The sequence below is a fragment of the Heloderma suspectum genome, chromosome 11 (genome assembly GCF_057233095.1).
Source record: "Heloderma suspectum isolate Gila_16-S chromosome 11, 16-S_ref, whole genome shotgun sequence".
NCBI lineage: Eukaryota > Metazoa > Chordata > Lepidosauria > Squamata > Helodermatidae > Heloderma > Heloderma suspectum.
In genome coordinates this window covers 42,083,406-42,201,885 of record NC_139468.1, presented here as the reverse complement: position 1 = coordinate 42,201,885, position 118,480 = coordinate 42,083,406, and the positions used below count along the sequence as shown (strand labels likewise).

General features: G+C 47.2%; 2 protein-coding genes across 22 annotated transcripts; both read right to left on the bottom strand.

Annotated features, from left to right (window-relative positions):
- Positions 1-6,270: 6,270 nt before the first annotated feature.
- On the bottom strand, positions 6,271-27,756 carry PAQR5 (progestin and adipoQ receptor family member 5). Of its 2 annotated transcripts, none has more exons than XM_084817584.1 (8): positions 23,181-27,756; positions 21,060-21,263; positions 15,215-15,342; positions 14,044-14,249; positions 12,170-12,296; positions 10,329-10,425; positions 9,284-9,425; positions 6,271-7,139 (listed from the first exon to the last, which is right to left on the bottom strand). In XM_084817584.1, exons 2-8 carry the CDS (start codon positions 21,108-21,110, stop codon positions 6,889-6,891), a joined length of 1,002 nt encoding a protein of 333 aa, XP_084673710.1. In that variant the 5' UTR covers positions 21,111-21,263; positions 23,181-27,756; the 3' UTR covers positions 6,271-6,888. The 2 variants fall into 2 exon arrangements, with proteins under 2 accessions (XP_084673710.1, XP_084673711.1); XM_084817585.1 differs by having other exon boundaries at positions 23,315-27,756.
- Positions 27,757-38,414: 10,658 nt separating this feature from the next.
- On the bottom strand, positions 38,415-110,107 carry GLCE (glucuronic acid epimerase). Of its 20 annotated transcripts, XM_084817568.1 has the most exons (8): positions 109,984-110,107; positions 83,793-83,867; positions 78,335-78,450; positions 76,035-76,126; positions 69,012-74,969; positions 53,775-54,364; positions 49,577-49,822; positions 38,415-47,377 (listed from the first exon to the last, which is right to left on the bottom strand). In XM_084817568.1, the coding sequence occupies exons 5-8, from the start codon at positions 69,317-69,319 to the stop codon at positions 46,353-46,355; spliced, it is 2,169 nt and encodes a 722-aa protein (XP_084673694.1). In that variant the 5' UTR covers positions 69,320-74,969; positions 76,035-76,126; positions 78,335-78,450; positions 83,793-83,867; positions 109,984-110,107; the 3' UTR covers positions 38,415-46,352. The 20 variants fall into 20 exon arrangements, with proteins under 20 accessions (XP_084673694.1, XP_084673699.1, XP_084673695.1 ...); XM_084817573.1 differs by lacking the exons at positions 69,012-74,969; positions 76,035-76,126 and adding exons at positions 54,455-54,575; positions 60,850-60,929 and having other exon boundaries at positions 78,335-83,867; XM_084817569.1 differs by lacking the exon at positions 76,035-76,126.
- Positions 110,108-118,480: the final 8,373 nt, after the last annotated feature.

Sequence of the window (118,480 nt, the reverse complement as noted above, 5' to 3'; positions counted from 1 at the left end):
AAAAAGGCAGGATATAAATGTAACAAACAAACAAAACCAGCTCCCATTTTAACGCACAGGATCTCTACAAGGGAGCTGTGAAGTACTTGCTTCCTAAGGCAAAAATCGGAGCCTCGAGATTGCACTTAATCGCACTTAAGGAATTGGGCTTTAACATGTGCCATGTCTGAGCACGCTCCGGGAGAGAGCGCAGGACAGGAAGGCCTGGCGTGCTCTGGCCCAAGGGGTCACGAAGAGTTGGACACGACTGAACAACAACAAATGTGCCATGTCAGTTGTGGGGGTTCTCTGTTATTTCTGTGGGCATTCAGAGGGCAAGCCTCATTCAGCACAATGGGAAGAAACATCCCTTGACTGAGGTCATGGTGAAAGGCACGCCCCCGGGCAGGGCCAGCATCCCTGAGGTAAATGTGGGAGTTGGGGCACACAGCAACTATACCGGGGAGAACCGGACTTAAGGAAAAGAACCAGACTTTAAGCAGTCTCAGGAAATCCGGTTTTTCCCTGATAAGTTCAGGGGCGGCTGCTGGATGGCCACGACGTCATCTAACCTTAACGACCTCCACACACAGCCGGCTCCGAGTCAAGGATGCGCGGTTTCCTACTGCAGATATGGACAGAAGGTGGGACAAAGCCCTCGCCTCCGAGCCAGCCAAAATGGAGGGTGGGAGGGCAAGGCTGGCAGGCATAGGAGGAGCCGGTGGACGTTAGAACGACTCCGCGGGAAGTTGGCGAACAGGAAAGTGGTCTGCATGACCTCCTGCAGAGCCGCAGCAGAGGCAGAAGGCCTCGCTCAGCAGACTGAGGGCTGAGCAGAAGGAGGCCAAGAGCTGAAGGGCAGCACACCCACAGGGCCCTGGTCCAGGGGGGGCTGCGTGTTGCAGTAGCTGCAGGTTTTTTTGGAGGTTATGAAGTGACACAATTTCACACACTATATTCCATTTTGCAAAATTGAATCGATTACGTTTGTTTGTTTGAGGCTGTTTTCCATATTTCTGGTTTCTGTAGTCACCACAAAATGTTTTGGAATGGAATCTGTGCAGATGCTCTGTCTTGACTGCATCAGTGTGGGGAAAGGAGTATAGCAGATGCTTTGTAACCGATCCTTGGGAGCCCGGGGCAGGATGTGCTTGGTGGGCCACCCCTATAGTAGCAACTGCACCCCCAGCCCCCGCTGACACTTGGGAGGCCCAGGGCAGCACTTCAACGGACTAGGAGCTGAGCGGCCACACGCTCCCAGCCCAGTACAGCAATTAGTTGTGCGTCTTGCAAGTAGGGGGAGGGTTGCAACCTCAGCAGTGCCATCACCTGAGGACCCATGTAATGGTGGGCACGAGGGGTGGGGAGGTAGGGGATCCACACCTATAAAGCACTGGCCCCAATACAGATCCTTGGGGGAACCCACTTATTCTCCCCATTGAAAGAACTGTCCATTTCATCCTCTGCATCCTGTCATGTAATCAGTTGCTAATCCATAAGAGGAACCTGCCCTCTTATCCCATGACTGCCAAGCTTACTCAGGAACCCTTGGTGAGGCACTTTGTTAAGAGCTTTTTGAAAATCCCAAGTATGCAGAGTCTACCAGATCGCCTCTATCCACAGACCTGTTGACAGTCTCAAAAAACACTAAAAGGTTAGGGAAGCATGACTTCCCTTTGCAGAAGACATACTGATTCTTCTTCAGTTTATTCTTCTATATGCTTGATTACTTTAATAATGCTTTCCACCAGTATACATGTAAAGCAAAGCCTGATTTTAGGGACAAGTTAGATATTTTTGTTGCAGCAAAAACAGGAAACTTTGATATTTTTGTTAGAAGATCAGCAATCTCACATTTGAGTTAAAAACTCTTGGGTAGACACTATCCAGAATGGGTAACTTCTGAATTTTTAATGTGCCAATAGGCCCTAGAACAGGGATGCACAACTGGCCCTGCCCCCTGACATCACTCCCCTCCTTTTTTCTTTGCACTGGAAGGAGGCGAGGAACTATGCCACCTCCCAGTACAGAGAAAGCCCAGACATCCACACAGCTGTTGCTGATCTGGAGCAGGGATGTGGGGCAGCCTGGGCATCAGGACTCATCCGTGTGGGGAAGACAGGCCGCTCTCCATGGCGTGGGCAAGTTCTCACCACACCTCCAGCCTGAGATTATCTCCAGTCTCAGGTCAGAGATAGCAGTGGGGATGATGGGTGTTGAGACTCACTGCCACTCTCCTGGTGTGGGTGAGTCAGGTTCAGGGCGCCCCGCATCCTTGCTGCTACCTCTGCTCTGAGATTGGAGAGACCAGCGAGGGTGCTGCTGCCATGCACTGGGGATGCCCCCCAAGCAGATTCCTCCAGCTGGGCTTGGAGCCTCCTGAAGGAACCCCATGGCAGTGCCGGCGAGATTGGATTGCTCCACAGGCCAAAGGTTCTGCACTCCTGCCCTAGAACTTCATATTTTGTCAGTTCTGATTTACTCAGTTCTTCAGAAAAAGCTGATTCTACATGTCCTACTTCTTCTGCAGTGAGCACTACTTAGGATCAAATCCAGGGTTACCTCTGCTATGATAGGTTCCGTGACCAGCTGTTCTAAAGCACAGTCGTTTAGAACAGACATTGGGCATTTTTTTCTGTCAAAGACAGCATTCCCATGGGGATGCTCTGTCAGGGGCTGCGTGCTGGTAGAGAAGCCAGCAGTGAGCCAGAACCAAAGGAGGGCAGGGCCACTTCTCTCTCTCTCTCCCTCCCCCTGTTGCTCCCTGCCCAGCAGGGCCTGGTATTGCTATCCACAGCAATTATGTGGAGGGGTCTGTTTTCTAGCCCAGAGGCAGGCAACCTGGTGTTGGCTAATGTTTTGTACTGCAACTCCATCAGCCACCACCCGCATGGCCAGTGGTTGGAGATTATGGAAATTGTAGTCCAAAACATCAGGAGGGCACTGGGTTTTCCACCCCAGTTCTAGCTTATTGGACTCTGTGCCCTCTTTTTGACATACTGAGTTATACCACCTTATTCAAGTTGGATTACTTCTGAACTCTGCAAATGATTGTTTATTCTCACTGTGGGTAGTTCAAACAAACCAGGATCACAGGATCACAAACTAGTCACAGTTAGAATAAGCTAGGGCTGATCCAAATATCCCCACAGTGAAACATCTGACTGTTTCGGCGGGAGGCGGGGAGGGGGAAACGGGACTGTCAGGTGAGGGGTACACTTGTAAGTTTACAGGAATATGAGGTGGTCAGGGAGCTTTTTCTCTATTTTTCTTTTTTAGAAATGTTTTTAAAAGTAAATGCTTCATTCAAAAAGAACTAGTAAGTTCAGTTCCCACCACACACTTTTATGGGCCCGAAAATTGCATCCCTGACGACGACTCCATGTGATCACAAGCATCATCTCCAGGGGGCTGTATCCAACGTTAGTCCTACTTAGGACAGACTAATTTAAGTCCCGTTTTCTTCGGTGGGTCTACTCTAAGTAGAACTAACACTGGATACAACCCAGGAACATACTTTCCAACCCCATTTAGGAAGCATGCAATGGGAACCATGCTTTCTAGTTGCTTGATGCAGCTTCCATTTTTGAAGAGGTTTTTTAAAAAAAGAAAAAGAAAAATGGAAAAGAAGCCCTCTGACCACCTTGTAACTGTACATTTATTTTGTTGAATAACCCCTGTCCCACCTGAAAGTCAAATGACTTTACCGCACCATGGATCATAGAACAGTAGGGTTGGAAGGGGCCTGCCTATAAGACCATCAAGTCTAACCCCCTGCTCAGTGCAGGAATCCAAGTCAGAGCATCCCCAACAGATGGCTGTCCAGCCTCGTCTTGAAGGCCTCCAGTGTGGGAGAGCCTACCACTTCCCTAGGTAATCGGTTCCATTGTCATATTGCTCTGACAGTCAGGAAGTTTTTCCTGATGTTCAGCCAGAATCTGGCTTCCTGTCACTTGAGCCCATTATTCCGTGTCCTGCACTCTGGGATGATCGAGAAGAGATCCTGGCCTTCCTCTCTGTGACAACCTTTCAAGGACTTGAACAACGCTATCCTATCTCCCCTCAGTCTTCTCTTCTCAAGGGTAAACAGGCCCAGTTCTTTCAGTCTCTCTTCATAGGGCTTTGTTTCCAGTCCCCTGATCATCTTTGTTGCCCTCCTCTGAACCTTTTCCAGTTTGACTGCATCCTTCTTAAAGCATGGTGCCCAGAACCGGACACAGTACTCCAGATGAGGCCTAACCAGTGCTGAGTAGAGGGGAACTAGTACTTCCCGGGATTTGGAAGCTATACTTCTATTAATGCAGCCCAAAAGAGCATTTGCCTTTTTTGCAGCCGTATCACATTGTTGGCTCATATTCAGCTTGTGATCGACAACAATTCCAAGATCCTTCTTGCTTGTAGTGTTTTTGAGCCACGTATCCCCCATCTTGTAACTGTGCATTTGGTTTCTTTTTCCTAGATGCAGAACTTGGCATTTATCCCTATTAAATGTCATTCTGTTGTTTTCTGCCCAGCACTCCAGTCTATCAAGATCACTTTGAATTTTGTTTCTGTCTCCCAAGATATTAGCTATCCCACCCAATTTGGTGTCATCTGCAAATTTGATCAGCATTCCCTGCACCTCCTCCTCCAAGTCATTCATAAAAACGTTGAAGAGCACTGGGCCCAGGATTGAGCCCTGCGGTACCCCGCTCGTTACCTCTCCCCAGTTTGAGAAGATCCCATTGATAAGCACTTTTTGAGTCTGATTCTGTAGCGAACTGTGGATCCACCGGATCGTTGTTTCATCTAGCCCACTTTGAGCCAGTTTGCTCATCAGGATATCATGGGGCACTTTTTTGAAAGCTTTGCTGAAGTTGAGGTATATTATGTCCACAGCATTCCCACAGTCCACAAGGGAGGTTACTTGATCAAAAAATGAGATCAGATTCGTCTGGCAGGATTTGTTCTTGACAAATCCATGGTGTCTTCGAGTAATCACTGCATTGTTTTCAAGGTGCTTACATACTGATTGCTTTATAATCTGCTCCAGAATTTCCCCAGGGATTGATGTCAGACTGACTGGTCTGTAGTTCCCAGGTTCCTCCTTTTTGCCCTTTTTGATGATAGGGACAACATTAGCCCTCCTCAAGTCATCTGGCACTTCACCCGTCCTCCATGATTTCTCAAAGAGAATAGAGAGGGGTTCTGAGAGTTCTTCTGCCAGTTCCTTTATTACTCTAGGGTGCAGTTCAGCCCTGGAGATCTGAACTCATTCAAAGTAATTAGGTGTTCCTTGACCATATGCCTATCGATCTCAAGCTGCAATCCTGCCCCTTCAGCCTGTACTTCGCCTTTGCCAGGGGGGTCATAGACCCCCTTTGGGGAGAAGACTGAGCCAAAGTAGGAATAGAGCACTTCTGTCTTTTCTTTGTCATCTGTTATCATTTTGCCATCCTTATTTAATAGCTGAACCACCATTTCTTTCCTCTGTCTTTTACTATGCACATTATCTGAAGAAAGCCTTTTTGTTGTTTTTAGCCTCCCTCGCTAATCTCAGCTTGTTCTCAGCTTTAGCCTTCCTGATGCCATCCCTGCAATTCTGTGCTACCTGCCTGTACTCTTCCTTTGCAGCTTGGCCTTCCCTCCACTTCCTATATGTGTCCTTTTTTGTTGCTGAATTTTCCCCTCTCACCTTGATTGGAAAAAGGTCCGACAAAGTGGAGTGGGGGGAGAACCTTTGCACAGCCCTGGAACAAATCACAGTTTCCTGTGTTTGGAAGTAATGGGAGACAGAAGTTGATTAAAAACTGAAAATGGCAGCTTTCAATCTTTCCTCACACATGAAGGAGAGGGGGAGAGTGCATGAGCCTGATGTTTGCAGCAGCTTGTTCTTGTCATGCTAAGCCAGATGTGGCTGAGGATTGGGCAGGGGTTTCTTCCCCACTCCACCGTCTTCTCCTGTCACTGCACCACCCAGGACTGGTGCTGATGTAGTTCTCCCCCGCCCCCCTTCTCTCAAGTGAGCAGCACAAACATGAACCCAGGCAGGAGTGTGAATCAAATGGTAGCAGAAGATGACCAAGGAGAAAGAGGAGATGCTCTCCCCAACCCTTCCATATGCCTCCTTCATTCCTAAGCTTGGAGCATTCAGACCCCAATACTAGACATAGACCTGCCATACATACTTCAACAAGACTAAAGTATCGTTGAGCCCATAAAGGTTTAAAGTACAGAGCTAAATCTTTGGCTGCAGGCTCTGGTTATTGTCTTTGCTAAAACAGGATGGACACATTGCACATTCAAAGGATATTTATCCCATAATGGACTTGTTTATTGTTACCCAAAAGTGCATGTGTAAACTTCAGCAGAAGGTACTTACAAAAATATAAATGCAGACAAACAATTTTAAAGAAACCCGATAACATTTCATTCCAAATTTCTGAATTAGGAAGGTCTGTACATTATTATTGATAGAAATATTACATCCAGGTATGCTTGACAATACTATGACTTCTCAAGCATATAAGACATGTGCAAGAACATAAAAGGCACTGTGGCCTCTTTGGCATGGAAGGCGACCAGTGTTTCTACAGTGCAAACTGGCATATCTGGATAAATGGTTATTACTACTGTTATAAAGTTTAGTGGCTGGAGTTACGCTGAGTTCTCACAGAATCCTCAAACATGTAGTTAGGGTAAGGCATTCTAAGTGGTCAAACTATATCTAATAATTTAAAAGTCATATCCCAGATAGTGTACTACTTCAAGCCCACATGACAGAAAAGCTGCAATACACAATTCAGTTCATAATAAAAATCCCTTATGTCACTTACCAAGGAATATTCACCAAACTTCGTTCAAAGCAGGATAAGTATGCGGTGTACCTTTTATGTTAACAGTAGTATAAATTTTGTTTTTAAATAAGCACTAGTCCCTGCTGCATTTGCTTCCTTTCTTGGAGAATTTTGGCACAGAATAGAGGGTTATTGAGAAAGCAGCAATGATGATAAGACTGACCACAGTGGAAGCCACAACTGAACCAACTGTTTGAGAAAAGGAGGGAGCTGGTAAGGAAGCCAGCAGCCCCTTGCGCCGCTCGGCCATGTCAACAAGAAGCGCTTCCATCTGGAAGTGTGTCCCGACGATCCCACAAATGTGGAAGAGCTGGTGGCTGTGCCCTGTAAAAGATCAGAAAAGCACAACTCTCAGAATGTTTTTCAAGGGTGTAGGAACACTCGCACAGTGGGCAAAATTAATTGGGAGCATCTCCAGTCCAAAGCCTGTTGAAGTGAATGGAGTGCAAATGTGGTCTTACACAGGAGGGATGTTTGGTGGAACATTTTCCAAAATGGCGACTTTGCCAGTGCTTTACTGTTCTGCGGAAAATTTTCCATTTCATAAGTTCATTAGTAACAATGCATGGATGCCAATCGCAAATACAATATTAGTCAAACTTGGCAGTTTCAACATTGTAATTAAAGTTTTTCAGGTTATTTTCTGTAGCAAGTATGTGAGAGAATACATTTATGTCAGTGAAACACATGTTTGTCTTAATGTGAAATGGAGCTAATAAGTAGTGATAGCAAAACTGAAGGTGCCCCAACAACCATAATGGAAGAGAGTTGACTTGTTGAAAAAGATGAGTGGTTATCAGTATATCATGCACAGTTCTTTGGGTGGCTAAAATTATTTAGTGCAGCCTTCTCCAACCTGGCGCCTACCAGATGTGTTGGACTACAACTCCCAGCATCCCCAGCCAGCCATGCTGACTGATGCATGCTGGGAGTTGTAGTCCAACATACCTGGAGGGCGCCAGGTTGGGAGAGGCTGAATTAGTGTGTCAACAGTTTTCTGTATCTTTGTTTCTTTCATACATTTAAACAATAAGGGAAGTATATGCTATTGTCTTTAAATTTTTACAGATAATCCAATAAAATGTCTACATAATATAACATTTAAATCATATTTAAGCATGTTTTAAATTTTTCCTCAAAAATTTGAGGTCAAATACCTGTGGTGTAAAAATTAACATGGGATACTTTTTTTTAGCTTTGTTGGTTATTTTAACTGTATTTAGTAAACATACTGACTGGAAAACCTCTAGTGTAAGAGTGATCTCTAGTGATTTTCCAATGCAGACTGACAGTTTTCTGATGCAAATTAGCCTAACTTGGAAAATTCAAAATTTTCTGGAAAGCCCACATCCTTGGACCCCAGTCATTTAGGGTTTGTTAAGCAGGAGTGATTCCAGGGGAGATCCTCAACTCTTTAAGGGTATGACCAGCATACAACATAAATCCCACCTTTCCTTCGGACTTCATGTGACAGCTGAAATTGCTAAGACTCTTGGAAAGGAGGAGGAAAGAAAGAGGACTGTAAGGAATTGGTTACCTCAGTAATACTCCGCATCCCCTCCCTGAACTTTCCACTTTTATTTAAGAACATGTTTGCTTATAGAACGATAAGGAAAACCATGCGGGACATACACAATAGCTCACTAAAAAGTCATACAATTAAATAACTTTAAATGTATTATGAGTGCTTCCAGGCAAGGCTTTTATCACACATGCAATCACCCAGCCTCATCCATGGAATTATACGGGGGTCTAGATGGCAGATGACAACATCTTCCACTTGTAACCCTCCCGTATTTTCCCAGCACGTCATCCATCTTTTTTTTTTCTTACCACAGAAAATCCATTAAGAAGCAATAGCTGCACAAGGCCTTCCAGTTATTGGCCCTAGGAGCCCTCCCCCTGGAAGCACCATAGGCTTCCTGTATTTGTGTTCCAGCTGTTCCGCAGTACAGAACCCCCTCGCTACGAGCCTACCAGGAGCTCAGTATGAGAAAGCTGAGACATTCATTGGCTTGAACCTGTGCTATCTCTATGTACAATATACAAGAAGGTACACCAATACATACTGTGACTAGTTCCCCAGTGTTGATTACATGTTTCATATTTCTTGATACTTGGAACAGAATAGGATTACAGAAAGAATATTGTTGGCTGGTTGTGGTTTTGCATCTGCCGGGTTCATGAAAAGTTACAGCCAAAGCATAATTGCATACATCCAAACTATGATGCAATTCCTCCCATTTCTCTTAGCATAGAACAAGTTGCCCACCTCCAGCATAGCAGCTTTCCCATCCCTTGTAGCTGTTCCATTTTTATTGCCTGTCTTAGATGTGGTCACAACAGCTTAATCAAAGAGACTCCCCTATGTTTCCCGTTCGTCAATATCTATTCCAATCCATCAAGCTCTGGTGCTGCACAGCCCCCATTCATTTCAGTGGCACTTGGAAGGAGATGTTTGCTCTTACCGATATAGTCAAATAGTCCAGGTGCCAGCCGCTCTGGCAGGTGTGTAGCAAAAAGGAAGCAGGTGAGCCAGGCAAAAGCAGTATGCCTGTAGTGGAGTGGGATGGCGTTCTCTGTGCAGCCTTTTGCTGCACACAAGTACAACTGTGATATAGACAGGAAAATATTCAGATGTCAGAGAGTGAAAAAGATAGAAGAAATGAACACTTAGTCCATCAAAAGCAGCAATTCCTCCAGCTTGGCTGGTGGAATGAACAGGGCAGCCCATATACACAAGATCTCTGTGCACAAGTCAGCTCTAGATCAGGCACATATTTTTTTAAAAAAAGTAATGATTTCTTGCTAAAGTTTAAATACAAAACATATTCCCAGCATGATCCTGAGCATGGTGAGTCAGAACTAAGACCCGCAGAGTTCAGTGGAATGTACTTTTCAGTAGGACTGCCGCTTCAGTCTCATTAATAAAGGCCAATGCCTTACTTCCTTGCAGTAAGCGGATTTTCTCATATATATTTTTTTATCTATATTTGGATTCTTGGCCCACCCAGTGCTGAGAGTCCCGTAAGAAGACCTGCTTCCCTGCTTTCGGTCTGGCTTATTTCCCCGGGCCCAGAGGAGCAGCGCCCTGCCTGACTCCAGCTACAGAAGCTTCTCCGCCTGAGTTTAGGCCTGAGCTGTTACGCACAGCTTTGTTATGCAACTGACTCTCAAGTTTTATTGTCCAATGTGTTATTTAATACCTTAACATTTATGTGTTGCTGCCTTACGAATCATCTTCCGAATTGTTCTAAATATTAAGACATTGTAGACTGTTTTTGCAGTTGATTTCTGTAATACTGTTATATCTTGTCTGTTTGGATGTAAACTGCCTTAAGCATTATATATGGAAAGGTGGCAAGTTCCAGCGTATTTACAGCACAATCCTATACATGTCTACTCAGAAGTAAGCCTCGTCAAGTTCAATGGGGCTTACTCCCAGGTAGGTGTGTATAGGATTGCAGCATAAAACACTGATAGGTATAAAAGCACAGCAGACTGGAGCCATACCCTGTAGAAGAGAGGCACGCTGTCGTACACATAAGGATACGCAAAGGCCAATGTGCGAATCACTTTACTGAACTTCGGCTGCTCCATTTCGGTGACCCTGAATGCATTAAAAAAAAAATTAAGTGAACTAGCAAAATACAAGATTTTGGCATGCAGAATATGGAACGTGTGGCCTAATGTGGAGATTGTTGGTTTTGGCTCCCATTAGCAAAGTTTTCTGCAGCCATTGTGGCTTGCATTACCACACAAAGGGAAGTGTTGCAATTTACTTATATTAGAATATGTATCCTATCCTTGCCTTCTATGCTCATAATAGCAGATATGAAATATACAGAATATGTGTTCATAGCTCAGTTAAATATTTCAACTGTTTTCTGTTTGCTCAGCCGTGCTGAGGTGGTGCCAGAATTTTGCTCAGGGCAGCTTGGTACCATTCCACTATACGAAAAAGCTACCCTACCCCCCACTGATTAGGCATGGACTGTTTCATACCATGTACTGCACCAAATCTTTACTTTTGTGTTTAGATTGTTCTGAAATCTTTGTTCAACGCAGCTGCTTCAAGTTTATAAAGACAGGCAGAATCAAAACATGAGACTTGAAGCTTGAATAAATAATTTGAATTCTTGGTGTGTGTTTTCCTTTCATACTATGCTGGTATCAAAGGAGCTTGTGGCCAGTTTCCCAGCTGATGACTTGTCCAAATGCACTGCATTCTGGGACATATCCCTGCCATCTTGTTGAAGGTGGTTCAAAGTCATGCACCACAACATTCTTACAGTCACCTACAGTTCAAACACAAGCTGCCTTATGCTGCATGGCTTGTGACTCAACTAACCAAATGCAGTTTATCCAAGTTCTGATTAAGCAACTAGAGGGCAGAATACATGACAAATAAGAGAAGCACCAGGAGAATTAGAGCAAAGAAAGAGCAAATAAAATGTGGGATAAGAGGAGACCGCAGTGTAGATTTACCATAGTACAAAAAGGAAACTTAACTATGTTTTGTTATCAGTGGGTATGATTTGACATCAACAGGTAGAATTTCTTTTTTGCAACTTTTATGTAGCTGCTGATATTAGCTATTGAAATCACTGCTGTGATCACTAGTTAGATACCTAGCTTGGTATTGTAATTTAGACAAAACGGATTTGTTCCCAGTTAGGGTCCATATTGACAAGGGAGAGTTCATGCTTTGGTCACTAATAGTCATTAAGTGGAAATACTCTGTCCAGTTTCAGTGTACACTGCCTGTTTCTAATATGCAGAGAGCACACTGATGGAAGAAGCCTACATTACCTTTCTATGGTGCCAGTGTTACAATGGAAATAGGGAAAGCCAAGCCTGTTGATTACACACAGGAAGTTCAAATGAGAGAAAACCCACAATGCTTTAATAGAGAAATAAATGCCTGAACATGCTTCCCTGATTACATATAATAAATCTGGATCTTGTTGCCTTTCAGTGCTCAGGTTATATAGATGATGTTCACCTGCATGGATTCACCCACCCCTACCCCTCGATAACAGCAGCCTTATTTCTCCCTTGGAAAATGATCCTATGCGGGGTAAAATGCTTCTTCCTGATCCAAACCAAAACACTGCCCACCCTTGACATGCCCAGGTCTCTCAAACATGGGCTGTAGATGTTCCACGTGTACATTCCCCAGGGACATCAGAGGTGTTGTGGACATGGCAGGTGAGTGGGGTAGGAAAGCGAACCTTGCTCCCCACCACACGTCTGCCTCAGTTCCATATTAAATATTCACCCCAACCCATGACAGTAAGTTTCAAGGCTGCACATAGAAAAACATTCCTATCCTGACAGAAAGCCAACAGTACCTGGAATAGCAGGAGAGGCTAGTGCTAATGATTGTGTTAAGCACAGCAAAGGAGAGGTAGTAACGGTGGAACGTGCCGTCAGTCCATTCTTCTGGGAAAATGTAGGCAGAGTAAGCAACTGCAGAGCCTGAAAACCAAACACAACCCCCTCAGTCAAACCAAATTTCCATTGCAACTTCATCACTCCCTCCAATACTGAACCTGGGTAGTCTGTGCCAATCAGCATGGAGCTAAAAGGTTACCCTCAAACAAAGCTGGCATACATGCCAAGGTAACCATGAACTATGCAGAGGTTAAAAAATATTGAACTCTGAATCCCACCCTACCCCCAAAGGGGGCACATTTTCCCACCCCAAAGGTTTAAATAGCTACTGTGCAAGATTCGCGCAACAGGCTTTCAAAAGCCGTTGTGCTGGCACACAGCTGTGTCTGTGGGGTGGGGGATGGAAGCAGGAAGAAGAGTGAGAGATGTGCGGGGGGGGGGGGATGCCAGAATGAACACCAGGAGGAATGCGGGAGAAAGGCAAGAAAAAGGGTGGAATAAGAAAAGGAGCCAGAGTTAGGTGGGCAAAGGGAAGCAAGAGTTAGAACAGTAAAGGGTTGGTGGGGGCAGGGGGGGCACAGCACAGCAGTTAGTTGCAGGTTCCACTTGTACTTCAGAATCAAGCTTCAAGTTGAGATCAACCTGTACGGTAGGGATAGGGAATATCTGGCCTGCTGGGTGCTCTTGTCCTGCAACTCCCAGCATCCTTCACCATTTGCCATGCTGGCTGGGGCTCCTGTTATAAGGTCTGCAAGGCAGCTCATGAGCCTAAATAGGTTTCTCACTTTGAGGTTCCAAGCCAAGGAGCAGACCAGATTCCACTAGCCAAAGCAAAACGTTAAGGGGCCAGTGCATTTTGTTAAAGGACGTGAAAAATACTTTTGAGATTATTCTTCACATTCAGTGCCAAGACTTGATACAACCACTGGTACTGGTTCCAGGGCGCAGTCTGAAAGCACGTGAGGCAGCCACCGTGCTGAAGGTAAGCAGGGCTGGGTCTGGCCCGTGCTTGGAGGGGAGACCCCCTGGGAACCACATGTAGCCACCTTGAGTTCCACAATGGAAGAAAGGTGGGATACACATGACATACATACATACATACATACATGAAAGCAAATTGCTAAAGCTTTAACTCTTCAAAACAATGCAGCCCAAGAAAGAGGGAAGGTCAATCATTTTGGACAGCAAGTGCTGAAAGATCCCCAAGGGGAGGCACATTTACCTTTAAAATAAAAGAGGAATCTATTTTGAGGACAATGTAGGTACCGCTACACATCCTTACAGGTGTAGCCAGGGGCACCCTTTGTGTACTCTGCTCTCGGTCACCAAGTACAAAACATCGAAGGAGAATATTTGAGAGCCAGTGTGGCGTAATGGTGAGAATGTTGGGCTGGGGCTCGGGAGACCCAGGTTCTGGTCCCCATTTGGCAATGAAGTCCACTAGGTGACTTTGGGCCAGTCACTGACACTCAGCCTCACCTACCTCACAGGGTTGTTGTGAGGATAAAATGGAGAGGAGGAGGGCCATGTAAGCCGCCTTGGGCTCCTTGCAAGAGGAAAACGGGCAGGTTAAAAAAGTAATACTAAATACACGATCAGAACAACTTTTCTGCTGGGAAATTGTTGCAGGCATTTTCCCCTACATGTCTATGATGCTCATGCAACCACATTCCACACAGCACTCACAGCTGCAATTCTGGTGGCACCTGTAGGGAAAGAGGCTGTTTCCTAGTGACAAAATGTTGCAGTTTGAGTCTTAGGAAAATGCAGTATTCTTGCCACAGAAGAAAGACCTTGAGTAAAGGCCCCTGTGCAAGTATTGCTCCCTCACCTAAGCTGTACAAAGCGAGAGCGCCGTAATCGAAGAAATAGCATATGTTCCTTGCACAGCTGGACATTGTGCTGAAGGTGTGGGCAAAGCTGGATGCCAGTGGATAAATGCAGCAGGTAGCCATGTAGGTGAGGAAGGGCCAGGCATAGCGGTCGCTCCAGACATCCAGCGCATAAAGCCAGGCCAAAAGCTTCCATAGGAAGTACCTGAAAGGCAAAACATCCCATCAGCTCCTGGAGACAGCAGTCTTGTGCTCCTACAACCTCGCCTATCAAAATGGACTGGCGCACACCTCTTGGGGGACACCATCAGAGGTTCGAATAAACCGGACTGCTACTTCCATGCCATGCAGGTCAACACTGATGTGGGTCAGCACAATGACTTCAGATTACTGAGATATATTTGGACCCCCGGAGTCTGCATCACCAGGGGTTCTTCTGGGTCCGATCAGGGCCCAGGGCTTTCGTCGCAAGAAGAGACGGCTGCAGACTCACCTACTGCCCACCTACCGTGACGGCACGTACTGTGTGGAATGCAGCTGTGTCAGCTTCACATCTGTGGCTGACAGCATCATCAGTGGTGGTGAGGGCGACGATGCCCCCTCAACACCCGCTCCATTTTGTGGCCTTGAAAGGGTTTATTTTAAAAAAGTATTACTACTAACTTACTTAGAGCTTGAGCACTACCCCACTGTACCACTCATGCAAAGCCATGTTTAAGCAGCGCTTTAAAAAAATGGAACAAAAAGTGTGTCAAACTTCAGCACGGCTACCTCTTGCTCTGTGGCAATGCCCCCTCATTTAATGTCCCCCCCTTAAACACACAGAGCAAACTTTTCTACAAAGCAGTAGAAAAGTTTGCTCTCCCTTCCCTGCACCAAGGTTCCACACACTACCCCATTGTGCATTACCCAGGGGTGGCATATCCATGTTCCGGGTGCTGTGAAGCCTAGGCTAATGCTAACAAAATTATTCTCTTGTCAGTATTTCCTTTCACCTAGAAAGGCCCAAGAGGTCCATTCCTCCTATTATGCATGTGGATGCAGCTGAGGGTGTCCGTATAATAAATGACACCACCCCATACCAAGAGCCCATGGAAGCCTCATGGCAAGTATCAAGAAATACAGTATTTTGTTGTGATATTAGAAATGCACACACATATATTCACACACCAGGCAGGCAGAAAATGCGTCCAGATGTTCAGGGTTTCATTTGTCATTTGGAAGACACTGAAGATGCAATCTGTTGCAGAACTCCTTGGGTGACGGTACCCAAAAAGAATGCCCTGCTCTCGGAAGACCTACAAAAGAAGAACCAACCAAATGTAGAGGACAATCTGTACAGGGCGCTTCCAGAGGAGGCTTTTGTTGTGCAATGGCCCTGCCTAATTTGTGGAATGTTATGTGGGAGTCCAGACACACTCATCATTCACTTGCAACCCCCCTGTGTTTTCCCACCACTTCCGTCTTTTTACCACAGAAAATCCGTTAAGGAGGAAAAGGCAGAATAGTTGTGCAAGGCCTTTGAATTGGTAGCATTAGGGGCTTCTTCACATGGAGCTTTTATCCTGCTATTGAGATTGGTTACTCACAGACATTTGCAGGTCCTTTAGATGATGTCATCAACCTCCAGTGCATCTCCTTTATTTATTTATTTATTTATTTATTCAATTTATTAATCGCCCATCTGACTGGTCACCCAGCCACTCTGGGCGATGTACAACCCACCATAAAACAATTTAAAACAATAAAATTTTACCATAAAAATGTTTTTTTTTAAATACCCTAACCCACCCCAAATGCCTGCCTGAACAACCACGTTTTTAATGCACAACGGAAGCTCATTAAAGAGGGGGCATGGCGGAGTTCCCTAGGGAGGGAGTTCCACAGAGTGGGGGCCACCACAGAGAAGGCCCTCTCCCTCGTCCCCACCAGTCTAGCTGTCCTGGCTGATGGGACAGAGAGAAGGCCATCCGAGGCTGATCTTGTTAAGCGGCCTGTCTGGTGTTGGCTGGAGGCGCTCCTTAAGATAGGCTGGGCCGGAACCATATAGGGTTTTAAAGGTCAAAACCAATGCCTTGAATTTGGCCCGGAAAACAACTGGTAACCAGTGCAACTCCTTCAGCACTGGAGTGATGTGATCTCGCCGGCGGCTGCCTTTAATCAGGCGAGCCGCCGCGTTCTGTACCAGCTGCAGCTTCCGAACCGTCTTCAAGGGTAACCCCACGTAGAGCGCATTACAGTAGTCTAAACGAGAGGAGACCAGAGCATGTACTACCAATGGGAGCAGATGGTCGGGAAGGAAGGGGCGCAGCCGCCGTATCAGATGGAGTTGATACAGCGCTGTCCGGCTCACAGCTGACACCTGAGCCTCCATGGACAGCTCGGAGTCCAAAATGACCATACTTTCAAGGGTAGCCGTACCCCATTCAACACCAGGTCAACATCCCGCAGCCTCCTCTTGTCTCCCACCAAAAGTACCTTGGTCTTGTCAGGGTTCAGCTTATTCCTCCCCATCCAGCCACTCACCGTCTCCAGACATTTGGACAGGGATTCTACGGCCAACCTTGGTGAAGATTTGAATGAGAGGTAGAGCTGCATGTCATCCGCATATTGATGACACTGCACCCCAAACCTCCTGATGATAGCCCCCAGCAGCTTCACATAGATGTTAAATAGCATCGGGGAGAGGATGGAACCCTGGGGCACCCCACAAGTAAGTGGCCACGGGTCCAAAACCTCCTCTCCCAGTGCTACCCTCTGGTACCTGCCGGAGAGGAAGGACCGGAACCACCGCAATACAGTGTCTCCAATGCCCAACCCCTCCAGGCGGTCCAGGAGGATACCGTGGTCAACGGTATCAAAAGCCGCTGAGAGGTCGAGGAGAACAAGGAAGGAGCATTCACCCCTATCCAGAGCCCTCCTCATATCATCCACCAAGGCCGTTTCTGTCCCATGCCCAGGCCTGAAGCCTGACTGAAATGGGTCTAGATAATCAGTTTCTTCCAAGTGTGCCTTCAACTGCACTGCCACCACCCGCTCAATCACCTTGCCCAAAAATGGCAGATTTGAGACTGGGCGAAAGTTGTTCAGAACTTGAGGATCCAAGGAGGGCTTCTTTAAGAGCGGTCTTATCACTGCCTCCTTGAGGGCTGATGGCATCACTCCCTCCTCAAGGGAGGCGTTCACCACCGCCTTGATCCCCTCACCCAGTCTCTCTCTGCAGCTCATAATGAGCCAAGATGGGCAAGGATCAAGTAAGCAGGTGGTCGGCCTTACAGATGAAAGCACCTTGTCCACTTCATCAGGAGGAAGAAGCTGGAACCGATCCCACAAAACCGGTTTGCCACAGGCCGCCTCTTGCTCACTAACTGTATCCACAGCGTGTGGGGTAACACTCGTAATCTGATCAATTTTATCTGCAAAGTGCCTTGCCAAGGCCTCACAGGAGGCCTTAGAATGCTCCAGTGGTTCAGGAGCCACAGGACCGACCAGGCTCCGGACCACTTGGAACAGCCTCCTGGGGCAGCACTCTGCAGACGCGATGGAGGCAGCATAATATTCCTTTTTTGCTGCCTTCACCGCAACGTGATAGGCTGAAGATACAGCTCTAGCCTGTGTCTGATCGTCTTTGGAGCGAGACTTCCGTCACCGGCGCTCTAGCCGTCTCACCTCCTGTTTCAGAGCTCGTAACCGCGGATTGAACCATGGCGCAGTCCGAGCCCTGTTCAGGGGGAGAGGGCGTTTCGGAGCCACCCGATCTAATGCCCCAGTGATTGCGGCATTCCAGCCACCCACCAGGGTCTCGACCGAGTGGCCGTTGGCATGCCCCAGAGAATCCCCAAGCGCGTTCAGGAATCCATTTGGATCCATAAGACGCCTGGGGGGGACCATTTTAATGGGTCCTCCACCCCTGCGGAGGGGTTGTGGAACCGAGAATTCCAACATCACCAGATAGTGATCTGACCATGACAAGGGGGTGGTGGATATACCCCCGACTTCCAGATCACTGTCCGCTTCTCCAGAAACAAACACAAGGTCTAGTGCATGACCGGCTACATGGGTGGACCCAGTTAGAATATGGTGCAGCTCCTAGGAGGCCATGGTCTCCATGAAGTCCCGAGGTGCTCCTGTGAGGATGGCCTCCGAATGTACGTTGAAGTCCCCCAACACCAGTAAGTTAGGGGACTGTACACGCACATCAGAGACCACCTCAAGTGCCTCGGCCAGGGAGTCAGTCATGCAGCGGGGTGGACAGTACACGAGCAGAATCCCCAGACTGCCCTTCGGGCCCAACCTCCAGTACATGCACTCAGCAACCTTGGTCTCCCGGAGAGGGGGCCTGGTGAAGACCAAGGACTCTCGGTAGATAACAGCCACTCCCCCTCCCCGATCCCCAGCCCTCGGCTGCTGTGCATACGAAAATCCAGCTGGACACATAGCTGCAAGGGTTGGAGCAGCAGCCTCGGCCAGCCAGGTCTCCGTAATACATGCCAGGTCTGCACCCTCATCCAGGATCATGTCATGGATGAGGGAGGTTTTCTGGGTAACAGACCTGGCATTGCAGAGCAGCAAACGAAGGCCAGAAGATGGGGTCACGCCTCCCCCAGCCATCCTTTGGCTCTGGACAGGCCCGGAGCAGGGGACAGATACTACACATCTCTCCCTTGTTCCCCTTACCTGGCATGGCCTGCCCCTAGCGCTCCGCCAGTGCCTGCCGCCCAGCCTCGGTATGTTCTGGCCCCCAACACTCCCCCCACTGCCTCCATCAGGTGGACACATGCCCCCTCGCTCCCGCCTATCAGGCAGGCTACCCATCCCTAAAAACACAACAAAATCCCCCCCAACAAAATAAAACAAACAAACAAAACAATTAAAATCCCCTTAAAAATGCCAGGCAGGAGTCCACAGGGAAGGCCTGGTGGTGGCGGCGGCGGCGGCGGCAGCAGGCCCAGCAGCAGCAAGCACGCCTCTTCCCCGGTGGTGGTGGTGGCTTCTCCTGCAGGCCCTGGCTCTCCCAGGCCACCTCAGCCAGCCAGCTTATGTAGCCCCTCCCGGGAGGGCAGGTGGAGCAGCACAGCTGGCTCGGTACCTGGGGGCCTGGTCCTGCAGGGACTGGCGGTCTGCCAGGCAGAAGTCCACAGGGAAGGCCTGGTGGTGGTGGCAGCGGCGGCAGCAGCAGGCCCAGCGGCGGCAGCAGCAGGCCCAGCGGCGGCAAGCACGCCTCTTCCCCAGTGGTGGTGGTGGTGGCTTCTCCTGCAGGCCCTGGCTCTCCTGCGCTAAATAACCTTTATTCCATTTTACAGTACAGTACAAAACTTTATTGTTTAAAGCCAAAGGCCATCACAATTTCAAGTTAAAATAACAATTAAAAATAATTATTCCATTAAAAAAAAAAGATTGGAGATAATGAGCTATCAAATTACCACGCTTGAGTTCTGCTCAAGTTCCCTCCATGAAAAGTGGAAAACGCACAATAAGAGGAGCTAGACCACAGTGCCATCTAGTGGCTGTGTAATGAAACATATGGAAGACTCAGACAAGTGGGGGAAAGGAGGGCGAAAGGGGGGAGGAAGCACATGTAAAGGAAGTCTGTCGTGATCCTGAATTTAAAACAGAAGCTCAAAGCCCATTTTAAATGCAGGATTTTAGGCATTTTTAGGATTTAGGATTTTTGTAGAGATGCTCTAGGAGTCCTCCCAAGACTCTAGGGATTGTTTGGGTTTTTTGGCTTTACAAGTGTCCACCAGATGTCTCCACCACCACAGTTATCGACAGAGCCTACAACAAAAGTTTGAACACAGGAAACCTACACCCACACCACTCAGTATGAACTGGGAACAAAGAGTTCTGCATCCTTCTGAAATGCATATTTCATAGGTAAACATGACGATTAAAAATGAAGCTGACAACTGCAAATGGGCAGCGTCATTTAGTTCTGTGGGCAGAACTGCTCATTCAGGCTGCATTTGTGCCCCAGGTACACGACACTTAATTCCAGAGCAGTCTGTTATAGCAGAAGCAACAAAGAGTCTTGTGGCACATGAAAGCCAGGCACGTGTGTTGTGGCATAAGTTTCTGTGGGCCAGAGCCCACTTGCTCAGATGCATGAACTGCTCACCCAGGTGAGGGTAGCTGTATGTTCCCAGACTGCAGAGAGAAGAAGAAAAGCCTGGCTCAGCCAGTGAGGCCAAAAGGCTAAGCAATGCAAGAGTCAGCAGAAAGCGCGTCACGGCGCTATGTGGAACGCCAGTGAATTACACGGAACCTCGTCAGCCTGGGCGTGACGCGCGCCTCCCCAGCAGCCGCAGGGAATGAGCAGGCACAGCAAGATCCACAGTGCAGATAAACACTCGAGAGGGACAGTCACTTTCTGTAGGGAGGCGCCACTCCAGGACTAGCGGTGCGCGCGTTCCACCGAGCCAAATGAGCTCCTGAATTCCAGTTCAGCGGCTTTGCCCGAGGAGCCTTTTGCCGTACTGTGGCAACTTTCAGGGCTGCCGCCGAGTGTCCGCAGGAGCTGAAGGGCTCCTCTGTTTACCATTCACTTCACTTCATATATATGTAGCTGCCTTACACCGCGTGCCTCGGCCAGAGCCAGACTCCGCTCCTCCTAGTCCAGCGCCGCCTCCGATGGCTCAAGTGGCAGCTTCCCGGGTGCTTGTGCACTGGCCTCACCCCGTCTCGCTGCTTCCCGGTGCCTCCGAGCGAAGGGGTCAGGACGGCAGTGCAGGGTGGCCTTCCCTGTGTCCAGCAGGTGGGAAATGGTCCGGCCTCCTCCAGCGCTGTGCCAGGAGCCTCCCCCAAGCTCCATCCGCAGAGCAGACGGCTGCAGGGCCTGCCCCTCCAGAGAAGGCTGGAACAGGCCAGCTGCAGGGAAGGGGGCTCAGAGCGCGCTTGGCGGGGAGACGCCTGGCACTTAATGCCACCTGAGCAACTCGGAGGACGCAGCAGCCACGCGGCATGCCAGCTGCAGGAGCGGTGGACTAAAACGTCCCTACTTACTTCACTTACTTACTTTGGGAACTTGGTGCGTGTTGAGCAGGCGGGGAAGCTTCAAACTCAGCATGGCGCGCACGGCCAGGAGTCAATCTGGATGGAGCGTTTTGCTTTACAAGAACTCTGCTGCCCAAGAGACAGGCTACTGGGGTTCAGCCTCCATCTGAACCTTGGTTCAGGCTTGTTCTTCCTTACCCAGCAAAACACCTTCCCTCAGCTCTTGCTGCAGAGGCCCGGAGGGGGTTTTAAAATCAGGGGGAGAGAGAGAGAGAGAGAGAGAGAGAGAGAGACCGTGCACAAGTGTCAGCAGGTTGCTATAGGAATGAAAATAACCCAAAGATGGGCCTCAACCACCAGGCAACTGTACAAGCAAGCAGGGCGTAGCGAGGACAGCACAGGTTTCGGCCACACCCACGCCGTTGCCCAACAACTCTTAGCCTTTGTGCAAGAGGCTGCCAAGATTAGAGCCGGCAGCCCAAAAGATGTTGGTGCCAGAGGCAGGAAACTGAAATGACATGCTACTGAACAAGGGCACCTTCGGCTCCCAGCAGAAGCCTCCTTGCAGTGAGCAGGACCGGTGCCCAAGCTGCAAGCCCACCGGAGGCTTCTTCCGCAGCTTGAGGGAGGGCTCCGGGAGTTGAGCTCCATGGACTGAGGCAGCAGGGCTTTTTGCAAAAGGCTGCGCTTGTACAGGTGGGATCTCTTTTTTAAGGGGCCCAAGAGGACCCTTCCCAGTGCCACTCACAGCTGCCCTTACCCAGCAACAACAGATGGCACAACTGGGGGCTCAACAGCCCAAGCAGCTCTCACAAGTGTGGCAAGGTCCATCCCCTTGGGCTGCTTTTGGGGTCCAGGAATCTTAAAAAAACACAATTTTAACCCTCTAGTGGATTTCATTAGGATATACTTTGTATTACTTGTTAGTTTATTGCTGCCTACCCAGCTAACATGGGGAGAACACTGCAAAAACCAACAACAACGAATAACCAGCCTCTGCAAAATGCTCGTTTTTTGGAGATGAGTCTGCAAAATAGGATGAAAACCTCTGGATTCCCCCTTTCAGAATGAGGGCAGGATGTATTGTCCTCACTCTCCTCTGGGTTTGTGACACTGTCACCTAGCCATATGTGATGCCATCATATTCCCTACAGGGTCCCCCATTGGCTGGGATCATCAGAATTTAGGCCCCTTTTTAAACAGAGAGAATGACACCAAATCTGCATGTTGGGAAAAGGAACGTCCAAGAACAAGCAGCAAGAAGCATGCAGAAAAGGTCAGGGGAGAGGGGGACAGGGAACATTTAGCCCCTTCTTTTTTGCCTTCCCAAATTTTCATTGGTGAAAATTCAGCTCTTCCTCATTAACTACCCTGAATTCTTGGGAATGGGTGGTCTGTATATGCAACCAGAACACCAATTAATTCCTCTTTCTCTTTTTCCTTCCTGGAAAGCTACTCAAGTACTCCGGGGCTGTTCTGCTGTGCGTACAGAGGCCAAAGCCCAACCTGGATTCTGATGACCCCTTGGAGCCCTCACTAAAATCAGCCAGGAGACAACAAGCCCCACGCAGAAGTGGACTTTAAGAGGGAGGCGCTGGTTCCACAGGGAGAATTCAGAAGCTGTGGGAGAAGCTTCATTGCTGAGCCACACCGTTTCTCAGCCTGAAATGATCCTTTTCATCTTTATTTTTTTAAAAAACAATTCCCTTGGTTAATTTCCTTACATTTCTTACAATTACAGCCTGCAGCCTTATGGCACATCTTGCAACAACGGGCAGTAAAGGGCTTCCCGAGGTTTGGGCCTATAGAGCCTCCGGCCAAGGCAAAACCTGGCATTTATAATGTAAACCATTTCAAGGTGCACTGAACTTCAATGCCACAGCCAGAGAAGCAAGGCCGGTATTAATATCGCCTCGGCCCCAGCTCAGTGGCAGAGCCCCTGCTTGGCATGTGGAAGGTCCCAGGTTCGACTCCTGGCATCTCCCGGTAGGACTGGAAAAACTCCTGCCTGAAATCCTGGTGCGCCAATGCTGTCAGTCAGCATTGACCATACTGGGCCCGATGGACCAAGGGACTGACTGGGTATAAGGCAGTTTCCAATGCTCCTGTTTTACAGATGGGAGACTGAAGATGAATGGCTTACCTAACTTTCTGGCCGAAAAGACATTCTAAGTAAGCCCAACGCTCGAGTTGTGGCTTCTCAGCCGCGATGCCACACCAGCTCGGCCAAGGTCTTGGTCTCCTCCCCTCCCGTACTGCAAGCCCTGTGGCCCCTACCTTTCCTGCTCCATTGGGCTGGCAGAGCATCGCTCCCAGGCGAAGCTGGGGCCAGGGGCTTGCTGCTCAAGCACGATCTCCACTTGCTGCCTTCCCCTGGAGCTTATCTCATGGGGCCAGCTGAGCGGCACACAAGCCCTTGCGCCGAGAGGGCGACATTTCTCAAAGCACACAGCAACACGGCGCCACACCAGACTCCATGGAGGCACGTGTCCTCTGGAGATAATATTCCTGCTGGGTTGTTCAGGACGCAGGAGCCCGGCACGCCCTCCGGAGCTGGGCTTTCTTTCTCCAGAGGCAAAGCGCGAGCTCAGGCATCTGGCCCACTGTTTCTCTCACTACTGCCAGGACAGGATGGCGCTAACAAGGCCGTGGCACCTTCAGGAAGACTCGACATTCTGAGCAAATATTGGAATTGTTAATGGATAACTTTTTACAACTTGCCCAGTGTGGCATCTATTCATCCATTAAAGCCGCTACCAAACATCCCAGCGCAGCAGTCCTCACAGGACACAAGCAGCAAAGCAAGGCAAAATCAGCTGTGATTTTGCACAACTTCCCTTTATGTCAGACTGGTGCAGGAGAACTTCCCAATGGCTTGTGCCCCACATCAATTCGGGTTAAAAGGAGTGGCCATTTGGATTCTCCATCCCAGGCACCCTGCATTCCAGACCTGGCTGAGCGCTGAAAACAGGCCCCAGACATGAGAGAGCTGGGCCTGGTCTGGCCTAGAAGGACCACCTAGTCCTAGGCCCGCGTCCTCTCCCTCCCAGGAGGAAGCCACAAGGAGGGCAGCCTGTTCCACTGTCGCTCCCCAGCAACGGGCACTCCGCGATGCGCGCCACAGGACCCAAGGCTCTGCTTCCCTGGGATGCCATGGCTCAACCCAGGGCTGCAGCCACAGCAAAATACACCCCTGTTCTGGCTGGAGGGAGGTGGGCTGCCTTAGCAGAAGCAAGCACAAAACCAGCTCATGGAACTACAGCAGCCTTGGCGTAACCAGTGCTGCCTTTTACAGGCACAAGGCGGGGGCTGCTGCCCTGGGAGCAACGCAAGGTCAGGCCTTCTCCGGCGAGCAGCCAAAGGGCAACGGGCCGCGTTGCTCCCTGTTCTCAGGAGAGAAAGGGCTTTGCAGTGCGCGAGGGGTGTGTGGAGGGGGCCTTTTAAACATTTAAATCTGGGGCACGTCACACGCTACAAACCAACACCCCACAAACCTAGATGAAAGGAACTGCACCAATCCTGTGTGAAGGTTGTTACTTCTGACAATCCTACAAGTGCCTAAATAACTGTGCAAATAGCCACTGCAACTGGAGTTCCCCGCTTTCGCCCCACAAATAAGTTCTTGTTCCACTGAGGATGTGCAGAGTGCCATCCCTACCCTACAAGGAACAACATTCCTTTGAGGAGAGAAAACACCCATGTATGGGCAAATTGCCTGCGAGGATATGCAGACTGCCTTTATTATCTGACAGGAAGCAGAAGGTGTAAGGGCAAAAGAGCTCTGGCTCAGAGGCTGCGAGCAGAAAGCCGGCTAAGAGGCTCCGCGATGGATCAGCAAGGATCCAGATCAAATGTCACCTCTGCTATGAATTCGCCAAGTGGCCTTAGGGCAAGCCACAGTCCTGCAACTGCCATATATAGAGGCTCTGCAGGGCCGCTGTAAGAGAATGATGTTTCCATCTTAAAGAAGGGCAAGGGGGACAAACAACAAACCAAATACAGAATTTTGCCCTTGGCTTTTCCTTCTCCTGTTCTGGCAACCAGACAAGAGACAACATTCCAGCTGGGCAGGCGATAATCCTGGCCAGTTGTCAACTATGGCTAGGGAATTTGGGCCAATTGTAGCTTGCCATGCAGAGATTTATTCACGCAGGATTTGTGCAATTTCAGGAGTTGTGCAGCACATGAGGCCATCTCTGATGTTTGGCTTGAGCTCCATCCATTAGCAGGGTCATTGAGCAAAGCCTGGTTCAAATACAAAGGAGAAGCCCAAGGGACAAGCACAGGTTCAGGATCAGAAAGCTAGAAACTTAGAAAGCGCAGCAAGGGTCATTCTAACAGTGGATAATCTGGAACCGAAGGCTTCTGTGGCCAGGGGGGTCTCCACCAGCAATTCACTCCGAGCCGGCGGCGTGTGGTGGTCGTTGGGGGTACACGGTGTCGTGGCCGTCCAGCAGCCACCCTGGAGCTTATCAGGGAAAAACCATTTCCGGAGAGTGCTTTTCCAATTCTTTCCCTTAAGTCAGGTTCTCCCCGGTATAGTTGCTGTGTGCCCCCCGGCATTGACCTCGGGGATGCTGGCCCTACCCGGGGGTGTGCATTTCACCACAACCCCAGTCAAGGGGCATTTCCTCGCATTGTGCTGAATGAGGCTTGCCCTCTGAATGCCCATAGAAATGACAGAGAAGCTCCTCTGATTTCGAAGCTCCAGCTCATTGCCTTAGGAGGTAACTACTTCACAGCTTCCTTATACAGATCCTGTGTGTTAAAATGGCGGCTGGTTTCCCTCTCTTTCCCACAAGAACCCTATTACTGTCTCCTCAGAAGTAACTCCCATTGTGGACAATGAGGTCTTGCAGGTTAAAATGGGGGCTGGTTTCCCGTCTTTGTGTTCTCCCCCAACCCCTTTCCCAGCACAAGCATGTGTGTGTCTACTCAGAAGTAACTCCACTGTGCTCAATGAGGCTTTTTCCTGAAATGCAGGTGCATCTGGACTTTCAGGGGAAAGGAGTAAGGGGGGGAGCCTCTCTTATTGGTTGAGCAGCCCCTGCCAGCCAGATGACGTTCGTTCGCTCCCACCCCCACCCCCACCCAGAAGCATGTTTTGTGAAGGGATTTTTACTGGGGCGGAGCACTCGCTTGTGGAGCCCTGCATGGGCCAAAGCACAGCAAAGCTGATTCCTTTTAAAAAATCCAGTACTCCTCCATTCGCTTCTCCTTCCGCTGTCGTGGAAATGCGGCCCTGGTCTTCAGAGCCCTGCCCAGCCCAAGCTGCAAACAGTCCTAAGGAGCCTCCTACTCTTGAGAAGCCCCCTTTCTCTTGAGAAATCCGGTTTCTTTGGGCCCCCAAGTGTGTGCTTTGCTGATGGGAGGTCACATGCACCTTTTGGCCAAAACTCCTTCTCTAACTCCATGGGCAAGGTAAGTTCATCATGTTCCCCCCATCCACACGTGCCTCAGGCCTGGCACAGCTTCTTCAGGGGTGTAAGGACGTGCCTATGGCAATGCTGGAGTCAGGGGGGTCTCATGAGGTCTTCAGCCTCAGAATCTTCACTACGGGTAGTGGCCTGGGCCTGGGCTGGGCAAGACACCTGGTTATTTGAGGTCCACTTAGAGGAAGGCACAGCTGCTTTCCCTGGGCTGCATCCTGCAGTTTCATTTAGCCACTACAGTAATCTCCCCATGAAACCTGCTAAACATGTGCAGATGGAGGCAAGCCAAGGCCTCAAGAAACTGCACTCAGTGCTAGGATCCAGCCTTGGAAATAATAAGGGAAATCTCCCTGAGCACATGTGGGGTGTCTTTTCTTCATCCTCCTATGGATTAGGGGAGAAGGTCCTTAAGGGCCAGCAAACTGATCTCACAGGCAAATGCCAGAGGCAGGCAGTTGCCATTTTGAAATTAAGCACTGGGCCATTCAGAGTTCCCATAGATGTAGCTATTTTTGCATTTCCTTGATTTCAGGTAGTTGAGATCAACTACCACCCAGCTGATTCTTACGGAGTTACAACTTGTTTGCATGCTGTGTCTGTCCCTGCGCGAATTGAGCACTTGCTTAAATCCCCCGTGGACTTTACACAAACAACCTTTCAGATGCAGCTTGCATGGCTTGGAGCAGGTAAACCCTCAGCCAAGTTACACAGCCGTTTTTATCATTCAGGTTGTTTAGCAATCTCCCCTCTTGGGGGATATTATTCAATAGCTGGATGAGCCAGGAAAACAAAAGGCCACGGGTGGATTGCGCTCCACTGCCCCATAAAGTTTGCTTTTCCTGGATTAACGGAGTCAAGTAGAATCTAAGGATCACGGCTGCATCACAACTTCCTGTCAGTCAACAGCAAGACATAGCTGTCAAGGTAGCGGTTAAGGTTTTGCAAGGTGGATGTTAAAGGATTTCCCCACTCATTAGGTAATAACACAAGAAACCAGCTGGGATTGCACAACAACCGCTCTGTATACTGGAACTCAAGAATGGCTTCATAGCGCCTGCAGGCTGGTTCCGACCTATGGAAAAAAATTACTTGGCCTGCCGGAAGTTTACAATTTCCACATTGTAAAAACACTGCCCATGGTGTCACTTAAGGGAAAGGGAACGCGTTCTCAAATAGCACAATCTCATGCTAGCCCTGCTCACGCAACCACACAGAAGAGGTTAGGTGTGCTTATGAGTGCGTGCGGGGCAGGGGCTGTCATGCCAGGAGGAAGGCCCCCAACCCCCCTGCATTCATGGGCCCCTCTGCACCGGCTTGGTGCAAACACTCCCCCCCCCCGCCCCGCCCATGCAACCAGGACCACTTCCTATAATATTCTGTTTCATGTTAGGCTTCGCAATGAGTTATTTTATGTATCTGTATACTGCTCCACATCCAAAGACTACTCTACATGTATACTCCACTTTTCCCCCCCTCTTCCAAGGAGCCCAAGGCAGCTTACATGGTCCTCCACCTCCTCCTCTCCATTTTATCCTCACAACAACCCTCTGAGGTAGGCTAGGCTGGGAGCCAGTGACTGGCCCAGTCACCCAGCGGGCTTCATGGCCAAGTGGGGACTCAAACCCAGGTCTCCTCAGTCCCAGGCCAACACTCTCTAACCATGACACCCCACTGTCTCTAGCACAGGTGCTCCAGGGGGGCTGCCAACGTCACTTGCCAGCTGACCAACGGCGAGGGGGCTGGAGCCGGCGTTCTTCTTGGGCCTGTCCCTCCTGGAAGGGCTGCCGTGTCGTTGGAAGCTGCTAGAGCAGCAGAAATTCACTCAGTGCAGCTTTTTCCGCAACAGGGCAAAGCTGCCTTCCCCAGCCTAGTGCCCTCCAGATGTGTGTCTGACGGCAATCCCCATCACCCCCAGCTGGCTGGGGATCATGGGAGTCGCAGTCAGGCACATTTGGAGGGCACCAGGTTGGGGAAGGCAGCAGTAATGTAATGAGGGAAACCCAATCTGCTGAATTCCCTCCTCTTGCGTTGTCAGAAAAAAAGGGAAGGTAGCAACCCCAGCACAGCCGCAAAGCTTTGTTCTGCAAGTCCTCCAGGACCTTTTCACCTTGACCGGAGCACCAAAGCATCAGAAGCTGCCTTCAACTGAGTCAGACCCTGGGTCCATCTAGCCCAGTACTAATGACACTGACTGGCAGCAGCGGCTCTCCAAGGTTGTAAGCAGGATTCTTTCCCAGCCCTACCTGGTGATTGACCTCCTGCACAGAAAGCTGCACGATCCGACTGAGCTAGCCCCCCCACCCCCGGCAGATGGAGAGAGTGAAGCAACTGGATTTCAGGTTTCTGCAAGACTTTTAACCTTTGGCAAAAGCCCAGATCACATCTCAGAGCTTCCAAACGAGAGGTGGTTGTTTCCTGAGCAGCTGGCTATTCCTGCCCATCCTGATAATGCATCATCACAACGGCTGTGTGTCTTTCAGATGTCCCCAGCAAACCCATGGCCAAAGGGGAGGGACAGGCAATGCCTCTCCCCAGAGGAATGGAGCATCCTGAAAGCCACATTGCCTTTCGAGAGCCTCAACGGCAGCGCTCCTCCTGTCGGACTTTGCAGAAACCGGCATGGCAGGTTTGAACAAGTGGAAATCTACAGCTGCTATGAAAAGGCTGCTCGAGACATTTTTTCAACCTTTTGCAAGTTGCAAAACAGGAATGGCATGAAAGAGAAATGTGATGAAAACAAATCAGACCTCGCAATTCAAGAACAGCCTGAAACATTTTCAAATGACTGTAATGAGATTGGGGGGGTGGCTACAAAAGAGATTCTTTTGCTACATCTAAGGAACGAGGAACCACATCTTCTCAAGCCAGGGACAAAACACCTGAGGCGGCTGCAATCCTGAGCCTTCTTCCTTGACATCCATGGGACACGGGCATGCCAGTTTATACATGCATGCTCATCACTCGAAGACTACATCAAGCCATGACTTGACCGAAGCATAAACCTTCGAAGATCAGCCACCACAGGTAGACTTTTCTCATCACCTCAGTGCTTTCCGATGGGAGGCCGTTCACTCCACCCTGAATCGAGTGGTGGCATGCGTGTCTGAACTTGCCCTTCCTTCCAAGGAAGAATGGCTCACATTAGGCTGCAAGTGCTTTAACTCTGAGAAAAAGACAAGTGAGCTGCTGCTGCTGCGTATCTCTTCTGCTGTTGAACTCCTTTGTCCCCAGGACAGCCCGCTGAACCTCGCTTCCTTCCCCTCTTAGCCATGATTCTTTATAAAGCACCACCATCAATGTGCATGGTACAGGATGATGGGCCCTGCCTCCAGGAGCTCGCAAATAAAACTTTGATTTGGGAGAGTTAACAGACGATGGGAGGGGAAATAAATGGAGGCAGGGCTAACAGAAGAAGATGTGCTTATTTCAACACACCACAATCCCAGGTATGCTAACCTGGCAGTGAATCCCACTGTGTCAATGGGGGCTCCTCCAAGACATGTGTGTACAGGATTTCAGATGCAGGCTTGGTTCAAGTGGCACATGGGACGAAGGGGCTGTTCCAAAGGCTTCTCAGAGGCCTTTGGCCCTTCTCTGAACTCATGCCTGGGAAAAAGCCGTCCTCGCCTCACCTTGCTTGCCTTCTCGCTCCCCCAGATAGGAGGGGAGGTCCTCACTGCACAGTTCATTGGCAGCCAGTTGCCAACTGCTCTGAAGGTCTGCAGCATGGCTTGCACTTCAAACACAGGATCCAGCATAAATCATGGGACCACAATGTTTTGGATCAGGCTTCTGAGAGCCAGAAGGAAATGGCCTACTGAGAGAGGACATTGCTCAGACCAGGGGACCAGAAATTGGCTGGAGAGTGAGGAGCTGTAGGAGGGGCCAGGGCTGCCTTGCTGGGCCTTCCACGGGGGTGTGGGTTGGAAGCCGGATCTTCAGCAGGCACAGCATATCAGGCGGGGTAAGGACAGTCCCTCTTCCCCACCCTGGCCTCTGTTGACTCAAAGCAAACGAGTCTGGGGTCAGGGTGGAAGAGCACGCACTGAAGCGGGGCAGGTGCCATGCCTCTCATCTTGGACATCAAGCACTGCTTACCTCTGCCAGCAGGGCTTTGTCCAAGGAACGGAGACCTGCTGGTACTTCTCCAGTGTGCAGCGGAAGAACTGCTCTTGTGGGACAGAAGGGGGAGTCAGCGCCACCTCCTCTGCAAGATGAAGAAGGGATGCTCTTTTTGGAAGGAGCAGGGGCTCAGTCAGCTCCTCTCTGCGGGTTCAAGAGTGCTGTGGGCAGGAGCTGAGCCAATGCAACCAGAGAAGACACAGCAAGAGGTCCCCAGAACCCATTCCCGGTTCTGGATGTATTTGCAATGAAAAGGAATGTGTGGACAGACTTTCACTTACAGAGAGCGCACACACACACACACACCCTCGGCCAAATACGTATTAAGCCAGCAAACCAGTCAAAAGTTTTCAGAGCTATATGCATTCATGGTTAAACGACTGAAAGAAGTATTTCCAGTTCAGAGCTGAAGATCAGTCAGTGTTGCTTCACACCAGTGGAAAAATTGGTAAGCTTCCTTATTTTGTTAAGATGAAAAGTGAAATGGTTGCAGCATATCGTTCTTTTTAAAGTTAAAGCCACCCAAGGTATTTGGAGGCATCTTCTGGCAAGGAAACACTAAAGCTTTACATTTTATGCCAGAAAGCAGCCTTTGCCTTGAACGACCAGATGGAAAGGAGGGCTTTGCCGCTGCTGCCAGGACCACCATTGCCAAACCCTGAATAATTGTGTAGAAGAGAGTACTGGGGCAGGCCCAGCTCCCCTCTGCATCCTGCTGTCCTAAACCAGGAGAAGTGGCACCTGCAGCTTCTTCACAGCGTGTTTTCTTCAGTAACAGGCACTTTGGTTAAGTCATCTGCAATCCCAATGACATTTTCTAGGAAGTAAATCTCTTGTGCAGCATGGATGGGGACCCTATGCTGTCCTTAAGTGGGAGCCACCTCCTCCACTGCCATGCTGCAGCACAGCTCCGCTATAAGGCAAATGCAAATTCTGCACAAATTCACGTTCTGTGATCTCAAACCATAATACTTGTTAGCAAAGGCCTGCTTATCTTGCATGCTATCTTCTCTTTCCGCTACTGATGGGGTGGAATAAAGCATAATGGAAAGTACTGATGCACCAGCCCAAGGGTGCTTTGGGTAAGCGGCTTAAAGAGTTGCTCATCCATCTTCCGTGATCTTGAGTTATGTTCAGAGTGGCCTCTCAAAGGCCGCCCAGTAAGCTGCAAGGGATTTGAACTTGAGCCTCCTGAGTCCACCACACTGGCTCTGCTTTGGCAAAAAGTGACGAACAGCAGGCCAAAGCAATCATTCACCCGGAGGCAAAGTATCACAGTCTCCAGCAAAATTTCTTGCATCTTGGTTGGACTAGGCTGCACCGGACCAAGCTGGCCTGGACTAACTCTGCTCCAGAACGGCAGGGTGCTTGGCCCTCTGCACTCCCAGAGCTGCTCAGAGTCAGATCCTCAAGGTGAGCAGCAAGGGGAGTCTGTGTGGTGGGGGCTGGGGGGGTGGCTTTTGAGCAAAAGGGCAGGTTGTGACTGCATTAGCCAGTGCAGGCAATGTGTGCAGCAGCTGAAGGCTGGAGGAAAACAAGACGGCTGGACAGAGAATGAAGAAGGGAGGAAAGAAGCCCCATGAAGCATCCTGTCCTCTTGTTGTTTATTCGGTCAGTCGCCTCCGACTCTTTGTGACTTCATGGACCAGCCCACGCCAGAGCTTCCTGTTGGCCGTCGCCACCCCCAGCTCCCCCAAGGTTGGGTCCGTCACCTCCAGAATATCATCCATCCATCTTGCCCTTGGTCGGCCCCTCTTCCTTTTGCCTTCCACTTTCCTTGGCATCAGCATCTTCTCCAGGGTATCCTGTCTTCTCATTGTGTGGCCAAAGTACTTCAGTTTTACCCTTAATATCCTTCCCTCAAGTGAGCAGTCTGGCTTTATTTCCTGGCGTATGGACTGGTTTGATCTTCTTGCAGTCCAAGGCACTCTCAGAATTTTCCTCCAGCACCACAGTTCAAAAGCATCTATCTTCCTTCGCTCAGCCTTCCCTATGGTCCAGCTCTCGCAGCCATAGGTTACTACGGGGAATACCATTGCTTTCACTATGCGGACCTTTGTTGTCAGTGTGATGTCTCTGCTCTTAGCTATTTTATCAAGATTTTTCATTGCTCTCCTCCCAAGAAGTAAACGTCTTCTGTAGCCAGGTGAGGTGGCTACTTCAGCCTAAAGAAAAATACTGAATAAAACATTTACATTTCAACCTGGTGGATAAAGGAAGCAATGGGCTGAGAGAAAAGAAATGGAAGGAGAAGCCTCCTTCAGCAATATTAAAATAATATAAGACAATGTTAAGACTAGATCCACAGTTGCTCCAGACTGATCCATCCTATTCGTGGGCAATGAAATTAGGGAGCCCATTTCATGACATGTTTCCTGAAGGGAGGGGGTGGTGCTGAAATTCTCAAGCATTTCAGGCGGAGCTTGAAAAAGAACTTATTCAGAAAATTTATCAGAACATTATTTTTGGAGAAATTTCAGTCCAGCTTTAGAAATAGCCTGTGTGGAGGCTGCAACACACAGATCCAGCTCACACTTCCACGTACAAGACATGCTTTCTCTTTGCTAACCATCATTTTGACAAATAGAATCATAGAATAGTAGGGTTGGAAGGGGTCTACAAGGCCATCGAGTCCAACCCCCTGCTCAATGCAGGAATCCACGTCAGAGCATCCCTGACAGGTGGCTGTCCAGCCTCGTCTTCAACGCCTCCAGTGTGGGAGAGCCCACCGCCTCCCTAGGGAATGGGTTCCACTGTCGTATTGCTCTAACAGTCAGGAGGTTTTTCCTGATGTTCAGCCGGAATCCGGCTTCCTGTCACTTGAGCCCATGATTCTGTGTCCTGCACTCAGGGATGATCGAGAAGAGATGCTGGCCTTCCTCTCTGGGACAACCTTTCAAGGACTTGAAGAGCGCTATCCTATCTCCCCTCAGTCTTCTATTCTCAAGGCTAAACATGCCCAGTTCTTTCAGCCTCTCCTCACAGGGCCTTGTTTCCAGTCCCCTGATCATCTTTGTTGCCCTCCTCTGAACCCTCTCCAGTTTGTCTGCATCCTTCTTAAAGTGTGGTGCCCAGAACTGGACACAGTACTCCAGATGAGGCCTAACCAGTGCTGAGTAGAGGGGAACTAGTACTTCCCGGGATTTGGAAGCTATGCCTCTTGCAGCCCAAAGGAGCATTGGCCTTTTTTGCAGCCACATCACATTGATGGCTCATATTCAGCTTGTGATCAACAATTCCAAGATCCTTCTCGCTTGTAGTGCTGTAGGCGCAGAATGTGCGGACAGATTCCCCTGCGACGCACCGCGCTTGAAGGCAATGAAGGGCATGGGAAGGGTACCTGGCCTGCCCACAACAGAAAGGGGCAAACTTGGAAAGGCATGAGATGTGTCCGGGCACTTGACATGCACATTTTCAGAACTGCAAGTGACATCAGCTAGGCGGGTGGGGGTGACTGATAATTACTGGGGCCACAGCAGTTGCGAGGGGGGCTAACTCCCTCCTCCCCTTCCGAGGCCCGCAGAAGCCGCCTCCTCTCGCTGCGAGTCTGCGCCGGGACCCTCCCCCTCCCCCCCCCGCCGCGGTGCGAAGCCTGGTCCCGGGGTGGGGGGAGAAAAGGAGCAGGGTCCGACACGCGGCCGCGGAGGCACCAAGCGGCCACTGCGTCGGGTGCGCACGAGCGCGTCGGAGGACGCACGGCCCCTACGCTTGGCCCGCCTCCTCGGCGCCCTCGCGCCGCGCCTGCCCCCACGGCGGCCTAGCGCCTGGGTGCGCGCCGCGCGACCGGCGCGGCTCGGGCTGGGGCAGCGCGTGCCGCCCGCCCGCCCGGGCCCCGGCCCGCTGCAAAGGCGGGCGGGGCTCGGCTTCCGCGGCGTTCCTCGCGCCGGCCTCATGCGGGCTCCAGGCGGCGGCGCTGCTCGGCCCGCGGTCTCGCCGGCCGAAGGGAGCCGCGGAGCCTCCGCCAGCGGCGCGGCCCGCCTGCCTCGGAGGGGCTGCGCTCTCCGAGGCGAGGAGGGCGCGGGCCGCCCGGCGGCTTCTCTTCCCGAGGCAGCGGCGCTCGCGCCGGCGAGGCGCCTCCCCGAGGGCTGGGCGCTCGGGGCACGCGCCGCACGTCGGCTCCGCGCCACGGCACGGCCGGGCCCGCAGCACGGCCTGGCACGCGGGCCGAGGCGCGGCGCTGCCTGCGCCGGGGAAAGGCGCCTTCCCGCCGGAGCAGCAGCGCCAACGCACAGCCCGGTCGCGGCCGGAGTGGCTCCAGCCCAGCCGCCTGATCCGGAGTCACATCCTGCGCCCGACCGAGCAGGGCGGCGGGCTCCAGCCAGGCTTCCCTCGCGAAAGCGGAGCCTCCGCTCTGCGGCGGCGGTGCCCACGGCGGGGGGGCCTTTTCCATATATGCCCTTCCCCGGAGCCCCTGCTGGGGCCCGTCCGCCCAACCCCCGGGCGAGGGCTGAGGCGACGCTCGGACTGCGCCACTTCCGCGTGCAGCTTGCCCGGGTCACCTTCCGCCCTCGGGGGCTCTGGCCGGCCCCTTCTGGGCAGAAGGCGGGCCTGGCCCAGCTGAGCCGGCCGGCCTTCCGCCCCCCCTCTCCGCAGGGCGAGCTGCTGCCCGGCTGGCGAGGCGAGGCGAGGGCGGCCCACGCCCGCCCTGGCAACAGGCCGCTCCAGCTCCCGCAAAGAGGCGCGCCGGCTGCAGCGCGGCCCTGCAATCGCCCGCCCGCCTCTTGGCGCTGGGGTGGCGGTCTCTGCAGAGGCGCTGGGGTGCCCCAGGCAGAGGCCGGCACGAGGGGCTGCGAGAAGCCGCCGCCTCAGCATCGGGGGAGCGCCCCGCCCCGGCTCGCCTGGCCTGGCCGCGCTGGGGCGGGCGGCAGGGCCTGCGCCGCTGCTTTTCCGCCGCCCCGCCTCCGCCCCCATCTCCATCGCACGGAATGGCCTTCAGCAACTCGGACTGTTCCGGCGGCGCGCTACGAGCGTCGGGCGCAGCGCGCGCGCAAGCCGCGCTCCTTCGGTGTCGCGAGGCTCCTGCAAAGGCGGCGCGCGGGCGAGCGCCTCGCGCCCGGCCGCGCCGCCATCGTCTCCCCAGCCCCCGAAGGCGGGTTTCGCGCGGGGAGGGCCCGCGCCGCAGGCTTGGGCGGGGCCCGGCGGCGGCGCCGTCCTTCCGGGCTGCCAGCCCGGGGCGCTCGCGCGGGGCCGAGTGTGCCCGCGGCTCCGGGCAGCCCAGACCCAGCCGGCGGGGAGGCGCGCGACCGCAGCCGGGCGGCTGCTGCGCCGGGGAGGCGCGTACGCCGCATCGCGCTCTCGCCGCCCTCGGCAGCTCCTCGCCGACGAAGCGGGCGGCGCGGAGGCCACGGGGCCGCTTGGAGGGCAGCCCTGGCGGGCGAGCGGCGGGAGGCTCGCGCCGAAGCGGGGCTGAGGCCGCGGGAGGGGCGGCCGGCGGCTTCTCGCAGGGCTGATTCGGGAGCCGGGCGCGCGCGGGGCCGCCCGCCAGGAGGCCGGCGCTGCGTCCCCGCGCACGCCTCGCCAAGCCGCCTTCGAGCCCCCTCTCCCTCGGTGCTTCGGCGCAGGCCTCTCGCCGCCGGGCCGAGCCGAAGCACGCGCGGCGGAGGCCAGCGCCGGGGCCCGCCCTCTGTCCGATGGCGAACGTCGGGCCGCCAGCCGCGAAGGGGAAGGGGCCCCGGGCGCTCGCAGCAGCGCACGAAGTAGAGCAAAAGGGCGCGCGGGAAAAGCAGGTCGCCACGGAGCAGAACAGTGGACCCCCGAAGCGCAGTACCGTTGCCCAAGCCTGGGTAGGGCTACGCGAAAGCAAGGCCTGCTGCGCGCAGTAGAACTTGGCCCTGGGCGAGTGTGCATGGGCCGAAGCCTGGAAGGCCCACAGGCTGGCACCTGGTGGCCGGGGGCTGCCACTGAGAAGGCCCCATCTGGTCGTCGCCCCTCCGACTTCGCGTGAAGCCCCGGGCGCTGGGCGGGCGCACCACAAACGCGGGCCCCGACCTGCTCAGTAATGGCGTGGGTTGTGCTTGGGCACGCCGAGGAAGGCAGTTCAGCTGCTCCAGAGCTGGCGAGGCGGGCTCCGCGTTCTGCTTCCAGGGAACGAGCGTGCTGCCGCTTTTGCACCAACAGCTTCTGAACCGCCCTCAAAGGCCGCCCCGGGCCGCTGCAGTGCAGTCGTCTAAATGAGGCGTTACCCGTGCGTAGACCGGCTTCAGGGGGGCTCCACCGCACAGGCTGCTCGGGCCGCCAAAGAAACAGGGCTGGCCCCCAGCGTGCCCAGATTGCAGGCGGGACGTCTCGTGCCCACTCCCGAGCAGGTTCACCGCCCCTCGCGGTCCAGACAAGCCACTTCCCACGGCACCTAGGCCTCACCTGGGTTGCGCCGCAGTTGGCCGAGCCCCACAGGCTTCTGGGAATCCGCACCATCGCTGGCTGCGAAGCATCTCTTCGTCGTGCGCAGAGAGGGCTGGGGAGGCTCAGGGTGTGTGGGGGGTCCTGCATCAAAGACGGCGGGCGGAACTCGGAGCGAGGCTGGCAGCGTTTGTCAGATGTGTTGTCAGGAGTTTGCTGGGGGGGGGCACAGGTACACGAGGGGTGAGTACGGGGGTAGAACAGTACCAAGGCAGAGGAACCAGTGTTCTCTCCTGACCACCACACAAGAAGTCCACACCGGGCCCATAACATTTCAGAGGCCTTCACAGAACGTTAAAAAGAGATTCCTGGTTCGGGTGAAATATTTAAAACAGGAGCAAGAGTCTACTCCAGGGCTGAGCGCCTGAGATGGGCCTCCTGCTTGGATTTCCAGAAGTTGGCAGGAGAGCCTGGCATTGTTGCTTCAGGCTGGCACAGCCCTTTGGGTGGCCTGGGGCACAGTCTCTGGCACGGGCTAGTTCAAGGTACACTGCCCACACCTCTGCCCACAGTGTCTGCACACAGGCCTGGCACAACAGCCACATCCAAACCGGCTGCAAAGGCGCGCCCTTCCCTCTTCCTGGGCTGGCCTCCAAGTTTGCTAATCCAGATGGCTCAGAATCTGGAAACAAAGGGCCCTGGCACGAAGGTCGGGCGGCTCCCCACATTTAGGGCAGGCCTGGTTGGGCCACTTATCTCTGTCAGGCCCTCTCCCAGCCCCACTCCTTAAAAAGAAAGGCACATGGTGAGAATAAACAGGTGCCTAATGCCTTAGCTAGAACAATAACCAGTGGACAGGCAAAGGCCCTCTGAAGTCGAGCTGCCACCTGCCACAGCAGCGCCTCCCGTCTGGAGCGGCCTCCCTGCTGGCTCTCCTCCTCGTGGGCACTTCAGATGTCCAAGCTCCTGGGGGAGGGACCAGCCTCTGGCTCGACAGCGCCAGTCTTGTTATGATGAACACCTTTGGCTTCAATCTGCCTATATAGCAGTTCCCTGCCCTTTTAGGCAGAGGCAGGGAACTGCGGGCCTGCAAGATTCCCCCCCCACACACACCCAGCTGTTAGCCTGCCATGGAGTTAATGGGAGACTTTTTCAAGCCTAATAGCTGCACAGCCAGGGGGGTGCAAGCACAAGTGCCTGCACAGGAGGGCGGGGAGCGGCTTGAGCCCTGTCCCTTGCTGGCATGCAGCTCCTGTAAGCCTACCCACGAGGGAATGTGGGTAATTAAAAAGGGCCCCCAGCCCAGTTCTGACCCACTAAACACTTCCCAAACTGGTGCTGGACATTGCAGAGGGTCTTGAAAATCAGTGGTTTTGTCCATCTGTTCCCAGAAAGAGGTGGGGTTTCCATGGTCACATGGCTGACCCCCCAACAGGCAGACTGAGGGACCACCTCAGGCGACAGATGTAGTTTCTAACAAATGGGGCATTGTGCTATGTACTGCCGCTCTTTGGCAGGGGTGTGCGGGGGAGATGTGGTGTAGTGTAGAGAGCCAGTGTGGTGTAGTGGCTAGAGTGTTGGACTGGGAGTCGGGAGATCCGGGTTCTAGTGCCAGCTCAGCCATGGAAGCTCACTGGGTGACTTTGGGCCAGTCACAGACTTTCAGCCCAACCTACCTCACAGGGTTGTTGTTGTGGGGATAAAATGGAGAGGAGGAGGATTATATATGCCGCCTTGGGTTCCTTACAGAGGAAAAAAGGCGGGATATAAATGTAATAAGTCAAGTCAAAGTCAATAAGATGTGTGCACACACATGGATCAACAGCTGCCTTCATTTTTGGACTCCCCTTAGGAGCGTGACCTGTCATGATGAGTACCTGCGCTTATGGGACCTGTCAGGACGAGTACCTGTGCTTCAACATTTACCACCACCACCCCGTGCCCCATCAGCAGGGGACAGGCATTGAGGTGGTGCCCCCTTGCGCTGTCTCACCCTCACCCCTACTGAGCATCTGCCCAGAAGCAGGTTGCTGTGGCTCAACCAGAAGCCTGCCCCTGGGCCTCCCTTCCCTCTCTGCCAAACACAGGGGCAAGGACGCTTCCCAACCACTCCTGGCGCCAGCACACAGACCACAGAGATGACCAGCAGCCAGAGCCAGAAGGCTCCAGTGGTCGCCAGGTGGAGTTGCCAACCTTCTTGCTCCAATGCACATGGAAAAAGCTAAAACTCCCACAATCCCTGAACGTTGACTATGCTGGCTGGGGGTGGTGGGAGTTGTAGTCCAAAAACATCTGGAGGGTGCCATGTTTGCCTTCCAGACAGAAAAGTTTTTCTCTGATGCCTCTGGTTTACCTGCTGCACTTGTCTGTTTTTATTATGTTAGGGAGGGAATGTTGTTGGAATGTTGTATGTTTTACTTGTTATATCTTACCTCCTTAAAGGGCAAGATATAAACAATCATAAACAAACCTTGCAATAGCATGGATAAATCCAGGTGTGCAATAAAGCCTCAGCACAGATGATACTGGCAAAAAGTTTTATTTAAGGCAGAGTTTACATGCACTTGAAAAAATAAGAGATAGGAAAATCAAATACGGAAAGAAAAATAAAAAGGGTAGCATAGCAAGTTTTATACAAACCAAGCTTGATGTCCTTCAGCATTCAAGCCATTTTAAGAGAGAAAATATGGCTGCACACGCACGTTGCAGACAAAAGGCAAAGGAGAGTCTGTTACCTTCCCAGAAGCCCTCTGTGTGTTCTAGAAGAAGGGAACTCCTCCAGATCTTCCAGGCAAGAGAATGGATAAGCAACTCTGCCCTTCTTCATTATAGCCACAGCTTCTCTCCTCCTGAGGAGAGAATCTGCATAGAAAATAAGTTAAACCAGCAAAGCATTTTTGGCTGCCACCCAAGGTCACAGGGAGATGGATAATGCAGAGGGCAGCCAAGGGGGAAATGGGCAAAGCTTCCTCAGACATTGTGAAAGGACTTGACTGCATTCAAGGCATAGGGGAACAACAGAAAGGATGTTGGAGAAGTCTGCCAGGAGACTGCCTCTCAAATTGTGTAGGAGGGAGAGATGGGACCTGCACACATTTTGAAAGGAGGCTTTAGGCCTTCTAAAAATCAAGACTCTCTTGACCAATGTTTTAAGGATACAGCACAGATTCTCCAGGGGATCTCTTCCCCTTCAACAGTCTCCAGGAGGGCTGGGGATCCACACCTTCTAAACACTTGGACTGGAGCAAAGGGTGAGAGGACAGGCTCTTCATAACACACAATTCCCCTGGTTAATGATAATAAATATCACAGCTGGTCAGCAGGGACAGGGGGAAATGGTGATCAATTGGGTGCCAAGCACCAGCCACCACATGCAGCCAAGGACAGTGGCACAGGGGAAGTGAGGCTGGATGGACCAAATGGCACCCTGAGGCATACAAGAGGCTAGCCCTGTGGCAAGTTGGCAACTTCGTCCCTGCCTGCCCACTGGCTCTGGTTTGAGTGTGTGTGGAAGTCCAGAGCTTGTATATGTATGCTAAACTGTGCCCTTCTGATCACCTATGCCTCCTGCTGCAGCCACTCAAGTCATGGGGGCTAGTGGACGACAAATGCTCTGTGATGAGTCCCATGGCACGCTCTCTGGTGACAGAGCTACTCTGCGAAGCCTCCACATTTTGCTGCGTCTACCATGAATGTTGTTGGCCAGGTGTGCAGAAGTGAAGCTGTGCCTTAGTTCATCAGTTCTTTTGCTGGCACTAGCAGTGAACCTGCTTGACAGCCATTTTCAAAACACCAATACGTCACATATGCACAAGCACCTGTTTCTCTACTCTAAAAGTGTCATGTGTGAAGCAGGACTTGTCCAGACCAAGGGAGCCAAGGCATTTCTCAAGTCTTTTTGCTTAAGTAGCTCCTTCCATTTTTCAGTTAGGGCTGTAGCATATCAGAAGGGTGAGCCATTTAATATGCAGGCAACAGCAAGCCATTCATGCAAACTATCAATCTTCCTCGGCAGATGGCAAATGTATCTCCTTTCACCACAAATTGAGCAGCAAACATTCAAATTCATCACCAAGACAACATATTTAAATCCCCTTCTATTTTCCATGCAGACCTTCCTAACAAATTGCCAAGTAATGAAAATCAATATTGTCATCCAAAGAGGCTGAGACATTTTTGTTCTTGTAGTGGATGGAAGCCGGCTTCTACAGTGAAATGGCAAATCCTTTGAAGCACAACATTCGCTTGTCAGTTACATTCTGCAGATCAGTCTGCACTGTACATTATGGGGAGAGCAAAGAGCTCTTGAAATATTTATTGTCTGATTTATATACCCACCTTTTTTCCAAGGAGCTCAGGGTGACATGCATGGTTTCCTGTCCCCTTTTTATCCTCGTAACAACCCAGTGAGCTTCAAAGCCAAATGGGGATTTGACCCCATGTTTTTCTGCCCATCGTCCCAAATTCTAGCTATTGCATGACACTGCCTCGAGGAAAAAAAAAAGTGAGATCAACCTGTGGCACAGATAGCAGAAATGTGCATGGCATGTGTGGCCTGCACAGGAGCAGAAGACCCTGGCCAGAGCACAGGCTGGGCTTGTGGCACACATGCCAGAAGAGTTGGCCACCACTTACTTTGCCTTGCAGCTTCCCTGATTAACTGCATCTCTACCAGACACTTCCCAAAGGTTTGTTTAAAACAATCACGATCCAGTAGTTAATACAGGTTGATTAAAACAACCTGTATCTACACAATCATTCCTCTTAATTTTGCCAAACCTGTTAATGCTGAAAAAATAGGGCTTGTTAATGGGTCCTCTCTGGTTTCTGAACACACCTTGAGAGAGGCTGGAGTGTTTGGTTCTAAAATTAGTTTGCTCTTTGGGTGAGCTGGGACTTCTGCCTCTCTCTGTAGACAATTGACACACACCAAATGACAATGTAAGATTAAAAACTTTTATTTTACAATTTTATATAAAGCAGCTTTCATGAAACATAAAGTGTTGAATATATATATATATATATATATATATATATATATATAATCAACTAGAGTGTATATATAAACATAATAGGGCCATTCCCACTGCAAAAAATCATGTCTTGCCATATAGAAAACTAACCTGTGCACATTGTGCTTAAACCACAAAGTCTGTACAGCTTTACAAAGGACTCAGTGCCCTCCAAAGGGCATCCTGTAAACAATTTATTGCATATTTAACACATGGTGTAAATCCCATATGTAACAGGGAAAACAGAACATTTAAGGGGAAAAAAGGACAAAAATACAGTTACAAGGTGGATGAAAACCCGCAGCTTTCAGTGAGTCTCAGGACAGCAAGGAACATTTCTGCAAAGCTGCACATCGACGGTTGTGCTTGTGTCACTGACCTGCATCTCCCAACATGTACTGCGTTATTTGTGAGAAAACATTTTGGCACAATAACACAATAAAGGGTTTCTCTCCTTGGAATTCCATCATCGCTCTTGACTAGCTTCTTCATATATACACTTCTACACAAACCAGGAAAAACCCAGCATGCAGGCACGACTTTTCCAATGCAGACATGACGTTTCTAACATTAGGAGCTAGTTGTGGCTCCCGCACTCCCTCCACAACCTCCCTAAATTTGCACCAACGTTATCACAACAAGGTCATGATTATGCTTTGAGATAAACCTTGGTTAGTGTTAATGTCAGTGCAGATGCAAAGCTGCACATAGCACTGGAAAAGGAACTGAGGAGCAATGTGCATGGAAAGAGGGAGAAAGCGTACCAAACTTCTAACCACCACTGATAGGATCAAGACCATTATGTCTGCACCGGGCCATAGACGATGTACTAAGACAAAGACAGGAATCTATCTAGTTTCAAAGAAGATGGTTCCCACCAACCACAGCCACGTTCTACTTGAGAATCTGCTGCTTTCCCCTTCCTGATCACCATTCCCCACCAGCAACTCTCTTGGCTGTTCCCAGTTGCTGCTGGTGCTCCCAGTTACCACAGGCACAAACAGCCACTATGAGCGGCTGGTGACAGGATCAGTCCCAGAGCAGCAATTCAAGAGGTGAGCAGCTGGAAGCACAATTTGAATTACACTGATCTAGTTGCTGATTTCCTACATACAAATTTGCTCCACTTGCCAGTCTCAGGTCAACAACACAGAGACAAATCTAAAAAGCCTGGAAGCCCTGGGAACACCCAATGGCGGGTAATCATCACAGAATGATCAATGCCACTGTTACACTAATTCCGTACTGCAAGAGGAAGTTATGGCCGCATGGTTAAGGCACTAACAAAGAAGCACCCCAAAGAAGCTTGCGCTGGCTGCTCCAAATCCAGTTGGCCATGATCCATAAGAGGACTTGGGGTCTTGCGCTCACATACATGATCAGTGGCTGGAGATGAAACACTTCTGAAACTCTATTTTCTAAACATTTTGGCATAATTGGCAAGGATGCATTTCCAAGGCTTAGAACGACATCTGGTTATCTTCACTGATCTGTGGCTGCTTAGACCATTTACAATTGTTCGGTATGCAGGCCATCAGCAAGAACAGAACGTGACGTTATTAAAGACTGTTAGGCTCTAAAACTATGGTTTGAATTTATTCTCGCCCCCTGAAGTTCTGCCTACTCAGATACCACTAACCTCTTCTTCGTAGTTGGTATGTTTTCCTTCCCAGTTTCCCCCCAAAACAACCCATTCACAAACTACATAGAGAATCACTGAAGACTACATCTTCACAGTACTCTGGAAGGTCACAGGTCCTCCTCTTGAGCCCTATTCAGGCATTCTATTGCTGTGTATGCTAAATGTATGAGGAGGGGGAGCATTCTCAATCACGTGGAGAGCCTCCACAGATACAGGAGGCTCCAGAAAGTTGCCATCCACAAGTACAGGGGTGAGGGAAATGCATGAGAAAGGAGGTGGGGTTAGAGCATTCCTCCTCATTAGTATACACAGCAACAGAACACCTGTATAGGGCTTTAGTTGGATACATATCAAGATCTGTGTAAGTGGAGCAGGAAACATTCTAGAAGCCTGGATTCTCAAGAAGCTGCTGCAAGTGCCTAAGAATGTAAATGTCTCAAGCCTATACAGGATAGGGCTCTAAAGATCTGATTTTTCACTTCTAGAAATGTGAAGTATTATTCCAGTCCTGCATGGAAATGTGATGTTGAAACAACGCACATTTACCATGGAGAAAGATGAAAACTGGAGAATATTTTGGAAGCTGCCCCAAAAGTTCACATCATCTCTAAGACAGATGTGGGTGCTAGAACTCTAAAACACTGGAAGACTTTTGGACACCAAAATCTCAGGATCTTTGCCCACATCCTTCCAGAGCAATGTGGAGATGCAGTTTTTAGTGATTCTGTGCATGTGGCAATGTGAGAAGGAAAAGTTACCAACGAGCTGCACCTGGTTTTGCTGGAATGCATCTTGGATTTGGAATCTGATGCTTACAAAGTATATTGACAAAAGTGATGAACTTTCCATGAATTGGCCCTCTTGGCAAGATCACACAATTTCCTGCACTACTAGTGGTGGGAAGAAACCCCAAGGCGGCTTGGTAACTGACACCTCATCTTTGGGAAGGGCACCTTCCCAGGATTTGTATCTTCCCAGCCTGAATGGCCATCTGCTTGGGTTTCTCAAGCCATCAGCCTCTCAGCAACAGGAACTTAGGAGGAGCTTGCCAAATGCAGGATGCTCCTTATAACACATGAAACTGAGAGATATGGGATAAGGAATTTCTAAGTATGGAAATGGGATTTCTATGCAGCATTGGAGCCCTCACCTAGCTAATTATCTTCCTGAGCCTCCAAATGCTCACACTAATAGAATTCTCACTGAACTGCTTGGAGTGCACAGTAGCAGAGCAAGAGAGGACTGTCCCATGAACGTCTGTCACCTGGTATAGAGGCATCTGCTGAGATGGATGGGAGATGCACAGATCTGCTCTTGTGCAATTCCCACACCTCAACAGATTATGCCCTTGCTCAGTATTTATTTGGATAATGCCAAATAGTCATCAGTGTTCCAAACGATAAGGAATTTACAAAAAAGCCAATGCTGTGGACCTAGACAACTAGTGGAAGCAGAAGAGAAATGGCTTACAAGCAGTCAAATATAAAAGCCTGATTCACTTTCCAAATCTGTTTTAAAGTAAGAACAAAAACACAACCCATCAAGGAACAGTTTCATTATCAAGAGCTGCCGCAGAAAATGATCCATGATGTTCAACTGTAACTCCACTTGTAAATCAAACAATTTCCCCCCCTCAAATAATTTGCACCTAGTTTCAACCAATAACATACATTGAAGGTAACAATTCAAGTCTCCCAAGGAATGAAACTGCTTACATAAAAAGGAAAGTCATTCAATGAAAAAGAGAAAAACAATCTACTCACATGAAAAGAGATCTCAGCTCAATGGAAGGAAGGAAAGATGTTGATCAAGCTTAAAAATGCAACGTAGAACCAGTTTTAGACAAGATGGCCACATTTTTGTGCAGTCAACTGGTCCTACTTGTAGTTGTGCTTACAGAACAAAACATTCAAACTTGCCAATGGGCATGTCCCACCAGGAGCCTCCTGCACAAGCCTCGCTGGCAAAGAATGGGGAGCTGCACAAAGGCACATGTGTGTATTTCTTCTGCAGTTCTTCCTTACTGTCCATGGAGCTTTCACAGAAATTCCTGGTGAATCCTCATCCCCAACAGCATGAAAAAATTCCATTTGTACTTCTTTAAAGAAACCAAACATTTAAACATTCTTTAAAGAAACCAAACATTTAAAGTCTCTCTCACTATACAGAATGTTAACTCTCTTTGAATTTTTCACCAAGGAAAAATATATAGAAAGACAGACACCATCCACTCTCTGTGACACAAGTAAACAAAGCTTTCTGGCATGACATCACATTTCTGAACTCATCTCAAATGCATCTTTTCCTTTTTCTTTTTTTATAGAGGCCACATTCCAATTTTTCTGCCAAACACTGGGTAACAAAAACCATTATGACTTCTGTATTTTCCCCTTAAAAATGGAAAAAACACTCAGAAGTACAGACACATTATATTATGTGCAAGTTTCATTATGGATCACTGTGAATAAGTAAACAAGTGAACTACGCTTTGATTCAGTCCTTGGATTGGATGCCTGCTTTGTAATACTACCTCCCCACACTAAAGTATTCATCCACTGGAATGCAATTGTTTAAAAAAATGGGCTTTAAGGATCACTTCTTTGAAAACAGAGTCTTGTTTAAAAAAAAGCACACAACTATACACACACACACACACACACTCAAGAGTTCAGACACCACCTTTTCAAAGGTTCCTTCGCTTAGCTTTAAAGATGGCAATTCCCGAGCACAGCAGACAGGGGAAACGCAATTTTGGTTCTCAGCTCTGCTTAATTGTGCTTTGCCCTGCTGCCTTTAAGGTAACTCTTCCACCTCTTGACAAACTCTTTGAATAAGGGGGTCTCATCTATCGTGCTTAGGAGCTGGAGCTGATTGATGTGGGTGGTGTGATAGTCCCACCGGGCCAAGTTGGGAGCTGTCCCAAGCATGAAGTGACGAAGGTCATAGATTGTTCCCGAGCCCGTGTCGTAGAGCGGGAGCATTGCTTTCAGGGACTCCATGCCCCGGTCGTAGAGAAGCTTGGCCTCTTTTCCTAGCTTCTCACCTGCAGTTTCCTTTAAGTCGTACAGTCCAATCAGAGAATACATGAATCCATTTAAAACAAAGGAGCTGGGGGACGTTGGATATTCCTCGTACCAGTCGTGCTTGTTCATGAAGACAGCCTTTACACCATGTTGCTCCGACAAGAGCTTGTAAGGTGCCGTTGCCCGCAGGGCTGAACTAAGGAATGTGTGGTCTTTTGTCAACAGATAGGCCCTGACCAGGGTGGAAATAGCCTGCCCTTGTGCCATGGCAGAGTACCAGCCTGGTTCCAAAGATTTAAAGCCTTCCCCCAGCTTCCGGGTCACCATGATTGGCCAACCACCCTTTTCATCTTGGTTCCTTACCAGCCAATCACTGGCAGCAAAAAAAGCTGCCATGTGGGCTGTGGTCGAAATGGTGACATTGTCGATGAAGCCCTTTCCCTTCACCATTAACCTCACCACTCTTTTGGGCATGATTTTGGTCTGCTTGACTGCTTTTGTGTTAGAAAGGCCAACCCCCTTCCTCAGGTCTGTTATGAGGTCTCGTGTGACTGTGCTCCAGCTAGTCCTGGGCCCAATGCCATAGGAAATGTCTTTATCCTTAAAAGCTATCAACTGAGTGGTGGTGACATAGTGCACTATAAAGAGCTGGTTCTTCTCCGTGGTCTCAAGAACCACAGAAACGCTCCCGTTTGTTACAAATTTGAGGTCAAAAGAAATAATAAAGTCCCTTGTGTTCCCCAGCTGCAGAGAAGCTCCCTCCGAATTTTCTGAGAGAAAAAGAAAAAGGTAGCACTGGTTAAAAAGTACAGGAAGGGACCTTTTTGCTATGTATTGATCAACAGGCACCAGGAGGACAGCCCCCCCTAATCCGCGAAATGCCAGCTGAAACACACATTTTAACACGCTCCCGAGGACATTCAAATCGACAGCATGAAATTCACATTGCAACTCTGAATCGGTGCCGTATTACAAATTAAAACACAAGAGTTGCCTTGCTGGATCAAGCCAAACTCAGCATCCTGTTTCAAACAGTAGCCAGCAAGATGTTTCTGGGGAGTCCACAAGCAGATCATTACAACCTAAACACCAAAACTTTGAACAGACACTATTGCATATACCAACAGCAAGCTCAGTTTTCCAAGTACTGGTGGTCCTTACATAGCCAAAATGCACATCATGCGTTTTGCACAGAGGGGAGGTATCAGCGGACTCAGGGGAACCCCAGGTTTGCGGAAGTACAGAAACTCTAGAAAGAACCCTAAAAGCAAGGGGGCAGAGAAAACGAGCCCAAAGAGGACTGAGCATGCTCAGCGGCCGTAGAGTGTTGACAGCTAGAGGGAGCACAAAACCAGGTGGGAAAGGGAATGTAATGGAGAATTATGAAAGAGGGCATGGCTGGCTGGAACACTGAATAGGAGCGCTCCTCACTGCAACATTTTGTTGCAGGTCCCACTTGTAATAGTATCTGCTACACTGGGTCAAGTTGCTCTCAACATCTGGAGGAGAAATGAGAAGCAACTCTGCCCAGCAGTGGGTGATCAGCCTGCCAAACACCTGCCTCTTCCTGCTTCCATTTACAGGGAGCCTGGGGACAATAAGACCAGAGACGCCAAATGAGTCCCAGATGAGCTTTAACAGGAAGACAGCAGAGCATGGCTGAAGAACAATTCCTGACAAGCACTAGCTCATTTCAGAAGCCAGTGTAAGAGTAGGAGGTCCTAGAGGAAAAGGGCCACCAACAGCTTCATGAACCAAGCGAGGACTTATGAAGGGCAGCTAGGATTTGCCTTTCCCTCAAGCACTCCTAAATCTACAGCTTAGGGGCAGATTGCAGTTCAGGCCTGAAGAGTATGCTGCCATCTACAAAAAGATGAGAAGAGCACACCTGAGAGATCCAGCAGTCTCTCCTTCCTGGGTGCTCTGTCTCGAAGCAAGGGGGACTTTATGGCTTTTGCCTTAAAGACCCCAGCCTAAGGCACAGGCTAAAATTACTTTGTTGTCTTTTAAAGTAATGGACTCATTAATTCTAATGGCTATTGATTAGTTGGGGGAAATACATTATGCTCCTATTAATGAGGCTGTCTTCATACAAAGCAGGGGAGGAGAAATGTTGCATATAATCATTAATTTTGCTGTAGAAAAAAGCTTTTCCCTTTTATCATGAAACATAATGAGATAAAGGGGAAGTGAACACACACATACATACACAGGAGAAAGACAGCACGCTCTCTCAAACCAAATCTCTAAATAGGATGCGGGCTTCGATTCCTCAAGAGGGCTAGAAACATTTTCCTAAACAGCAACTGCGTGCTAAGTCCAGTAGAATTAACCCTAGTTTGCAAATGGGCTGTGTTCATCCATGTGATTACAGAAGATGAGACATTCTGGTTTGCCTAAGGCTGATGGCAGAGGTAAGATTTGAACCAGGGATCTCTTGGCTCACAGCTCACCATCTCAACATCAACACAATTAACCAAGAAGCTTCCTGCTTTTTTGCCTCCCTCCCCTAGCCCATTTTCTCACTCCTCCCACCCACCTCAAGCTCTTCTGCCTCCCTCTCACACTCATCCCTTTCTGTTTTCTGCCCTACGCCTTGAACAGCCTGCCAGGCCCTCCTTGTGCAAAATGTTACCTGGCGCATCCTGCCCTCACTTCCATTCCACATTCCCCATCATTGCCCCCACTCTCTCCCGTCAAGTTCTGCACCCGCCCCAAGCTTACCTGGACAAGGACTTCCCTATTTCTGTGCTCTGTACAGCTTTTAGCACACCAAGGGCACTAAATAAAGGTGGTATCACTGCCACGCTGCTTATAAAATCTAACCGTATTTGACTTTCCCAAAGCAAACTACCAAGACCCCCTCTTAGAGCTGGATCACAGGCCATCCAGAGCGAGACTCGAGGCATGAATCCACAACCTTGCACAGAGGAAATTCAGCTTCCTCCACATTTTTTGCACTGACCCACCTGGAACAAAAAATTGCTTGACATTTGTGAATCTGGACTTGTCAGGCAATGTTGTGACAGAGCAGCCTTTGGGTACAATCCAGTCACCGGGCCGGCTGTTTTGGTCCCTCTCTTCAGCTGTTTCATACACCTCTATGTGAGGCGGTTTCTCAGTCAGATTCTTGCTGTAATGGCTGAGCCCATATTGGGCAATCTGGATGGGGTAGAAATAGCCTTGAGGCCCCCACTGTGTGGACAGCGGCACACCTGTGACAAAGGGAAAGACCACATAACATGAGCAACTGGAGGATTACTAAAGGACACAAGAAGAGCCCTGCTGGGTCAGGCGAAGGTCAGTCTGTCATGAAGCTACAGCTTGAGCTAATAGATGGATAAGTCTGCTTACTGATTGATTGACTGATTGATTGGAATCTAAGGAGAAAAATCCTTGACTTCCGGTCTAGTGGGGAAACAGGCTCTGAGATTCTGGAATGGTACACAGATCTTGTGGAAAGGCATCCTGGATTATCCTGGCCCTGACAAGCAAGGCCAAGTTTTGTCAGAAACTGAAAGGCAAAGACCTGAAAACTTGACAAGTTGCCATAGCTACACTATCACCCCTTGAAAACTATAGCAAATAAACTATAATAAGCCAGCAGAGGAAAAGAAAAAGGAGGGAGTGTTTTGAGTGTCTGGGTTGCTGCTGCTGCTGCGCTCGCCTTCTAGAAAGGGAGGGGAGGAAATATGTTGAGGCCTACTTGACTGAGGGAGGCTGTCTTAGATACCCTTTTGTGAAGTCCCAGTAACAAAAAGGAAAGCAGAGGAGAGAGACACACAATCATTATGATCGTATCACCTTTTACTATTTTGCAGCCTTTTATGCTAATTTCCACTGGAACCGATGCAAGGTGTCTATAATGTAAATCAGTCTTCCTCAACCTGGTGCCCTCCAGATGTTTTGTACTTCAATTCCCACCAGCCCCAGCCAGCATGGCCAATTGTCAGGAATCCTGAGAGCTGTAGTCCAAAAATTCTTAAGGACACTAGATTGGGGAAGCTGATGTAAATACTTTGTGTGTGCATTGTGTGTGTGTATGTGTGTACGTATGTACACACACACGCAAGTTTCACCTATACTTGCAGAACCAATAATTCAATTTTTCAAGGTCAAGAGATCTTATATAAGTAAGGTGGTCCTTCAAAAGGGGGGGGGGGTGTTAAACTTAGATTCCCAGCTAAACTCCTATGCTCTGAGTAGCTACAAATCTCCCTGGATCTTTTCAGAGCAATGGCCAGCCCATCTAGCCCAGCCTCCTGGTTGCCACAGCGGCCAGCAAGATGCCTCCAAGAAAGGTTCTAGTCTTACAACAGCCTTCCACAAACTGGATCCCTCTGGATGTTTTGGAGTACGCCGCCCATCAACCCTAACTATGGGCCATGCTGACTGAGGCTGATGGGATATAGTAGAGCAACACAACATCTGGAGGGACCTGGGTTGGAGGCTATTTTACAATGCCGCTTGTAACTTCAGCTCCCCATTCTGAGTAAACGACACTGACTTGTACATCCTTTAGCCCAGAGCAGAGCAACTTGTGGCCCTCCAGATATTTTATCCTACAATTCCCATCATGCCTCACCATTGGCTATGCTGGCGAGGGCTGACAGGAGCTGTAGGCCAAAATATCTGGATGGCCACAAGTTGCCAAGCCCTGCTTTAGCCCAGGCATTGAGACACAGACAGACAAACTTCAAACCATGGATTATTTCTCTTCACCCCAAAGTCTACCACCTCCAAACACATTAATAAATTGAATAACTTGGCTTGCTTTAAAAACCAACATGCAGCCTCCACATACCTGATGAGGTGCTGAAGGTCTGGTGGGACAGATTTGTCCTAGTTGCCTGGCCACTGTCAGCCAAAACATTGAGCAACACAGAAAATTAAGCTTGAACCGCAAGTACATCTACTCAGGAGTCTGTTCTATTGAACTCAGTGGGGCTTGCTGAAAATTCTACTGTTAGTCTGAAAGCCCCAGGTTCAATCTTGCCAACTCTTGTTAAAGAGATCACAGGCAGCAGGGCCAGGAAAGCCTTCAGGCCGCTAGCTCTCCGGAGGAGACAGTACTGAGCGAGAGTGACCAAGAGGCAGACCGAGGAGCAGGCAGCTTCACACACTCAAAAAGAAGCTCCTGGCCTCCATTCCACCAGCCTTCCTGTTTCCCAGACTTAGACTGAGCAATGCCCTTTTCCACGACACGAAGTCTGCTTCAGAAACCAGTTATGTCTTAACCAAATGGAATGAAAAGATTACTGAAACAAAATTAAAGAAAAATAATTTTTCAGGTATTATCAGCACTTCATAATGCCAGTAAGTGTCTCTGATAGTCACCTGATGGATGTGTCTGCCTGAAGAGTAAAAGCACCAAGGGTGTATTTAAGCACCACTGTGTATTATCTCAAATGCAAAAGGCTGCTTGCTTATTAATGAAGAGTGGTCTTTGTGAAAGGCCTTGGCACCCAAAGATGCAGAAGGCAAAGTCTGCTATAAAAGCTTTACCTGCAACTATTTATTTAAAAAGATGACATGATTAAATTCTCCAGGTCACAGGACACCAGACAACACTGTCATTGTGTGGATGAGACAGAAGGAAACCTAAAATGAACCCTTCATGCCTTTGCATCTTGGTGACAGGAGAGGGTATTCATTGAAGAGTTGATTCCACTAGAGCAGGCTAGTATGTGGTCACTTGCTGGGGGGGGGGGGAGAGGAGAGAGGGAAGGAGATGTAGATATGGGACAGCTAAAGAGCGACATTGGAAAGGGTGCTCAGAGAGAGTACACTATCATGGCATGTCCCCAAACACAGCAGTTAAATATCAAACGTATTACGAATCAAAGGTCAAGCTTTAATCCACTAGCAATGTTCTAGGATATATAAATAATAGTGATTATTTGTTTTCATAAAGAAGAAATACATAATTGTTGGATGGCTGCTCCCCAGTAGTAGCACACAAATGGAAAGACACGAAGTCCCCAACAGAGTTTGACTGGATCCTTAAAACATAAGATCTACTAATCAGGGGCTGTTCACACAACATGCTAGCCCACACTTAGTGGTCAAGTGTGAGTTGTTTTGAACTGTGGGTTAATGTGTTGTCTGAATGCAGCCATGGTGGCTTGTTAACCATGCAGTGTAGCTTATTTTCTTGAACAAGCCACCTTGAGAACCCATGGTTTGTTGTTGGGTTGTTCAGGGTAGTTAACAAGCCACACTGCATGGTTAACAAGCCACCCTGGCTGCGTTCAGACAACACGTTCAACAAACAACCCATGGTTCAAAACAACCCACGCTCAACCACCGAATGTGGGTTGGTGTATTGTGTGAACAGCCCCATAGATTGTTACAACATAGGAGCCCAAATCATCAAAGATCAATTCATGGAAGAATGGTGGCCAGCTTTGTTTTGGGAAAAACCAAGTAAGTATAAAGCCATGTGTTTGTACTGAGCCTATAACAGGAATAGATGTCCATTTATTCTTTCTGTCTTGTTTTTAAGAATTAACAATAGCAAGGGAGGGCTGGTTTTCAAATGTTTTTTTTTAGCTGCATACTTTGTATGATTCATGTATTTTTGATGTTTTATAAAAACATTAATAAAATCGATGTTTAAAAAGGAAAGGGTATTCTGTTACTCTCAAACCACAAATGGCTAACACACCACGTGAAGGCAGGCAGGCTATTAAAATGGGCTGGTTAACCTTTCTGGCTTTGTGCTAGAGGTAACAAATTCCGAAACAAGACAGGCTCCAAAACAACTTGGGCACCTCTTTGGTTCCCGTCTTCCTGGGAAAGGGTGGTCAGAGAAGAAGAATGACAGAGGTAGACAGCCTGGCAGAACCTTGTCCCTCTGGTTCCCATGTGCTTTTGCTCCAAGCCCCACCCATATAGCAAACCAATGGCAGCTGGAAAATTCCAAGTCATGACTCAAAAATCCCAGGCACCTAAAGATGTTGATGTTTCACTGAATCCATGCGCAGGGGGGCACAATGAGTTTGAAACACAATGAGTTTGTGGTAAAAGACTGTGGGTTATTTCTTTTGGCCTCCAATTTTGAAAGGACCCTCAATTTTAGAACAAGGTTTTATATATTTATCCAAGATATCCCTTAGGGACAGAGCAGGTAATAAATCTGAACAAATAGCAAGAACAAAGACAAACCTTCAACGCCACTTATACATTTCACTCTGTCCCGGACCTCCACGTTGTAACCCTCAAAGGACATGAAGACGCCATCTGGGTGGTAAGGCGCTCTCTGTGCATACACTTTGGAGTAACTATGGGAGAACTCAAACCTGTCGTAGCCATCATACTGGGCAATTTTCCCATAGACTTCGAAGTACTTCTCCACCCAAGAGAACGGCAGGAAGACCTCACTCCCCTCCCTTCTGCCTTTGATCGTGTGCTCGTCATTGATCAGGCAGTCAATTTCTTCATACTTAAGCCCCAGGACCTTGTTCCCATGGAAGCTCCCAACAACAGGGGGAGCCTTCTGCTGCTCCTGGGGCGAGGCCTCTTCACTCTGCTGCTTGGCTGGGCTGTTCACATAGTTGTTGCTCTCTGATGCAGCTGCTCGTTTTTCCAGTCCATCTGCTCTGAAGCTGCTGCTTGGGTTACGCAGAAATGACACTGCTTTGTCACTGGAGCATCTATTCCACAGCAGGACTGTGACCAGGGTGAAGAGAACGCAGATGACAATCAAAGTCTTATAGTTGACACGAGCCGCCAAGCAACGCATATTCACATCATACCTAAAACAAATTAAAGCTTTTTTAGAAGTCCTTTTCTGATTTTTGAGAAAAACCGGGGGGGGGGGGCATCCCAACAGAGATATACGGCACCTTCTTTTGAACAGCGGGCATGCCAGACTTGCCGGGATAAAATAGAACGATGATCAAGGGGACCTCAATGAGAAGGCAAAGCTCTTCAGGCAAGAGGCAGCTTGCCACCACCCATGTTCCCCTGCAAAAAGAGCTGGGTTTTTACCAGTGTGTGTGGCGGGACATACACACAGCCTAGCTGGTGTGTCCAGAACTTTGCCTGAGTGGGCTGTGGGGCCTAGAACGTGACCCTGAATCCTCTTCAATACAGAGAAATTCCCTGGCAAACACATTAACATGGAATGGGCTCTCTGAGAGTAGAGTATTTAGGAAGAATCAATATAGATCAAAACCAGCTGAGCCAAATGCCAGCATGCACCAAAAGCCTTACTCTCTTGGGCAAATGGAAAGATAATTTGGACAAAACACACTGTTGTATGCCATTACATTCCTCCACTTAAGAATTTCACCCCATTTCAGCAATGATGTGGCTCAGAGTCAGCTGGCTTACTCATTCGGCAACTCCAACCAAGTTAGTTGTGTGGGCCAAGAGCACTGCAGTGGTCTTGGAGTAGCCCTTTGGCCAAAAAGAATCCAGGACTCCTTTTGCAGGGAGAAAGTGCTTCCTGTTTGGAACTGCACCATTTTAGCGATTAACTCTCCAGCAACACCCCTTATTTTGCCTTTTTTGGCACAGAGATTAACTTGAGATGTTCCAACACTTAAATAGGTACTTAAGTTTGAATTGGACATTTTCAACCCATCGAAAGCCAGAAAAATCTACTTGGATGCAACTTGGAATTTCAATCTAGACAAGCTATTTTGGAAAGCCCAATAAATGGGATTTTGGAAGACAAATGGGATTTTGGAAGAAAAAATGTAGGCGAGCTGACTTGTGTAATTTGCAGTGGGGGAGGGAGGTGGCAGCTCACAGCTGTCCTGGAAAGCCCCAGAACTGAAAAGATGAAGCAAAGAACTGCACCTCAGGAGCAGCGCAACATGGAATCTGGAGCACATGAAATGCAGACAGCTGGCCTCCCCTGAGGTTCGTTGACCTCTTGCACAGAACTCCAGGGCATTGTTCCAAGGCCAGTCCAAACGTTGTTAAATCAATGCAATATGCACAGTAGGAAATGCCTGCCAGATTTGGGTTTGAGCGGGTAACATAGAGGCTCTCTGGTGGTTTGCCTAATATGCACCACCACCCAGTTCTGGCAAAAGGACGGAATTGCAGAGAGATCAGCTGGACCAGCCAAGGGTGCACGTTACTACCTCACTAGCTCCAGCAGGTTTGGTAGTCTTCTGAGCCTCTATCTAAAGGCTTACACTTTAATCTGAGCATCTAGCAGGCCTGCTTTTGCTGGCTACAGACCGCCTTTACTGAAGCCGAGTCTGACAGTCCCTGGCTACCACGAACAGGAAGCGACTAAGTTGTAGGGATGTCACGCGTGCCCAACTTTGTCTGGGAGGCCGGTGGAATCCCCCGCACCCAGCCCTCCGGACCCCGCTTGCCAAGCTCCCGAGAGCTGACAGACCCAGCCAATGAGCGCCCTGGAGCTCAGCGAGCAGCCGGGAACAGCCCAGACTTGTCATTGCACTCGCCCCAACCACTCTCGCTATTGCCTGCTTGCAAGGAGGAGATGGCGAGAGTGGCTGGGGCATGCGCAGTGCTGAGACCTCTATTGCCTGGTCGGCTATCAAGGAAGCTCCCCTAACAGCCGATCGACTGGGCAGGATGGGGCCTTGGGTGGTGCCTCCTGCTCACAAAGAGGGGATGGCTAACAGCTGGGGCATACGTGCTGACCCCAGCAGTCAAGCCCTTGTGTGGATGTGGACTTGACTGCCAGCATTCTTGGTGGGGAGGCTGGGGCGTATAGCCCATACAAATAAGATTACAGGTGTAAATGTCTGTAATCTTGTGTATCTGGGCTATTCACAGCCCCATTTTGCATATATAGAAATATGCACGTTTTGCCTTCAGTAGCAATTGCGGAAAGGCACATATTTTTATATACCCAAAAGGGAGCTGTGAATGGCCCATATAGGCAAGATTACAGGCGTAAATGCCTGTATTAACCTTTGAGGATAAATGAGTAAGTCTTCTTCCATTCTAACCTAGCCAACCCACCCTTCTGCAGATAGGGAAGCTCACTATGACAAGTCTATGCTAAGAGCCAGATAGATTCAGTACCAGTTCCAGCAAGCTTCATGAACACATTCTGAGAAGATGCATCTCTGGCACACTCATGAAACGGTCCTACATCTGCTAGGCTGTGCCTATGCCACAAAATCCAGGAGCACTGAATAAGTGCATAGTGCAGGGTCCAGCTTCCTGAGAATCGCAGCTTTCATTAAAGAAAAGCAAGTTTGTAGTCCTTACGGCTTGGCCTAAAGTCTCAGAAGCCAGAGAAATGGCCGAATATGATTTTCAGTAGTCCAGAGCCTCACATTGTCCCTTGGCTAACAAAACCAAAATTATGCATAATAGGAAAAAAAGCAAAATAAGGGAATGTTTGCAATCCCGTCCCCCAATTTACATACATTAACAACAGTCCTGCAAGATCAGACCAAAGGTCCACCTAGCCTAACATTTTGCTCCCTACAATGGCCAATCAGATGCCTCCCAGAAGCCCACAAGCAGGATATGAAGGCCACAGCCCCCCCTCCCTTCACCAGAGTTTCCACCCAGTATTTAGAAGAATGTTGCCTGAATCTGGAGGTTCCATATGGAGTATGTGTCTCTCTACAGCAAGAGGCACACCACACACAGCGCTACTTGGCCATGCAATCTTAAGCATAGATACTAGGGACTGAACTCTGTGGGACTTGCTTCTGAGTAGACATGCAAAGGTTCACACTGTTATTCTTTTTAATAAATCAGCCACATATCTCAAAATAACCACAGGAAGACTTGTGCACTTAAAATGCACACACACAAATCTGGATCTTACTATATCATGACTTCTGGCTTTCCCCATCTTCTCCCCTTAGGTGCACTTCCCCCGGTTTGTTTGTCCTCATGAGGAGATTAAAAAGATTAGATGGAAAACAGGAAACTTCAATGAAGCTTCCCTAGTGTTAATTCCCACATGATTTATCTATCAACATGTTCTCTCTATTTCATCCCTATTCTTTATTGCACAGAGCTTTTAAAACACTGAAAACAGCCCAAGTTTCTCTTACTTATCCTGCTACCTATGGACTGAACTGCTGAGATTGTTTTGTTTGTTCCACAGCAGCTGGCTATGATGCTTGTGTGATGAATTTCTAGTTCGGAGCTGTGTGTGTGTGTGTGACAGGTGGGTTGTGCAGAACAGAAGCTTGTTACAGATTCTGTTTGCAGGAAAGAGCTACGGGAGCAATGAACAGCACACGCTTCTTCAACTGGCTTCACTCCATAGCAAAATGTCAACGTGAAAATGCCTCTATAGCAATGCAGATGTAATATTCCAAGAGAGGCAACTGCCCAAAGAGACAGACATCACAATTGTACTTTTAGAAGTGATTTATGTATAATATATAAAGGCACTTTACATGTTTCCTCTTTCATGTGTTGGCATGCTTGTAACACTGAGGGAAAACATGTTCTGTACAACACCTAGTTTTTTAGGCACTCAGCAAATAAATAACCTACGTCCTGGTTTTGCTGAAGGATCCTGCAAGGGACTTGAGACGGATGCCATTTGTGGCCTCAGTCACCTAAATGACTAGATCACAACGGCCATAATGAGCACCCTAAAACGCCATTCACACAACGGCTCAATATGCTAGATATGTATACTGTAGGCAACTGGGCCTGCAACAAAATGTTGCAGTCTCTCTCCCCCACTGCCCTTCCTTGAGCAGTCTCGCCCAGTGCTCCAGCAAGCCCATAACAGGAATCTTAGAGCGCTCTTCAGGCCTCCCTGGGAAGAGGGTTTGGGGGTACACAGGAAGAGAGAGGGGAAAGGGGTACCTTTTTTCTTTTACACCTCCCTTCTGTAACACCTTCCCTTGCTGTGCTATAATGCACTGGGGGGCTCAAGCTGGCACTAGCTACCAATCCCACACCTGAGCATTTTATTGTTATATGGGGGGGGGGGGCTGTATAGTGGGAAAGGGAAACTTGTCATTTTTCCAGGCTTCCCTTCCTTCAAGTTTTTCTTCCGTCTGAAAACACTCCCATATAACAAAGGGGAGGGTGTTTTATTTTACCCGCATGGCACGTGTCCTCCAAACCCTACCCCGCCCCCGGATAATCGCTACAAGCTGTTAGGGGCCTGAGCAAGCCTTTTCCCCCCCTTTCTGCACTTCATTCTCCTTCAACCCCACATTTCATGCCTCAACAGCTGTCAACCATAGACAAAACTGACAGTCACATGATCTGTCAAACCTCTGGATCTTTTGACCAGGGATGGGGAACGTGTAGCCCCCCAGATGTTGTTGGACTACAACTCCCATCATCCATCACCATTGGCTATGCTGGCTTGGATGATGGGAGTTGCTGTCCAACATCATCTGGAAGGACAGACACTCCCCACCTCAGTAAATGCGTTCTTTCTCACCCCTGGGGAAGAAGAACACAAGGGAGAAACCGAAGATTTTAGCATAGTTGTGACTGGACAGCAGCTTGTTTTCCCCAAAACTCTAAGCTGAGTTACTCTATATATTTTACTTTTGTGGAATTATGGTTGGTCCTATAAAGGCATTGCCCATCCATGGATTTTGTATTTTTTGCCTCATGGAGCAGCATGGCTCTCTTTGTTTTTTTTTCTAAATGTTCTAATATCTATCTCCTGAACCACGGAAGCTCACAGGTCTTTGTCAGGCCATTTTGATTTTTAAAATAATTATCTTTGCTATTAGAGGGAATGGGAACGTAGTGCAACCAGTACTAATGTTTCATTAAAGTTACTCAATAAACAAAATCATGAAAAAAGCAAATGCCACCCTCAAATTTGCAGTACCAGAATCCAAGTCACAGTCCTTCTAATGCCTTCAACAATTAAACTTAGCCTTTGTGTAAACATTTGAGGGTGCAATTCTATGGCCACTAGTCAGCGGCTAGATGGCCATAGGATAGGTCGGTTTCCGGGAACCGACCTTGGAGCCTGTGCTCAGAGGTCAGTTCCTTGAGAACTGACCCCCACACTCTCCCACGCTGCCTCGTAGGCAGCACGGATTGGCCCCGTGCTCTGCGCTCGTAAGAGCAGTGCTTAGTGGCAAAAACAGGGCGTTCCCAGTGGTGCGGTGGGGAGGTTGGAAATGCTGGTATGACACGTCCTATGTGTTGTCCAGCTGCCACTTCCTGAGCTTTGAGGTCCCACGGAATCGGCTGTCGAGCCATGAAAGCTGGGTGGGGGGAGTGAGGAGATCTGCTCCTCACCACTCTTCCCGCCCTGCACTGGATAGGTGGTCGCCCCCGGGCTCGGAGGTGACCATCAATCCAGACAGGATTGCTTAGTCTCTTTTCAGCCTTGGTGTTCCTCAAGAGCCTTCTAATTAAAACATAGGTAATATAACATTTTATGGGCAGAAACTACCCAATTTGTTTTGAAGGAAATTTATTCCAATATATAATGAAGCAATTTAATTTTGGCAACACAGAGTGCCAAGGTTTCCAAAACATTCTTCATTGTGCAAGGAAAAGGGGGGTATTAAAAGAAGGAAAACTAAATCTAGAAAGCCAATTATGAGGCTGCTGCCCTATTAATTGCATCTGCTTGCCAAGAAGTGGCATGAATTATAGTCACACCTGCATGATTTCTGCTGAGATGGTCAGAATTATTCAAGTTCCTTTACATTTCATCTCAGTGATCAGACATACACCATAACTTCAACATCGTCAGGTCTTTTTTTACTCCTCCTCCCCCCTGCCTTTTTTTGGTAACATCTTGCCTGATGAAGAGATGTGGAAATCTCAAAAACTTGCATGCTTTTTTCAATCTTTTGGTTGCCCTAATAAAGGTATTATACCAATATGGATTTCAGATTCTTTCTCATGGCCAGCACAGAGACCTTTGTTGTTCATGTTCCAAAGGTTCTGCTGGCAAAATTGTTTCATAAAAAAGAAAATAAATTAAATTATCTCCTGTTAGAAATCTTTATTAATGCTCACCAAGAAAGTTCAAAATTGTACCTTAAATAGCATGCACATTTTAAAAAAAGCTAGCCAAAAGCCACCCATCTTAATGGGTATGAATGTGTAGATATGAGAAAGCCCCCGAGAGCATCAATGAATCTCTGTGCTCTGTACACAGAGGCCATGGCACCCCGGTTGCTGGGTGCCAACAGCGGGAGGGCGCTGTTGCACTCATATCCTGCTTGTGGGCTTCCCACTGCAGCATCTGGTTGGCCACTATGGGAAAAGAATGTTGGACTAGCCAGGACTTTGGTCTGATCCAGTGCAGCTCTTCTTATGTTCATATGATCCTTACCTGAGAGAGTTGGGCCCGCTCAGTGTAAGGATTTTGCTCTCATCAGGACGTTATCTCCAAGATACCTTTGGAATTCATTCCTATTGACAAAAGTAACCACTACTTTACATGGGAGAAAGCAAAGCAGGTGGCAACCCCAGCTACTAAGACTCAAGCCTGCTCCCAACTGTATAACCCCATCCTGGGTGACTGGTTCTTGGTTGCACTCCAGTGAGTCAGAATGTTGTAAACTGGCTTTTCCATATTCAGCTAGGTATCTGGTGACCGTTGCGTGGAGTGCCAGCCAGTTTTATTCTGCAATTTATTGATTTTATGAAGCCAGTGTTGTTGTATTGTTTTACTTTTATTGCAATCCACCCCAGGAGCACTTTATTTTTTAGTTTTATTGAAAAGCTTTTAAATGAACCTGCCCTCACAAGGCGGTTTACAAGATTCACTTGTGTTGAAGGTGTGGTATATATACAGCCTCAGGAATGCCACAAACCAGCCCACTGGTACAGGTAAAAAATATCTGCTCACCCACCTTCAGGTGTCTTCAGATTCCTATTGCCAGTGCCTGGTAAGAAGCACCAAGCAGGACATGAACACAACCAACACAATCATGCAAAGCATCTACCTGGGGCTCAACGGAATAACTAGGGCTCCTTTGACCAATGCAACGTACTCAAGTAGATGTAGAAAGAGAGGCCTGCTCAGAAATTCCACGGCTCTGTATTCCCCTAGTTACAGCAGTGTTTGTCTTGAAGAAGCTCCATATGCAGCAGTGAAACCCCCTTGTCCCCATCCCATGCCTGCAGCCTAAAGCATACTATCCAGGAAGAACTCTCCCTGCCTTTTTTGAGGTTTACTGACCTGTGTCCTTAATGCCAAATGAGATGGTGAACAGCTTGTCAGAATCACATTAGCACTTCAAAAGAAGTCCGGAGAAATGCAGTTGCCGTTCTTTGCATATATCAGTGTGTGTTGAATTTATGAGTTCATAGCCATGTTCATTGTGTCAAAAGGATGCCAGAATTTCAGACTACAGCATTTGGTCAGCAAGCTGTGCAGGATTTACTTTTTTTGCTGAATTTATCAGATATTACCTTTTTTTTAAAAAAAAAAATCTTGCTTGCCTTTGAACTGTCCTGGCTAGGGCTGGACTGGTGCTTCCAATTAACTTGCAGGCTCTGTATTTCTGTGGGTATGTTCTATGGTGGGTGTGTTCTACATTCATAGAACACAGAGCTTTCCTGCTTGTCAGACATTTAGTAGAAAGAGGTCAACAGAAATGCCCTGTTCAGGTAACAGCTTCCGAACTGCCAGCACAGTAGTGATGATACAGCATGGAGTGCCGTATATTTGCAAGAAAACGCAAGATGAGGACATGGCGCATGATGCAGTTATTTGCTCTCAGTCCTCATGGTCAAGGCAGTTCCCCTTTCATAGCTGGCCATTTCCCCCTTGCAGTTAGCAAGATATATTTCTACGGGTTACTAGAAGTGGAGATTAGTATTTTGAGGACAGAAACACTGAACTGTACTTTCTATTCATATTTATTTTATTTCGGTATTCACAGGCTGTTTTTCAGGGTAAACTCCTGAAAAAAAAATAATTTACAGTGCAATTACTTTCTCTTGCTCTAGATTATGTAGTTTACTTTACTCCACCCTATACAGCCCTTCTCCTCACTGACATCTCCTCACAATGGGCTACAGATGGGACCAACATATTTAGGAGCTAATTCAGGCAATACAATGGGGTGGAGAGCAATCGGCTTAATGGTATTAGAGCTTTATGAGGTGTTTTATTTGGGGGACAAATTTTGGGGAAGGGAAATAGGTGTGCTCTTCCCCCTCTGGCTCAGTGCAGCTATATAACTTGGGGGGGGGGATGACTCAGCAGATTTTGCCACCCTAGTCAGAGTTCTCCCCAACAGGGCAGCTCTCCCCGCTGGCCTGGGGCCAGGCTATCTGAGAGATTGCTTCTTTCTGTATGAACCTGCACAGAGCCTACATTCCTCATCTGAGCCCCCATCCTGGAGGTGAGGTTGGTGGGGACCTGAGACAAGGGTGTTCTGTGTAGCACCCAGACTGTGGAACTCCCTCCCTAGGGAGGTGAGGTTGCCTCCCTCATTATCGGCCTTCAGATGTAAAAACTAAATTGTTCTGCCAAGATTTTACTGTTTGATTTTAGGTTCCCCTCTTTTATTGTTATGTATTTTATCAGTTTTGTTTTACTTTTATTTGAAATTGTTGTGTTTTATTGTGTTTATCATTTTATTGTAAATCGCCCACTGAGTGGAGGGACGATTTAGAAATATTATAAATGAATCATAACTGCACCACCTCCTCGACCTACAGTCTGGGGGTTGCCACTTGACTGAGCAACCAGCTGGAACTAACTGGGACAAAGTAGGCCAATTTTTCCAGATCTGATCTTTCTATGTCAGCAGTGTCAGTGGGGTTAGAGCTGACCTGGGAAGGAGAGGAAGTGAAAACTACATATGGTCAGTATCAAGAGGCTAAAACCCAGAATTGCTCAAGAGCAGTTTTTCAAGTCTTTATAAATACAAAAAATTTACAAGATTCCAGACTAAATGGCCAGAAGATTCTATGTTTCTCCAGGCACTTCAGTGAAATCTTCTTTTGGATGCAAGAAAAAGAAATCACCCTTTAAATGTAAAGATCGGGGATTTCTGCTACACCAAGATAAGGCCCTTGTTCACTTTCAAGAATCTATACCAGGCTAAACTGGTTTTAAAATGAACACAAAGGCTAGCAGAGACTTGGCAAATGAGATACTAGCAAAAGCAGCATTCTACATACAAACCAAGAACAGCAGATTGAAACTTGACTGGTTTGTCCAAAGCAACATTCCCCCTCCTCATCCTCCCAACGTTTGCACTGCTATTAGAAAGCTTCAACACTAAGGCATTCATCAACCAACTGGAATACACATTTAAAATAGAAATTTGGGGGGGGACGACAGAAACAGACTCATTTAATAGTGGCATACTAGAATGTTCCAAGTTATTCACAAGTGGATAGTGCAAACATAACTACAGGGAATCTCGTATCCATGGATAAGAGATCAGGAGTGGGCCAAGGAAGCATGCGCTGCCTCCATGGAGCAAATGACCTCCTCCCACCTTAGCCATGGTACAGGCATATGTCACCACCAGGTTCTCTCTTAACAAGGCTTTGGAAACCAGATTCAGTTCCTAGTCAGACGTGGGCCACATTGGTGCTGACTCATCTCTAGATCATGCTAGTGCACAGATGACCTGTAATTCTCAAGCCCTTCATGAGGAATAATTAGGAAAATTTGCACAATGAAAACTGCCTCATCAGTTTGTTCAGGACTCTACCATAATATGATGCAACTATCAATATCAGGGGAAAAAACAGCAACAGTTGGATAGCAGGCAGATACAGAGGTGGTAGTATTATGTTCTGGCTTCACATCCACTCCAACATCATTAAAATATCAAAAAATATTTGTCTGTTCCTCTCTTTTAAAACTGATTTGAATGCAAATGCCTAATTAATGCTTATTTACAATTAATCTGCTTTTTCATCTTTCTGCAGCTAGCATTTTAATGCATCTTAACTAAATAAAAACCCAGAGCAAAAATTAAACAATGCATTCAGTTTCTTTGTGCTGTAAAAATTATAATACTGTACATACAAATGAACAGAACTAAGATAATTGAATCTGTATAGTGGCTTTCTATGCTGGCTGACTTTTTAGAACAGATTTACTATTTAATTATGGCTGTTAACCACATTCCATCTGTGTAGCATTTGAAAGGAACAGTCTTGTTGTTCAGGAAAATGATAAAGAGTGCCCAGGAATACTTTCTGACTGCAATCCAGTGCCTTTGGGAGCAAAAGGTCCTTCTAGCACCTAATTTAAAAGTGAAAAAACCCACACATTTTCACCTATTAAATGTTTGTCTTAATAGCAATCATAGTTAATTCCATGAGAGATTTCATGGATTACAGGCTGTCAACAGTTGGTGAGAAGTTTATTCAACCTCTTTCCAATTCTTTGGCATGAGACATGTGTGTGTGTGTGTGTGTGTGTGTGTGTGTTTTACAAAGAGGCCTGGTTGTTCCCTAGCAAGGGAAGGCTGAAGTGGAGGATGAAATTGACAAGGACGTTGACAAGAGGGGGTATCAGTATGCTTGGCTAAATAGCAGACCTAAAAAAAAAAAGATTGTGAGGGCATTCATAAGGGCTCAGAAAATTATTTACTTTTTGCAATCTGATGCAGTGAGGAAAGAAGTTTCTCTCAGGAAGCACCAAAGTAGAGCATAAAATTGACAAGGACATTAACAAGAGGAGGACATGGTATGCTGGGCTCAATAGCGGGCAGGCAGTCTTGTGCACTTGCGCAAGACCCTTAAATAAAAATAGAAGTTTGTGAACATGTTTCCACATTCATAAGGGCTCAGAAACTTAAATCTCTTTGGCGATTTGATGCGGGGGGGGGGGGGAGATTTGAGCCAGTAACCCCAGCAGACCAATTATAGAAAGGGTGCTGACATAGGGAACAAGGAAACAAGGATTTCTGCCACAAAGGCCCTTGGGATACATGCCAGCAGCGTCTGGGAGGACCGAAAGGGACTGAGGGAGAAACAAACCATGGCAAGCCGCCTGTCTGCTGGGAGTAACAGACAACCTACCCACCCACTGTGGCTTATTCTCAGGGGGGCTTAGCATGACGTGCGTCTCACTCGTACACTTCATTGCTGGCTACATGGAACTAACAAGAACAGAAGTCTTACATACTCACAGCTTCTTAAAGTAGACTATTCCTGGGGCTCTCTGTGTCCCACACATCTACATACCAATTTGCCAGCGATTCTTAGCTTTTTCTAAACTTCATGGCAGCCTCTGCTAAAGACTGGGAAACTCAAGAGCAGCTTGGGCTAATATTGCATCTTGTTACAGTCCCTGGTGATTCTGTCCCCCTCTTCCATTTATGTCTGATCTGGAACTATACTATGTATTATCTGGAACTATACTATGTTCCCTTGGAGAGTTGATGGGTGTGGAAGGGGTTGGGGAAAGAGAAGGTTAACAAAGGCCATTGTGTCCACAGTAAGGGAGTCTGGAAGGAATAACTTCAGAAGGATGACCCCAGACAGGCACACATCAGCGAAGATCAAGACTGAATCAAGACTCTGATCTGACTACATACAGCTGGCTAGCCATGTGCCCCAAGTCAAGATTCCCTCCTCCCAGGTAGACCCACCATATTGCTTCCCTATGGCAAATCCCAAACTTCCCAGTCACTGTAGCCAAACCACAACACTGGTCCTCAGCACACACTCAGCCTATTTTCAACCCATCCACATATTTCCCCAGCATTGGCCACGTTAATACGGCACTAAAATTACACTCCAGCACCCATTAGGCCTCAGGTATGTAAATTTATGGTCTGTGAAAATGTGCCAACTCCAGTCTGAAACATCTTAAAATCTAAATCATTTTATTGGAATGGTTTGACTTTTTGTAAAGTCCAAACCTAGAGGGGTGGTTTGTTCTAGTGTTTTATTATTAAAATTGAAGGTGAACATTGTAAACACCCATAACTGGAACACAGACTCCTGGCAAACAGAAAGCAGTGCCAAATAGGGCAGGCAACAGCTCCTGCAACCCAGTTCTGCTGACGAAAACATTTGGCCTCTGTGTACATACAGCCATTGACTACTTACTGAAACAAATGGAAGACTCCTTTCATTGAATCCATTCTCTCTCTAGGACCTGCTAGGTTTCCTACCATGTTGTGCACGTATTTGGGGTGGGGGGAGAGAAACAGAGTGAGTGGAAATGGCTGTTGTAATTATGAGCCCATTTAGTGTGGAGCCTAATAAATCTACTTGCTCTCCAGATGGATTAGACTATTAAACCCGCTTTGCTAATGGCACAAACAATAACACGGAACTTGGCCAGCTGCTTACGAATGCGATGCAAGGCCCCCTTGAAGCAGCCAAAGCATCACATTGTTGCTTCAGAGATTGATGAAGAAAGTCTCAGCAACAGATGAAAGACCTTAATACCATTTCGTCAGCCTTGCTCCCCCTATTTTTAGACCAGGCAACAACGCACACCACAAGGCAGCAGCTTTTACAGACCTCATAAACAGCCCCTGTCCCTCCCCCCAGCATGTGAACCTGCCATGAAACCCTTGGGCCATGCTGAAGCTCCACACACAAGCTAAGTACTTTGATTACTGAAAATCTGGAACAACTTTGGCTCTGGGTCAGAAACTCCCAGGCTTAAACCTGAGACTCAGGAAGCAGGCTTAACCAGCCAGGCAGCCAGGGCCACAAGTGCGCAGTCCATAGAAGCCTACAGGGAGAATGGGCTGGGGGGGGGGGGAATACTGGCCCTTATGATTGGCAGGCAGCATGAGGCCTCTGGCCTGATCAGGCCAGCACCAGGGCTTGGAGCCTGGCCTTCTGCACTTGCCTTGTCCACAAAGCAGGACCCTAACCCTGCTGCAGTTCAGGTTCCAGCTCCACATCTTCCAGCTCAAGCCACTGGCAGAGATCTGAGCTGAAGAGCATGCCCTCCGCAGCAACCCACAGCCCCAGCCCTGCCATGGGAAAACTGATTCTCCTCTCTAGCACTTAAGGTTAGCATCCTTCTAAAGCCTGAATGGCCTTGTGAACTATAATACCCAGCAGCCCCATCTATGACAAACAAAGGGCCATGTCGCTCACTGCCTTATGCCTCATTCTACACCCGCTGTGGCTACCATTCCAGAAGTCTTCCACTAAATGACAGATCCCAAGGGCTTGGAATGGGCCAGGGTGGGGAACAGGAAGAGACTATTTACGGCCCAAGATTCTCCCTTTATCTGACCCTACTGACAATTAGTAAAAACCGGTTTTGACATGTGTGGTGCTGAGGAGCTACACATATTTACTTAAGTGTTAAAAGCAGCAAAAGAGAACTTTACCCTTTAGGCAGCAGGAGAGGGAGGGTTCAGGAGAAGGAGGTAGATGGAAGCTCTTAGTGTGCTCAAGTTAATTTGATTGGGTAACCTTCCGACTTGCTTTTGAAAACTGCACATCAGGGAAATCTGTGATTTCATGCTTAATTCACATTTATCACTGCTAAAGTATTACAGTTATGTGGTTGCCAGCATCCTGTGACATGTGTTTTTGAGAAGGAACAGAGAACTGGGCATTGATTACATCCTAATTAAGGGGCCCCAAGGGGAAATGCAAGACTACCCTCACTAGCTCCATCACCCCACTCCATGGTGGCGATCAAGACTGAAACAGCATCAGAGGGGGAAATGTACCAGCCCTCCTTGTTCTGCATTTGCCCTGTGTTCTGTAGGTCTTTTGCCTTTGAAGGTCTAAAATGGGACAACTCCATAACTGGGCTGCTGATTACAACATTCTATGTAAGGAAAATAAGCAGTGTGGATGAAGTATTATACTACAGCTGGCTAAGAGACTGAGTGAGGGCTCAAATCTCACTTCTAATCCTGAACACTCTAAAGCAGTGCTAGGCAAAAGGCAGATTGGGATCCGCTGGTATATCTCTGGGTGATCTGCCATAGATCAGCAAGGGTTCTGTCTCCCAATTATTTAACAACAGCAACAAAAAAACCTTTGTTACCCCCTAAATTGGGCCAGTGAAATGATGGGGGCACCACTAAGGACCATAATAAGAATTGCCATCTTTATAGTTCATTGTAGCACCTTCATTGGGAAAAATGTCTGTGCCCCAAGAAGAATACAGGATAAAAATGTTTTCTACAGCAAGAGACAGGCCTCATTCCAAGTTTATCTAACATAGCTGATAGAAATCAAGTGTATTCATCTATCACAGGCACTAAAGATCGCCTTGTAAATCTACTTACTTCCAAACAATATTGCTACAGCCTTCTGCTACCTGGAGGAGCAGCAGGCACAGTCATCCCCAGAATCACTTAATGCTGGCAATTGTTCCTCTGTCAGCCATTAAGGAGATTAGCAGCACAGTCTTAGATAACCTCAATTAACGGCCTTGCATGGAATGTTCACACAAACCAGAACCCAAGTGACAGCTGTCATTTAAAGAGAAAGGGAAAATGCTGCATTATTGGATCAGTCTCCAGGAATCTGACAGGTGGGATTTATTGAATGTGTGGGAGGTACTTAGTAGCTCAATACCTTAACCTTGAAGTTGCCTGGAAACCTCTGGAAACATCGTCTTGTTTATCTACTGCAGCAAGATTCTCAACGGTGACTTTGCAGTTTGTCTTGCCGTATTTAAAGCTGAAAGAGCAAACATCCAAAGCAGGCATCCAAAGCAATGGGCAATCATCCGCCTGGACGTGGCAAGTAAGCACCTGTCTGAGGATTCCTAAGAAGGTGCAACTGCAAGGTGGGGCCCAGCTCATCTGTGGCAGCCTCTGCTGCATATCTGGGGAAAAGGTAATTAACTCCATGGAGGGCAGACGGCCCTTCAAAACACACATGTTGGGAGAATGCTTTGCAATCTGAGCTGAAAAATGGCCTGCGGGCCACGCGGTATGAATATGAAGCTGCCTTACACAAGTCACACCATCAGTCCACCAGCGATGCCTGGGAGTGGTTCTCCACCAGGGTCTCAGGCAGGGTTTTCCTGTGCCGAGGTCCTTTAAAAAAGATCGGCAGTGGGGGCATTTAACCCGAGACCTTATTCATGTGCTCTCCCACAATTTGACTTCACAGCCCTCTATGCATACTTAGGATTTGTTTTTTGTTGTTGTTGTTTTTGTCTAGCTTTTGGGAGGCAGGAAGGAGGGATAAAAAAACTTCTGAAAGAATAAAACAGTTCTCTTTTCAGCTGAAGTACATGGATTTTGCTTAACTCAGAAGACTGTGGCTGCTAGATCATGGATAAGTGCTCTGTGCATCAACAATTCTTAAAGCACTCTCCTAGATACAAATTGCATTATTTTTATTGATTTTGACATTATGGTGAGATTTGCTTCTGCAGTAATCGCAGAGGTTTCGGGAATAATTAAAAGCATTCCCAATTTTCCACCAGCAGTGGAATGCTTATTTTTCATGACTGAGGTGTCATTTTAATAAAAGAGCTACAACAGTTCATACTGTTGTACTGCAAATAATTACTGCTATCCGTTACAGGCCAATACATCTAGAAATTAGTAATAAGGCAGAGGAAACAGAAGCTCTCTGCTAGGAGGCATTGCCCACAGGTCTTTTAAATATGTAACTGTTTAAGAATTCCAAATACTTGGTTACAACCAAGATAAGAACCTTGACCATTGTGGCTATTTTATTTAGCTGGAGTACAGATGGAATGGTGGGGAGGGGACTATCTGCTTCTGAATCTATTAATATTGTGCTGAGGGATGCAATGGTTCCAGACACCTAGAAGCAGAGGGCTATCAGGCCACTATTGAAGAAACCCAAGTCTGGGCCCAGAAGATTTTCCTAACTATTGGCAGGTCACTAAAATCTCCCATTTGAGGGCAAGATGATTGAGAAGGTGATGGCCATTCAAGTCCAAACAGTCTTGGATGGAACAGATGATCTAAACCCAAATCAATCTGGTGGGTGGCCTATGCCAAGGCGGCAGGGCAGGGGGACTCTATTGATTCTCCTGGATCAACCATGATATCCTTCTGGGGTCAGAGTAAGGAGCACCATGTCTGGTGGTTCAGCTTCCAAGATCAATTCCTGAAGCTGCTGCTAGTTGACACAGCTGCGATGCTGCAAGTTCATCTCACCTTCCATGCCATTTAACAAAAAGATGGCTCATTCAGGGATTTGGGGCTAAGATGTCACCAGTATGATGATGGCAACTCTGTTTACATTACATCCAAGTGAGGCTATGAACGTTCTAAACAGATGTCTGGAGACAGAAATGAACTGGTTAATCCCTAGCCTGCAATTCATTCTACAGTTTGGCAGCTTTTGGCCCTTTTCCAGTTTTTAGAACTATTCTTCCACCCTACCCCACCCAAATCTGTGGGCAGTATCCTATACTGCTGCTGTGCTCCAGCTCATTCCACGGCGACCCACCAGGCTGACCTGCCCCATTCTAGAAACTAGCATTTTTACGCATTTCTGGTTCCTTTACAAAACGCTAGCTCCTCACTGAGCTAGTGGTGGGTCCTGCAGGTGAGCGGGCAACCTGTACTGCCCTGTATGTTTAATACTTAAGCTGCTATGAAACAACATATATGAACTGTTTTCTGTATAAGCTTCAACATGTAACATGTCTATTTTAATTTTCTGTTTAAGAAATGTTACTACAAAAATGAGAAAATACCAGTTTTTCCAACGAGGAATCCTGTGGCACCTTAAAATCTAAACTTTTTGTGGCAAGACTTGGAATCCTGTACATACTTACCTGGGAGTAAGTTAGTGATGCTGACTTCTGAATGCAGTTTTAACTTGTAAAGCACAATGAGCTTTTACAAAGGATATTCTTCAGCCAGCTGAAATACAACCTTTAGCTTTTAATTAGAAATGCAAACAATCTTACAAATACATCTTACCATAACATTGCTAGCCTGAAGTACAAATCCCATCAAAAAAGGAAGAATCAACCAGCACGGCTGCTGACTGATTCTTTTTCTCACTCCTCCTTTTCTTTCTGAGTCTTTATTCTTTATTAGTATTTAGTCCCTTGCAGTTAGGAAAATGGCTTTCAGTTCTAACATTTCTGAAAGACTGCAAGGGTTGCAGACTGAAAGACAGATTTCCCCACACTTGTTTCTAACCCAAGTTCCCTGCTTGCTTGCTCCCACTGATTAGCATAGCTAGTTGAACAAACAGTATCCTACAGCACAGAGGCAAACCATGGCCTGCCCCCTGCTGACCCCCCCCCCCCACAAGTCTGCCACTCGGACATTTGGAAGGCTGGGGGAACCGGATTGGAATGGGGGAGAGGAGGAGCGCAGGAAAGAGCTTTCCTACACACCATCCTGTGTGTGTGATAGTGTGAGAGAGAGAGTGTGAGAGAGAGTGTGTGAGAGAGAGAGAATATGAATATACGGGGTGGGGGTGATAGTGCATGCATGAGTGAGTATGTGGGGGAAGGAAACACTGGTCTTGGCCCCACCCTCGGCCGGGCCAGGCCCAACCCAACCCACTGCCATTTAACTTTTGTAAACCACCTGGACAGCTTCGGCTATGGGGCGGTATAGAAATGTAATAAATAATAATAATCTCTGGCCATGCCCATGTAGCCCCCAACTCACCATCCACTGCTGCATGCAGCCTTCAGGGACAAAAGGGACTGCACACCCACCGTACAGAGAGACTGGCTTAATTTCCTTAACCCCCACATCTTTGAGCTAATCCATCACAAACAGTAAAGCTTGAGGCAAGATGAGCCTATTCCCATAATTACCCTGGTGACTGATAGCCAAGGTCAAAATTATGTTGCATGCCCCTCTTTTGAAGGTTTAGCTATTGCACAGCCAGAGCATGCCAAGTGCCTTGGCTACACAGGGGCCAAGGAAAAGGAGAAACAGAGCTCACTCGTCTGGCCATGACTTGGCACAAGCACTGTAGCGAAGGAAGCCTCCCCCAAATCTTTCCTGCTCTAGAGTAGGAACAGATGGTGAGGTGCTTGCTGGTCCCACCCCGCAGTTAAAGTGTCCTGGTGCCTCTGCATTGCAGCAGCCAAAGCACCCTCAAGCCTTCCTCTCCTCCTTGGAGCTGGGGAGATGGCAAGAATCACAGTCCCTGCCCACATCTGCAGCTCCAAGGTTGAGAGGAAGGGCGGGGGTCATCATGCTCACCAACCGGCAGTGGGACGCTCACCATGGTAGACATGGTGAGAAAACAAGTGTTAAAGCCTATGCTTGGCCCTCCAGCCATCACCTGGGATGCGGGGGGTGGGGAGTGATAGGTATGTGAATGGAGTTCCCTCTGTCAGAACTTTGGCCCTCCAAGAAATCTATTCTTTGGCTAGAGAACATAAGATACTGGATCAGACCAAGGATCCATCCAGTTGTCACTAGATCTGTGTGAACAGAATGCCCATCAACCGGAAGGTACACTAAGTTCATGTTCAGAGACCCTCTTCCAAGGGCCCTGCCATCAAGGATGAAGCAGATGCCAACTGCGGAAAAGGCCTTCTTGGTTATGGCACCCCATTTATCCAATTCTCTTCCCAAGGAGGCTCACCTGGCACCAATGCTGCTATCCTTTTGCACCAAGTGAAGGTCTTTTTATTCTCTTGAGCATTTTGAACTGTTCTACAATCGTAAGGAATCACAATAATAAGGAATTTAGGATGTTATGATTTTGTTTGTTCCAAAGGCAGTTTACAAAAAACAAACATGCACTATGGAAGTGTGAGTACAGACATTCAGTAAATAATTAAACAGGCCACAGCTCAGAGGCCAAGGTTGATGTACGAAGGAACTCTGCTTCAAAAAGATCTACTGCTATTTATCACTAACTGCTGCTATTATATAGAATGCCACACCTTACATCTGCCAAGGTCAGTGTCTACATAAGGTACATGTCGTGTTAATAAAATCAAATTGTCTTATTAGCCCCATGGGCAATTTACATCAAGATCGTGCAGAGGAGAACACCTAGCTTGTGCCAACCTGCTCACTTACATAACAACTCTTCACAAACAGTTGGCATTTAGACATTGACTTCCACTGCTTAAAATAGCAAAAAAAAGTTAACATGATCACTTCAGAACGTCCCCATTTCCCCTGGAGTTGAGACTGTTGCACTTTATTTAGTGTCCATTGATTTGCAAGCTTTGAGCAGATTTCAAGCACACTGGAAACCAATACCTAATGACCATGCTATAGACAAGCTTACACTCCACACAATAACATCATTAATCTAACAAAAATATATCACAAAAATGTGTTGAAACAGTCAATATGATATCTCTGTCATTAATTGTGTAACATTACCCTGGACAAAAAAGGAAAGTTATAAAACCATGTTAAATGATCCTACAAAATGGAATCCATTGATCTACTATAAAATTAGCTTGTTGGCAAGAGAGTCCGAGACATTCTCAGAAATTATACCAGGATTTATTTAGCCTCAACCATATCCATCACTATCTGTAGGTTTTTAATTAAAATTCCTACAGCTAAGACGCTAGTAATAAGCAGGTTTGCTTCATTGTTTAACAATATGCCTGCCAGTGACACAAACAAGAGCTATGCAGCGCTGAAGGATTGCTTCTGGGAATAACTCCAAAATTGGGGCAGGGGGGAAGAGAAAGAATCTTGATCAACTGCCAACCAATTAAAAGGGTGGGTTCCAGGCACAATGTAGCTTAGTCATGAACATTAGCAGATATACCCAACTCCAGTTCACCGACACACCCAGTCTTTCCAGCAACAGCTTCTCTCATGGGTAAAAACTACATTTCTCTTAAGAATAAGCCTCCTTTAACTCAATGTATGTGAAAGAAGGCATGGATTTAGTTCAGAGATAAACTGTAGGGCTAACAGGCTTAAGTTTTCTATGTGCAGGAAGACCCAATTTGATCATTTCTCAATTATGAATCTTTTACAATCTACCAAATATATGCATTTCATTTTCTTCTGATGAAAATAAACTTCTCCAGACCACCTAGTAACTATTAGACATTACTTTGACCCATTAGTCATGGACTTATTATTATTTTGCTACTTTGATTTTGTGTGGGTGGGACTGGGCCAAGGCAGAGTGAAGCAGAAACAAGCAACACTGAGGAAAAGATGACAAAAATGTCCAGTGAACAGCAGGGTTTTTTATGTGCAACCAGACAGAAAATGTCTGTAGTTCTAGGGAGAAATTTCTAAAGTAACATGTGTACAGTTCAAAAGTCAAATTATGTAGAGATTACTATATTAGCCAATATAAAAATGTCCTAAGGGATTAAAATATATATATATATCTTTTATATTTATATAATTATTACATTGGGGTGGGAGATTCCAATATAAAAACTGTTTGATGATGTAAAAAGCAAAGTGAGCATTCCCAGCTCCCCTGAAATCCCAGACCCTGACCAAGCACACCCGATTTATTTCCCCTTGCCAAAGGCACTCCCCACAGACTCCACTGCTACTCTCCACAGAATGCTCACCGATCTTGCAAAGATGAAGGAAATCATTCTAGAACATGAGGACCCCTTCCCTGAGAAGACATGGAAAGTTGTCCGTGTTATGATAAGGGCAGTGATGTCAAAAAATATCTGGCACTACATTCTTAAGAAAGTCTCAACAGGGATCTTACTGGGACAAAGCTACGTAACATGTTTGTTTCTGAAAGTATCAGCATGGTGCAGCAGCCAGTTTGGTCCCCAGTAAAAAAAAAAAGCCTCCTTGAAGCTATTTAAAGATTCTGCCAAATGCAACAAGCCAATACTCAGGGACAAAATTACTGAACTTCAAGAAGAGAGAAATCTTGTATCTCAATCAAGGCTGGCCAGAAAGTAGATCTCCAGATACTCTGGACTTCAACTCCCAGAAGCCCCTGCCAGCCTGGCAAATGGTCAGGAATGCTGGGAGTCCAAAACATTTGGAGATCTACTTTCTGTCCACTCCAATCTAGATCATTCGTCAGTATCTTATTTGTATGCTGTCTCCCTGTGTTAAGCCATATTCAAATGCCTCACAGTACCAGAAAGGTGCAAGTAATAAATATTTCATCACTGCAGTGACAAGTCATCCACATATTGGCCTCACAAAGAGGCACCTGAGAAGTACGAGGTCTCATCTGTCCCAAGAACCCTCTTCGAAAAACCTCTTGACTCTAGATGGAAATGCACGCTCCTTTTTACATATGGTAAGTCAAAACTCAGCCATGACCTAGACTTCCCACCCCGACAGATAGTGATTTCTCTTATTCAAAAAAAATAATAATCAAAAGTCCAAACCAATATTTCGTTTACAAAATAACATTACATTCAACACAAAATAAATAGTTTTATTTTAACATTCATGCACACAAAAGTGCATAATAAGAGACCCCACTATAAGGCCTAAAAAGTGGTGTTTGGGACTGGCCATCTTTTTCTTGACTCTTGCGTGAAGCTTGAATATTGCACTCTTCTGCATTAGTACTGAGGACTTTCTCCCACGTTATGTAGGATTCTGAATGTCATGGAATGCGAGTCTAAGCAACAAAGCACGTGTGCGCATATAAAGAAGATGTGTACTGTAGTTGTGCATGCTGTGTGCACAAATTATAATCACTTACCCTTGTGCAGTCCAACATGTTCCTTTGAAGGCATCCTGGTGCACAGGTTCCTATGTTCCTAAACTTGATCTCAAACTGCCAGGGCTCCTGGTCTTAAGACAGACCATATATGTGAATATTTTAAAGACATTCCCCCATGGGTAAAAAAAGGAAAGCATGCAAAACATACAGTTCAGATGCAAGGTCTGATTGTAAGAATAAAACTGTGTAAATAGTCTATTTAGTTGTGAATTATCATGGTTTAGTAATCAGATCTGCTTCACTTTTTAGGAAATGTATGAAAAATGTTGGTTCTACCTATGGAACTCCCTTCCAGTAGAGCAGGGTGGGCAACCTTTGGCCCTCCAAGTGTTTTGCCTATAACTCCCATCCACCCTAGTCAGCATAGCTGATGGAGAGGGATGATGGGAACTGTAGAGCAAAACATTTGGAGGGCCATAAGTTGCCCACCCCTGCAGTGGAGATTCTGCTGTCCCCCACGTGGGTATCATTAGGTGCCAGTTATGGACGTATTTATTTGTGCAGGTTTGGGGGGTATAGGCAGGTGTTCCATTTGCTTTTAGATTGATTGATTATATTGGCAGTTTTAGCTTTGCATGGGTGGGAATAGCCCTTAGGTTACAGCAAAAGCTGCACGCAAATGTATGTAGCTGTCAGAGGTAGACACACTGTGCCTGCCCTCTCTGACTGAAGCCATGACCGCTGGCACCCCTAGGCATTGCCCCTGCCATGGTGCACCCCTGTAGCCCCTTAAGAGAGGGGCCTGTCTGCTCCATTCCCCTGAGGGGGGCTGCCCCACAACAGTGGGGCAGGGGGCAGGCATATAACTGTCTCCTTTGGCCTACTAATCTCCCCTGGCTTCAAACTGAGTGGACTACTACAGAGCTATGAGCTGGTTAGGGAAGTCTGTCCCTAGTGGCTGAAGATGATACAGCAGGTTTCAACCACACGGACACATTTAGGGCACAACCCTATGGTGATAGGTGACCACCTCCGAACTCGGAGGCGACCGCCTATCCAATGCAGGGCAGGAAAACTGTGGAGGGAATCATCCCCTCCGTGCTTTAGCCACCCTGCATTTGCGGCTAGACAGCCAATTTCGATTGTCTAGCCACGGGAAGGTGGAGTGGGGAAGCGGCTGCTGGACGACACATAGGATGTGCTTTCTGCCTTCCCCGCCCCAGAATGCCCTCCAGAACAGCCTGTTTTCACCGCTCCCTGCTCCTCTTCTGAGCACAGAGCATGCGGCCATTCTGAACTGCCTGCGAGGCAGCACAGAGCGGGGGAAGGTCGGTTCTCCAGGAACCAACCTCAGAGTGCAGGCTCCGAGGTCAGTTCCTGGAAACCAACATATCCTATGGCCGTCTAGCCGCTGACTAGCGGTCATAGGATTGCTCCCTTAAATTAATTAACATTAATCAATGCATTTTAAAAACAAAATAACCCCGGGGGGCACACTTTTAGGGTCCCGTTAGTATGCATGCCAAGTTTCAGGTGTCTAAGTTTCACTCTCTTTGAGCTATGGTGGTGATGAAAAGTCAGATGGACAGACAGAAACACATCTTTTATTATTATAGATTTGTGACTTTAGAGTCATGATTTTAATGTTGTTTATGTGGGCTATATGTTTTACTGTGTTACTGCTATGTGGTGGGTGTTTAACTGTAACATGTATGTTCCTGTTTTTATATTATTGTAAGCCACCTTGCGAAGGCAGTATGTCCTAAAAGGCAGGTTTAAAATATTTTAAATAAATGAGTACATTGTATGCGAGTTGTTAGCCACTCTGCACTCTTTTTGAGGATATAAATAAATGAATAAAATCAATGGGAAACTTGATTTAAATCAGCCATATTTTCTTACTGATTTAAATCACCTTGACTGGTTTAAAGCACCTTGGTTTTAGATCAATCCATCCTCTATAGCCAAATCCAGTTCATACAGCTGAAAAAATTAACCAGATTTAAAAGTTTAACCACTTGCTGAAAACAAACTCTATGAAGGCAGGTTCAGTTGTGGGTCTGATTCAAGCCACAGGCATTTGTGGGATGAAGTTTAAACAGGTGACACACACAAGAAGGGAAGTGATCTCCCCCCAATTACAGGTTCCCACCCCTCCATTATTTAATAACAGCCACCCTTTCTAGTCCCTGCCATTTTAGGCTTTCACCAACACTCTAAAACTGAGTTATTCAACACGTAAATCTTGTACTACAAAGCAAAACCACTAGAGTCTCAAGGAAGAAATCAGATCAAAGGCAAGAAGCCATTTTGTCCTTTTGTATACTTTTTTCCCTTACCTTGTATGGGCTTAACAGAATAATTGAGAGGCATTATTAACAGTTTATAGATGCTCCAGCCAAAGGCATTTCAGAACACGGACAAAACTACTAGGACATTTTCACTCGAGTTGTTCCTAGAGAATAAAGAACATTATTAATGCTAGGATGAATTCTGTTTGCAAATGTATCTTATGCACAGTGCTGGAGTTACCCAGCAGTGCTTTCCCAAGGCAGAGCACCCCACCTGTTTGCACTTAGAATTGGCGTGACAAGGGTTCTTAAAGCAACATGATTTAAACCAAAGTTTGGTTTGAACTTTGATCGCTCTGACAAAACAAACTGGGGAGGGACTCAACTTCTCAGAGATGTGTGAACACATATGTGCTGGCCTGCATAATCTTTTTAAAATGCTGCATTAAAAAAAGAACAGAAAAAGAACACATACACCAGAAACATTTCTGAACCTAATCATACTGGTTTATCATTTCATGTCATTTGTGGACAACTGAACGCAGAAAAGGAAATTCAAGTACCTTCAAGTACTTGAAAGGTTGTCACAGAGAAGAAGCCCAGGATCTCTTCTTGATCATCCCAGAGTGCAGGACACAGAATAATGGGCTCAAGTGACAGGAAGCCAGATTCCGGCTGAACATCAGGAAAAACTTCCTGACTGTCAGAGCAATACGACAATGGAACCAATTACCTGGGGAGGTGGTGGGCTCTCCCACACTGGAGGCCTTCAAGATGAGGCTGGACAGCCATTTGTCAGGGATGCTCTGACTTGGATTCCTGCACTGAGCAGGGGGTTGGACTCGATGGCCTTGTAGACTCCTTCCAACCCTACTATTCTATGATTCTATAAAAAAATTTCCATTCCCTAGATACCAGAATCAAATATCAGGCAGCCAGGCTTGCAAGAAATGGGGCTGGGAATATCAGCATGATAATTTTCAAAGTATGTGTCCTCCCTTTCCTTTGGCAAGGAAACCCATGATAAATTGAAGATAAAAGGAATCAATCTTCATAGTGAGAAAAAAAACAGGGCAACATCACAGGTGTATGAATAAACACTTGCGACAAGTTAAGAATGGCCTCCTGAGGAGGAAGCTTTATGAAAGTTGGTTCATTTTTCCATTTTAGGAAGAACCACTGCCATGGGCAAATTTTTGTGGCCTTATTTGCAAAGCTTCAGCAACAGCATTGTCACTTTAGGTATTGGTATCTGCTCTTTTAGGTGCCTGAGCAACCCAATGCTCAGAATTATTTCCAGTCTTCACTGAAGACCTCACAGCCTCACTGCCTCACCCCAGAGGCCTCCATTCATTCCTCATACCAGTACTGCTGTGCAGGTACCCATTACCAAGACACGATTCTTCCAACCATCCAAAATATCTTTATATTCAGATTGAAGTCTGAAATATCCCATTGACTTTACAACAGGAATAAGTCTCACCCCTGCAACAGGGTTCTGAAATATGGTGATATGGCAATTTCCAAAACATTTCTGGAGGAAGAGAGGAGGGAACTTGGATACTGCTCCTGAACATTTCGACAGGCCCACTTTCCCAAGGAAATTGTTGGAGAGGGCCATAAGGCAGAACAAGGAGTCAGTTTATGTGGAAATTTCCAGACACTCATCTTTTTCCTACACATTTTGGAGCAGCATTGCTTAGACTTATTTATTAAGCTGTGGAAAAGAATGTGAGTGATGCGTTATAAATTATTTTCACAGAGTAAATCTGCAAGCTTGGGGGAGGGAACTAAGAGTGCAGCAGGAAGAAAGCAGCAGAGATTCCACAAAGCAGGAATAGGAAAGATATAAGAATTAGAAGTTGCTCAAGATGTTAGCTGAACGCAGAGAAGAGTGCCTCATTTCTGTAGTAACTGTTTCTGGATTGTACCATTCAGATTGCAGATGAGGGAACCACATGATTGAATGTTTTTGTACACACAAATATTAATATCATGGAGTAGAGTTCTCAAGAAGCTTTCTCCCCAACATGCTAATTCTGTATAAGCAAGGAACGTACTGATTTTGTTTTAATGGTGAAGTATTCAGCCACACAATACCATACCTGCAGTCAGAAATGCCCTAAGTCCAGGAACAGTTTTACCTCCTCATCTACTCCTTGTGTGAACTTACCCAGTCTCTTTTCTCTAAATTTGAAGGAAACTGGATGTTTACCCAAACACATCCCTAATCCCCGATTTTAAAGGTTTTAATTTTGTATTTTATTTATTTCCCTTTTATTGTTCACAGCTCAGATGTTCTGTTGATATAGGATGGTATATAAATTGTGTAAATAAATAAATAATAACAGGACCTCGCAAGTTCTGTTCCCCAACTGGGGTCCTCCTCACCACAGAGGGGGACAACTGTGGAAGAAATACAGGCCATGTCACCTGGGCTAGTGTTCAGCGGGAGCCCTGCTTTCATAGCAGGGAAGATGCACGTTTGCTTTTTCCCCATTTCTCATACTAGAAAACCAAACTGCAAAAAGCAAGAAGGCACACCCTACAGATGAGTAGAGGCAAGAATTCTGGGGACTCCATATACTGAAAGAAGGTTGCCAAATTTTGTTGCCAAATCCTTTCCTGTTAGGGCTAATTGCACTGGATTCACGTGCCTTGCATATCCAACTCAAAGCATAGATTTCCTGCTGAAAGAGTCTCCTGCCCAGACTATTTTCCTAGTTCTTGCTATACCTCGTGACAGGTGGGTGAGCTTATTTAGAAGCTTATGCCACCAATCCCAAGAGATTCTTCCAATAAATCTATTTTTAACTGGAACATTCAAGACTGAAATCTTTGGGTTCAAAATGGTTTCAAATAGCTCAGCCACCGCCACTGCCACCCCACTCTCAGACATTCTGGCCTGAGACACCAGTATAAAGGGATTTAGATAATACCTGTAACCAAGACTAAGGGGGGGAAAAAGTTCAGCTTTCTCATGGAGGCCAGTGCTGTAGATTACCCACAAAACTGCAATGGGGACTGAGAGACCCAATGAACTGCTCCATGGCTCAATTTTGAGAAAGAAGAGTTGTCACCTGCAATTTGCCCTATAATGGAGGATTAGCTGATGAATCACTTGCTGTTTATTTCCTCAACAAACAAACTGTTTATTTCCTCAGTGCCGTTTGATCCAGGAGCCAGCTAGCCGTTGCATCAGATGCTACAACCGCCTGGAAAGAGCCCACTCCCAACCCTGTCCGAGCACCGCTAACCCAATGGATGCCATCTTCAGAGGCTAGGGGCACTTGCGGAACTTGTCACCCTGGAGAGCTTATTTCCCTGATGGAAAGGTGCTGATTTCCTATCCACCAACTACTGAAGCCCAAAGCTTTTAAACACAGTACCAACATATCCTTTTGCTCATGCAATATTATGGCTGTATATAGTTACAGCCTTTTCCGTTCAAGTCAACAAACCATTCTTCACTGCTACTACATGCTGGGCAAAGAGTTTTTCAATAACCCCCAATCTCTTCTTTCACATATTAACCAAGTCACTGTCATTTAAAATATATTAAATACTGCAATATAGCAGCCTGGAGGTGGGGAGAATGAATAATTCATGAAGGCAAAATAGTTTATACAGAGCATTGGCATTTTGCAATAATCACTCATTTTCCCTTTTCCTCTCTAGGCCCACCCCCTCCCCAAATCCCCAATACAACACTTCAAGTCTCTGATGTGGTCCTTTTGACAGCAAAATAATTTTCAGCAGCTACTTCTTAGTAATGTTCGATATATCCACCTATTTTTTAAAAGACGCATGCCCAAGACAGCAATCTGTGAATAAGACTGCTTTTCTTCCATGGGATTCAATCTAACCTGCTTCTAAATATGTATAATGCCATAACATTGAAGCTCTGAAGATTGCCATCATCAGTCGTCCTGCAGTTTAATTTCATCTAACTCTTGCAATTTAGATCAGTAAGCGGTTTCACCCTACAACATCAGGACGGAGGTCTCATAAGCAGACTGCAAGGTGCATTTATAGAATTCGTTTTAAATATGTAGCAGGAGGAAAAATGCCTACAAATTTAGATACTGGTACTAAAAGTCATGTGAGTAAGTTAATAATAGTTTTTAAAAACTACAATCAGTTTAGGAAACATGATACATTTGACACCCCAATGGATTTTTCCATACAAAGGCAAGAAGATGGCAAGTATTCGACGCAAAATGTCTAAATGTTACCTGAATTGTTCTAGCTTGAAATGTAGGAGAGAAACAATGCGTAACACCTCCACATAAAGATGTATTGTTGTCATAGGGGAAAATACAATATATTCCCTTCATACTTTAGCTGAGCTGTTAAGATGAATGTATCACACTTTTCCTCACTTCAAAAAAATGTTCCAGGCTCTTATTTAATTAAACTTATCTTGCAGCTCTGCAGGACTTCATAAGGCACAGATCGCGTGTGGATTTTACCCACATCAGGATATCTATGCTTTTTAAAAAAAAAATTAAAATGTCTTTTTAGATATCGTAGTAATACAACTTTCTGAAAAGTAAAAATCAACACAAGGAGATTCTAAATAGAAAATTATACTGTACCATTATCATATGGATGCAAGACTGAGGAACGTCTCTGTTAATGTTGACTCCCGTTTCCAGCCCTATCTTTCTGTCAAGCTGTACGCATAGAAGGGAACTGAACTGACATCTGAAACTAAACTAAGTTTTAATTACGCTACCTAGGGTCTGTTTGGGAAGTTCTGCCACACAGTGGTGAACCAAGATCTCAAGTTAAGCCCTGTGGTTAAGAAACTGCCAGAGCAGATTAGTTCTCCAGAAATTGCTATTGTCAAAGCTTGCGGTTTTAAGAACCTAATGTAACATGTCCTACAAAATCATATTCAACTTTTAAGAAAGCTTTCACTCGCTATTCCATTATTTAATCTAGCAATAATTAATGCTACAAAGGTGACTACATTTAAGAGCCTGAACAAGTCAAATCATGAAAGCTCATCTCTCAGGTAATGAGAGGGATATCACACATTCAGTAATTGCATAAAAGCCAAGACAGCTTTTAAAAATAAGATTTTTAACTGTGCCACTCCCCCTCCCTCTGGAGTAAAATCTGCTTACTGAGAAAACAAAAAGATTATGAATTACATTTCATGCACAACAGACCTTCAACTCTACGCCGAGGATAAACCACCACTTCTCTGTATTCCAACAGTATAATCACACTGGTTTAGTTCTTGAGATGAACAGCCTGCCTTCCCTTCCTCACTCCTCTGGGCTAGTTATCAACACGACACCTTCTGCACATGCAAGTCCAATGTCCTGTGTGGCTGGAAAGTTATTAAAATGGAGGAAGCATTAACTGTTTCAGTGCCGAGGGGCACTGTGTGTTCTCAGAGCGTTACCAATCCTAGGAGTTCCGGTCTGGCAGTAACAGAGAGATGAAGAGTTCAGACAGAGCAAGACAGCATGAGAATGATTTAAGATAATCTTACCTTAAGTCAAAAGAAGACCTCTAAACACTAATGCATCTCTGAATCCAAGCTTTTAAGAAGGTTTCCAGTAATCACCTGGAGGATAGAAGAAAGGTAATTAAGATCCCTAAAGATGCACTCCACTGTGTGCAAGAACTCCTTACAGGCAGCTCCTCCTGTTCTTAAAGGCAGCCCTGCTGATACATTTCAAGGCTCAGAATTCAAGGCTTGACATGGGGACTCATGCAAGGATCAAGCACATAAATGCCATTTCCTCAAGGCAGCTGCATCAGCTGCAAATGAGTTTAATCTGTTTGGCCTGCCACAATCCTACCTAATTGAAGATTTAATCCCAACAGCTGCCCGGTGGTGTCATAAAAGGCACGGCTTTCATTAAACATTTTGGAAGAAACTGGATTCAAATCCCCCCATATTTAAAGGATTCTTGTAAATAAAGTAAATAAACCATTACTGAGTTCCACTTGAGAGCCTGCATTTAAAAAAAGGAGGATTTAAAAATGAAAAGCTAACACAACTCTAGCTGCCCAGGTTCTAGTCTTCAACAAATTATTCCAGTCTATTCTGCTTTTAAGCACAGGAACAGACAAAGCTTGCAAGTTTTGGTATGTTTAAAAAATAAATCCCGAAGTTAAAGAGATATTCTTCCTCTGCATTGCTCAGATTTACGATCTTTCTGCTGGCCTAAAGGCGTTGGCTAAGATTTTCCATCATCTGCGTATTTCTCATAAAGTCCAAAAAGACATTTGGGGAGGTGGGGGGGAGATTAAAAAATTGACTGTGGAAAGAAGCTTCTGCAATACTCAGATGTGACAAACTTCACTAAATAATGACAGCATAAGGACTTAAAGCTGCAGATTCACACCATTTTGGTACATGTTTGCTTCAATCCAGGAAAGGGGGGAAGAAGAAGAACTATACCCCTCCCATTTTTAACACTGTTTAGACAGTCTTCACACCCGAGATGATTTGCATAACATCCTTCTTATTTAGCACTCACATCCTAATATAAATATTAACAAAAACTTCTTCTATTAAAGTGCCTGCCTTAAAGTATTGTTTGTTTGCTTGCTTGAAAAGGGCTTACTATTCAACTAAATAAGAACGGTTACACTATTCTCAGCTATCCTGCCCTTCCTCTCCAGGAGGCACAAAGGCTGTAAGGAACAGTTTCCCTATATGTACACTGAAAAACTATCATTTTGCTTAAATACCCTTAACATACATTTGCCAAAAAAAAAAGCCCAGTACCAATTTTGTGCTAACAGCCATTAAAAATTATGCCCAATATGGCCCTGGTCCACATGCCATTTCTCCACATAATCCTTTCACTACAGACTCAATTTAATAAACAAAGGCAGCTTTAATAATTCAGATCTTACTTTGCAAAAGATTTGACGGGCCTGTCAGAATCTTTCTGTAATACAGTCAGTACATTTCTTCAGCCTCCTTAAGGCTTTGCATATATTTAAGTATGTGTCTTGCCTTTTGAATGCTGATAACTTCAGTGTTTTCTCCTCTTTAAAGGATTAAACGTAACCACACACGCATCTTTATCAGTGCATCATGCACCATTAACTTGTCAGTTTTTCTTCCACAGCTCTTTAAAAAAAATCAGCCATCAAAACATCCTTACAACAAATCATCCAGTTTTTTCAGCATTTCTTATAATTTGGAAGAAACAAAGCAAAGAATCAGCATGAAAAGCACTGTTTCTCCAACAGCCATCCAAGTTAGAGGAAAAGTAAGGCCAGGGGGCGGGGAGAGAGATTTTATTTTATTTATTACATTTCTATACCACCCAATAGCTGAAGCTCTCTGGGCTGTTCATAAAGAACACACTTCAACTACTGCAAACACTGACACATGGGTTTTTAATTATTACAGTCCAGCAGCATAACATCTTCCCCAAAGACACACAAATGTGATAGATGTTTTTAAAAATACAGCAAGCCTCTTTACAACTTCTGAGAAAGCAACTTTTTTCCATGCCACCGTGCCTTCAGCCACCTTGAAGTTTCACAGAAACATTCAGCTCTGGCCAAATTAATCATCAAGTAGCAGCCAAGAGGCCAACTCAAAAGATCCACTTTCACTGAGATAGCCTGAAGTCCAAACTCAAAGATTTATACAAATCTGAGAATCTGTTTCTCATTGAGCTGGACAGAGTTCCCTTCTCTCCTTCCCCATCTGTGACAGAGCTAATAATTTTCAGAGGAACAAAACAACATGATATTGTGGTCAACACCGGTGGTCTGTAGGCCAAGGCACCCTATAGATAACTGCCAATTAGCCCACTATTCCCTTATGCTTTTCTAGCTGGCAGAACAGAACATTCTGGCTTCAAGCAAAGGACCATAAGGGGAGTGCCTTGAGAAACAGGCAATTGACAGGGTGAACTCACTGCGTGGTGTTATTGTGCTGTATAAACTTGCCATAATTTTCAGAATCCAATGCGGCGGGGGGGGGGGTGTCCAGCAAAGGTGCCACAAACCCAATCTGAGCTTTAGTTTTTGCTTATACACATTTTTGAAAATTGCAGTGACAGATATTGCTGCATAGCATTGTGACTCCCTAGGGCAGACGAAGATGAATGAAATTAGGTTTTTGTATATTCAGTCAGGGCCAGAAATATTGGAACAAGGATAACTGTTTTGGCAGTTGGCCTCCGTACACCACCACATTGAAGTTGAAAGGAAACACACCCAGATGGGAGTGAAGTCAGGACTTTCAGCTGTAATTCAAGGGGTTTGACAAAAGTGGGGCACTAACCATTCAGGAAGTACAGCCAGTGGCATACACACACACCCATCGTTGGGGGCTCATAAGTAATGGAACAAATGGCTGACAAGCAGCTGCATGGCCAGGTGTGGCCTGTTTCCTGGGCACCCCATGACCAATCAAGCAGATAAAAGGCCTGGAGGAGGTTCAGAGTGTTACATCTGCATTTGGTAGCTGTTAACTGGAACTCTCAACATGAGGTCCAAAGAGGTGTCCATGCGAGTGAAGGAGGCCATCATTAGGCTGAGGAAACAATATAAACCCATCAGAGAGATAGCAAAAACAGTGGGAGTGGCCAACACAACAGTTTGGAACATCCTGAAAAAGAAGGAATTTACTGGGAAGCTCAGCAACAGCAAAAGGCCTGGAAGACTACGGAAGACAGCCAAAGTGGATGACCGCAGAATTCTGCTCATGGTGAAGAGGAACCCTTTCACAACATCTAGCCAGGTCAAGAATGCTCTTGCGGAGGAAGGCATGTCATTGTAAACATCTGCAGTCAAGAGATGGCTTTATGAATGTAAATATGGAGGCTTCACAACAAGGTGCAAACCATTGGTAATGCTCAAGAACAGACAGGCCAGATTAGCCTTTGCCAGCAAACACAAAAAAGGCTGCCCAGTTCAATAATAAGATTCTTTGGACTGATGAAACCAAGATTAACTTGTACCAGAATGATGGGAAGAAAAAAGTATGGAGAAGGAAAGGAACAGCTCATGATGCAAAGCATACCACATCATCTGTCAAACATGGTGGAGGCAGTGTTATGGCCTGGGCATGTATGGCTGCCAATGGAACTGGGTCACTGGTGTTTACTGATGACCTGACTGCTGATAAAAGCAGCAGAATGAATTCTGAAGTGTATAGGGCTATAGTTTCTGCTCAGATCCAGCTGAATGCTGCCAAACTGATAGGACGCCACTTCATATTGCAGATGGATAATGACCCCAAACATAACAGCAAAAGCTACCCAAGAGTTTCTCAAGGCAAAGAAGTGGGATGTTCTTCAATGGCCAAGTCAGTCACCTGATCTCAACCCAATAGAGCATGCTTCTCACTTACTGAAGACAAGCCTGAAGACCCACAAACAAACAGCAGCTGAAGGCAGCTGCAGTAAAGGCCTGGCAAAGCATCTCAAGGGAGGAAACTCAGCATTTGGTCATGTCCATGGGTTCCAGACTTCAGGCAGTCATTGCCTGCAAAGGATTTTCATCGAGGTATTAAAGGCGATCCTTAAGTTTGAAATGATGTTGGTTTGTTCCATTACTTATGAGCCACCAATGATGGGGGTGTGTGTATGCCACTGGCTGTACTTCCTGAATGGTTAGTGCCCCGCTTTTGTCAAACCCCTTGAATTACAGCTGAAAGTCCTGACTTCGCTCCCATCTGGGTGTGTTTCCTTTCAACTTCGATGTGGTGGTGTACAGAGGCCAACTGCCAAAACAGTTATCCTTGTTCCAATATTTCTGGCACTGACTGTACATCACATGTTTGATTTTTTAAAATAATTGCTTTATTACCTGCCATGTTTCTATATTATTAAAAAAGAAATCTGAATAGAAACAAACCTACTCCATCTCTTGGGCATTCTCTTGCTTTTCTAACTTCCTGTGTCGGGGTGGTGGTCAACTTTTGAGGCAAGGTTTATGAATATCACACAATATATATTGTAATTATTGTGCATATTATGAATATTTAGACTGTCATCCGAGCAACATGGACATTTAATATCCATTTTACAGAGAAACACTGTACTGCTCAATTACTGCCATTACTCACTTCTGGAAAGTCATGAGCAAGTAAATTTTCGAGTAAGTGATCTTGCTTAGTGTCATATATATAAGGTGAAAGCTACACAGAAATCCTTCATTTCATTACTGCTTCCCTGCCCCTAAGCAGTATAAAAAGGGGTGTTGCAGGAGTGTGTCTGAGCCTGTCTTCAAAATGAATTCCTGGAGTTCTTTAAACCCCATTTTAATGGAGAGGCAGGATTAATATTAAGATCAATATCCCAGCTACAGAAGTACCTCCACCCTATCCCCAAAGCACCCTCACCTTTAACTTACCTTTCTCTCAGGGCAGGGTGCTGGCAGCAGCACTGCGAAGACAGCAGGGAGGAGAGGCTCTCCTTCCCCCTGCCCCGCCCCATTTCTGTCGCTGCCACACTACAGAGCATGTCAAGGAAAATCCTCTTTCTTCCGCACTCTGTCCTTTGCACTGTTGCCTGTGTGTCAATCTCAGCAGAAGTAAGAGGGGAGGGGACTTTGGAGATGACAGGTTGCCTCCCTCCTCATTTCCAAAGCTCCCCAGATTGGCTAAAGAAATTTGCTGATTTGTCAGAGAGTAATCAGCTCATTCCTGGGTGACTTTTGGGGGGAGGACTGGCCAGTCTCACCCATCCCTAAATATACATTCTGTAGTGCAAAAGACATATAGACTGCATAATCCAAGGACTTGGATTATGCTCATAAAGTTTCTATTTCGTTACAAACCAGTGTGTTTCGTTGTAGTTATTATGAAATATTTTCCAGGAAATGAATTAGAAAATTGGAAGGTTGATGACCCAATCCACTCTGGGCAAGCTTTAGAACACCTGACTGGACAAAGGGATCAAAGCATTCCCTGACTGTGACAGCACAGAAACAGGAGTGGGATAGATACTAGAGAAGGAGAAGGTCCCAGCCAACAGTAGAGCATCTTCCAATTGCTGCAATAAGTAAATAGGGTTTCTGGGTGTTAAAGGTATTAACCACCAAGAAAAACTAGTCCTCCTCAGAAGGATTGTTCCCCTGTCCACAATCACACCTCAATATTAAAGGAGACAAAATGGGCCATTAAAATTGTAATCAGTCATCTTAAAATTAAGTTATCTGAAAACATAATTTGAACTTTCAAACAGGGATTGAAAAATAATTTAAATCCCTAGTGAATAGCATCAAATGTTTAGGTGCCATGACTTCAAGGAATTGAAAAACAAATGGTGTTTGTTTTTTTGCCACCCTGGGATTTTTCCCAGCACCATTAAATGGCAATTTTTCTTCTTTCCCCTCTCAGTTTCTGTATGTTCTGCTTCATTGTTCCATTTTCACTTCTGCCTAAGTACCTAGCACGGAGGAACGAAGAAGCATTTCTTCTCTAATCTAATTAGGATTAGTTTTGCAGGATGCCACAGTTCTAAACACGTGCATGTGTGCACAAAAAGAGATACAATTCACTTTGTGAAGCTGAAGCCCACAGAAGCAAAGAGTAACCCAGGCTGCCATTCAGCCCCAAGCATTTTTCTATTAGAAGGCAGCACCTTTGTAATGAGGGAAAAAAGACCTACAAGGCAAGACACATAACAGAGACAGAGATGTGAGGCACTAGGAACGTCTCATGTGCATCTCCCATTCATTTCAGAGGGGCTTACAGGGGACAAAAGTTCCCAATAAACTGTGCAGCTAAAGATTAAGGTCTGCTTATCAGATCACAGCATGGTGGGTAAAGTCAGAAGGTTACTGGTTTCAGCTTTCTCTGAAATACACAGACTTCATTTTTTATGTTTTTACACAACTAATAACCTGAGCTCATCTTCAAAAACAGTCTGTATGGACAGGATCCAATTAACTGTTCCAAATGAAGGTGGCTTTCATACTTGTGAAAAATATCAAAGGAGAAACGGAGTTCATAATTACTTGGACATAAATCCAGCAAAGATGGTTTCCCTACCAGAAGAACTTTCTATTTCTTTCCTTGATCTTGCAAGGCTTGCTTTCATTTCTCCCTCAGCCAGTCCCTTTACATCCTCATGTTAACAATGGGATACCTAGGGCAAAATCCAAAGAAAAATTCCATCTTGATCGTGAATGCCCAAAGAAGGTAGCTGAGCATCACTTATGGACTTAATATGGTGTCTGTTTCCAATGTTACAATAGGTATTCTGAGTAGCTGTAAACAAACACTGTAAACCCATTAGAGTAGGTAACATGACACCAAATAAGGGATTGTGAGAAGCTCCAAAAGGATCTCTCCAAACTGGGAAAATGGGCATCAAGATGGCAAATGCAGTTCAGTGTAAGCAAGTGTAAAGTGATGCACGTTGGGGCAAAAAATCCCAACTTCAAGTATAAGCTGATGGGATCTGAGCTAGCAGTGACTGACCAAGAAAGACCTTGGGGGTGTGGTGGACAGCTTAATGAAAATGTCAACCCAGCGTGCAGCTGCTGTGAAAAAGGCAAATTCCTTGTCAGGCATAATTCGGAAAGGAACCGAAAATAAAACTGCCAATATCATACTCCCCTTATGGTGTGACCACATTTAGAATACTATGTACAGTTCTGGTCACCACATCTAGAAAAGGATATTGTAAAGCTGGAAAAAGTGCAGAAAAGGGCAACTAAACAATCAAGGGGCTGGAACAACTCCCCTATGAGAACAACTCCCCTATGAGAACCTATGAGAAAAGGTTACAGCAGCTGGGATTGTTTAGCTTAGAAAAAAGGCGAGTGAGAGGAGACATGATCGAGGTGTACAAAATTATGCACGGTGTGGACAAAGTGGATAGGGAGACATTTTTCTCCTTCTGTCATACTAATAGAACCCAATGGGGTCATCTCATGATGCTGATTGATCTGTCCTGAATCTCCCACCAATGGAAGGACTTCTTCACACCACGCATAGTTAAATTATGGAATTCACTTCCACAAGAAGTAGTGATGGCCACCAGTTTGGATGGCTTTAAAGGGGGATTGGCCAAATTCATGGAGGAGAAGGCTATCAGTAGCTACTAGTCCTGAGGGCTATATGCTACCTCCATTATCAGAGGTGGTGTGCCTATGTACACCAGTTACTGGGGAACATGGGCGGGGGGCTGCTGTTGCACTCATGTCTCGCTTGGGGGTTTCTCATGGGCAGCTGGTTGGCTACTGTGTGAACAGAATGCTGGACTAGATGGACCCTTTGCCTGATTCAGCAGGGCTCTTTTTATGTTCTTAACAGTAGCAAAAGGCAAGGTGAGCAGGCTCAGGTGGACTTAGACATAAATGGGAAAAGCCACTGCCCAGTTTGCTGGCATACATCACAGGCTAGCTCTTATCTTTGGCCAGATTCAATCCAGTGAGCTTTATATAAGGTTCCTCACTAAATTATGACTAAAGTCTTTCCAAATCCCCTTCTTTGCTAACAGTATGGCCAAGCTCCCTGCCACTGGCCTGAAGTTTGGGGGGGGGGGGGCATCTGACTGGTTCCCCATACACGTCCTTGTAAACAAGCCTACATTTGATTCAGGCTGAGATTCATTCCAGTAGAGGGCAGCAGCACACAGCAAGAGTGTGTGGATGCACGAGAATTTCGTTTCTGTTCGCAAATGTTCCGATTGCAACCCTGAATGCAAACAAAAAGTGAGGAGCCTTTTTCAAGAAATGTTACCAAATTCCCAAATTATGCAATCACATTTGAAAAATGAATCTTTTTTGAAAATGTGCAATTTCTTAAAAAGCACATTTTCATGCTTTAGTCAATTAGGAAAAGTATGCACTTTTTAAATACATGCACAGAAATGCACAGTTTCCCCATTCACATGAGCTGAAAAAACAGGTTTAAAAACAAAAATGGGAACAACCTGAAACAAGCTTCAAAGTATATTTCTGTGAGCTCAAAAATGGTTGGTTCTCCCAAACCTAGTATGGATTTGGAAACTGCAGTTTCAGCTGTCTTTCTGGGCCAAATGACGTCTTATGAGTAGTTGTGCAATTTGCTTGCCAGGGAACACCCCCCCCCCCCGCAGGGGGACTGGAATCTTAAAAGGACGACAGGGGGAGGGGGTGCTTAATCCTTCCCCTGCTGGCTTTATCTGTTCACAATGGCCACTTCCCCCATCCAGCTACTTCTCACGCCACAGGGAGGAATACATGGGGAAAGGATTGAACAACACCACCACCCCACTCAAACCCACTGAATCATTGGGGACGGGGGGGGGGGAGAATAGCATCATACAACTACAAAATAAGGTCTAGTACTTTGACATACAAAGGAAGATGCCATCATTAAGACATGTCTTTTGAATGACCCGAGGTCAGCTGAGGTTGAAATGTGGGACCCATCTGTTACTGGTTAGAACACGACATTGCTTGCGGCATTTAAAAGAGGACTTCACTGCATACATCACACTCAGGTGAGACATTCCAAAAGGACTAGAGACTGGCAATGGCTATAAAAGCTGCACATGAATCCTTCATAAAAAAAAGTTGCCACTTTCCTATCAGGGGAAGAAAAGAGCTGGAAAATGTCAGCTCAAAGAATTGAAGGAGGTGGCTTTCTAGAAATGGATGAAATCCTACATGAAAAAGTAACTTGATTTGTTAAGAGTCAGAAATCAAGATGTCCAAGAGTCTCAAGAGGGCTCTTTTTTTTTTTGGCAGTATGCGAAGTTCTAGAAACTACAAATACTCTGACTTTTCAAACACTTTAGCTGTTAGTGAAGTCATGAATTAACACCCTATCAACCATAAGAACTAAAAATGTCTAAAAATGTAATACTGCAAAATGCCAGTGTAGTTGTTTTTCTGCCTGCTTTTCTATCCACCCCAAAACCATTAACTGGAAGAAAACAAAGGTCAAAGGTCTTTATAAAACAGGGCTGACATGCTTGACAACCCTTAATAGTTAAATATAACCAACAAAAAACATGCTTTTTAATTTGAGCAATTGATGTTTCTGAACGAAACATTCTGTAATGGCTTCCTGGCCTTTGAGTTTTCAGAGGCCAGGGGGTTAATTCTGTCTGCTACATGGATTCAAAGATTAGGCAAGAGAAGAAGTCAATAAAACTATAGCCCCCTTCCTTTTAGCCAATGGGGCTATGGATATCCTAAACCACTCTCTTGGTGCAGTGATAGATTAAATATGGGCTAATAAATCTTAGTCCAGAGAAGACAGAGATGTTGCTGCTCAGAAGGAAAGCTAATCCAGGATTAGGAGTACAGACTCTTCAGGATGAGGTTGCGCTCCTCACGGAAGGAGAAGGTTCACTGCTCACGAGTGCTCCTGGATCTGATGTGATTGGCATATTCATCACACCCATCCCCAAGCCCATGGACAAGTTTTTATGTTGATATTAGAGAGGGTGGGGGACAGAATGGAACCCTGATGTATCCCATAGGCCAACAGATAAAACAGCACTCCCTCAGCACCATGTTCTGAGACGTATTTACCAAACACGAATGGAGCCACTATAAAGTGTTGCCTCCATAACCTCAGCCAGACAGCAATGGCATCAACAGGCACCAAGAGATCCAGCAGAACCAAAAGGGATATACTCCCCCTGTCCAGTTCTCAGCAAAGATCTTCAACACAGCCATCCCAGCCCCAAAACTCAGTCCATGAACCCAGACTTGAAAGGATCCAAAATTGTAACAAGGTTGTGTAGGCTATCAGATCAATTACAACTATTTTAATTAGTAAGCTTACAGTAACACCAAGTAATGTTCAGATTGAATATTCAAATACATTTTCAAGGTTTTTCCAGGAAGCACAACATATAGTCCATGAAGCTCCATTTCAGAGACAGTGTGCACAGACAAGCACAATCAGTTTATGATTTCTTTATTATGAATACTTTTATCCTACCTTTCCAACAGTTCAAGGCAACCAATAAAATCACATTAAAAATAAAACAAGCATCAGAAAAATATTCAGTTAAAATCAGCATCAAATAGGCCAAAAGCCAGCTGAAAGAGAAAGGTTTCATTACCTGCCAGAATGCCATCAAACAGGGGGTGAGGCTCCTAAGGGAATTCCAAAGTCTGGGTGCAACCAATGAGAAGGCCCTCTCTCACATACTAACAATATGCCCCTCTGACATTGGCAAGACAAAGATCTTAGTGCTCAACCAGGGTCATATTGGAACAGCTGGTCCTTCAGATGTCCTTGAGGGCAGGGACACAGAAACCCTTTCAGTCCGAGGGCCAATTTCCATTTCCGAGAAGCTCTCAGCTGGGTGAGGTCGCAGGCAAAAGGGGAGGGGCCAAAATACTAAGAATACCTGTGTACTGTAGCTTAAAGCTCTTCTTGCCTGTAACTAAGCCTTAGGAGAGACATTTCAACATTTTAGAATGAAGGGAAAACTGCACAAAAAACAATTAAGCCCCCAACCTCAGAGGGCCAGATTGGAACCCTGGCCTGAGGTTCTGCACCCCTCATTCAGGGCTTTAAAGGTCAAAGCCAGCACTGGCAGCCACCATAACTATTGTAACAACCTGCTCCAGTTAACAGTCTGGCAGCAGCATTCTGGACCAGCTGCAGTTTCACAACACTTTTCAAAGCCAGCCCCACATAAAACATATTGCAGATGCCCAAATGAGAAGTCGCCAGAGCATGTGTCACCAGGGTTGAAGTCTGATGTCTCAAAGAAAGGCCACAGTTGGCACACCAGCCAAAGTTGTGCATACAGGCTTGGAGCCAAGGCCAGTTTACTTACTTCAACTCAAGAGGCAGGCCATAATAACCCAGGGATAGAGCATCTGTTTGGCTTACAGAAAGTCCCAGGTTCAATCCCAGAATCTCTGGTGAAAAGCATGGGGGACAGGGGAGACAGAAGAGAGCAGGGCAGGACTATTTCCTTCATGTCCTGCTTGTGAGCTCTCCAGAATCATTTGACTGGCCACTAGATGGACCCCATCTGTCTGACCCAGAAATGACCACACCTAGGGATGTCAGAGGAATCCATTTGGGGGCTGGAGCTCGGCGAGCTTTTGCCTGCTCAGCCCCCCAGACGATGGCTTGATCATCCATGATTTGGCCTGATTCAGCATGTGACGAGTCAGGCCAACTTGCAGATTTTTCCGGGGGGGGGGGGAATCACAATTTGGGCAAAATTGCAGCTGTAACTAGTACAATTTGCTAGCTGTGCTAGTCACTAAATCACAGTCATAAATGTTCTTACTTGCACAAATCAGACCATTTACAGCTGTGATTTTGCACAAATTGCCCTAGTTACAACCACAATTTTGTGCAAAAAAAAAAAACTTGGTAAAGTTCCTGGGTTTGGGGAATTATCATGCGGTTCAGCTTGCAAATGCAAGCCAAGCTGGGTCCATCACAGGGATCCACTGGGCCCAAAAAGGGCTGGATTTCCCCACAACACACAACTCTACTTACATTCTTACTTTCAGAAAGACAAAATTGTCCCTTACTTCAGTTCAAACTCCATAAGCCATGTATACTTTTAAATTATTTTAATCAAATTTTCCACCATTCTGCATACATTAATTGAATACATGCTAATTTGTATATTTTCTTGCTTTCAGCACTTTCCCACCCGTAAGAAAGGGCACAGAGCTATCCAGGTGATGGAAGTTCTTCATGTTATTCTCTCTCCATGTCAACTCTTCAGGGACAGCAAAAGGTAAAGAGGCGACAGTTCATCTTGTAGCTCTGTTCTCAATTTGATTTTACATTAGACCATTGAAAATGCAAGTGTTAGCTTTGTACTTCTTTGGACCACTGCTCTTTTAATTACTTGTAATTCAAAGCAATGCACTATTAGGAGAACAGCAGGGCACACAATGAAGTCAAGGAACTAATACCTTCTGAACTTCTTAAAAGCTAGGAGGGGGTAAAGGCCAGCCCATTAAATGTCTTCTAAAATTGCACAGACAACAAGGAAAGAGAATTTACATATGTAGCTTGGGATTATTCTCTCATATGAGCAATAAAGCCCATATGCAGAATTTTCTATAAAGCCCTTTACAAACAAGGCTGGCACAAAGTAAAATCTTGCTGACTCTGAAGGTGATTTTTTTTTTAAAAAAACACACATTATCCCCTATGACGATTGCAATAACTTGCATATTTTGTCAACAGTATGTGGGGGGGGGGTCCATCAGATTCTGAATTTTTTGGCAAGGACTGTGGGGTTGCTGGAAAAGGAGAAGTAGAAATGCCTTTGTATTGGGGGAATGCTCTAGGAACAATGAGGGGGATGGGTATCAGCCCACCTCCAATAATACGAAGCTCAACCGCAAAACACCTTTGGACTGAGCCTTCAACAGATACACTGGCCTCCTGTATAACGACGAGAAACAAAAGCTCTTAAAATCAAAAGCAAACCTCTTTACTGAATCCTAGAATGGCCTGTTTCGCACATAATGACAACCAAGAGTATGTGTTGAGTATGGGCTGTCATTGAATCATGGGCTGTTGTTACATGCAAACCCTGCACTATGGTTTAACTATGGATTGTTAATCACAAACAACCCAGAGTCCACAACCCAACAACAAACCATAGGTTCTCTTCCTGGGTTGTTGTCGTTAACCACCCATAGTTAAACCATAGTGCAGGGTTCACACATAATAACCCACAATTCAACAACAACCCATACTGAACCTGTACTCTGGGTTGTTACGATGTGCAGTCCTCAAGATAAACAAGGCATTTGGCCATATGATTTGAGTTGGTTTTTTCTTCTTTTCCTCTAGTGTCTAGCTAAACAGAAACAATGGGAATGTACCTCCAGAATTAATCACCTTAAGTAGTGCATTTATTAAGTATGGATATATGTCCAGATTCACTAAGAAACACATAACAGAGAGGAGCAGAGATGGAGCAGAGTAACTAGTTAATCATCCAGTCAGCCAGCAGGCTGTGATCTATTTTACCAAGATTATCAAATCATCAGCTAATCCCCAAGCTAAGCAACTTCGTTGCCATCTTGTGTATTCCCAGAATATTAGAGCAGCCCTTGTTCTGCTAAGAAGGGAACAGATAAAAGGATCTGTTTTGAAAAGCTCAATTTCAGAGTAAAGCTATTAGCATGGCCTAGAAATGTTGTATTTTTAATGAGTTCTCCACCACAAAATGCCTCAAAAGGAAACACGCTTCTAAACACAGCCTAGAAGACAACAGTTTTTAAGAGTCACCTGCCAGAAGAGGAGAGAGCAAGCCTTCCAAAATCTGATGCAGGGGGAGGGGGGAGAATGTAGGGAAAAGCTTAGACAATTTTTGGAAGTTAAATCTTATTTTGCATTGCTCTCCATCACAATAGAAAATCCTCACTGCCACAAAGTACCCATTTTCCATTTAAGCAGCACTGCTTTGCTGATCTCTGATGAAGTTGTTGATTTTTTAAAAACTCACATTATCCCCCTATGAAGGAGCATTGATAAAATAATCATGACAAAAATAACTGACCTACTTTATTTATGCAGCCACCTAGGATTTAACATGCTCCAGCATCCACATCGTGCATTAATCATTGCACCAACAGGACATGCCCCTGTGACAGGCTGGAATTTCACTGCTACTTGCTGCAAAAGCAGCTTCACAAATCCAGTAAAAGCCAGGAGCCAGCTGCCTGAGCCATCATGGACAAGTCGCTATTTAATTAATAAAAAGCTGTGACTGCATTCAGTAGAAAGGCTCTGAAGGCTTCAAGTGCCAGCATGGGGCAGGTTTGCCATAGCTGGAGGTAGAAGCAAATAATGCAGACTTCTTAGACTATAAATAAAAATGTTTGCTGTAGATCACCTGCAGGTTAGAAAAATAAAAAAAAACTGAGGAGGCAACACCAGACATCTACAAGAAGCCAGGGAGGACCTACTGCTCAGTGGTAGGGCACATGCTTTGCACATATAAAACATAAAGCATCCCAGGCATCTCAAGTTGAAAAGGAGATGAGAGCCAGTGTGGTGGAGTTGGACTGGGACTCGTGAGGTTCTAGTCCCCACTTGGCCATAATGCTCACTGGGTGACTTTGGGCCAATCACTAGTCTCAGCCTCACCTCACTGGGCTGTTCATTCTGCCCAAGATCCACATCTGCATGGCAAAGCCACCAACAGAAAAGAGCCCCCTGCCACAATATATTCACTACCAGAAATCCCAACCATGTGGAGACCTCGCTTCCCTTGACATCTGTGGAAGACAGCAATGCTGCTGTGAACAGGAATGTGAATCCTTAAAAGAGGGGGGAAAGTTGGGGCAGATCCAGCTGTTGGTCACTATTATTATTTACTTTATTTATTCATGATCAGAAACCTGATACTTCTTTGCTACGTGAAGCGGTTTAGCTTAAGAGCAGCCCTGCTGGACAAAGGCGCTGCTGGACAAAAGCGAAGGCTCATCTGGTCCAGCATTCTGCTCCCGCAGTGGCCAACCAGATGCCTATAGGACACTCACAAGCTTCTCTATAGCCAAGACAGTGGGAACAGCAGAGGTAAGAGTTTCCCCTCCTTTTTCTTGCATCTTGTTCTGAAAAGCATCCTCATCTTACTAGCTAAAGAGAGGAGACTTCTGCCTTAAAAGGAGAAAAGCTTCATAATTTTAAAGACAATTCTGAACAGGAGACTGGGCAGAAGGTGATTAGTCCTACAGGCTGAGATGCAAAAGTCAGATAACACGGGCTTCCAATAGGACTAAACATACGGGAAAGGATGGGAAAGAGGGATAGTAAGACTTTCTAACCAAGGCTGTAAACCAAGGCTTTACTAAGGCTATATTCTTAGGAGTGGGTCTGGTGCCAAAAGTATTGTTTAAAAGAACGTTTAAATAAAAAATGTTATTCTTATGCTGACCCAGCAAGAGCCACATGAGAAACTGACTGACAGTTGAGGTTTTTTTTAGATCTGAAATGGCAAAGCTATTGTGCAGAAATATCAAACATTTCTCCACAATTCTCTGCCCACTTGGGTTCAAAGCACAGACCTTGCAGTCCGTCTTGCACTTAACATAAGAAGAAAGCACCTCTTTACGGTATAACTTGACATTAACAACCATTCTGCTCATATATGAACTTCCAAGCCGAGTTTATGCACATGCCATGAATAAGTTTCAAATACCACAGAAACACACCTTGGCTGTCAACTTCTAAAAAAGTAAGAGGATAATCTGATAAAACCCCTGCTGGGTTAGCTGAGAGCTGAAACTAGCCTCATATTCCAACTGCAGCAGTTTACACTTCAAAATAAAAATTAAATCACAAAAGACACAGCTGCTAAAGATTATGCTCTGTGCCTTAACAGCAAGTCTCAGTTTTGACTGACATGCTCAGCAAAGTATGCTCAGAAAGGACACTGTAACCTTGCTGAACTTACCACCAAATCCTTTGGAATGAGGAAGACTTCTCTTTAAATCTGACCCCTTTGGCCTTCGTTTTCAACTACCCCAAGATGCAGAATAGCTCATCTCCAACTGTCACTGAGCTAACACAGCTGGAGTCATTTTGGAATTCTGCATGGAGGATGGCACGCCCAAGACTAAACCTAATTAAAACCTCACTTCCTCTGGAATATGGTTGCCATAGTTTTGAGCTCCTGGCAACATTTCAGATAAAGATTTCAATAGCTGTTACAACCGAGCCTAAAATAACCAGCATGTTTCATTTGAAGGAAAATTTCATTTTACAGGGAATAAATATTGATACAGCGGCATAATGTTCAATATGTATGCTATGCTGTGATGCTGAATGGCATTTCACAGAATCCTGCACACAAACATACTCTCCTAATTTACAATTCACGCCGATCATTTAAACTGGGGGTGCAAGGGAGGGATAGACAGGAAAACAGGAAAGTTACATGGATGGGAGAACATCAAGTACTTTTAATATGCAAGATATTTTACAATCTTTATTATGTTGAAAGAAGGGTGGAGAAAGGAACAAGGGGATCAACCATCCTTGATATGATTCTGAAGAATTTGTTGATGAGGTGAAAATAGTAGAAACTTTGGGGGAAAGTAACCATGTAATGCTCGAGTTCTTGATTTTAAGGGGAAAAAATAAAAGATTACAGAAAAAGCCAATGTGGCTACACAAAAAAGCTTAGTAATTATCTAAAAATAAAAAAGAACACATATAAGAGGTTGAAGGAGGGAGAGGTCACTAAGGAAGTGTACAAGCAGATAGCTGGAATTGCAGAGATGGTGTCAGAAAAGCTAAACCTCAGAACAAGCTGAGGTTGGCGAGGGATGCTAACAAGAAGGGTTTCTTCAGATATGTTGAAAGTAAAAGGAGACCAAAAGTAATGGTAGACTAGCGAAGATAGCAAAATGCTGACAGGTGACAAAGAGAAGGCGGAACTGCTCAGCTCCTATTTCTGGCTCAGTCTTCTCCCAAAGGAGGATCTGGGTCCCATCTGGCATATGTGACAAACAGGCTGAAGGGGTACATGGGCAGCTTGAAATTGACAGGGAATATCTAAGCACCTTAATGAGTTCAAGTTTCCAGGTCCAGAGGATCTGCAACCTAGGGTGTTGAAGGAGCTAGCAGGTGTACTCTCAGAACACTGAGATCTATTATCTTTGAGGAATCCTGGAAAACAGGTGAAGTACCAGAGGACAGGGCAAATGCTATCCCTCTCTTCAAAAAGTCAAAAAGGAAGAATCTTAGGGAATTATAAACCAGTCAGTCCGACCTCAATACCTGGAAAGATTCTAGAGCAGGTTACAAAGCGCTCAATCTGTAGATAGCTTACCAAAGCAGTGATAATTGGGAGCCAGCATCCTGCCAGACTCATCTTATTTCTTTTTGATTGGGTAATTTCCTTAGTAGATTGTGGAAATGCTGTGGACAAAATATACCTTGATTTCAGCAAGGCATTTGGCAAGCTGCCCCATGATATGCTGATTAGCAAGCAAATTAAGTGTGGGCTGGATGGCACTTGTACTCCCATCACAAACAAGCTGAATATGAGTCAGCAGTGTGATGCGGCTCCAAAAAAGACAATGCAATTTTAAGTTGCATCAACAGAAGTATAGTTTCAAAATCATGAGAAATAAAAGTTCCACTCTACTGTGAGCTGGTGAAATAGGAGTGAGTTCGGAAAAGGACAACAAAGATGATCAGGGGACTAAGTTTCTATGAGGCCAGATTGAAGGAACTGGGTATGTTTAGCCTTGAGAAGAGAAGACTGAGTAGGTGGGGTAAAATGATAAGCACTTTTCAAATGCCTAAAGCAGGGGTGCATAACTGCTTTGGGGCAAGGGACCAGATTGCCCCCTGCAGGCTGGATGACATCAGAGGGTGTGGCCCATCTGCTGATATCACATGCCCTTTTTTCCCTTCATGTTGGAAGGAGGCAGGAACTGTGCCTTCTCCCAGCACAGAGAAAGAGACCCAGGCTGCACTGCATTCCCACTGTGATCTCAGATTGGAGATAGCAGCAGGGATGAGGGACAGCAGAACTCACCCATGCTGCAGAAACACCTAGAGCTCAAGGGAAGAGACTAAACACCAGCCTTGTCTCTGTTGGAGCCTTGAGAACTGCACTAGAATGAGAACGTGGGGCATGGAAGTGATCAGCTGCTGCAGGCTGTAAGAAATCTGGTTGCTCCTTCCTACACTTGGTACTTTTGGGGTAGCTGTTTGCAGGTTGTATTTTTTGTCAAGGCCTGAAGACACTGGAAAGGTTTGGTTTATTTAGCTCTGACTTATACTCTACTGATAAATAATTGGTGTTGTGTTGTAATTGTTGATATTTCTAATTTTGTAATTAATTTTAAATGCAACGTTAGCATTAGTGAAATGAATTATTTGGATTATTATTGTGATGATGTACTATTGCAATTGATGTATTGGTACGCATTCTTCTTTTTGTATCGTTTTGTATTGCTTTTGTGTTATGAGCTGCTTTGGGCAAATTTTGTGGAAAGGAGGAATACAAATGAGATGAAGTGGCGTAGGTGAGTCAAGCCCAGAGGTCCTAAAAAGTTGTCACAGAGAAGATGACCTCAGCCTGTTCTCTATCATCCAAGACTGTAGGAGACAAAATAATGGGCTTCAGTTCCAGAAAAGATTTTGGTTGAACATCAGGAAAAAACCTCCTAGTGGTCAGAGCAATCAGACAATGGAACCAACTGACAGGCTGTCTGTCGCTGGAGGCCTTCAAGCAGAGACTTGGCAGCCATCTATCAAGGATGATTTAAAATGGATTCCTGCACTGAGCAGGAGGTTGTACTCGATGGCCCCTCCAACTCTATGATTCTATGTTGGTCCTCAACAACTCATTATTAACTTCAATACAGATGGGGAACCAGCAGGTTGCTAAAAGCCATCATGAATCTAAAACAAACATGAACCTTGAACTTTTACCCTTAAAAATCTGCCCACCTGAACATTCATTGGCTCAGATACATTTTACGTAAAAAGATCTAGCTGATAATATATGGAGTTGAGTGTGCTTCTGGTGGCACCCTAAGGCACATTCCTCAAGAGGTGCCTGTAGAATTTGTCCACACAACATATGACCCTCAAGCTGAATGCAGCCCACAAGGAGCACCTGGCAGTGCAAATCAGGGGGTTGTTGAACACTTGCAAGCAACAATACATGACTTGAGAACTGGGTTCAGCTTCAAAGGCAACCTTCCCCAAAGTGGTGCCCTCTAGATGTTTTGGACTATACCTCCCATCAGCCCCATCCAGCACAGTCAATTATCAAGGATTAAGGGAATTGTCATTCAAAATCATCTTATTAACACTAAGTTGAGGAAGGCTGATCTAAAGGTTGATCCATTAAAAGGCTCTGAAGAGCCAGAAGATCTAATCTTACCATAACTCGGTTTTGTTGTTGCTCAGTCGTTAAGTCGTGTCCGACTCTTCGTGACCCCATGGACCATAGCACGCGAGGCCTTCCTGTCCTGCGCTCTCTCCCGGAGCGTGCTCAAGTTCATCTTCATTGCAACGGTGATGCTATCTAGCCATCTCATCCTCTGCCGTCACCTTCTCCTTTTGCCTTCAATCTTTCCCAGCATCAGGGTCTTTTCCAGGGGGTTTTCTCTTTGCATTAGGTGGCCAAAATATTGGAGCTTCAGCTTCAGGATCTGTCCTTCCAATAAGCACTCAGGGTTGATTTCCTTTAGGATGGACTGATTTGACCTCCTTGCAGTCCAGGGGACTCGTAAGAGTCTTCTCCAGCACCACAGTTCGAAAGCATCAATTCTTCAGCGCTCAGCTTTCCTTATAGTCCAGCTCTCACAGCCATACGTTACTACTGGGAAAACCATAGCTTTGATTAGACGGACCTTTGTCAGCAAGGTGATGTCTCTGCTTCTTACTGTGCTGTCTAGGTTTGCCATAGCTTTCCTCCCAAGGAGCAAGTGTCTTTTAATTTCATGGCTACAGTCACCGTCTGTGGTGATCCTGGAGCCCAAGAAAATAAAATCTGTCACTGTTTCCATTTCTTCTCCTTCTATATGCCAGGAAGTGATGGGGCCAGATGCCATGATCTTAAGTTTTTTTAATGTCGAGTTTCAAACCAGCTTTTGCACTCTCCACTTTCACCCTCAACAAGAGGCTCTTGAGATCCTCTTCGCTTTCTGCCATTCGGGTGGTATCGTCTGCGTATCTGAGGTTGTTGATAATTCTCCCGTTCTCATCCAACCTGGCGTTTCTCATGATGTACTCTGCATATAAGTTAAATAAGCAGGGCGACAATATACAGCCTTGTCGTACTCCTTTCCCAATTTTGAACCAATCGGTTGTTCCATGTCTGGTTCTTACTGTTGCTTCTTGACCCTCGTACAGGTTTCTCAGGAGACAGGTAAGGTGGTCTGGTACTCCCATCTCTTTAAGAATTTGCCACAGTTTGTCGTGATCCACACGATCAAACGCTTTAGTGTAGTCAATGAAGCAGAAATAGACATTTTTCTGGAATTCTCTTGCTTTCTCCATGATCCAGCGAATGTTGGTGATTTGATCTCTAGTTCCTCTGCCTCTTCAAAACCCAGTTCTCAGTTTTTAACTTAAAACTATTCTGCAGGGAAAGCAACCACTCTCTACACAAACTCACTTATCCTAGCACAAAAGAGGCAAATCAAGCCCAGCTCTTGCTAGGATTTGACAACTGAAAAACATTCTCTTTAATTCACCCCTGGCACACTTAAGGAGACCACATGTGTAAGTGGACATCTCAGCCAACATATAGAGAGCAGCAGAACAGCAAGTTCAAACAGGCTATCTGTGACTAGACAATCCTAACAGGTGTTTATTTTGCAATAGGACTTATTTATACTCATGAGGTTTTTAGTTTGGTTGTTTTCTGCTTATGCTGTCCATATGTATAATTAAGTCATATAATTCATTGCCAGCAGATATCAAGGCACCAAGTAGCATAGATGCTAAAAGAGATTAGACAAACTCATGGAGGACAGGTCATTATAGTTAAACAAAAACACCAGGTACAGGAGTGGTATGCCTCTGAACAGTGGACTAACAGTGGGTGCCCATCTCTATCATGCTCGCCTTGTGACCTTCCCAGGGACATCTGGCTGGCGACTTTGGAAACAAGTGCTGGACTAGGTTGACAGCTGGACTAGGTTGACATTTGATCTAGTCCAATCCAGTGAGGTGAACTCTTGTGCTACCTTTGCATCATTCAAGGCTTCCACTGGAGTGTGTGTGATTGCACCAAACACCGAGGAACAAGAAATTGGATTCCCTGGTGACTAGAAGGGACAGCACATTGCTTGTGCGACAATGCATGACTGGAAGAGAATGTCCTGTATGCATTGGATGTGGGTTACCATGAACTGACTCAGCAACACTGACAACAGCTCATTCTGTTTGAGTGTGCCAGGAGGGGTGAGGGTGTCAAGAGAGGGAGATTAAAAATAGAAACTTTGCATATAGTTTAAATGACCAGGTTTGTAAACAGGTGTGCAGCTTAAAGCTGCTCAACAGAAAGCCTGGGCTAGGAGGTGTAAGTGACCAGGTCGTATCCAGCCACATTTTTCCTATGCAAGTACCCTGATAGATTCAGCATTGTAAACAGAAGTGCTATTGTCAAATAATCGATTTGATAACAAAAGGAGCTAAGGGACAATTGTCTTTCAGAAAATTACTGCCAAGTGCTGCCAGACTCAGCTTTGTGTATTTCTGGGCTATCAGCCAGCTACTAATCATTATAGGCCTCTGCTAATTTTGAGCTCTGCAAATAAACTGCACAACATCACAAAGGCAGCCTGCATAAAGTTCTCTCTTACAGTGTCTTATTGAACCCTGCCATGTACTTTAGCTAACATTTGGCTGTTCGCAGAGGCGGCAGTATTAATACAAACATCAAAGAGCTACTGAAGCTTCACCAGGCACCCCATAATGGCACCAGTATGTATTTTCCTTCCAAAAATGAAGACCAGCACATTAATTTTAACTTGCATCTCATGCTAAAGATGGAGGGCAGGGAGAGAAATGGACTTGAACACTAAGGAATCAGTTTGCTTATGTTCTTGTATAGCTACTATTTTAATATTTATATAGCTAGATGCTGTACACAACATGTGTCTCCCATAGGGCTTACAATCTACATTAGCCAGACAAAAGATGAATGGGGAGAGGTGCTAGTGAAGGAATAGAAACAGCAACATTGATGTGATTCATAATCGGATTTAAGAGATGGGTCTGACGGAAGGAAGCAGATTGATGAGTTGACCTGGGATGGCAGAACAGCAGGGAAGTACACTGGCATCAGCCAGGAGACCAATGGCCACTGGGAGGTTACAGCCCTTGCCTCTCGGGAAGATGACCATGCTAAGGGGGGAAACCAGCTTGGCCCATTCACTGGCCAAAGAAGGAGCAGCTGCATGGAGATTGTGCACCCCCTAGTGCAAGAAAGAACAGTCAGCTCCAGTTGTCAGTTGCCCTAGGACTGCAGAGCTGAAGAAAAGCAAACTCTGTCCCCATTCATTGGCCAAGGGGCTAAGATCTCTGCGATTGCATGGTCTGTTGTGTGCGTGCGCATATTATAATCTATTGTAAGTTGCCTTGAGAATCATTTGATCAAAAGGCAGGATATACATTTTCTAAATAAAATACATATGGGGGCCCGCTTCAGACATAAACAGTAGTGTGGGAAGAAAATGCAATGGGCAGGCAATCACTGAGCCTGTGAAGAGCAAAGGGAATGAAGAGGGCTGTTAAAAAGGGAGACACAGGAACAGAAACAGCAGGGGCAGTAGAGGTGAACAGGCTATAACAGCAGGAACTGGAATCTAGGGAGTTAATGTAGGTTGTCACAGGACAGAATCACACTATCACAGCACGCTTACACAATACAGATATTGTGGTGTTTGGTTTTTAAAAACCACCCTGTAAAAGCATGCTTTGGTGCCAATGACTAGATCAGTAGTTTACCCCATGCCTAGTTAAAGGAGATCTCATTTTAGCCAGAATTCTAAACTTGCATCAGCTTGATCCATACTGCATGTAGCATAAAAATTTCCGAATGTGCTCCGCTTGGTTTATAAGTAAGAAGCGGCAACAAGGGAAGAGATTGTTGTCAGTTCTCTCCTGGACAAAACCCTGAAGGTATCAATCAAATGTAAAGAGCACAGCAGAAAGCCTTCCAGATGAACTGAAGCATCACAGACCATTTTGGTTGGAAGAAGATGACACTTGGATTCTTCAGGCTACATTCTGCACAGTTCAGGATAAGTATTCAAAGCTGCTCAATATGTGACAACTATTAAAGGGAAGGCACTTCTGTGGAAGAATTAACATGAACTCTGACTGTGATTTATCGGGGGGGGGGGGTACTGTATGCACATGTGCTGGCTATAACCGCCCCACAAACACAAAAACTCAGTAAAACACTCACATGCAGAACGATCACACACTGAAAGCAACACAGAGGTGTCACATTATTAATATTTTGCATTTATGCAATTCTTTAGGCTGTTCAAACTGCTTGATGTACATTAATATGCATAACTTTTAAAAGCCCTGCAAGTTAAATTACTCCCCTCATATTGTAGATGGGGGTGTGGGGCTGAAGCTGTGACGTGCTTAAGACCACCTAGTTACATTCATGCCAGCAGCCAGATTTGAACCAGGGGCTTCCTGGATCCCACTGTCCTGCTCTATTCATTCGTAATCCAACACAGAATTACCCTGCATGCAGGAATTCAGAAAAACAGGAAACCAGGTCTAAGATTGCCTTTAACGTGCAAAAATCACACATTTTTCCTTAACACATTACCTGCTGCACACTTTTAAGCAAAGAAATCTGACAGTGTGGCAGGAAGGGCAAAAACACAAAACATTCACAGTGCAGCCCTTCAGGGCATTTCCAATGCTGATTGTGTCACGTGACAGTGTCACCATTCTTAAAACCCATTTAGTTCTACGTTATGACATCCATGATTCCCAAAAGAACACTTGGCACTTTTCTGGTAATAGGTGCTAAATTACGGTGAGGAAAGCAGCCTTTGCTTTTCAAATAGCTCCTCTCCAGCTAGCTCATGCAACACCATTTTGCTGTCTCAGTACTGAAAGAGCAGGTGCTGGCACCACACAAAGAGCTATTCACAAACTTGCTCCCAGCCCAAACTGCACCTGCAACGCAGCAAAACACAAAAAGACAAGGTTACTTTTGGCCATGCACATGAAGTAGCCACACAAACCTGAAGTTTGCAAGTGAACATCCCCAGCAAGTGCCCCTCATTTCATACCTGGTTAAATCAGGCTTGTAAATATCTGCGCTACTGCTCATTAAGGCTCTGTAAGCTCATTCTCCCATATGCTTCTCTATCCAGTCATCTCAGGGGCGGTAAACTTTATGCTACACAATGCATCAGCAGCACACACAGATGCTCAACAAAGAAGCAAGCATCAACCCCCACATGTGCACCTTTCTCCTCCTCCTTATGAAACCCCAAAGACCGTTCTCCCTGCTCTGAATGTAGACTTTCAGAGCATGCCACCCATGAAATGCAAACATCACACACAAAGACAGGACTAGGCAGCTTAGAACAGTCGCTCAGCAAAGAGTGACGGGTGCAATAGAGACTGCAAGACCCAGGCAACCTAAGAAACTGAAATGGGTTTCCCAGTATTGGACACCAGAGCCATCTGAAATAAGGCAAGGCCAGGAGGAGGAAAATCCTGGCATTCTTAGGATTTGCCCATTCAGACATCTGGAACTTTGACAACTTACTCTCAGCCCTCCTACACACCACAAAACCAGAGTGGTGTAGTGGTTAGAATGTTGGACTGGGACTCATGAGACCCGGGCTCTAATTCCCACTCAGCCATGAAGCTCACTTGGGCCAGTAGCTGAGTATCAGCCTAATCTACCTTACAGGGTTGAGGATAAAATGGAGGAAGATTATGACTGCTGTCTTGGACTCCTTGGAGAAAAGGCAGGATATTGTAAATAAACCTCCCTGAGCAGCCGCAGGATTTCACCAAATCCATCTTTCTGCACTTCTCAAGACACCTGCATCTAGAGCAGCCTTCTCCAACATGGTGCCCTCCAGATCTTTTAGACTTCCAACTGCCATCAGCCCCAGCCAGCCAAAACATCTGGAGGTACCAGGTTTGGGAGGGCTGGTCCAGGGCCTGGAAAGGATGAGCTGTGATGGAAAGCGGGGCTGAAAAGGGTTCGGAGGTGAGTCTGGCTTGGACCCCATTCCTTGACAAGGGGCAGGTAGAACGTTCTGTCTTGTATCCTGCCTGGCAATAAACCGGTTGTGTGCTCTCGTTAATAGACTTCTACAGATTCTTGCAGCCTAATGGTTCACTTGCCACCCTGCCCCAAGCAGACACTGTTTCCCTGCCTACCCCAAGACTGTGAGAAAAGTGTGGCTAGGCTCTGAGGGCCATCTCCCTGTGGAACTACAGCCTCCTTCATGGGCCTGGAGGCAGATGGAAACCCCACACAGGCACACAGGAACAGGATGAGAAGAAACCCCGTAATCATCGCCCCTTCCAAGATACATGCCCCTGACACCACTCAGCCAGAGCATTCCATTAAACTGATTTCAGATTTTGATTGCAAGCTCCTCCGGGCAGGCACCTGCTTTTCTGAAGTTGCTTTGGTAAAAAGCTCCCCACACTGCTGGCACATTAACACAGTTGTAACCAACAGTGTTTCCAGAAAAGAAGAAAAGAGCTACCCGAAGCACATCCACATGCATCAAAGCACCCCCGTAAAGCCACTTTTTGAAGTGACAAAGGGAACCACCCATCTCCACAGACCACCCCACACTCACAAAGGGAGGGGGCAACTCAGACCCAGGAAGAAAACAAGCCCCTGCCTGCCTGTGGAGGGAAACTGACCCCCACCCCAAGACACCTTTTCCTCAGCAAGAGACTGAGTCTCTCAGCACCCTAATTCGGGGGGGGACCCCCTCACCTCCCACAAATAAATGGGGAGGGAAGTAACTCTTGCCACAAAGGATGCCTCCCTCCGAGGCTGGAAGGCGGGGGGGCAAACACAGAGACACCCCGACCCGGTGCTTTCCTCGCCTTGCTGACCTTCCGCATCCCGACCCCGACCACAAACACTGAGGGGAGCTGCCCCCTCCCAGGGGCCCCTGCAAGCCCCCCCGCGGAACGGAGGCCCGCCCCCTTAAGCCCTCCCTTCGCCCCTCTCTTCGGCTCCTCCTGAGAGCAAGAGGCGCCCCCCGCCAATGCCAGCCCCCGCACTGCTCCCGCCTCGCTCTCTCACCGAAGCGCGGGCGTCTTCCCCCGGGCCCGCCCGCCCGCCCGCGGCGGAGAGAGCAGGACGCGAGCGAGGGCGCGAATGAGCGCGCGCGAGGCGGCGGCTCGGCCAGGAGACGCCGCCCCGCCCCAGCCCACTTCGCGCGAGAGCCTCCGCGCGGCCGGTGGAGGAAGCGGAGGGCGGGCCCCGCGAGAGCGTCGCCCCGACAACCCAGCGCCAGGCCCGCCCAATCGCGGCGCGCGGGAGGGCGGGGCGCGCGCCCTCTCCGCGCGCCCTCCCTTCGCGGGCGCCCAATCGCGGCGCACGAAGCCTCTCGACCAATGATGAGGCGCTCCTCCTCTGGCAGGGCAGGGCAGGGCAGGGCAGGGCCGGGCAGGGCCGGGGGCGCAGCCCGGCCAATCGGGAGGCGCGGCGGGAGGGAGCGGCCAGGTCGCCCGCCCCGGCGCGGCTCTGCGGCGCGAGCCGGTGCCCGAGCGGCCCCGCACAGGCCCGCGCCCGCCCTCCCCGCAGCGCCGGCCGCCGGCTCCTGCGCCCGCCTGGAGCCCGCGCCCGAAACGGGGCTTCCCGCTTCCCCGGCAACGGCCGGGTCGCCGCAGGCGCCCAGGCTCAGGCTCGCGCTCGCCCGCGGCCTCGCTCCCCTCCCCGCGCCTTCCTCTTCCACGCAGGGAGCGCGAGCGCCGCCCGGCGGGGCGTCTGGCGGCCCCTGATCCGCGGCCCGCCTCGGACGGAGCCGGGGCGCTCAGTGCAGCAGGGCCCGGCGGCCGTGTGGCGGGCCCGCGAGCCTCCGTGCCGGAGCCGCCTCCGCCGCGGGTGAAGCTCCGTGCGGAGGAGCCCTGCCGGCTGGCTGCCGCGAGCCCGTGGGGGCATGCCCACGGCGGGGCGCCGGCCGCTGGCCCGCAGCCCCGCCGTGCCGGCCCGGCCCGGCCCGGCCCCTCCGCCTGTGTGCCCGCGCACGCCCAGGCTCGCTCGCTCCCGCGCGCACCTGCGGTGGGTGGCCTCGCTGGCCCCAGCTGGGAAGGGCCGGGGGGGGGCGAAGCCGGCTGAGCCCCGGAAGGCCGCGGCTCAGGCGGGAGCCGCTCCCCCGCCCCGGCCTTCGCCGAGCAGCGACTGGGCAGAGGAAGGGGCCTCCCTTCGCAGGCCTGATGGGGAGGCCCGGGGGCCAAATTCGGCGGAGGCCCCCCATCTGGCCGTGTGGCGCTTTAAAGACTAACATCCTCAAGACGCTTTTGCGGACTAGAAACCGCCTCGTGGGGTGCACGTGAGGATGAAAGGGTGGGTGATGCAGCCAGCTTGTGGAAGCTCAGCAGGTCTGGTCAGAGTCTGGACGGGAGACCACCTGGGAATCCCACGCCAGCTGCCCTGAACGCCATGACGGAAGAAAGGCAGGATAGAAATGAGTAAGGTACAAGTAAGGAGTAAGATCCAGCGCTTCATGCAACTGATGAAGCAGGCGCTGGTCCACAAAAGCTTATGCCGTAATACTTCTGAAAAACCTTTAAGATGCCGTAAGACTCTTCCTTGTTTTTGCTACGACAGAGGCATGGCTACCCCTCTGGAAATTCTGGGCGTAGAGACTCAAGGGGGCCTTGGATAGCGCACCAGACAGCTACCAGCAGCACCTTTGGGGAGAAGGAAGCAGCTTCACTTCTAGTCCAGGGGTTCAGCTGGGACCTGCAGATGAGGAGGGGGCCCTCCCTGAGCTAAGAGCGATGTCACAAGATGACCATTTTTAATAGGTTGAAATTAACTCAGACCGTGTACAGGAGACATCAGTGAAAACAAGGAGTTTTCAAACCAAAAGAGACAACATTTGAGAGACTTCCAGTGCAATCCAATGCATGTTTACTCAGGAAGTCCAACAGTGTTCAATGGAGCTTCCAGGTAAGATTGCAGGTTGTCAGTATATCTGAATCCACAGCATAAACTTAAATTGGTTTGTCTGTGAGGGGAAAGGCCATGGCTCTGACAGAGCATGCTGAGGAACTTCCAGATTCTATCTCTAGCATCTCTATCAGGACCAGGTGATGAGAAAGGCTTGGAGCCCTGGAGAGCTGCTGTGGCAGCCGGAGTAGACAACACAGAGTTGTTCATACACCACGCAGTCTTTGAACTTGGTCTCGTCATAGAAGAAATTCTCAGGATAAGTTGCATGGGAAGGGCCAGGTGCCACAAATAGTCCAACCAGGGCCAGCGCAAGACATTTTGTTTCCTGAGACAAAGGTCGAGGTGGTGCCTCTCCGCCTTCATTCCATGTACAAAAGTCAGCTCAACTGGCAGGTAAATCTTACTTCAGTGCTGCAACAGGACACTATCCTCCACTACACCTGAGGGTAGCAGGCTAGCTTAGGGGGTGTAAGACTAACTGTGTGGCACACATAACTCTGTCCCCCAAAAGAGGAGAGTGGCTCAGGGCTGTGGAGAAGGCTATGGGGCTTCCTGCCACCATTCCCCCCCCGGCATCTGCAGCCTGAAGCGATTGCCTCATTCTACCTAATGGTAGGGCTGGCAGCTCCCTATGTCCCACGGAACTGGATCTGTGGAGGGATAAAGACTTCTCAATGCCCTCAGCAGTTCCCAGGATCCTTTAGAGGAAGCCATGACCAACTAGTATAAAACCAACCTAAATCTGTAGTATAGATGTGCCTTAATGTTTTATGACATGAGGTTTTGTGAGTGATGGTCCATTCCATCAGATCCATGAAGATAAGTTTGCTCCTGTGCATATCGAAGAGGCATCTGGTTCTTCATACAGCATGGCACAGATGTACTTCACTGTTTTTTTAGACTCACAGAAGCGGAAGGCAGCCTGCAATGCACACAGTGGTACACCAGTGCAAAGGAAATACCTCACACACAGGTAGAGTTGTCAGGTCCCAGAGCCTGAGATTTGTGGGGCTGCCAGCTCTGAAAAGACCAAAATCTGATACCTAGGCAGAGATATGACCCTCAGCTGTCAAAGGGCAGAAGTAGAAATGTGAAGGTGCTGGAAAATTGAGAAAAAACTCTTGTGGAAAATTTTCTCTGAGGTGAGTTTTTTAAAGGGCTTGATCAGACGAGGCTTTTAATATGCTATCACCTTGCCCCGTGGGCGTGATTTTGCAAACTGCTGCAAACTGCCCACACAACATCCTCATGGTCCTGCAGGTATTTCTTCACAATGAGGAACAACAGCCGTTAATGTTTTCTGGCATGGCACAGTATTGCAAAGAATCACTGGTGTGATCCCTGTTTTCAAGACCTTGTGGCATTTCTGTGGGGACGTGGTTGTGATGTTCACTGTGATGCTTCTGAACAGGCAGGTCCGTGTGGCACAGTTTTACTCCCTGTTGTGTCATTTCATTTCCAGTGGGCATAATACAAACACAGCTATTTTTTCCCAATTTTTTATTGTGATGGCACAGTACTTGCACACTTCTGGAGTTACCTCTTTTCAATAGTACACATTTGCAAACCTCCACCATAACAGTCTTGCACAATTGCTCCTCCACATTTTTAAAGAAGTGTGCACACAGGTGAATTGACTCACCTGTGCACATGCCCACAGAGGCAGACAGAAGTGGGAGAAGAGAAATGGTAGTGGAGGTGACGGGGAAGGGATGAAAAGTAGGTATGCAGATGGGAGATGGCGTTACATTTGGGAGGCAGCAGGAAACGTTTAGCGGTGTGATAGACACTGAAATTCTGCATTTAAAGAAAAACCGGAACACAACGAGCTGTGCCCGCAAGAAGGCTACCGTGTGATCAGACCCAAAGCAGTGTTTTAAAATAATTCTGCTGCAAAACTCATAGACACAAGGTTCCAAGGGTGCAGGTCATTTGAGACTAGCTGAGAGCCCAGAGCTTTTAAACTGGATGCTCTTAGGAGCTAAGAATGGACACCAAAAACTGAGTTTGGGGGCCAAAGCCCAACTCCTGGCAACTCTATACACAAGCTTGCTTCTCATGGAAACTCGCCACTGTCAGGGTGGAAACTGAGCCGATAGAACCCCAGAGCAGTTCTGATTCTGAGGAGGATCAGCAATCCGTGGGAGAGGAGCCAGCTCATCCCTCACAGGCACAGCAGCTGGCAGAGATTCCTCCTGCTGGCATTCCTGAGATAGATAGTGACCCGGGCAGTGAGAGAGTGCGGGAGGGGGGCTTGCTAGATGTTCGACACAGACGCAGAAAGCAATGAGCGATGGAGGGAGTGGAAAGGAGGCGTAGCGCCCGTTTGTGCCAACGGCCCAAACGGCAAGCAACGGCCACGTCCTGTGGACCCAAGGGAAAGAGGGGGGATCTCTCCCTAGCCCATAAGTTCAGGGTCTTGAAGTGATTCTCCTTCAAACGGGGACCAACTGCCTACCAGGAGCATAGGCTACTCCGCTGTTCATTGCTTAGTTGCTGGTGATTAGCATCTGAAAGAGTCATTAAGTTGTAAAAGGATTAAAGCCTTAAAAAGAATCCTTTCGTCTGTGTCTTGAGTTGGCTATTAGAGTGTACTGAAAGAGGCTGCTGGGGCGCTTCTGACAGCTTGGTCCCCGTTCCTCTTTTTTTCTCTCTCTCTTCTCCTACTGCCGAATGGAGGGTGCCAGGGACCCGGCGGTGCAAGCTCTGGCACAAGAGAACCAGATTCTCTGTGATCAAGTGGCTCAACTGACGACTGCCGTACAGAATCTACAAGCTGCAGTTTAACCCCCACTCTACCCCTTTCTCTTTGCGAGGTGGCCTGCTTTACCATTCCGGTCAGGTCTATGTGCCTTCTAGACCCCTCTGCGAGAAGGTCCTCCATCAGTGTCACGACTCCCCCACCGCTGGGCATTTTGGCTTCGCCAATACCCTGCACGGAATGATGCAGGATTTTTGGTGGCCTTGTGTGTGTCGGGACGTCAAGACCTATGTCGCCTCCTGCCCAACCTGCCAGTGGGTGAAGGCCCCCTCCAGCAAGCCCACAGGCTTTCTTCACCCCCTGCCTATCCCCTCAGAACCTTGGAAACTGCTCTCCCTTGACTTCATCGCTGACTTGCCTCCCTCACACGGTAAGACCACCATTGTGGTGGTGGTGGATTTGTTTTCTAAGATGGCCCATTTCATCCCCTGCTCTGGGTTGCCCACAGCCAGGGAGACGGTGGAGCTGTTTTTGGCGCATGTTTTCTTGCTCCACGGATAGCCCAAGGGTCTCATTTCGGATAGGGGGGCCCAATTCACTGCCCATTTCTGGAGGGAGCTACTTGGGCTTCTCCATGTGATGCTCCGGCTTTCCTCCGCCCACCATCCACAGACAGACGGTCAGACCGAGCACACCAATGCGATTCTGGAGCAATATTTGCACTGTTATGTCAATTACCAGCAAGATGACTGGTTTTCCTTGCTGCCTCTCGCAGAATTTGCTTATAACAATGCTTGCCATGCTTCCACCCGCCAAACTCCATTTTTTGCCAATTTTGGTTACCACCCCAAGGCTTTCCCATCCACCTTAGCTCCCTCTTCGGTGCCAGCGGCCCATGACTTTTTAGAGGAGTTGCGAGCGGTACACCACCTCTTACGGAACTCCCTCAAGCAAGCCAAGACAGCCTACAAGGCCTCTGCAGACCGGCGGCGCCAGCCAGGTCCATCTCTGCAACTGTGGGACTGGGTTTGGTTGTCCACCCAATACCTCCCCTCTCACTCGCCCGCAAGGAAGCTCACGCCTCGCCACACGGGGCCTTTCCAGATTACGGCCCAGATTAACCCTGTTGCTTTTCGCCTGGCTCTCCCCCCCTCCATGAAGATCCATCCTGTTTTTCATCGGTCCTTGCTGTCCCCCCTGGTTTCTGGCGACCCTCATCGCTTGGTCGGTTCCCTCCCCCCCGCCGCCAGTGCTTGTGGAGGGGGAGGAGGAGTTTGAGGTCGCGGAGATTCTGGACTCCTGCCTTTCTCGCGGCCGCCTGCAACATCTAGTGGACTGGAAAGGGTACGGGCCAGATGAGCAAACCTGGGAACCCGCGGAAAATGTTCATGCTCTGTTGCTGCTGAGGCATTCCCACCAGCCGTACCCCCACAAACCCGGGCCCCCAGGGGAAGAGCACGAGGGGGGGCCTCATGGGTGTGGGGATGATGTCAGGCTGGAAACTGAGCCGATAGAACCCCAGAGCAGTTCTGATTCTGAGGAGGATCAGCAATCCGTGGGAGAGGAGCCAGCTCATCCCTCACAGGCAGAGGAGCTGGCAGAGATTCCTCCTGCCGGCATTCCTGAGATAGATAGTGACCTGGGCAGTGAGAGAATGTGGGAGGGGGGCTTGCTAGACGCTCGACGCAGAGAGCGACGAGCAATGGAGGGCGCGGAAAGGAGGCGTAGCACCCGTTTGGCGCGCAAGCAACAGCCGTGTCCCGTGGACCCAAGGGAAAGAGGGAGGATATAGCCCATAAGTTCAGGGTCTTCAAGTGATTCTCCTTCAAATGGGGACCAACTGCCTACCCGGAGCATAGGCTACTCCACTGTTCATTGCGTAGTTGCTGGTGATTAGCATCTGAAAGAGTCATTAAGTTGTAAAAGGATTAAAGCCTTAAAAAGAATCCTTTCGTCTGTGTCTTGAGTTGGCTATTAGAGTGTACTGAAAGAGGCCGCTAGGGCACTCCTGACAGCCACCCCCAGCTTCTCCCTTTCCTAAAGCTTTTGCTGCAAGGAGGGAAACACCTGCCTTGGTACCGGACTGAACCAAGGGTGGTGATGGCAAATTGAACTTTCACTGATTTTACATTAACGTGAAAGTACGTGCTAACACTAAGTGTCTTAATTAAGCCATCATTTTAATTAGTCACTATTAAGCTGTCTATAGCAGTGAAGGTTTTTAGTGCACACCATTTCTCCTCATCATTCATTTGCTAAATGCCGGTTTGACGGTCACAGTCAACTACATCAACGTTGCTTTTTTTTTAAAGCCCCCCCCCAATCTTGTCTCATCTGTGATTTCTGTGGTGATAGACACAACTGCAGTGCCATATCAAGAATTTCCCCCCTCCTCCCACCCCCTCACACATAGTGAAAATAAAAAGGTTGTGCAAAATCTACAAAGAGATTTAAGGATATGAAAGGTGATCACTTTTTAAAAAGCATAAAAGATGCTCACAACCTTGGCTGTCATAGCAAGTCCCTTCCAGGAATTACAATTGCAAATGGATTCAAAACTGTAATGATGCTTCTACATTCCTTTGCCAGATGTGAGAGTTCATACACAATGCAGCCTTTGCACTCGATTCTTTTCATATAAGAAATTCTGAGGAAGTGTTTCATGTGACTCCGGTATCACAAAAGATATGATGATGATGATAATGATGTAGATCTCCCTTTTAAAATTTGGGAGGTACTGGAATTCAGTGCCTAAACACATCCTCTACATGTGAAAGGCCACAAATTAAATCCCCAGCATTTTAAGCAAAAAAAAAAAGAGAAATATCTCAGATGAGACGTCTCTTGGACCACCAAGGCTGGCCCTCCCATGCAGCAGGGCAAGGCACCCGCAGAGTGGGAGGAGCAGCTAATTGCGCCAGGCCCCCCTGCCCCTGCTAGGAGGGCCTGCTGCCACTGCCTGCCGCTGCCTCTAGCGGGTGCTCTGGAGAGCCCCACCAGCTGCTCTCCTGCTGTGGCATTTGCTGCAGTGAGAGAGCAGTTGGCAGGACTCTCTGGAGCAGCCTCCCGCCCTCGGTCTCCCTTGTTGCCGTTACTGCTGCTGCTGCGCTGACCCTGGCCTATGGAGAGTCACACGGCTGGAAGAAGCAATCGCAGGGCTCATGCGAGAACCCCGCAGCCACTTCTTCGGGCCACGGGGTGGCAAAGGTAAGGAGCGGCGTGAGGGGGCAGGGGGTGCATACGCATTGCAGCCGTGGGGGCAGCATGCGTCCTCTCCCACCTCAGGCAGCAAGGGAGCTGGCTGACTACTCTGTTGGCTAGCATTGTCCCACCAAGGGCACAGGCAGAGTAGTAGGAGTAATATAGGACCTCGGGAAGGTACTTCATGCATACCAACTCGGGCCATAGATCTAGACCAGTATTGTCTACCCTGACTGGCAGCAGCTCTCCGGGGTCTCTGATGGACTAAGGACTGCAGACCAATTTTGCTATTCTCAAACCTGCACAAATTTCCTTGGATGTAAGAATTTAAAGTTGCATTTTTATTTCAGGTGGATTCCTAGAAACAGTCTGCCTCCCACCGACACAACCTGCCTTGCTTTTGCAATTGCCGTGCATTAGGAGTCTAGTCGAAGTAGTTCATTGGAAGGGTCCAGCACACAAGGGACTCCACAGCCATCAAGCCTCCAAAGGTGCCTGTCATGTTCCAGACCCTGTCTGACCAAATAGTTGCACCTTAGTTTCTGTGTGTGTGACAAGAGCAAAGAAGGAAGAAAGTTGCTGAGTCAGTTGCAGAACTTTTAAAATGCAAGAATGTTAGAGGGAGATCAGCCTGTCCTCAACTATTTTTGTGAACCGCCCAGAGAGCTTCGGCTATTGGGCGGTATAGAAATGAAATAAACAAACAAACAAACTGGA

Coding starts and splice junctions, on each gene's coding strand:
- PAQR5 (XM_084817584.1), bottom strand. CDS start 21,110: ATGCTGAGTTTGAAGCTTCCCCGCCTGCTCAACACGCACCAAGTTCCC. Junction 15,343..21,059: donor ACACGCACCAAGTTCCCAAA/GTAAGTAAGTGA, acceptor CTTCTTTTGTAG/GTCTTCCGAGAGCAGGGCAT. Junction 14,250..15,214: donor ACGCATTTTCTGCCTGCCTG/GTGTGTGAATAT, acceptor TTTGCCTTTCAG/GTACTTCCTATGGAAGCTTT.
- GLCE (XM_084817563.1), bottom strand. CDS start 69,319: ATGTGTGTTTTGAAGGGCCGTCTGCCCTCCATGGAGTTAATTACCTTT. Junction 49,823..53,774: donor ATGTATAAGTGGCGTTGAAG/GTTTGTCTTTGT, acceptor CCTTTGTCACAG/GTGTGCCGCTGTCCACACAG. Junction 47,378..49,576: donor CAAGCAATTTTTTGTTCCAG/GTGGGTCAGTGC, acceptor TTTTTCTCTCAG/AAAATTCGGAGGGAGCTTCT.